Source organism: Saccopteryx leptura, chromosome 3, assembly GCF_036850995.1.
Source record: "Saccopteryx leptura isolate mSacLep1 chromosome 3, mSacLep1_pri_phased_curated, whole genome shotgun sequence".
In the NCBI taxonomy this organism is placed as follows: Eukaryota; Metazoa; Chordata; class Mammalia; order Chiroptera; family Emballonuridae; genus Saccopteryx; species Saccopteryx leptura.
In genome coordinates this window covers 27291302-27431545 of record NC_089505.1, presented here as the reverse complement: position 1 = coordinate 27431545, position 140244 = coordinate 27291302, and the positions used below count along the sequence as shown (strand labels likewise).

At 41.3% G+C, this 140244-nt stretch overlaps 2 protein-coding genes and 1 pseudogene across 2 annotated transcripts; 1 reads left to right on the top strand and 2 right to left on the bottom strand.

Annotated features, from left to right (window-relative positions):
- Positions 1-39382: 39382 nt before the first annotated feature.
- Positions 39383-60390, bottom strand: IL22RA2 (interleukin 22 receptor subunit alpha 2). The gene is made up of 5 exons (XM_066371753.1): positions 60291-60390; positions 56560-56695; positions 53925-54103; positions 41030-41193; positions 39383-39734 (listed from the first exon to the last, which is right to left on the bottom strand). Exons 1-5 carry the CDS (start codon positions 60349-60351, stop codon positions 39585-39587), a joined length of 690 nt encoding a protein of 229 aa, XP_066227850.1. The 5' UTR covers positions 60352-60390; the 3' UTR covers positions 39383-39584.
- A 9557-nt stretch (positions 60391-69947) lies between these two features.
- IFNGR1 (interferon gamma receptor 1) lies at positions 69948-92534 on the bottom strand. Its single transcript, XM_066373145.1, has 7 exons — positions 92310-92534; positions 82013-82127; positions 80433-80596; positions 78488-78660; positions 77354-77543; positions 72713-72840; positions 69948-71057 (listed from the first exon to the last, which is right to left on the bottom strand). The coding sequence occupies exons 1-7, from the start codon at positions 92392-92394 to the stop codon at positions 70488-70490; spliced, it is 1425 nt and encodes a 474-aa protein (XP_066229242.1). The 5' UTR covers positions 92395-92534; the 3' UTR covers positions 69948-70487.
- Positions 92535-94985: 2451 nt separating this feature from the next.
- LOC136398137 (phospholipid hydroperoxide glutathione peroxidase pseudogene) lies at positions 94986-129689 on the top strand (annotated as a pseudogene).
- Positions 129690-140244: the final 10555 nt, after the last annotated feature.

Below are 140244 nucleotides of genomic sequence, written 5' to 3'. Positions count from 1 at the left end.
AATTCTTGTTGTGTTGCCTGCACATCTGCTTACCTACAGGAATTACAATCAGATGGAATGGCCCGGCTCGAATCCAGGCTCAGAAAAGAAATATGAGAATACTTGAGTCCTTTTCTGTTTCATTGAAGCAGCATTTTTTTTCACTTTGTCCAGCATAATTATACAAAGGACGTTAATATGTGACTTTTCTTGCCTCAACTTGATCAGAGTAGGGAAATGAAGTTATGTTTTTTCCCCCTCTTGTTCTTTAAAATATATATATATCGCTAATCTCATGGAGTGTGCCTCTAAGTTAATGATAATTTAAATGTTTGCTGCCCTTTTTCCTGTCAGGTTGTCTGTTGAGTTTCAGTGTGCATATTTAGCTAAATCACAGGGGGAAATACAGAGCAGCTCTACTGGGTCACTTAGTCATGTTTTAAAGGCAGAAAGGGAAAGTGTGAAGCAGAATGACCAGATTCCTCTTATTTTCTGTCTTCCCTGATAATCAAATTAATTTTTTAATGCACCTTGATAACTGCATGATGACTAACAGGTAACACCCAGTGCAGTCCACCAAATTGTATGACCTTAAGAATGTCATGATTTTTACAACCACAATGAGATTTCTCAGAAAATCATAATGATCAAATATTAATTTTTAGTTGCATGTGAACAATATAAAAATACCAAATTTTAACTCCTCTCATCCCATTCTTTTTCTCACATGACCTCATATGACCATATGACTCTGTCCAGATATAAAATCCAGATGATATCCATTTAGAATAAGAACTACATTTTTTCTTCTCTGAAAATATGAGTGTACTATTTTTTTATAAATAAATTTTTATTTTAATGGGGTGACATTAATAAATCAGGATACATATATTCAAAGAAAACATTTCCAGGTTATCTTGTCATTTAGTTCTGTTGCATACCCATCACCCAAAGAGAGATCGTCCTCCGTCACCCTCTATCCAGTTTTCTTTGTACCCCTCCCCCTCCCCCTCTCCCTTCTCCCCTCCCCCCACCCCCCGTAACCACCCCACTCCTGTCCATGTCTCTTAGTCTCGTTTTTATGTCCCACCAATGTATGGAATCCTGCAGTTCTTGTTTTTTTCTGATTCACTTATTTCACTCCGCATAATGTTATCAAGATTCCACCATTCTGCTGTAAGTGATCCGATGTTATCATTTCTTCTAGCTGAATAGTATACCATGGTGTATATGTGCCCCATCTTCTTTATCCAGTCTTATATATTTTTTTACAGTGATTAAAAGCCTTTAAGCAAACTCTTGGCCAATACAGCAAGAATCCATAAAAGAGTAGTGTCCTTAACATGTTCACCAAGTCCAAGTTGGCCCCATAACCATGCCAAATTCCTAAAAAATGCAACCCAACCACAGTTCAGTCTGTTAGGAGCTGTCACAGGGAGCCGGAGTCCAGGAAAAGTCCACATCCAGGAAAAGTCCGCATGGCACTGGAATTGTTGTCACCATTCTATACTTTGCAGCTCATGTCCAAGTCCCAATGACCGCTGCTTCTAGCTGGTAATGATTCAGGTAGACTGGAAAAGCCATTTGCAGCATGCGTGGATATGGAGCTTCTGTTCTCCTCTGCCTGGAGAGATGAGACCAGCTTGCTTTTCCCTGGAGCTCTGCGACTGTGGCATGGTAAAGAGAACCTTGGGATACACTAAGCTGGGTGGCAAAGGTAGATTCATAATAGAAGTTGGCAAAAGGGGGAAAGAGAGCTCTAAATTAGGAGTAGGTCCCAGCCTGAAATATGAGTGGGGCATTGAGGTAGGAGGGATAAAGGAAACACTATATATTAAGCAAAGCAGCAGAAAATAGGACTATCAACACCCACAACAGAGATCTTTGAGGGAAGAATAAAAAACCTGACTATTCAGGCAAAACATAGTTAAGTGGCCCTTGTGCAAATGAGATCAGTTTACCTGCTTCTTGAAAGAAATACCCTAGGCTTGTCCACAGTGTCGTAGATGGGGCCGACGGCCCTGGGCACCTTCAGCCTTCAGTGGCAAACCCCAGCATTCTGGGCAAGGTTAGGTCATAGGTGGCTGGAGCAGGGCTGAAAGAGACTGAACCCTCCCTTAGAGGAGCGAGGGGGAAGCCTACCTTCCAATGTCCCTGTTTCCTCATAGCAGAGGCATGCAAGCCTGGCAGGCTTTAGCTCAATGACCTTCCTTTCCACTATTGAAGCAGGACCCAGATGGCATCCTATGATACCCCTTTGGGGCATTGGAGCCTTTAAGGGTGTATCCTAAAAGCAGGTAGTTCCCCTGATCTCTATTGGGCTTTTTCTGCCTCTAGGTATCTTAAAAGCCATGCTCAGAAGATCTCGCTGAGGGGTTTGAGGATCCCCATCCGCCTATATAAATCTTTTCCATATATCTGGAGCTATTTGGAAAAAGACAAAACAGTGTTATTAGCTGGATCTAATAAAGAAGGTAGTAGTTTGCAGGCGAAAAAGATTTGGTGTCTCCTGTTCATCAGCATTCAAAAGAACTGTAATTTTTTTTTTTTTAAGTAAGAAACATGATATGGTAGACCTGTAGGAGTTTCAGGATATGACTACCCCCTTTAAAAATTTTTTTTAATTGACCTTAAAATGTTTGCTGAGTACACTTTAATAATACCTTAACTTTAAAGATTGTAAGCATGACATAATACAGTAAATGCTCTTGCTCCATATGCAGGAGCATTTTCAGTTTAGCCAGTTTAGGAAATCCAATAATAGAACAATGCATACAGACAATGAGCTATAACATGCTTAGCAGCCTCTCCTGTTCTGACAGAGGTTACTATAGATCCAGAATATATATCCACTGTAATGTGAACATACGACTGTTTGCCAAATGAAGGTATAATGAGTGTACTATTGCAAAAATATTAGAATACAGTGCACATGAAAGTAATGTTATGATCTAATGCCTATTGTGGGCTAATTGTCTCCTGGTTCATGACCAGATTACACAGTTAACCTGTGGGGCCACTGGAAGTCCAGGCAGTGTGGTGTGAAACCATCATCTCTCTGGAAAAACAACCAAAGCTCAGAAAGTTCTTTCTTTCTTCCCTCTCTCCCTCCTTTCCTAACTTCCACACGTATTTTATTGATGCATTCTAAGTGTTGGCACTGGACTAGTCTTGAGGACACAGAGATGAACGGGTAGACCCAGTCTTTTCCTTAGAAAGATCACACTCTTGTGGGTGAGATAGACATTAAACAGATAATTTCCCTCAAGAACCAGAGGACTGCAATAGTGTAAGTGCTATGTTTGAAAATTGCTGGATGCTGTTGGGGGAAAATGTGGAAGTACAATTTTTTACTAGTATTTTTAATTGAAATATAATTAACATGTAACATTATATTAGTTTCAGGTGTACAACATAATGATTCAATGTGTGTATGTATTGTACACAAAATGATCACTCCAGTAAATCTAGTTAACATCCATTACTACAGGCTTTCCTGAAATGAGACAATTTCCATGGCTCCTGTGTTGTCTGAAAGAAACATTCTGGGATTCAGCAGGCCATTTCTTACCACTTTTTTTTCTATCCCTCTGTGGACTTCTTGACCAGTTTCAACAATTTGCAGTTGACTTTTTTGAGCTAATGCAATTTTATGGGGGAAACTGTTATACTTTTAATGCTTTTACTTAGTCTAAAAATTATTCTACACCCTCAAAAATGACATTTTAAATAGCACTTCTTAGGCTTTTATTCTGTTTTGCTTAGAAATATTTTTAATGTTGTCCTGCTGAGGTGCATGCGTTTTTTTTCAAGTACTACTAACTTCTAACTAAAGACAGAGGTCTGTTTTCTTTTACTGGAGCTCAAAGAATAACTTCTAACTTAATTTATTCACTTGAGAATACCAATGGATGGCAAGGACGATGTCTCATAACCTATAGAATAGTAGAGAAAGTCTGTTAGTAAAGTGTTGCTGTAGGTAAGTTAGAAAATGGCTAATTCACATGGACTAAATCATTGAGAACTGATGGTTACTATTATTTAATTTCACAGTGGAATGGTGAAGATAGGACTAGTGTATTTTTATACTCTGCTCACAAAAATCAGGGGATATTTTATTGCTTCATATTCATTTGGAAATATCCCCTAATTTTTGTGAGCAGTATATATACTGTGAAATTTGGCAATAACAGTCAGTTGCTAGGTATTGTCGTAAGGTTAGAAGCATCTTTATTTCATTTCTTTCAACCCACCAGAGTTTTAAAATTTTTTAAATTCTAAATTCACTCATGTGGTTTAAGTATCACTGTTTTGTGGTATTTCCATCTTTCTTTTACTGGAAATGAATTTTCTGGGTAGGACATGGCTTCACTGGAGATGAATAAAAGTAAAATATAACTGAATGCTGCATGATTTTATAACTCTATAAAAACATATCGACCAGTTTAAATTGGTCTATGAAGATCCCTTTCTGTTTATGTCAACACCAGCTTTCCCAGTTAGTCTAACTCCTATGTGCAGTGGGACTTCATGGTGTCTCTTTGGATTCTCACATATGTTGTAATTCAATGCCAAATTCCATTTCCTGCTTTATTGATAGAGGTAAAAAGCACAGTTTTTTTCTCTGGCATCAGAAAAAGAAAGTTTGCCTTTTCTGAAATTAGTTAAATCTATTTATCTTTATCATTTTTAACTCACTGTCTATATATTAAGAAACTTTACTTCATAGAGTAGAAACACATTTCAGATAGGAAGAACTGTCCCTATTTTAAGTTAAAAAGAGGGTCCCAGCTCACACTCTAGAGTGAAAGTGGATGGCTTCTGAGGCAGTGGAATTGAGATAAATGGCTTTAGATTTAGACATCAAAATTTAAAACTCTGTTGGCCTGTGGTGGTGCAGTGGATAAAGCGTTGACCTGGAAAGCTGGGGTCGCTGGTTCAAAACCCTGGGCTTGCCTGGTCAAGGCATATATGGCAGTTGATGCCTCCTGCTCCTCCCCCCATTCTCTCTCTTTCTCTCCTCTCTCTAAAAAAAATAATTAAAACTCTGTCAATGTGTTCAAATAGAAATTTTTAAAAAATTATCTAAAATTCTTGGTCATAAAGTTTACCAGATGAATACATAATTGTAAAGTATTTGCAGTTGAGACACATTGTCTGAACATTGAATAATAACGAAAGGGAAGTGGAGCTTAGATCACCTCTGTCCTGTGATATTCTCATACCAATCCAGCGCGTGAACACTCCTTATTGTCAGATTGGATTTCACAGTCAGTTCGAAAGTGAGATTTTATTTATTCATTCACTTACTTATCTATCTATCTATCTATCTATTTATTTATTTAAAAAACATATCTGCCCTGGCTGGTTAGCTCAGCTGGCTAGAGTGTCATCCCATATGCCAAGGTTGTGGGTTTGATCCTCAGTCAAGGCATTTAGAAAAACCAACTGATGAATGCATGAATAGGTAGAACAACAAATTGATGTCTCTTTCTAAAATAAAAAGATATTATCTATCATATAATTATGATCTATAGAATATATATAAGCATTTAGATTATAATTATGATTATAGTAACTTGACTTTGAAAATGTAAAATAGGTCAAACATTTACTCAACAGTTATGGATGGTTAGATATCTTATATACACAGTGTTCTCTTCATTTTTCTCTTATTCACTGAGTCAGGGAAACATTTCCAATACATCGGGAGAGCATCTTCTTGGTGTTAGGACAGACAGGTGGCTGGCTGAGTAGATGGTTTAGGATTGTGGCTTGGGAGAGCTGTGGTTCACAGAAGGTGAGGGCTCAGCTATTGGATATGGCCATTCATTCACTCATTCATTCATTCATTCAGTGTAGACTGACCACTAACTATATGCCATGCAGTGTATTTGCAGTATCAGAGCCCTGAATAGTGCTAAGTCAAGCTGAGGCCAAAATTGCTATTCAATGTCAAGAATTGTGGATGTTGGCTCAGGGCTGACTTAGAACAAACAGAAGGTTTTTTATAATAAGGACCCAAACTTGTTTCAGTTCTCCTCTGTTGTTGGGGCTTCCATTTAAAGAACTGGCACTGTCTGCTCTGGGTACAGGTTTAATTAAACTAGAATTGTAGTTGCAGTAGATCATGGGCAATTTAGGATAATGTTAACTATTCCCTATGGTTATTGAAACATTATACTTTAGGAATTAATTAATTTAACCCATATAATGCTGTAAAAAAGGAGGCTGAGAGATGCCAAAATCACATATGTAGTAACGAGCGGGAATTTCTAACCATGTGACCATTGTCATTTCTTTCCCTCACTTGCCTTCTCAAGGCTTAGAGAAGGGATCAGCAGACTACAGCCTGTGGACCAAATCTAGTGTCTGCGAATAATCCAGCTGTCTTTGACTAACACAAGAGCTAAGAATAGTATCAGTATTTTTAAAGAATTGTAAAAGCAAAGAAGAGTATTTGACAGAGACAGAATGTGACCTGCAAAGCCTAAAACATTTACTATCTGGCTGTTTTAGTCCATTGGAGCTGCCATAACAGAACACCACAGACTGTTGTTTTAGAAACAACAGAAATTTATATATCACAGCTTTGGATGCTGAAAGTCCAAGATCAGGGTGCTAACACAGTCAAGCAAGGGCTGTCTTCCCAGTGGCAGATGTCTCCTTGTGTCCTCTCATGGTGGAAGGGGTGAGCTATTTTCAGAGCCTCTTTGGTATAAGCACTGACCCCATGCCAGAGGGCACCACCTTCATGACTAGTCACCTCCCAAAGGCCCCACTTCCTAATCTCTCTATGGGTGTTGGATTCACAACATATGAATGGGAGGGGATGGAGGTATTCAGGCCATATAACACTGGCCCATTATGAAAATATTTGACAAGCCTGACTTAGTGACTTATGGATGGGACTTCATGCTGTCTAAAGATTATTAGTATAACTCACCCTAGAAAAACTTTTGAAGAAAAGTAATAAGAATTCAAAAATTTTTCAAAATTCCTATAACACATTCTTTAAAAAAGAAGTTTAGGCTTACTCAAGAATATGAAGAATTCTAGCTTAAAAATAGGTTCTACATGGCCCTGGACCATAATATGTCAGAATCAGCTTGTGAGAGTTGATTGTGCACATGTCTTCCCAGCTCCAAGTTATGTGATGTCAACTTGGTAGCTAGAAAGAGGTTATGCTGAAAATATTTATAATTACAGCCCAGAAATGGCAAGATCTAGAAATTCTAGTCTTTTCTTCCTAGAAAGCTAGTTTTGAGATATACTTATTCTAGTAATAAAGAGAATTAAGTTTTATAATTTCACAGAAGTTAATTGTTGACATGGTATGGATACATTTTCTTAGACCCTGAGCTTAGGGCATATATGGACCCATATCCTATATAGAAGGGAAACAACAGAATTAACTAAATTATTGAGTTGTTGTAAGAATTAAATGCTAATACTTATAGAATTTGAGTAAATTTTCAAAGGTAAACCATTTAAAGCAGCACCAAATGTGATAATGATTTTATCAATGTAGTCTTTGCGTATGCACATCCAGATTCCCGCTCTGCAGAACAGCCCATTCAGGCAGAACTTGTCGAAGTCCCATCTGGCCATAACTTTGGGCTTGGAGTCAGAAGAGTGGACTGTCCATCTTTGTTCTGCCCTTTACCTCTTTGCATTTTAGGCAAATGAACCTCAGCAAGCCCTCTTTTCCTCACTGTAGAAAAAACTTGTCACCCACTTTGCCAGTTAGTGGGAACATGAGGCAAGATAATAAATGAGAAGGTACTTGGCCAATAGTAACACACAACACAAACATAAGGTGTTATTATCTGACAAAAATACGGTCTTGAAATGTATGCAGTAAGACTGGGGCTGACATTCTGTTGAAAGAAGAAATAAATGAGTCACGTTTACCTTTGCTCTCACTCCCTTCTGTCAAAAGTGGTGAATCACTGCCAAATGTGTAAATGAGACTTTCATAAAGAGAGGAGAGATCAAAGGGACCAGAGGAAAAGAGCACAGAGGGAAAGGGGATGATAGGATGGGATAAACCTGAAGGGAAGGGGGGAGGGCACTATGGGGAGGGTGGCAAGGGATATCTTGAAGGGAATATGGGGGAGGGGGGTGCATTTGGGGCAACACTAGAATCCATGTAAACATAAATTAAAATTAAAAAAAAAGATTCACACGGAAGTTTGTATTCCACTTGGAGGAGTGTTGATGGCCCTCTATGTTACAGCAAAGCAAAACTATTGACTAGAAACCAAAATGCTGTAGAAAATAAACACAAATTGGGCTGCAGTAGTCACCCAGACTCCAATGTTGATGTGGACTGTCTCCACCCTGCTCTGACCAAAGACAGCAGAGAAGAGCATGCTGATGGGACCCTCTTAAGCTGTACCAGGCATGCCAAAAGGATTTATGGAATGAACATTACTAAGGGAACTTAGAATATGCTGTTGCACAGATGAACATTAAAAAAGAGGAAGGGTAAAGTCCAAACCCCTCCAGGGTGTGGGCCCTGCCCACTTCGTAGGTCCAAAGACAAGCTACTCTACCCTACTCTTCATCCTCCAGCTATCTGGATAGCCATCAGAAACCCAGAGGCAGACAATACCAACCCTAGACTCAACCAACTCTACAAACAAGACACCCAAACACACAGACATAATGAGAAGACAAAGAAGTGCAATCCAAATGAATCAACAAGAGAAATCTCTGGAAAATGAACTGAGTGATATGGAAATAAGAAACTTCCAGATGCAGAGTTTAAAATAAGGATTATGCCTGACCTGTGGTGGTGCAGTGGATAAAGCGTCGACCTGGAAATGCTGAGGTCGCCGGTTCGAAACCCTGGGCTTGCCTGGTCAAGGCACATATGGGAGTTGATGCTTCCAGCTCCTCCCCACCTTCTCTCTCTGTCTCTCTCTCTCCTCTCTAAAATGAATAAAATTAAAAAAAAGAAAGAAAATTAAAAAAATAATAAAAAATAAAAGCAAAAGGAACTCTTTAAAAAAAATAAGGATTATTAGAATGCTGAAAGATCTTAGAATAACAATGGATGGACACAATAAGCACATAACTAAAGGGATTACAAGCATCAAAAAGGACATTGAAATAATAAAGAAGAACCAGTTGGAAATGACAAATACAATATCAGAAATGAAGATTACACTAGAAGCAATTAATAGCAGGCTGGATGAAGCAGAGGATCAAATCAGTGATTTAGAAGACAAGATAAATGAAAACACAGAAGTGGAGAAGCAAAAAGAAAAGAGGCTAAAAAAATCTGAGGGAACTCTAAGAGAGCTCTGTGACAACCTAAAGAGAAACGATGTCAGATCATAGGGGTTCCTAAAGAAGAAGAGAAAGAACAAGGGATAGAGACCTTGTTCAATAAAATCATAGCTGAAAACTTCCCTAAATTGATGCAGGAAAAAGTCACACAAGTCCAAGAAGCACAGAGAACTCCATTAAAGAGAAAACCAAAAAAATCTACACCAAGACACATCATAATTAAAATACAAAAGCTAAGAAATAAAGAAAAAATATTAAAAGCTGCTAGAGAAAAAAAGGTTATCACCTACAAAGGAGTCCGCATAAGGATGACATCTGACTTTTCAACAAAGACACTTCAGGCCAGAAGGGAATGGCAAGAAATATTCAAAGTAATGCAGAACAAGAGCCTACAACTAAGATTACCTTTTTTTTGTTTGTATTTTTTGTGAAGTTAGAAATGGGGAGGCAGTCAGACAGACTCCCGCATGAGCCCGACCGGGATCCACCCAGCATGCCCACCAGGGGGCAATGCTCTGCCCATCTGGGGTGTTGCTCTGTTACAACCAGAGCCATTCTAGCACCTGAGGCAGAGGCCATAGAGCCATCCTCAGTGCCCGGGTCAACTTTTGCTCCAATGGAGCCTTGGCTGCCGGAGGAGATGAGAGAGATAGAGAGGAAAGAGAGAGGGAGGGGTGGAAAAGCAGATGGGCGCTTCTCCTGTGTGCCCTGGCCGGTAATCGAACCCAGAACTCCTACATGCCAGGCCAACACTACCACTGAGCCAACCGGCCAAGGCCTAACCAAGACTACTTTATCCAGCAAGACTATCATTTAAAATTGAAGGAGAGAAAAAAAAAAGCTTCCCAGACAAAAAAACCGCACCAAAACTCAAGGAATTCACTACAACCAAACCAATGCTGCAAGAAATGTTTAGGCTCCTGTTGTAAACAGAACAAAAAGGAAAAAGAATATAGTAAAAGAGGAACAAAGATTTAAAGAATAAAATGACAATAAACAACTATATATCAATAATAACATTAATGTAAATAGATTAAATGATCCAATCAGAAGACATAGGGTAGCTGCATGGATAAGAAAACAGGACCCAAACATATATTGTCTACAAGAGACACACCTCAAAACAAAAGATACACATAGACTGAAGGTAAAAGATTGGAAAAAAATTATTCCATGCAAAGAAAAATGAAAATAAGCTGGGGTAGCAATACTTATATCAGACAAAATGGACCTTAAAACAAAGACTATAGTAAGAGATAAAGAAAGTCAGTACATAATGATAAAGGGAGTAATACAACAGGAAGATTTACCTATTATAAATATCTATGCACCTAATATAGGAGCACCTAAATATATAAAGCAGACTTTGATGGATATAAAGGGCAAGATCAACAGCAATACTATAATAGTAGGGGATTTCAATACCCCACTAACATCACTAGATAGATCCTCAAGAAAGAAAATTAACAAAGAAACAGCAGACTTAAAGGACACACTAGATCAACTTGATTTAATAGGTATCTTTAGAACATTTCACCCTAAAGCAGCAGAATATACATTCTTTTCAAGTGCTCATGATACATTCTCTAGGATAGACCACATGTTAGGGCACAAAACCAGTCTCAACAAGTTTAAGAAGATTAAAATCATATCAAACACTTTATCTGATCACAATGGCATGAAACTAGAAATCAACCACAACAGAAAAACTGAAAAATTCTCAAACACATGGAAATTAAATAGCATGTTATTAAATAAAGAATGGATTACAATGAGATCAAAGAAGAAATAAAAAATTTCTAGAAACAAATGATAATGAGCATACAACAACTCAAAATTTATAGGACAGCAAAAGCAATACTTACAGGGAAGTTCATAGCACTACAGGCATAGTTTAAGAAGCCAGAAAAAGCTCAAATAAACAACTTAACCCTGCATCTAAAAGAACTAGAAAAAGAACAGCAAGTAAAGCCCAGAGGTAATAGAAGGGAGGAAATAATAAAGATCAGAGAGAAAATAAATGACATAGAGGCTAAAGAAATAATACAGAGGATCAATGAAACCAGGAGCTGATTCTTTGAAAGGGTAAACAAGATTGATGAACCCTTAACCAGACTTGCCAAGAAAAAAAGAGAGAGAATTCAAATAAATAAAATTAGAAATGAGAATGGAGAAATAACAACTGACACAACAGAAATATAAAATATTTTTTAAAAATACTATGAAGAACCATATGCCCAAAAATAAGACAACCTAGGTGAAATGGACAAATTTCTTGAAACATATAATCTTTCAAAAATCAATCTGGAAGAATCAGAAAACCTAAACAGACCGATCACACCAAATGAGATCGAAATAGTTATCAAAAAACTCCCAACAAACAAAAGCCCTGGGCCAGATGGGTTCACAGGGGAATTCTACCAAATATTCAATGAAGAATTAACTCCTATCCTTCTCAGGCTATTTCAAAAAATTCAAGAGTAAGGAAGACTTCCAAGCTCCTTTTATGTGGCGAGTATAATTTTGATTCCAAAACCAGGCAAAGACAACACAAAGAAAGAAAATTATAGGCCAATATTCCTGATGAACTTAGAAGCTAAAATCCTCATCAAAATATTAGCAAACCAGATCCAGCAATATATGAAAAAAATCATACATCATGATCAAGTGGGATTTATTCTGGGGAGGCAAGGCTGGTATAATATTCATAAATCAATCAATGTGATTCATCACATAAACAAAAGGAAGAAAAAACACATGATAATTTCAATGGATGCAGAAAAAGCATTTGATAAATTCCAGCACCCATTTATGATAAAAACTCTCAGCAAAGTAGGAATACAGGAAACATACCTCAATATGATAAAGGCCATCTATGACAAACCCACTGCCAACATTATACTCAATGGACAAAAATTAAAAGCAATCCCCTTAAGATCAGGGACAAGGCAGGGGTGCCCCCTTTAACCACTCTTATTCAACATAGTCCTGGAAGTCCTAGCCATAGCAATCAGACAAGAAGAAGAAATAAAAGGCATCCAAATTGGCAAAGAAGAAGTAAAACTATCATTATTTGCAGATGATATGATACTGCATATAGAAAACCCTAAAGTCTCAGTCAAAAAACTACTGGACCTGATAAATGAATTTAGCAAGGTGGCAGGGTATAAAGTTAATACACAGAAATCAGAGGCATTTTTATACACCAACAATGAACTGTCAAAAAGAGAAATTAAGGAAACAATCCCCTTCACTATTGCAACCAAAGAGGTAAAGTACCTAGGAGTAAATTTAACCAAGGAGGTTAAAAACCTGCACTCCAAATATTATAAAACATTGATAAAAGAAATCAAGGAAGGTACAAACAAGTGGAAGCATATACCATGCTCATGGTTAGGAAGAATAAACATCATTAAAATGTCTATATTACCCAAAGCAATTTATAAATTTAATGCAATACCAATTAAAATACCAATGACATACTTCAAAGATATAGAACACATATTCCAAAAATTTATATGGAACCAAAAAAGAACACGAATAGCCTCAGCAATCTTGAAAAGGAAGAATAAAGTGGGAGGTATCACACACACTTCCTGATATCAAGTTATACTACAAGGCCATTGTACTCAAAACAGCTTGGTACTGGCATAAGAATAGGCATATAGATAAATGGAACAGAACAGAGAACCCAGAAATAAACCCACACCTTTATGGACAATTGATATTTGACAAAGGAGGTAAGAGCATACATTGGAGTTAAGAGTCTCTTTAACAAATGGTGTTGGGAAAATTGGACAACTACCTGCAAAAAAATGAAACTAGACCACCAACTTACACCATTCACAAAAATAAACTGAAAATGGATAAAAGACTTAAATGTAAGTTGTGAAACCATAAGCATCTTAGAAGAAAACGTAGGCAGTAAGCTCATTGACATCTCTCGCAGCAATATATTTGCTGATTTATCTCCACAGGCAAGTGAAATAAAGGACAGGGTAAACAAATGGGACTATATTAAACTAAAAAGTTTTGTACAGCTAAAGACAATATGAACAGAATGGGAGACAAACCACACAATGGGAGAACATATTCGACAATACATCTGATAAGGGGTTAATAACTGAAATTTATAAAGAACTTGCAAAACTCAATACCAGGAAGAGAAATAATTCAATCAAAAAATGGGCAAAAGAGATGAATAGACACTTCTCCAAAGAGGACATACAGATGGCCATTAGGCATATGAAAAAATGCTCAACATCACTAATCATTAGAGAAATGCAAATTAAAATCACAATGAGATACCACCTTATACCAGTCAGAATATCGCTCATTAACAAAACAACACATTATAGGTAGGTGCTGGCGAGAATGTGGAGAAAAGGGAACCCTCCTGCACTGCTGGTGAGAATGCAGACTGGTACAGCCACTGTGGAAAACAGTATGGAGATTCCTCAAAAAATTAAAAATGGATCGCCTTTTCACCCAGCCATCCCACTTTTAGGAATATATCCCATGAACACCATATCACCGACTGAAGAAAAGAAATGCACCCCCATGTTTGTGGCAGCATTGTTCACAATAGCGAAGATCTGGAAACAGCCCAAGTGTCCATCAGTGGACAAGTGAATTAAAAAGCAGTGGTACATATATACTATGGAATACTATGGGGCCATGAAAAAGAAGGAAATATTACCTTTTGCAACTACATGGATGGACCTGGAAACTATTATGTTAAGTGAAATAAGCCAGGCAGAGAAAGAAAAATATCATATGACCTCACTCATTTGAGGAACCCAAGGAACAATGAGAACTGAGGAACGGAATTGAGACACAGGAGGGATCAAAGGGACCAGAGGAAAAGAGGGCAGAGGTAAAGGGGATGATAGGATGGGATAAACCTGAAGGGAAGAGTGGAGGGCACTATGAGGAGGGGGGCAAGGGAGATGTTGAGGGGAATACGGGAGGGGAAGATGCATTCGGGGCAACCCTAGAATCTATGTAAACACAATTAATTAAATAAAGAATTAAATTAAATTTAAAAAAAGAAAATAGGCCCTGGCCGGTTGGCTCAGTGGCAGAGCGTCGGCCTGGCGTGCAGAAGTCCCGGGTTCGATTTCCGGCCAGGGCACACAGGAGAGGCGCCCATCTGCTTCTCCACCACTCCCCCTCTCCTTCCTCTCTGTCTCTCTCTTCCCTCCCACAGCCGAGGCTCCATTGGAGCAAAGATGGCCTGGGCACTGGGGATGGCGCTGTGGCCTCTGCCTCAGGCGCTGGAGTGGCTCTGGTCACAACAGAGCCATGCCCTGTAGGGGCAGAGCATCGCCCCCTGGTGGGCAGAGCGTCGCCCCCTGGTGGGCGTGCCGGATGGATCCCGGTCGGGCGCATGCGGAGTCTGTCTGACTGTCTCTCCCCATTTCCAGCTTCAGAAAAATACAAAAAAAAAGAAGAAAATAAACACAAATCTGTTTAATATATTCATTTATTTTTCTATATGTAAAATATTCTACCCTCCTTTTAAAATGCAAGTTGTGCTATACACTTATAAAAATGGTTTTATATTTATACAATTTCATTACTATTGCAAAAGTTTGTGAAGAAATTTTTGTAAGTATCTTAAACATAATACATAAGTTATTTGCAATGATTTTGGAAAGAATAAAATAACTACAAATTAAATTTACAATGTAAGATTGAATTGGCAGAAGGCAATGCTTACTCTTGTTAATATTTGTTACTAGCTTTCTAGAGACTTGCTATTCATATTGTAATGATACCAATCACCTCTGGATCCTATTAAAATGCAGATCCCATTGCAGTAAGTGTGGGTTAGTGCCCACTATGATGCATTTCCCATAAGCACCCAGGTAACAGGCACACTGCAGACCATATTTTGACTAGTGGTACAGGCCATGTGGTATTTAGCAGGAGGGGAAAAGTTCTTTGAGCCTTTGCTGATTGGCTGCAGGTTCTATTCAGGCTGCCAATTGTTGAGGTCCACAAGAGACAAAGCCTTTCTTTTTGCCTAAGTTCTAAACTAGTTGGGGGAAAATACTGCTGTTCAAACTTCAATTTCTCATCTATAAAATGGAGATGACACAATTATTGCAATGATTAAATAAGACAATTCAGGTTAAATACCTGTCAAGTATCCCAAAGATAGTAGGTGCTCAATGAATATAAACAATGAAACAAAATACAGAAGTTGTGCTCTGGGCACAGACTTGCGCAGATCACTAAGATGTGGACTGTGGCTTTCAAGTAGAGAAAAGGTGGGCTCTTTTAGCTCAGTAATTCCACATTCAAGTACAATGACAACCAGCTTCCTGATAATGACACAGGAGCACAGGGACCATACCTCTCAGGGACCTCTCCTGAAGTTCCTGTTCAGCCTTAAAAAAAAGCTGGTTTGAAGACTGCATCTTGAAATATAGCCACAGGAGGTCAGTAGCATGCTGTGTGTCTACAAATAGGCAAACAAAACAAAACTGAGCCCCCTCTGTTATCTTTAAAGCATAAATCCCTTATTCTAAACCAAGAGAACCTTACTAATCCATACACTCAGATACTTCCTAAAAATTCATGTACCATGATATGATTGTGTTTGAAAATCTGGTGTTTTTATTAAACCCTTGTTTTGGTTAACTCCCTTGTGTTACTACATATTTCATATTTAGATCACAACTTTTCAAAGAAAATACACTCAAACACATCTATCAGTAGAATTATATTTATAGTAAGCATGATTTCATATTTCTTTGCTATTTGGAATGATAAATAAATCAGTATCTTGGATCTCGTTGTTATGGACAATTGCTTATCTTTTTGAGCCTTGATTTCTAATCATTAAAAGGGGGATTATACAGTTATTGTCATAATTAAATGAAACAATGTAGGTAAAGTGCCTAACATAAAGCTGCAAACATTTTGTGGTCCTGAATGCTCAGTGTTCTTCCTGTTGGGGGAGAATCTAAAGGTGAACAAGGCCTTGCTTCTCTGTGGGTGAGCCCTGGCTGCTAGAGCATGGACGTGTAACCAAAGGGCGTCTGGACAGGTGTTTCCATTGGGACTGGGCATGTCAAAGGCTTGGGGCCACTTAGATAGTATTTGTGAAGGTGATTGTGAGGCTGTGGCAGACCAGTGAGGACGCAGAATCAGCCGAGTCCAGCAGAACGCTGGCTGGGCTTTGCTGAACTACCTTTCTGCCTAACACAGTTCTCCCAACAATTTCGGGAACTAATTTACATCCTTCAGATAAGTCGGGATTTCCTTTAAATGAGCAAGGAAATCTTCTCTAGTCCGCAACCAAAAACACTGAAGAGTACAAACTGCAATTTTAATGTTATCACAAATGTGCAAAATTATTGGTTAAAAGATTCTGGGCGGATGGTTGAGTTTCTCCTGAATTTTATTCCACAATACAATCAATGATTGTGACAGATAACATGGATCATTCAAAAGAAAACTGGTTTTTTGATATTACCATATAAATAACATTTCCTAGGGACAGAAAGCAGAGTTTCAGCCATACCGTAGTTGTTAGCCAAGAAGATGGTCTGAGAAGGTCTACGGGTGATCACCCTGGGCTGCCTGGATGAGTTAGCTGGGTCCCAGGTGGCTTCTCTCTTTTCCAGCTCAAGAGGCTGCACCCAAGCTCAGTTTCACATGGGGCCAGTGACTTCCTCTCTCAGTCCCCAACCCACCAGACCTCAAATAAGACTAAATGGAAATTCCACTGAAATCCACTGGTAAGAGAACAGCGGAAACATTGCATATGCTTGTACATATGTACATGTGCGTGCGTGCATGCTTGTGTAGACGCGCTTCAGCATTAATCACAGAGTCCTGTGTGTAAATCACGTGACAGTAGCATATGGCCACTAGCCATTGTATCTGAATGTAGTATTTTCTCTTCAGATGATACTAGAAGAAACACTTGTTCAGTTTTTAAATTTAAATATCATCTATTTTTTAAAATGTTCATTGTGACTTAAGATGAGTAACTAAAAACAAACCAACAAAACAAAATAAACCTCGAATCACTGCCATTGGTCTTTTCAGACTGTTCTTATTACCTGACACCACAGTTGCCAGGATAATTTTCTTGAAAGGAGAACTTCCATTTTTTTTCCTCCCTTTTTCTTCTCTCTCTCTCTCTCTCTCTCTCTCTCTCCCCCCCCCTTTCTTTCTCTCTCTCTCTTTTTCCCTTCTTCTCTCTCTCCCTCTCTTTTTGTGGAAGCCATATAATATTAGATTTAAAAGCACTCTGCACTTGGAAAGGTGATTTTTTTTCTCTTTGTATTCCCTGCCTCCACTCCTCACCACCTCACACCTCTGTGCCTCGGGAATGAAGAAATCCTAGAAAATGATCTCATACATGTCTGATGAAAATGGGTTTGCCACCCTGATCAGACGACATTTGTATTGTCTGTATTCTAGGTTGATGATAAAGTCATCTTTTAAAACTGGTTATTTAGCTAGGAATTAATCGTTTATTATGTTGGAAAACGGTTTGGGGGAAGTATGAGGTGAAGAAATTGATGTTATGGGCAGACTCAATTTATAGCTTTTATTAGCAGTAAAATCCGAAGCCTTGCAAAATCTCGGCAGCACCCAATTATGCAAAACCAAGTTCATGGGTTTTGCAGCATCGGTATTTAAAAACCACGTGGTGGGCCAGGTAGGGACATCTATGTTTGGAAGAATGTGAAGAAGCAGCTATGATCACATTTATAGTAGTCCATTGAATAATATGCTTCAAATTCAAGATGTGTAATTTCAGATTTGTCATGTTAATAATGTCTTTGCATGCAGAGTACCTAAATAAAGTTAAAATAAGATAAAATCATGGGAAAAATGAGGCAGCTCGTTTCCCTTACCTCCTTTGAATTTTTAAAAACCCATTCTCTGAACTTAATGTCTTTACATACGGTTTTTTTCTTCTAATTCTTAAATATTTTCCAAATCACTTTAAAGTCCTAAAGACTCCTTCCCGTGCCAGGCAGAGACGCACCGGGCGGAGACACACAGGGCAGAGACGCAAGGGGAAGAGACGCACCAGGCAGAGACATACAGGGCAGAGACATACAGGGCAGAGACGCACCAGGCAGAGACATACAGGTCAGAGACACACGAGGCAGAGACGCCCTGGGCAGAGACACACGGGGCAGAGACACACGGGGCAGAGACGCACCGGGCAGAGATGCACTGAGCAACAGCCCCTCTGTTTACCAACTCTGATGCATAAACCTCTGTGACACGTCTGGAGTATGGTCGAAGTGATGATGTTACTTTTCAGAAATAAAGGAAAAATGGAGGTAACAAAGTCTAATAAAGAGAACGCATTTATCAGCACATTGTAGTAGAAACGAACAAGTTACTTTTTCTCATATTGCGGATGTTTATAAGTCATCAGGTGAGCGATTCTGAGACATCTCTGTTCGTAGCATGTGGGCTTAACAGCCGGGTCAGGTTTACAACATTCCACTCAGTATCATGCTTGGGCATCCAGGTTTAGATTTTCAGATTTGCAATTTATAGGCATACTTGCCTCTAGATATCGGAAGACTTTTAGTTAGATAAAATCATAGGAAGGAAGGCATATTATTCTACTGCAAATATTTTGGTCTTTTCAAGATCTCTCTTTTTACAAGTAAAGCATTACTATTAGCATGATCATTCTTTCTTATATTGCTTTATTTCAAATAATTTGAAGATCTTAAACTAGCATATTTATCAGAGTCATACTTAGTTTCCATATCTACCCTGAGTCTAAAATGTAATCCTTCAAACAATTAAAAACAACTTTTTAATGTGGAACATTGTTTAATTTTATGATGAGTCATGTTGAATTCTGTATTTGGCGCATAATGTTTTGGGAAGAACATGGTTCATGGAGCCTGACCAATCTGTCTTCAAACAGCAGCTCAATTAGACATCTGGGGCTTGAGTGACCTCCCTGAGTCTTGCTTCATTCTTTGATGAAATGGATAAAACAATGCCAACTCCACTGAGTGGTTTAAGGATTAAATGAGAAAGATGACAATGCCTAACACGCATGAAAGAATTTCTATGTACCAGAAACTGTTGAGGAGGAAAACTTTTCCTCTACCCTCTTATCTTCAGTGCCTGGGGGCCTGTGAACGTATCTGATAAAAGACAGATTAACCAGAGTGAAGGGTCACAAGTGTATTCATATTTTTTACGTGCCCAGGAGTTCATAGAAAAGAAGTGAAATTCAAAAGAATGGTTAGATTTGGGAACTTACATAACATTTTACCAAAAGAAAGAGGGTGTGGGCTTCAAGTCCTGGTGAGGCAGTAACTGGGAAACACATGTGAGAACTGGTGGAAGATAAAGGTCATGGAGGACGGTTTGTCTGTGCAATTCTTTTGGCACTGTTGGTGGTGACAAGGGTCACTTTCTTTACCCTGGTACAAGAGAGCGGGGGAAACTTACATCACCTTCACAAAGGGACATTTATGCCCACATGGAGGCAGAAAAAGAGCAGAGAACTCTTCTTGTATCTGTCAATTCTTAATTGCCTTTAGCTCAAAATAATCTTTATGCTTAAGTGGCATATTTTGGAGTGGCCTACCCTGATTCCTTTAGTACTGTGTTGAAAATCTTATGTAGACAAGACACTTCACGGCACATCTATAGTCTATGGAAAAGGTGCCACATTAATTAGGCCAGAGAACCGTGAATTTATCCCACCCCACCTTCCTATGCCATTACAAATTCTGGTAAGAATGACTTTTAATGAAAACCTAATAGCCTATGAACACATCCTAATATACTTTACCATTTCCCTATGGTTACAGAGCATTTACATTGTTTTCACTCTTTCTTTTGCAAGTACTAAAGTGAATATCACTGTGCCTGAATTTATATTTGTGTTTTGAAATTTTCACACAGTACAGAGACTGGGAAAAACAATTACTGATTCAAAAGATACAAACACTTTAAACCCACTTTGCTTTCCAAATCGGTTGTCCTAATTTCTTGATCTCATCTCCTCTTTGGTACTACAATTTAATCTTTTTCTAGTGGATGAGTGTAGAATGGTGTTGGGCAGATAAAATGTATTATGCTCACTTTGTTAAAGATGGCACTACCCACATGGAAGCTGCCACCCAGGTGATATTAATGTGTGTTGGGGGGTGGGCTGTGGGCAGGCAGGACTCTTGTAGCCTGGGGCTTGGTTTTAGAACTAAGCCTTTCCCACCCTTTTTGATGTGGGGTGGTACAATCCCATCATGCCCTAGATAAGTGACTTTGTATTAGAGACTTCCCTATTTTGTATATTGGATTAAAGGTTTGGATTTCTACGCTATAAAATGGGAGCAGAACAGGAGCTTGCACGCTTGGTTCCAGAGGTTAGCATTAGAGAAGACAGAGGAGAGCAGAGAAAGGCCACGTGGAGGAGGCCAGGAGAAGCAGCCAAGATGGCGGAGTGTTGAGTGAGAAGCCAGTTTGTGCAGGGAGAAGGAAGGAGATGGGGAACAGAGGTGAATAAGTCTGGTGAGCTAGAAACCTTTGATTCTAGGAAACTTGGATAAGTCAGTATCTTTGTGAGCACTGAATATGAGTGGATTTTGGAGCCCAGTGTGTGTTTTTACTTGCCCACTGGGTGCAAGCTAGGATTAAAGATGGCCCACCAGTTTTTGGCTCCATTGTTTGTTTACTGACTGTCCGAATCCAATGCGAACCTGCATGGGCCAGGCTGCTGTGATGGTGGCCTTGGCCACTGGCTTTACAAATGGTACTTTATTTTAAGATTACTAATAAATTGAACAGTAAAAATATACTAATAATTTATATTTCCCCTTTTGAAAACTGTTAATTTGTGTCTTTTTTCTATTTATCTATTTCTTTGGTGTTTTCCTTGTTGATCCTTTAGAGTACTTCAGCTATTTAGGTTATTAACTCTGTTCATTATTTGTTGCAAAAAAAAAAAAAAAGAAGAAGAAGAATTACACCTTGCTGTCTGTCTTTTAATTCCATTTAAGCTAAATTTTAAGATTTAGAAAATCTAGTTTTATAGGGTAAAAATCTATCAATATTTTTCTGTTACAACTTTTTCATTGTTTTTATAATATAAAACTTTTCATCTTCCAGAGATCCAAAGAAAATTGGTAAAGCATTTTCTTCCAAGTTTCTTTCTGATTTGAGTTTTTCAATTTAATTCTTTGGTCAGCCTAAATTTGTTCTGATGTGTGGGGTGCGAGGAAGATCAGAGTGCTCTTTTGACTGTACCACAAAGATGAGCCCATATAACTGGGGCCCCATTAAAAAGAAGCAAATAAAGACATCTAAAGCAAAACACCCAAAGGCAAGAAATCAATTAATGGATTTTCTTCTTGGAAAAGAATGTCTTTACAAAGGAAAGAATTTAGGAAACTTTTATGTAATATCAGAAGCTCAAGATTTTTACCTCAATTATTCAAGGCATACAAAACATAACTTTTACCTTATTCTAGAGTAACTATATCTGTTTCTCTTGTTATATAAAGTCTGAGAATTCTCTCTCTCTCTCTCTTTCTTTCTCTTTCTCTCTCCCTATCTCTCTCTCTCTGCCTGTGTGTGTGTGTGTGTGTGTGTGTGTGTGTGTGTATGTATTCCTCATTTGGCCACTACTTATCTCCTATGACTTGTAAAGATAAAATGATCCTCCAGGGGAATGAGTAACTTACAGTTATGACACAAAGGACTTGCTGGGTTAAATTCTCTGCCATGTTGCAAGGTAAACCCTCAGGAGGGTATTCTGATTGAGATTGAATCGCATATATAAAGAAATCCCCAGCCGGTGCTTGATTTGAATAGATATATGGAAGTTGGGGACAGAATTGACCAGATGCTGGACCATATGATAAACACAGTGGGTCATGGTGTGGTATAAAAGCTGGGCATTTATATGGTGCAGCTGGCCATGCATAATCTTGTACTAATTTATAAGGCAGGAGCATCTGCTCTCTAGCTGCCACTCTTTCCGATTTCCTAGCGCCTTCTCCTTGACTTTCTTGTAAACCAGCAGCCCCCGCCCCATGCTGTGGGAAAGAAAGTGAGTCACTACCAGGGGAAAATAACACCGCCCAGAATCCTGCCTTACCGAGAAGAAAGATAATACCTCCGGGAAGATTCTTGGCCTCATGCTGAATAAGACTTCTTTATTGGATGATGGCATTTTAAAAATGCTCTTCTAAATCGAGCATCTTGGGTTACCATTACTGGATTGAGTCTTTTTCTAAAAGGAAAAGTTTCTCTCTGCCCCTTCATCTATAAGAGGAGAATTTAAGCCAAAATGAAAGCCTCACTTTGCTTTCAGTCAGAGTTAACATTAGTGTGTGTGTGTGTGTGTGTTGTGTGTGTGTATAGTGTGTGTGTGTATTTAATCAACTAGGATAACTGGGACCACACAGGCAAAACTGAGACGCGGAACTATGATGCCCTCCCTGCTCTACCATGCCCCTCCATAAAAGATCTTTGTGAGGGCCCATCTCCCTACTCAGTGACCTTCCTTCTGTTACCATTTTTCTGTCTACTTCCTGCTGGGACAGGAAGCTATGGATAATGGCGGTGGCATGCCCTTCATTACCTACTAGACTAGGCCCTGCTTTTTGCTACTCGTTTGTTTAATTCCACTGATGTATAAGTTGATAGAAGCTTAGAATATTTTTAATTTAAAAAGAACTTCTACCACTGATATTAAAATATTCAAAGGAATGAACATTTTAATGACAAAATTTTGCTTTCTGAGACACATAGGTAATATAGTTTAAAGAGAAAGGCCACTTTACCTTCAAATAGTACAATTTTGGAAGCAACCCATTGCGCTGTAGCTTAGAAGAGGCTTCAGTTCTTATTCTGCTTCTAGTAGCTTTGTGATACTGGTCATATCATCGAGCTTCTCTCAGCCTGTGTTTCCACAACTTCACAGAGGGGACAGTAATCTCCAACTTAATTGACAAAAGTACCTTTTAAGATATAAGTTATTAGACAAATATAAGTGACTGTGATTATATCCATGGGCATGTGAAATATTAGAACTGTAAGTAATTTATCTAATTAAAATATCCAAACTAGGATACTTTTGAGAAAGAATGGGGGTAAGGACTGCACAGGAAGCTGAGATAATAGTGAATTGTTCTAGGAAAACCTGGACATGTGGTCTCCTTGACCATGAGAGGCTTCTAGAAGCTATTAGCTAGAATTCCTCATAAGACTAGCTTTGCCCCTGAATACTATAACATGGAAGAGAGGATGTATAAATAAATAAATAAATAAATAAATAAATAAATAAATAAATGCCTTTCCACTGATACATGTTTTGAGTAACCAAGCATATTCAAAACAGTCAATGAATGATAAATTTGATTACTTTCCAGTCTTGCCCTTTGACCCAGTTTCACCTTAGCCATCTGTATGTACTTCCTGGAGCCTCATGCCCTCGCCATCCAGTAGTATTGATAATGTATAAAGAAGCTTGCCAGGTGTTTAAGATGATTTCTGCAGTGCTTTGCACACAGTGAGCAAGGGTCGAGACAAGATGGTGACCCTGCTGATCCCTTCTCACTCCCTCCTTCAGCTTTGCCCAGAGCTCCTGAGGCTTCCGTGCTGGTCATCAATGCCCATGATTGCCCCACCATGTCTTGCTCCAACCTGAGACCAGATTTACTGATGGTGCCTGAGATTTGATGTAATAAAGTTCCCCAAACTCCTCTGATCATAAAAATAAGTGCTTTTTTGGTGATTCTGAGTCAGAGGAGCCCAATTCTTGGGGCGGGGGGGGGGGGGGAAGCCTGCTAATATGTAAATTTAACCGAGTTCCCAGATAATTCTTATGATCACATGAGTCTGAGTTACGTGGATTTAATAAGTATGAAACTAAAAAGATGCCCTAGAGATAATTTAAACTTGTGGTTTTCAAAGTGTGGCTCTCCAACCAGCAACAGCAATGTTATTTGGGGACTTGTTCCAGACCACTGATTTAGATCAAACTTTTCTTGTCTTTCATTTATAAATGAGGAATGTTGCCATCCCTTTCTCCCACTTTGGGACGTGGGGTGTTGAATTTAGGGAGGGACAAGTGCTGTAATCCCTAGATGACCGTGAACAAGCTGGGAAGACAAACAGTAGGGAACTACTGAGGTTGGGGCCTCAGTGGGTGTGGTCCTCTATTTCTTCTTCCTATTCCGAGAGTGAGGGGTCATGTCTCTGTAGATAAAAACTCGAGTTTGCCATGAGGACTGTTAAAAGACACAGACTTTTGAAGAGTCACAGCCCCGTGGTAAACCAGAGCCTGGTTGTTAATAGTGACTCCCCACCTAAGAAATCCCCTGAGAACCCAGACACCAAGAAACTCCGGTTCCTTCTAGAGAAAGATATGTTTCACCCTTGAAGTCTAGTTTCAGCTCTGCTTTTGGCGGTTAGTCTCTGCTAATTCTCAGGGTGGTCGGTGAGAAACTCTTCTAATTCATGCTGCATAAGGGTCATCTGAAGTTGTAACCCCAGGGTGGATATTGCTGTGGTTTGTTCACATGTCTTCCCCTGTCGCACTGGAGGGAAGCAATGAGTGCTCAGCAGGTAGTTCAGACATTCCTCATTTTGCTCAAAACCACGGTTCCCAAACTTTAGTCATTGACTACAGTTCTCACATGTTTTCAGTATTACCACAACAAGTACTATCATTTATTTAATATTTTTCATTTATTCAACTTTAAAAATACTCTTTATGTTAGAATAGTTTTAAATTTACAAAAAATAAAAAGATAGCACAGAGATTTCCCATATACCCAACACCTACTTTCTCCTATTATCATCTTATATTACTAGAGTATAATGAACCAAAACTGATACATTATTAACTGAAGTCTATACTTTATTCAGATTTCTCCAGTTTTATCTAATGTCCTGTTTTCTGTTTTTGGATCCCATTCAGGATACCATGTTACATTTAATCATTACACTATGTTTGGTTTCTAACCAATGAACCAGTGCAGAATGATGATACTCTGGCTGCTGCTATTACTGTGAATATTAAAGCCCTTTGTCTTTAATCCAGGAGTCTCATGTCTTCTGCTGTGGTCTAAGAAACTATGATAGGCAAACTTGTTAGCTTCCAAGTAGGGTAAAATACCAGCCCTCTACAGCTCTTGATAACTTGTTTGTTGTACAATGGAGATATTCAAAGATGATATGGAATATATTAAATTCATAAATATTTAAAATAATTCAAGGAAGTTATAAAAGCCCTCTTAAAAGTGATTGTTAGAAGTTTTCAGATTTATATACACAGTAATAAGGCTTATGAGTTGAATTAAAAAAAAACCACAACAAATATGAATTTGTACCTTTCATAAATCAAGTATCAATTGAAAAAAATGACATTATTCCCTGAATATTTTCTGGCACATAAACCATTGTTAAGGATGTTGTACTTTTTTGAGCAGAACTCACGAGTTCTTGGGTTGCACAGTTCAAGACAATTCAAATCTAAGTTTTGATCATTAGCCTGAGGCCACTTTGTAACCCTTTTCACCTGTTTCATCACAGGACTCTCAGATCCCTTCCTCTTATGCAGATTCTCAGTTTCTGAGACATTCTTTAAATGTTGTAGCCTTTGAGTTTGGTGACATTAGCTGTTCATTTTGGTATGTAGAAGTTGACTACTGACATTTTTTTAAAAAATGTATTTATCGTTAGTATTTTATTAAAATGAAAAACTGTAATTAGTAGTTTTGCCTTCCTAGAAAATGAGAGATTGACTTTGCCTGGGTAGCTTTCCTCCGTTGAACACTTGGTGAATTTATCCTTTTGGGAGCTTTTCTCCAACCTTCTTCTTCCTGGGTAACCCCTGGTGCCGATGACTGCTGGGCCCCTCACCTCCCTGACTGTTCTGTGAATCCAGCAGAGCTCATTAGACCTTCCTATTCTTGATGCAGTTCCTGCTTCTCTGGGACTGTTTGGCTCACTTGCATGTTTTTGTTCACCTTTTCCTGTTTATGTAGATAGAAACAAATACATATGTATACTTTGAAATATATATATATATGTTTATAGGAGAAAATACTCCATGAATATCAACATTTGCCTGTATTTAAGAGGCAATAAAATTAAAATAACCCATTCTTTTTTATTTTTCTTTAGTATTACAATTTCTTTTTGTGTGTTTTTTATACCAGCTTCTCTCTTTTGAGTTTTGCTTTGAAATTATTCTCAAATAGGCATAAGCTGGCTGTTGGGAACCCTGCCCTTCCCCTTAAGCTGCCTTCCCCTTCATTCTTCTGTCTCTGACCCTGATGTTTTATGACAAAAATAGGATGTTTCAGACCCATCTTAATATTTTGGGGGGAGTATCTACTTGATATTCCAAAAGAGATATCAAATAGACTCTTGGCTATATTTACTTTACTCCTTTCCTTATAAAAAGAGTTCTTTTGTCAAAGTAGTGTTGTATGGTAAAGCATGGTGGTGAGTAAGACACGTAGTAAGTCCACAGGGGCTGGGCCAGACAGAAGCGTGATGGGTGAGGAGAGAAAACCTAAATATATATGTGGAGGGCGGAGGGAGCTCAGGAACTCCACTGGGGACAGATCACCGCCTCTTGTGCCAGCACACAGAGTGTTCCCAGGTTGATGCTGCTGTGGCCGGTGGGCGCTCAGACTGGCAGTGGCCATGGGGGCTTCAGTCGGGCAGCTTGCGCTTTCAAGCGCGTGTTATGCTCTTGGTCCCTGTTGAATGGACGGCTGCTCATGAGCACATTGAGCAAAACAGCTGTGTCTGGGAGAGGAGCTGAGTCGGTCACGTGTTCTCAGAGTGGGTCCTCTTGTCTGTTGATTCTAGAGGTCCTGCAGCTTATTCATGCTGCGAGAATAGGTCTGGGCCCAATCTCAATCATGACCTTCCTGCCTCATGGCTTGACGACCCAAGAGAACATGCACCTGTGACTGGGAGCTCATGTCACCTAGTCACCTAGCATCCCGAGGTCAGCCTTTCAGCCGCCCTCTGAGTCTGGAAACAAGTCGGTAACTGTTTTCCAGAACGAGACTAGTTATTTGCTGAAGAGAATAGGATTTTGCTCCCAAACCCAAGATGCGCTGGCTGTGTTCTGCAATCAAGGCCTGTCGTGGACTTCTCTCTTGGCCTCCTCTCAAGGGCTGCCTCCTCCCCTTTGTTGGTCATGTGATAACCAGAGTGATCTTTTTAAAGCTAAAATCTGATTATAGCTTTTGCTTTTAAAAAATCACTAATTAGGCCTGACCTGTGGTGGCACAGTGGGATAAAGCGTCGATTTGGAACGCTGAGGTTGCCTGTTCGATACCCTGGGCCTGCCTGGTCAAGGCACATATGGGAGTTGATGCTTCCTGCTCCTCCCCTTTCTCTCTCTCCTCTCTGAAAATTGAATAAATAAAATCTTTTAAAAAATTACTAATTAGTCCAATCACAATGCTTTAACTCATGTTTAATAAGCAGCAATGATGTTTCCGTTGTAGGTCATGATGAATCAACAGATACCAGAAGCCTTGAGAATAATGTAAACAAAACAAAATAGTCAAAAACTGTGATAATTTCCAGGGGAAATACACAAAGTCTTGTGATATGTAATAGCACAGGGGTGGGGAGACTTATTCTAAGTGGGATAATGAGGAGGCAACATTGGGCTGAAACCTGCAGGATAAGGAGCCAGTGAAAAGGGAGGAAGGACATTCTGGGGAGAGGAACAGGCTGCCTCCCCATCCCTCATTCTGCAGGCCTGGGACATCAAGTCCAGCAGATTCTGAAACCAGCAAGGACTTCACAGTTTTGCACTTGTTTTATTAGCTGGGGATTATGTTCAGCTGTGAGGAACAAGGACCCAACTCCAATGGCTTAACCAGAGTAGAAGCTGAAACGGCTCTCTAGAAATTTAGGTTTTTAGTGATAGAGTGTGAACCTCAAGTGGGGTAACTTATTCTGGCCTTCAAGAATAAATATAGCCTGACCAGGCAGTGGCACAGTGGATAGAGTGTCAAACTGGGATGCAGAGGACCCAGGTTTGAGACACCGAGGTCGCCAGCATGACCACGGGCTCATCTGGTTTAAGCAAGGCTCACCAGCTCAAACCCAACGTCGCTGGGTTGAACAAGGGGCCACTCAGTCGGCTATAGCCCCCTGGTCAAGACACATATGAGAAAGCAATTAATGATCAACTAAGGTGCCACAACAAAGAATCGATGCTTCTCATTTCTCTCCCTTCCTGTCTGTCTGAATAAATATAATTGTTCTTCCCAATGCAGTCCTGGAAAAATATATCCGGCACCCAAGACCTTCTCTGGGGTTTCTCTTCCATGTCCAGTGGTAAATGTTCAAAAACAGCTACTGGGACTAAACTCACGTGGGGCTCAGAAGCCCTGGGAGTGAAGGTCTGGTCAATCACCTGTTAAGCATCCCTGACAATTTCAGGACGTGCAGACAAAGAGAACATGGAATGGGTATTAGCGGAGGGAAATTGTGAAGACCCACTGCAAGTCTCACCTCCACTTTCAGAACGGTGATTGTGTAATTTTCCCCTGGGTTTTGCCTCTTGTGCCATCAACGTTGCACAAAGTCGATAAAGTTGAAAAGTTACAATTGCCAATGCATGCTATAAAATGATGAGGAAAGGAATGGAAAAGGAAATTTTAAAAATATACATGCATATGTATTTATACATAAATATACATATACACTCGTATATTTATTTTAAAATTTTATTTTTTCTTCTATACCTTTCCTCACTGCTTTTTCATAGTCTGTGTTTGGCAGTACTTAGTTTTCAGCTTTGTCCTCAAAAACACAATGAATTGGTTGTTCTGGGTCATAATGACCAGTTGGCTGAGCTGCTGTCCTGCAGCCTGGGTTGGCTAGAAAGTCATCTCCTGTTCTGGATCACACTCAAAGTTGGCAGGTTTTCCATTTATCTAGTAAATGCTTAGGAGCCGTAAAGTAAAAGTCTCTTTATTGTCAAACAGGCTCATCCTTGACACACTAATTACTATTTATTAGGGTATTTTACAACTCCAGAGAGGTGTTAACTTTTAGAAAGTTGAATGACATGTGAATTATTCTCTCTAGAATAAGGCAAGTGATGTTTTCCCCCTGTGAGGATAAAAATGATTTCCAATAGAAAAGATAACTCTAAAGGCTATAGTTTTATTGACCTGTGTGACATTAATCATATTTGTATCTAAATTAGCATTCTTTCTTCCAATGACTGTAAATACTTCTCCCACTCCTGTAATCTTGAATAAGCTTTACCGTTCTTCTGGTTCCCTTATTCATGAGTGAAATCTTTAATATGTGTGTGTGCGCACGCACGCACACACACACACACACACGCTCATAATGAAATATGACTAAATACCTATCAGTTTGGCTAAAATTGAACATAATAAAAATACCAAATATTTACAAGGATATAGAGTGACTAGAATTCTCTTATGTTGCTGGTAGAAATGTAAATTGAAACAATTTGAAAATATGGGTTTGGCCCTGGCCAATGGTTCAGTGAATAGAGCGTTGGTCTGGCGTGTGGATGTCCTGGGTCTGATTCCTGGTCTAGGCACAAAGGAAGAGCCACCATTTGCTTCTCCCCCCTCCCTATCCCCTTCCACATTTTCCCCTCCTGCAGCCAGTGGCTCGATTGGTTTGAGCATGGCCCTAGGTACTGAGGACAGCTCAGTACTGGTGCATTGGCCCCAGAGGAGGGTTGCCAGGTGGGTCCTGGTCAGGGTTCATGCCAGAGTCTGCCTCACTATCTCCCCTCTTCCCACCTTAAAAATAATAATAAAAAAAAAGAATAGAAAAGAAAAGAAAAAATGGGTTTGTTAGTATCCACTAAAGCTCAACATACTTAAACCCAGTGATCTACTTCTAGGTATATATATCCAACAGAAATCCATGAGCATTTCTACCAAAAACATACTTTAAAAAGTTTGCAGAAACTTTATTTGTGATGGCTCCAAACTGGAAGCAACCAGTATCCATGAATGGAATAGATAAATTTTTTAATATAAATGTACAACAGAAATATACACATTAATTTTACAAAATGAACAATTCATACATGCTACCTAACATACATAGACCTAACAGTAAAGAAGCAAGGTGCAGAAAATTACACACTGTATGATTTCATATTTATGAAGTTCTAAAACAGGAAAAACTCATCTCTGGGATAGGAACCAAGATCGTGGTTACCCCAGGGGGATAATGAAAGGGAGGACTCTATGAAGAAACCTTCAACATGTTGGAACTATTCTGTAACTTGATCTGGAAGATATACAGAATACACATGTAAAAAAAAGAAAACGTATTGACCTATATCCTTAAGACTTGTGCACTTTTTTGTATATGTTATAATATTTTTAAAAGAAAATAAATAAATGAATTTTGGGTTACTCCCAGACTCTCCAGGGGGCTGGAGGTGGGCCAGGGAAGAGAGACAGATTTGGAGGATGTAAAGCCAGGAACAATGTCCCAGTCAAGTCACAGGTTGATCCATTAAAGACTCTTGTGTTGTCACTGGGTACAGCCACTACAGCTTATAGCTCTTAGAGCTCTAACGCTAGCTAGACATTGGATACTGTCACCAGAACGCAGCCACAGCTGTCTTTGTGCCACCTTGCCACAGCCCTAGCCAGAATGGGTTAGGTATAAGACTGCTCCTTTGTGACCGAGCTTGCAATTCTAAGTCGGGGGCAGGGATATCAGATAGACACTTGCCCCATGAGCCTTGGAACTTGCCCCTTCGTCGCAAGGGAGGTTAAGAGAAAGAGCACCTGCTACTATTTCATAAACGGGGGGAGTCTCAAACATAAAATGGGGATTCCAATATGAAGCGTCCTGAACACATAATAGATGTCTGCACAAGGTAGGTAATTCAGTTTGTCAACAGACTTCCCGTGCGTCCACGTGTCCTAGCCATTGCGCTACTGAAGGAAATTCTTGGGTTGCTTCTTTATCAGTGTTGTTTTTTCTCACCTACTTGCAGGAAGGGAAGAGACTTGTGTCCATTCATGTTGAAGTTGCTGAGAGATTAGGTTCAGAGCTTATGTAGTAGATTCGTTTTCTTTTCTTTCCCAGATCAATGTGAGTTCACTTTTCCTTTTCTAGGTTTATGAAAAACAAGTGTAATAATCTCAACTCTCTGTTTCTTAAAAGAAAAGGGTTTATTACTTTTAATAATGAACTAGAGCTATTAGAATGCTTATTAATGGCAGTAGGCTCCAGTTTGTGGAGGTCTTGACAGACTGTCCGTGTCTTGCCTCTACAGCTCCATTCTTGCCACTGTTGCAAAACTATTGACGGCCCAGGTCCATGCCCTGGGATAGAGCTGCAATGTCAAAAACAAGAATTAAAATGACCTTGGATGCTGTTGTGCTGATAAGGAGTTGATAGGCAATTGTTTCTGGATATGTTCCTCTTTTGAGAAAACAACAAAAAAAATGACATTAATTTTTTTAAATGCAAAATATTGTTTTTCATGCAAAGATGGAGGATATTAGTGAAGTTAGGTAATGGCTGAAATTTTGACAGAATTACAAAGCACTGTTATCAAAATATTGAAGGTGATGTGCCAGGAGCCTATAATGACAGATGGTGTCTGTGTATGTGTGAACCAGAGAGAGAGAGAGAGAGAGAGAGAGAGAGAGAGAGAGAGAGGAGAGAGACAAAAGAGTTGTAAGCATTTGAAACAAGTTCTGTGGACATTGTAGATACAGTATGTGAAACAGAGCCCCAGTACTGCCCTGGGTGTATAGTAAGGTGTCAGTAAATATTGTGGCCTGAAGTTGGACCATTCTAAAATAACCTTTTTATTTTTTGTATTTTTCTGAAGGGAGAAGCAGGGATGCAGATAGAGAGACTCCTGCATGTGCCCGACCGGGATCTACCCAGCACACCCACCAGGGGGCAATGTTCTGCCCATCTGGAGCGTTGCTCTGTTGCAACAGGAGCCATTCCAGTGCCTGAGGCAGAGGCCATGGAGCCATCCTCAGCGCCTGGGCCAATTTTGCTCCAATAAAGCCTTGGCTGTGGGAGAGGAAGAGAGAGAGAGAGAAAAAGGAGAGGTGGAGGGGTGGAGAAGCAGACGGGCACTTCTCCTGTGTGCCCTGGCCAGGAATCGAACCTGTGACATCTACACACCAGGCCACTGAACCAACTGGCCAGAGCTAAAATAACTCTTTCCTTGAATGTTATGTTAATAGAACAAGAGAAAGATACTAGCTCTTTGGTTATAGTATTCATACAGCCTTATGATTTCTGAAGAATATCAAATGGGATCTTGATATGCTGTTATAAAAATGAGTACAAAAAAAATTCCACATGTATTTAGTACCAAGAGAGCTGCGAACTGAACCAAGGGATATAATCAAGATGAGAATTTGCTGAACACAGAAGACCTTGGCTGCAACATCTCTGATCAAGCCCTGAGCGGAGCCTCACATTTCTGTCGGGCTTTCCAGAGCTCTAACTGCATTAATTGTACCATCTGTAGAAATACAGACTTTCTGGCAATGTTCCTGTTAATAATTAGAAGTTATAGGAGACATTAGATGGTTTATTTTTAACTCAGCACACAATACCTGCCACACACACTTGTTATTTTATCCTGTTTGTCAAGGCTCTTTGGGTTGAAAGTGATAGAAATTCTAGTCAAAGTAAAATGAGGAGGAAAGCTAATTATTTTGCTCACTTAAAGTCAAAGTTCAGAAGCGAGGCTAATTTTCAGCACAGCTGGATTCACTTAAATCCTAGCAGAAATCTATCTTTTCTCCATCTCCACGCTCTCTTCCTTTGTGTAGAACTCCTTATCTGATGGGCTTCCTCTGTCTGGTGAGATGTTGGCCAGTGCAGCTGCAAGCTTCATTGACCCTAATGACGTGTAATCCCGAAAGAGAGAATAGACTTCTTTCTTTCAGTCTGGGTATCAATATTTGAAAAGAACTCTGGCCCTGGCCGGTTGGCTCAGCGGTAGAGCGTCGGCCTGGCGTGCGGGAACCCGGGTTTGATTCCCAGCCAGGGCACATAGGAGAAGCGCCCATTTGCTTCTCCACCGCCCCCCTTCCTCTCTGTCTCTCTCTTCCCCTCCCGCAGCCAAGGCTCCATTGGAGCAAGGATGGCCCGGGCGCTGGGGATGGCTCCTTGGCCTCTGCTCCAGGCGCTGGAGTGGCTCTGGTCGCGGCAGAGCGACGCCCCGGAGGGGCAGAGCATCGCCCCCTGGTGGGCAGAGCGTCGCCCCTGGTGGGTGTGCCGGGTGGATCCCGGTCGGGCGCATGCAGGAGTCTGTCTGACTGTCTCTCCCCGTTTCCAGCTTCAGAAAAATACAAAAAAAAAATTAAAAAAAAAAGAAAATAAAAAGAACTCTGATTGACCTGCCTGAGTCCAATCCTACCAGGTGATCATGCTGTGTGGGTGCGTTGGGGAGGTGGGAAGGATCCCTTTGATAAGGTGACAAATGGACAGGGAAGAGAGACAGTGAGCAGAACTCTGGGGTCTGTTATATGGGAACTCTGGGGTTGGTGGGTGAAATGAGGGGTGAGTGTGGAGAGAGGATCAGCTGTCCGAGGGCCACGTGAGCTGTCATACCATCCCTTCTCACCCATCCCCCGCCTTCCTAGACTTCCTGGAGTAAATAGGCCCATCTCCCAGATCATCGGCCCCAGCTGGACACAGTATGATTTTGGGAGCAGAGTGAAAGGCCTTTCTGTCTAAAATGTATATTTCTGGTTTTACAGTGTGTCTGGAGCGACTTTCACTCAGGGCAAAGTAATTTGTTCTAGATTAATCTTTTACAGGTATCAAAAAAGCCCCAAATGCAAATATCTGGCAGATCTGTCTCCTTCGTGGCAGTGGCGCTCAAGCATAGCTGGCCGCTCTCTGTTACCCCCTGGAGGTCAGAAACAAGGATGGTCTAGAGCTCCTGGGGGGAGAAGGAAGGCCCGTTGGACCAGCCCTGCCCTCATCGGGCCTAGGAGCAGGGCTGGGGGCGGGGGTGGGGGTAAAGAAAGACTATTGTTGAAGAAATGCTGAAACAAATTGAGGTCTTAGTTTAAAAGAAAAATCTATGTCTTTGGGGCGTCAGGGTCAAGGTCCTTGGGCTACCCCGATTCTGAAGAGATCAATTTCAGTGGTTCCGTCTAGGCAAGAGCAAGCCTTTGGCTGTGTAAGGAGTTTTGTCATTACTTGGACACAGAGGCCTAATTTCTTTCCCTGGGAACATGGTCCCAACCAGCAAGGTAAAGTGAACAAAAGGAAATTCACTGAAACAGGGAACAAATTTCTACCCTCCAAGTTCACTTATGTCTCTGGATAAATGGCAGAGCAGTAAAGGGAACCGTGTAGTATCATGTAAGGATTTTAAAACGCTTATACTTTTAAAAAGTTTGTTTAGAGCTTCTCCTAAATCAGGTTTTAATTTGTTGCTGCTGCTGCTATTGTTTACCTTGAAAACATTGGAGGTTTAGTTACAAAATAAATTTCTGAATTTTTGCTTGAAAATCAAGACACCATAGAAATGATTAACACTAGCCTTCAAAGCAGCTTAGAAATGGAACTTACCAAATGATGAACGTCTGCTAATAAATGCATGGCGTTAAGAGATTCTTCAGTGAATACATACCTTCCCACCGTGCAGGACAAATACATATTGCTGGACACTGCTCCAGTTTGTCCCAGAAAGCAGGTGGCCACCCAGAAGCTGCCCAGCTGTCCTGTCAGGTCTCCCTGGTGTAATGCTCTCTTGTCTTAAGGGTCATCACTTGCCCTTCAATATCTTGAGTGACATTAAAGAAAAAAAATGTCCCAAAGTTTATCAGGACACAATTGACATTTATGAAAGGAGTGTTAACTGAGGGGTTGAAAGGAAGTCCAGACACCCAGAGGCGTTTGTAGAGGGTCTGAAAAAGTGTGTAAGCTGTGGCATCAGACAGCTGTGCTTCCCGACCTTGACAAATCACAGCCTCTCAGAGCTCATCTAATGGAGTCGGTGACTACCTCTCATAATAATCATGACTCCTTTGTGGGCAAGTCTGAGGATTAAAGAAATAAGGTCTGTCAAGTGTAGACCTCGGACAGGCTGAAGCCTGCACCTGCTGGGGGCTGTGCGTGAAGGGAAAACCGTCACTTCGTCCGTTCTCCCGGCCTGCTCTCGGCACTGGGCTGAGCGCGTTTGCCACTCGGCGCTTTTTCCTTGTGATCGGGCAGAACTCAAGCCAGGCTTCTCAGAAGACAGGTGAGAGGGGGACCCAGGCGGCTGTCAGGTCCCCGTGAGAATGGCAAAGCAGGCCTGCTGCCGGGGAGTCCTGTTCTGAGCTGCTGGCGCTAGTGACTGTCCTCCGTCTCTAGGGGAAACGGAAGGCTCTGGGGAGTTCGTGCTATTCCGGGAACTGTGTGTTACCTTTTATTGTTTAACCATCACCCAAAATATCCTCATTGTTTTGCCATTGAAGAAGCTTTAAGCCTTGTGTGTCCGTTGGGATTTTCCCTTTATTCTCATCACTAGCACACGGACAGTCCCTCCCTGTGTAGATGCTTGGCACATCTAGAAGCACAAAAGAGGGCGGTTTCTTTCTGTAGCCCGCTCTGTCACACACTTGCCCAAGCCCAGATGAGGAGGGCTCTCGGGCGGAGCGAGGGGCCTCCCTTCTCACGGCTCTCTTACTTACCTCCCCCCCTCGAGAGCACTCTCTAAATTTTATTTATTTATTTATTTATTTATTTATTTATTTATTTATTTATTCATTCATTTTTAGAGAGGAGAGAGAGAGGTAGAGAGACAGAGAGAGAGAAGTGGGGGAGGAGCTGGAAGCATCAACTCCCATATGTGCCTTGACCAGGCAAGCCCAGGGTTTCGAACTGGAGACCTCAGCATTTCCAGGTCGACGCTTTATCCACTGCGCCACCACGAGAGCACTCTCTAAAAGTCCTTCTGATCAGTGTGGACAGATCCTTTTCACATGCCCCACTTCAGTCCCTCTCTCCTTGTAAAGACAGTCTGGGACAGGGCCACCAGCCAAGGAGAACAAAGAATGCCTAGACAGTGACACTCAGTTGGAGGGAGAAACAGTTATTCTAGAGCAGCTGTCTGCCATGGTGTCAGAACTGTTAAGGACCAGCCTCGGCTTCTCTCCATCGCACCCCTCCCCACGTCCTTCCTGCGGAGGAAGAGACAGACAGACGGCAGCAGGCTGCGCAGCGTTGTAGGAAAAGCCTCGGCGGTCCTCCACCTCACCCCTCCCGTTTCCTCTCATTCATTAATGTGTACCGCGGACGCTGAGTGTCCGCTCTGTGCTGGTACTGACCTAGATCATGAAGATACACCTGTGAACAAGAGGCAGACCTGCCTTTACAGTCTAGTGGGGGAGGGGAAGAGAAACAACAAACAAGACAAGCGAGGAAGCTGTAGTGTGTCCGGTGCTATGCAGAAAAACGGAAGAGTACAGAGAGTTGCAAGGAGTAGTTTGCAATTTTAAGTCAAATGGTGAGGGAAGCTTCACTGATAAGGCAACTTTCTAGCTAAGAGGACACTTGCTGGAGTGAGCCTACGGCTATCTGGGGACACAGCTCTCCGGGAAGCAGCTGGTACGAAGGTCCAGAGGCCAGAGCATTTCTATTGGAGAGCCAAGCAACAGGGTTAGTGGAGCAAAGTGAGCGTGACCAGAATTAGGGAATGAGGTCTGAGCGGTTACAAGAACAGGAATCAGATCATGCAGGGCCTCAGATGCCAGGATTAAGACATGGGTTTTTATCCCTATGGAATTGCAAAATTAGGAGCAGAAGAGTGTCTTGATGTGATTTCTGCTCAAAGGATTGCTGTGGCTACCGTGCTGAGACTAGATTAGAAGGAGTCAAGGGCAGGGAAGGGAGACCTACCTGGAAGGCTGCCATTGGCATTATCCAGATGAGAAATGATGTGGGCTTAGAAGAAGGTAGTTGTGAGAAATGCCATATTTTGGAACTAGATCCAATAGAATTTATTGATGGACTGAATATATGATGTGAGGGAAAAGATAGAAACAAAGATGGCCCCAAAGCTTTCGGCCTAAGAAACTATAACAGCAGAATTGCCGTTGAGATCCCAGGACAAGATCAGTGAATGCTCAGAATCCTGCCACACGCTGTTCTTTTCCGCTGGAACTTACTGTGGGTCTAAGCAGTCTAACTGGGATTTCATCCGAGAGGTTTATAAATTTTATCCTTCTTTTAAATAACACAAATAACAAATATTTCAAATTGTGAAGCAGAGAATTAAAAGATTTATTGAAATAGGATGACAGTATATTCCTAACACAATGAAGAATGTGACAACTACTAATATTTTTTACAAAGTATTTCATTCTTGCCTAAGCGCGCCTAAGTGACTTGCCTAAGTATGAAAGCAAAAACAAAGCCAGGCAAACAAAATAAACTCAAAGCTTGATGCTGCCTAATAACTGTCACGAGGCAACTGTAACTGTTTTATTAAAATCAGGCTTCAGAACTGCTGAATTTCATAAACACAAATGCTGTTGGCCACATGCAATCCTCCTCACCTGTCTCATTGGTCTTAATCCCCCTTGTAAAGGACAAAAGGTAAAAAAGATAGTAAGAGAGAAAAAAGCATAATTCAAAAACATAGATTAAAGTAAATTTTTATATCACTAGATCTATGCTCAAATTCATTTTTCTGACCATCGGAGAAACAATGAAACCCATCCTCTAACTCTTGCTGAGTCCCTTACCCTCTCCCTCCATTCATTCTTGAATAATTTTTAATCCATTTATTATTGTGCATTATTGTACAATATATAACCAGAAGTGCGTACTGTATTTTGATTGCATTTTGGAGCAGTTTTCATGAGGACTTGTGTAAATGTTCTCTACTGCGTACCTCCTTGCAAGAAAGACAACTTTAAACAGATATGTAAGACTAATCCCAAAGTGAAGAAGGCAGATTTCTGTTGATTACACTGAGCCTTCGCCACACACCTTTACTCGGCGGGGGTGGAGGTGGGGGGGGGGGCGCAGTGGAGCTGCTAGGAAGTTGGAGGGCTTTAACTAGCCCTCTAATCTCTGCCGACACCAGGCCCTCTCCCAAGTAAATTTATCATTCACTGCTTGGTTTCAGCTTCAAGCCAACATCTCTACCTGGTCCTTAACCATACTCCATGTCCCCAGTCAAACTGTCACTCAAGATCTTTGTACATAGAAATTATGAATGTGTAACTGGCAAGAGACCCTTTGTTGGGAGGGTAGAGGAGTGAGGGTGATACAAATTGGAATTAAGGTTTATTTTTTACTTTGTTGCTGAAAAATATTATACCTGATTTTGAGAAGAAGGTTAAAATTTTCCAAAGCAATATTAAAAAACAAAACAAAAACAGAAAAGAAACCCTTAATGTGAGTATGTGCTAAAGGAGGGAAATTGTAGTGACTAGGCATAGTTTGGTAGTTAGGTGCTATTATGGATAATCTTAATCTAGATATTAATCCAGAGATCATGAAGTATTTTTTCAAACACTGTTCTTATTTACACAGATAAAGAGTTAATTCATTAAGTAGAAATAATTTATAATAGAACATAAATGTATGGGAAGTATATTCATACAAAATAGAAATATGTGGAAAAACATTCACGTAAAAATTTTATTAATATAAAAGTTGACACATCTATGTCAAATTATCTCAATAGAGAGTGAAAAAGATCCCTTCCGGATTACTTGTCTGCTATTGTCAAAACTTACCGTATTTTTTGCTCCATAAGATGCACATTTTTTCCCCCCAAAAGTGGAGGGGAAAATGCTCGTGCATCTTATGGAGCAAAAAATACAGTATTTTATTAAATATTTTAACATATCATTTGGTTCAAAATATTTTTTTCTTATTTTCCTCCTTAAAACCCTAGGTGTGTCTTATGGTCAGGTGTATCTTATGGAGTTAAAAATACAGTAATTCAAAACAGTTCGTTAAATGCCTTCTCTTCCTTGGTTCATACATTTTTTAGAAGAATGGAGGTTTCTGTTAGGTATGTTACATTCAGAAGTAAAGTCGATGTTTCATAGAGCTCTTATTCTCTGACTCTTATTTAAATTATAATGTGTTTTTTGCTGGGTGGATGCATGTTGCTTAAATTAATTTACAAATGAAATATAAAGGAAGAATGAATGGATAAACCAAGAATTCTCAAAAGTGTAACATTGCTTTACGAAAATATAAAAACAATTTTCAATGAGATCCTTCAAATCTGAGCCATCCCATTCTCAGAGAGCATTCGGTTTCCGTGTTGCAGAGCACGTCACACCACTTCAAGGAATTTCCACACACCTTTCCTCACTTCTCTGACTTCTTCTGTCTAGTATAGGCCGATATATTTCAGCTGCCACACAGTAACCGGTGGGAGGTGTTAGAGCTTCGATTTCAACAACTCGGTGAGTTCCTTCATATACCTTTTGCTCCTATGCACAAGGGAAAATAAAAGAGGTGATCAGTGGTTCTCAGTAAGTCACTGATTTGCTATACTTTTGGTACAATTAATAAGGGGTTCCTGGTCACAGCAGGAGGTGGGCTGTAGGGTTTTTCTTTGTGAACATCCTCCTCTCCAAAATTGGGGAATACAGCGTGATAAAAGAGGCTATGTAGGCACTACGTGAGGGCTGCTGCTTGATTGACACAGTGGTCAGTCTCTTTTTCAAGGATTTAAACTGTGCACTAAGGAGTAGATTTGGAGATATTTGTAGACATGCCACATGTGACCACAGAGAGCAGAGTGGGGTTCTTGAAGACTCGCTCTTCCATTTCTCCTTCCCAGTCATCACGAAGCTCTTGCTTCTGGCTGCCCATAAAAATGCTCATTATTTCCTAGTTAAACTCTTCCCCTCCACTTATCTATTTCCTTTTTGAACCAGTTTGAGTGGGGTTCTGTCTCTTAGAACTTAAGGAACCTTGTCTTAGATGGCCACCCAAAGAGGAACATTCAGTTAACCACCAAATCAACATATGGGCACTGACGATGAATTAAAATATCATAGCAGAGTGGGCACAAACATATTATGCTCTGATCCAAAAGCCACTTTAAAATAAGGTGTGGGAAGTCCATAAAAATTAATATTTGTGCCTGAACAGGCAATGGTGCAATGGATAGAGCGTCGGACTGGGATGTAGAGGACCCAGGTTCGAGACCCTGAGGTCGCCAGCTTGAGCACGGGCTCATCTGGTTTGAGCAAGGCTCACCAGCTTGAGCCCAAGGTCGCTGGCTCGAGCAAGGTGTCATTCAGTCTGCTGTAGCCCCCTGGTCAAGGCACATATGAGAAAGCAATCAATGAACAACGTGTCGCAAAGAAGAATTGATGTTTCTCATCTCTTCATTCCTGTCTGTCTGTCCCTATCTGTCCCTCTCTCTGACTCTCTCTGTCTCTCCCACACACACACAAAAATTTAATATTTGTGACAGTCAAATGGAATTAAATATGGTTAATACCAGTCTTTACACAAGCAGGGAAGATCTGCAGCGTGGAGACGAGCGGAGTGCCTGAAAAGGTGCAAACATGATCACATACACACACATTCGGAAGGTAATGCCAAGCGCTAATTCCTTATCAATGGGTGTGAAAGCGAGAAGGAACTAAAAATATGTAAGGATGGATAAGAATGAATAGAATAGCAAGAGAGAAGACTTATTTCATGGCAAATATATTAGTCAAATGAACAAAAGAAATAAAAACACCAGTCTTACCTATTTATCTGAACCTACCTTTTCTAGTGAATTGTTAATTATGAAGACTTGGTATACTAGCTCATAGTAATTTTCCATTGATATTCCTTTTTGGTCTTTATATGGTATATTTGGAGCATGGAGAATCACCAACAACGATCCATTAACGTAGGTTATATTCATGACTGGAGGATCTATTTTTGCTGGAGAAAGTAATGATTAGTGATGTTAGCATTTTTTCATATGCCTATTGGCCATCTGTATGTCCTCTTTGGAGAAGTGTCTGTCATTTCTTTTGCCCATTTTTTGATTAGATTGTTTGTTCAAAAAAATGTAATATTTCATACAGATACATCATGAATAATAACAAATTATTATTAAATTTAGAGATCTGGCAAAAAGTCATTATGAAGAGATACAGCTGACACCTGAAATCTAAATATCTGAGAAGTTTCTTTAAAGATAATTTTTTATTTACAAAGACTAATAGATTTTGCTTCAGCTTTTCCTTTATCTTTGTTTTTACAACCTGCAGTGACTGTTTTGAAGTATGAAGTTTAAACAACTATTTGGGTGGAGATCTTAGAGTAAGGCCAATATTTTATAGGTCCTTCAATATGTAACATTTCAAAGCAGCTTTAAAGCCATTTGAAGATTTGTGGCTATAAAATTAATTCAACAGGATTATACTATATAACATTGCATGGAGTATCAAGAGAGAGTATTTTTATAAGGACTTTTTTATTATTATTAATTTTAATGGGGTGACTTTGTTAAATCAGGGTACATATGTTCAGAGAAAACATCTCCAGGTTATTTTTACATTTGATTATGTTGCATACCCATCACCCAAAGTCAAATTGTCTTCCGTCACCTTCTATCTGGTTTTCTTTGTGCCCTACCCCTCCCCTACCTCCCCCCCCTCCATAACCACCACCCTCTTATCCATGTCTCTGAGTCTCATTTTTATGTCCCACCTATGTATGGAATCATATAGTTCTTAGTTTTTTATGATTTACTTATTTCACTCATTATAATGTTATCAAGGTCCATCCATGTTGTTGTAAATGATCCGATGTCATCATTTCTTATGGCTGAGTAGTATTCCATAGTATATATGTATCAAAGCTTTTTAATCCACTCATCCACTGACGGACACTTGGGCTGTTTCCAGATCTCTGCTATTGTGAACAATGCTACCATAAACATGGGGGTGCATTTCTCCTTTTCAAACAGTGCTATGGTGTTCTTGGGGTATATTCCTAAAAGTGGGATAGCTGTGTAAGGTATTTTTCCCCGCCGAGAAGGAATGAAGGGGTCAGAGCCACCAAGTGTGGAATAACAAAAGGCTTTATTGAGTACAGTGCATCCCCCACCCGGCGAGGTACCCTGGCCCCGAGGAAAGATGCAGGCCAGATGGAGGCCAGGGAAGTCGCAAGGATTAAACCACGTGGGAGATATTTAAAGGGGTCCTCTAGGGAAGTCAGGCTAATATGACGTGGTGAAATCTCACTGGCTGGCAGACGGTAGCTTTTTTCCAAAGGGTTCCTGTGAAGCCTCTTTTGGCGCGCTTGGTTGGTTGTGGGCGGTCCTAGCCAAAGTTCACGGGTCTGGGTTTCCCACGTGACCATCCCCCATTATCCACCAACTTTACATTCTGACCTTTTGTGTTAAATAGAAAAGGGGCGCCGTTTATTCATCTGGCTACTTCCTGCTGATTAGGGACGTCGTGGGGAGGGGGAGATTGGAAGGTGGTGGCTTTGAGGGGTGTCAGGAAGAACATCTGTTTTTGCCGTGAGTTGAGAAACTTTACAGATGTGGTCCTGTAAGGATTTAAAAATAGAGGAGCAATAGGGAGATTTGTAGGGTCCAGCCTTTTGGTGAGCTGGAGATGGATGGAATCCAGTGGTTCCGACTGCCAGAGGTCCTATAAGGAGGCAAGCTTGAGGCAAATCTGCATGTCAGGAGTGGCGTAAAAGGGGAAAGGAAGGGGTCCCATCCATTCCCATAACCGAGACCTGTGAGGGAACTAGAGGTGCAGAGTGTGATGGCAAAACAGAGAAGGTAGCCCCCGTGTCCACAAGAAATGAGATGGACTTACCCACTCGTTGCAGCATACCTTGGGTTCTCCGAGTCCAGGCTGTGTCCTAGGAGTTCGAGCAATGCACCCACCTGGCTGGATTGGCCTCCCATTCGGGCGGCTTGTCCTCCACGTAGAGGCACCAAGAAAAAGCCTGTTGCCCAAAGGGGCAATCACTTAGCCAGTGACTGGGCTGCTTTCAGTCAGGGCAGGGCTCAGTGGGCAGCCGCCAGCAGGGGCACTGCCAGGACCAGTGGTCCTGCTTGCCACACTTAAAGCAAGCTGCTGGTAGGGTTTCTCTTTGTGGCTTGGATTTGGGTCGGGTACTTCCTGTGCCTTGCCTCTGTTGCTCTGTCAGCCTCAGGGCTGCCACAAGAGCCTAGGTTTGGAGCATTACCTTCCACTGTATGCGGGCCTGGCGAACAGCCTTGACCTGTTTCTACTAGTTGGGACCGTTAAAAACTTTAAATGCCATGTTCACAGGTCCCAGATAAGGGTTTGGGGGTTGAGAATAAGAGGAGGGGGGCTCATGGGGAGCCCGGCACCCAGATCCTGCAGGAAACGCTGGAGCCAAAGGCAGGACAGGGCCAGAACTTCCTGCAAGAAAATTGGGGTTGGATGTCCTGAAAACCAGTGTAAGAGCCAATGCCAGGCTGAGAATGGCCTGATGGAGGAGGGGTTTAAGAACACAGTGGATAAGGGAGGGACCCCTGGCCAGCAGGGGAGGAGAAAGAGATGGCAGTGGTGAATAAGAAACAGGATTTTGCAAAGGGAGGGGAGGAGGCTCTCAGAGGGAAGAGACCCAAGCACAAAGGAGGTCTGCAGAGGGACCAGAGAAGTCCCAAGAGAGAGGGGCACCCCCGGGGGTCAGACAGGAGGGAGAGAGAGTTGGGAGTCCATGGAGAAGGAAAGATCAGGAGTGTAGGTTTCTCTGGCCAGAAAAAGGCCTGCACAGTGGAATATGCGGCACAGAGATTAAGGATGGGCACGTGAATAATTAGAAGCCGTGAATGTAAGAGATCTCCAATCAGTTCCCAGCTTTTTTGGCGATAGTTAAATTGATGAGGGTGTTAAAACTAAAAGTCCCTTCAAGAGGCTAATTCAGTGGGTTCTGTGGCCTGGCCATAGCGGAGAAGAAGAATGGCTTCTTCTTCTTTAGGGAGGGAGATTCATGTGCCCCCACAGCCGCCCTCAGTCCTTGGAGTGGTCAGATTTGAGCATTAGCATCCCAAAACTCAAGCTCTGACCACTGAAGGAAAAGGTAAAGTGGATGGGCTCTGGACGTCTCCACAAGCACACGCACTTGGACGGAAAGACTTCCCTGTAGCTACAGTTTCGGACAGGGTGTCTCGGAGGAAAGAACTCAAGGGTGGCCGGAGGCAGGGGACTTACCGCACCATGCAGCTAAGTGGCTGGAAGGTCAGAGATCCTGGTTCTTTCTTGGAGGGATGGGGAAGAGGAGCAGTCCTTGCAGACTTCTAACTCCTCCCAGGTTTCCGGCACCAAAATGTAAGGTATTTTTCCCCGCCAAGAAGGAAGGAAGGGGCCAGAGCCACCAAGTATGGAATAACAAAAGGCTTTATTGAGTACAGCACATCCTGCCTGGCAAGGTTCCCTGGCCCTGAAGAAAGAAAAATGGAGGAGATGGAGGCCAGGGAAGTTGCAAGGATTAAACCATGTGGGAGATATTTAAAAGGGTCCTCTAGGGAAGTCGGGCTAACATGATGTGGTGAAATCTCACTGGCTGGCAGACGGTAGCTTTTTTCCAAAGGGTTCCTGTGAAGCCTCTTTTGGCGTGCTTGGTTGTGGGTGGTCCTAGCCAAAGTTTGCGGGTCTGGGTTCCCCACGTGACCATCCCTCATTATCCACCAACCTTACAAGCTGGGTCAAAAGGCAGTTTGATTTTTAATTTTTGAGGAATCTCCATACTGTTTTCTACAGAGGCTGTACCAGTCTGCATTCCCACCAGCAATGCAAGAGGGTTCACTTTTCTTCCCATCCTCGCCAGCACTTATTCTGTGTTGTTTTGTTAATGAGCGCCATTCTGACTGGTGTGAGGTGATATCTCATTGTGGTTTTAATTTGCATTTCTCTAATGATTAGTGATGTTGAGCATTTTTTTCATATGCCTATTGGCCATCTGTATGCCCACTTTGGAGAATTGTCTATTCATTTCTTTTGCCCAATTTTGATTGGATTGTTTGTCTTACTGGTGTTGAGTTTTACAAGTTCTTTATAAATTTTGGTTATTAACCCCTTATCAGATATATTGTTGAATATGTTCTCCCATTTTGTAGTTTGTCTTCTTATTCTGTTCTTGTTGTCTTTAGCTGTGAAAAAGCTTTTTAGTTTGATATAGTCCTATTTGTTTATCCTGTCTTATTTCACTTGCTCATGATATAAATAGGCAAATATATTGCTGCGAGAGATGTCGGAGAGCTTACTGCCTATGTTTTCTTCTAAGATTTTTATGGTTTTACAGCTTACATTTAAGTCTTTTACCCATTTTGAGTTTATTTTTGTGAATGGTGTAAGTTGATGGTCTAGTTTTATTTTTTTGCAGGTAGATGTTCAATTTTCCCAACATCATTTGTTAAAGAGGCTATCTTTACTCCAATGTATGCTCTTATCTCCTTTGTCAAATATCAGTTGTCCATAAAGGTGCAGGTTTATTTCTGGGTTCTCTGTTCTGTTCTATTGATCTATATGCCTATTCTTATGCCAGTACCAGGCTGTTTTGAGTACAATAGCCTCGTAGTATAACTTGATATCAGAAAGTGTGATGCCTCCCACTTTATTCTTCTTTTTCAAGATTTCTGAGGCTATTCATGTTCTTATTTGGTTCCATATAAATTTTTGGAATATGTGTTCTATATCTTTGAAGTATGTCATTGGTATTTTAATTGATATTGCGTTGAATTTATAAATTGCTTTGGGTAATATGACATTTTAATGAAGTTTATTCTTCCAAACCATGAGCATGGTATATGCTTCCACTTGTTTGTATCTTCCCTGATTTCTTTTATCAATGTTTTATAATTTTCCAAGTACAAGTCTTTAATCTCCTTGGTTAAATTTACTCCTAGGTACTTTACTTTTTTGGTTGCAATAGTGAAGGGGATTGTTTCCTTAATTTCTCTTTCTGACAGTTCATTGTTGGTATATAAAAATGCCTCTGATTTTTGAGTATTAATTTTATATCCTGCCACCTTGCTGAATTCATTTATCAGGTCCAGTAGTTTTTTGACTGAACTTTAGAGCAGGGGTCCCCAAAATTTTTACACAGGGGTCTAGTTCACTGTCCCTCAGACCATTGGAGGGCCACCACATACAGTGCTCCTCTCACTGACCACCAATGAAAGAGGTGCCCCTTCGGAAGTGCGGCACAGGGCCAGATAAATGGCCTCAGGGGGCCGCATGTGGCCTGTGGGCCATAGTTTGGGGACGCCTGCTTTAGGGTTTTCTATATACAATATCATATCATCTGCAAATAATGATAGTTTTACTTTTTCTTTACCAATTTGGATGCCTTTTATTTCTGTCTGATTGCTGTGGCTAGGACTTCTAGAACTCTGTTGAATAAGAATGGTAAAAGGGGACACCCCTGACTTGTTCCTGATCTTAAGGGGATTGCTTTTAATTTTTGCCCATTGAGTATAATGTTTGTTGTAGGTTTGTCATAGATGGCCTTTATCATGTTGAGGTATGTTCCCTGTATTCCCACTTTGCTGAGAGTTTTGATAATGAATGAGTGCTGGATTTTATCAAATGCTTTATCTGAATCTATTGAAATTATCATGTGGTTTTTCTCCTTTCTTTTGTTTATGTGATGAATCACATTGATTGATTTGCAAATATTGTACCAGTCTTGCCTCCCCAGAATAAATTCCATTTGATCATTATGTATGATTTATTTTTATATATTGCTGGATAAGGTTTGCTAATATATTGTTGAGGATTTTAGCATCTAAATTCATCAGGGATATTGGCTTATAATTTTCTTTCTTTGTGTTGTCTTTGCCTGGTTTTGGAATCAGAATTATGATCGCCTTATAAAAGGAGCTTGGAAGGCTTCCTTACTCTTGAATTTTTTGAAATAGCTTGAGAAGGACAGAAGTTAGTTCTTCTTTGAATATTTGGTAGAATTCACTTGTGAAGCCATCAGACCCAGAACTTTTCTTTGTTGGGAGTTTTTTGATAACTGTTTCAATCTCATTTGTTATAATCGGTCTGTTTAGGTTTTCTGATTCTTCCTGATTAATTTTTGGAAGATTATATGTTTCAAGGAATTTGTCCATTTCATCTAGGTTGTCTAATTTTTTGGCATATAGTTCTTCATAGTATTTTCTTACAATATTTTGTTTTTCTGTTGTGTCAGTTGTTATTTCTCCACTCTCATTTCTAAATTTATTTATTTGAGTCCTCGCTCTTTTTTCTTGGTGTGTCTGGTTAAAGGTTCATTGATCTTGTTTACCCTTTCAAAGAAGCAGCTCCTGGTTTCATTGATCCTCTGTATTATTTCTTTAGCCCCTATGTCATTTATTTCTGCTCTGATCTTTATTATTTTCTTCCTTCTACTACCTCTGGGTTTTACTTGCTGTTCTTTTTTTAGTTCTTTTAGATGCAGGGTCAAGTTGTTTATTTGAGCTTTTTCTAGCTTCTTAAGGTATGCCTGTAATGCTATAAACTTCCCTCCCAGGACTGCTTTTGCTGTGTCCCATAAATTTTGAGTTGATATATGCTCATTATCATTCGTTTCTAGAAATTTTTTTATTTCTTTTTTGATCTCATTGTTAACCCATTCATTATTTAATAACATGCTATTTAGTTTCCAAGTGTTTGAGTATTTTTCAGTTTTTCTGTTGTGGTTGATTTCTAGTTTCATGCCATTGTGATCAGAGAAAATGCTTGATATGATTTCAATCTTCTTAAACTTGTTGAGACTGGTTTTGTGCCCTAACATATAGTCTATCCTAGAGAATGTACCATGAGCACTTGAAAAGAATATATATTCTGCTGCTTTAGGATGAAAAGTTCTGAAGATATATATTAAATCGAGTTGATCTAGTGTGTCCTTTAAGTCTGCTGTTTCTTTGTTAATTTTCTTTTTGAGCATCAATCTAGTGATGTTAGTGAGGTATTGAAATCCCCTACTATTATAGTATTGCTGTTGATCTCACCCTTTATATCCATCAAAGTCTCTTTTATATATTTAGGTGCTCCTATATTAGGTGCGTAGATATTTATTATGGTTATGTCTTCCTGTTGAATTGTTCCCTTTATCATTATGTAGTGACCTTCTTTATCTCTTACTATAGCCTTTGTTTAAAGTCCATTTTGTCTGATATAAGTATTGCTACCCCAGCTTTTATTTTTCATTTCCATTTGCATGAAAGTTTTTTCCATCATTTTACCTTCAGTCTATGTGCATCTTTTTTTTTAAGGTGTGTCTCTTGTAGACAGCATATGTATGGGTCCTGTTTTCTTATCCACACAGCTACCCTATGTCTTTTATTGGATTATTTAATCCATTTACTTTTAAGGTTATTATTGATATGTAGTTGTTTATTGCCATTTTATTCTTTAAAGTTGTATTTCTTTTTTGCTATATTCTTTTCCCCCTTTGATCTGTTTACAACAGGCCCCTTAGCATTTCTTGCAGCATTGGTTTGGTTGTAGTGAATTCCTTGAGTTTTTTTTTGTCTGGGAAGCTTTTTATTTCTCCTTCAATTTTAAACAATAGCCTTGCTGGATAAAGTAGTCTTGGTTGTAGGTTCTTGTTCTGCATTACTTTGAATATTTCTTGCCATTCCCTTCTGGCCTTATGTGTTTCTGTTGAGAAGTCAGATGTCATCCTTATGGGGCTTCCTTTGTAGGTCATTGCCTTTTTTCTCTAGAAGCTTTTAATACTTTCTCTTTATCACTTAGCTTTGGTATTTTAATTACGATATGTCTTGGTGTAGATTTCTTTGGGTTTCTCTTTAATGGAGTTCTCTATGCTTCTTAAACTTGTGAGACATTTTCCTGCATTAGTTTAGGGAAGTTTCAGTTATGATATGGCTGAACAAATTCTCTATTCTTTGTTCTTTCTCTTCTTTTTCAGGTACCCCTATGATGCGGATGTTTTTTCTCTTCATGTTGTCACCAAGCTCTCTTAGAGTTTCCTCAGAATTTTTGAGTCTCTTTTCTTTTTTCTGCCCTGTTTTCATGACTTCATTTATCTTGTCCTGTAACTCACTGATTCGATATTCACTTTCATCCATCCTGTTATTAATTCCTTCCATTGTGGTCTTCATTTCTGATATTGTATTTGTCATTTCTGACTGATTCTTTTTATTATTTCAATGTCCTCTTTTTATTTGCTATGTCTTTATTTAGGTGTTTGTAATGACAATCTATTGTTGTTCTAGATCTTTGAGCATCCTAATAATCATTATTTTAAACTCTGAATCCAGTAATTTGGTTATATCTGATTCATTCAGGTCCTTTTCTGGGGATTTTTCTTGATTCATTTGTGTTGCATTTTTCTGCCTTTCCATTTTGTCTGTGTATAAGAAGGGTTTAGCCACTGGTGTCCAATGGGTGTGGACTTTGTTTTCCCTAGGTGTGGTTTGTCTGCAGGCCCGCCACCCCCTCTGCCACTGCTGCCTAGGGTGTTCGAGTATGGGCATTGCCTGTCCCAGCCCGCTGGGGCTGTTGCTGTGGATTCTGCCTCTCCTCCACAGGAGGGGCTGTGATCATGTGCCTGGTCTACAAGCCTCAGCTGTCTTGGCCTTTGCCCCACCCCACCCCTATGGGTGGGGTTATGCACCGTGCCCAGGTCACAAGCCTCAGCACTGCAGGCAGGGGTTAGCACCTTTGCTGAGCTGTGGGTCTCTGCCTGTTTCTGGGTTGTCACCCAGTCCCCCGCAGGAAGAGCCCGCTGCCGGTGGGCTGCAAGCCTCAGCTCCGCTGGCCAGGTGGGTCTGCACACCCACACTCAGTCACAGGACTCTGTCTGTCCTGGGCTTTTGCCCCACCCCTGGGAGAAACGAGATCATGCATCGGGCTGCAAGCCTCAGTTCTGCAGGCCAGGCGAGGCTGCGCGCCCGTGTGCCCTAGCTCAGTGGTGGGTCCTTGCCCTTTCTGGGGCTCTCACCCTTCCTCTTCAGACTGGATTGCAGTTGGGTTCGCAGCTGGTCCTGACCACTTTCGCGCATCCCCTCCACCCCTACTGGGCTAGACTGAGCTCCCACCAGGTCCTCAGTTGTGGCCGGCCGGCTTCTACCCTTGCGAATGGAACCGCACTTCTGCGTCCTGCTGCTGCCCGCCCTCCTGTGAGCCCTCAGCCATGTGGGTGGGGGCACTGCAGCTCAGACCCTAACACTCCATACTGTAGTCCTGAAAGTTCCCTCCTTCTAAGCAACTCTGCTCTGAGTGCCATGTGAGAGCTTGTTTGCCTGGTGTCCTGCTTCCCTTTGCTGGTATTGCTGGTTCCAGGGGAAATATTTACTTCAGATTTGGGCAGTGACTCAGCCCAGGGGTTAGGGTGGCTGTCCCTCAAAGTATTTCTCCCCGTGCCTCCTAGATTACACTCTCTTCCTGCTACTCCAGTCCTCTCCTCTCTCCCTTCCCCTGAGCCCTGGGTAGGTGGTTGTGAGAGAGGTTTTCTGCACTGTCCTGTTAAGAAGAATCCTGGGTCTGAGAAATGTTTTTCTTTCTCATAAACAGTATCCTGACTTGTTTGCAGCTAAATACTGTCCATACGCTTCTTCTAGGCTCTGGGGCTGGAGGCTTGGGCTTTGTTCCTGGGGCTCAGGACCCTCTCCTCTCTGCTAATCTCACTTCCTGCCACACAAGTCTCTCTGGGCTGCTGTTCACTCCCTGGAGCTGGGCAGCCCTCTCTGCATTTCTACTTTTTCTACCAGTCTCCGTATGGCTTTTTTGGTGTTTCTTGGTTAAAGAGTCCTCTTATTTTAGACCAAAGTTGGTTTTTCCAGATGATGGTTCTTAAAATTAGTTGTAATCCACTTTGGTTCTGGGAGGTGGAAGTTGGTACATCTGCCTACTCCATCGCCATCTTATTGCTCCTCAAGAGGGAATTTTTGATACTTACATTTTGGTATCAATAACCAGATCATTATTAACTAGAAAAGAAATTCAGGTAAATTAATAGTCACTAATTTTTCCCAGATCAACTGTAGTAATTCTAGGTTGATTTAATTCTTTAATGAATTTTGTTGTTCATTTCTTGTTGGGTATTCATGATATAATTTCAGTTCATAGATTCATATCTTTTAAAATTCTCGAAAATTAGCCATGATCAATAGATAGATAGATAGATAATTTTCCTTCTGGAATTTCAATCAACATTTCTTAGAACTTCTTATTTGATTGTCTGTGTATCTTAACTTCTCTTATATTTTGCCATTTTTTTTTCTCAGCAGAGTATTCTAAATGGTTTCTTTGGACCTATCTTCCAGTCCACCAATTTACAATTTAGTCATGTATAAACATATCATTTACTAACTTCGTTCCTTGTATTGGTTTAGGAACTTGTCTTCTGTCCAGGAATGGCTGTTCCAACAAGGGTCTAGTTACCAAGTTGGGTAATGGGACTTCACTCTGGTTTCCTCTCTGGTTCCGGCTACTTTGTTTTGGCCCCTGGAGATTTTCTTTATTTTCTTTCATACTTCTCTGTAGCATTAAGAGAATGTGTTATATTTTGTTCAGAATTTCTAAGCATTTTAGAAATTACCATCCTGCACCTGGCTATTTAATGAAACCAGAAGTTGTTAACTTACTTTTCAACCATATTGGAAACTTTGCCTAGTTGTTCAAAGGAGAAAGAATGCCCTTTTATTTATACTTAAATCCCAAAATGGTTGCTATGTAATACTGTTTGTGTTTTTCATACTCAAAATTCTAGTGATCATAGACCTCTTGCCTATCACTTGCAAAGTGAGAAGAATGAGTCACTGCTCAGTTTTATAGTTTAGAAAGATATACAGTTAATTTTCTCCTAGATTAAAAAAACCACAATTATAACAATCTTGTCTTTCTTTTAAGTGACTTAATGTGCAGACTTACTTTATATAGTGGATTTTTAAAATTCCTTTCAACAGGGAAAGGAAAAGTGACACTATAATTGATACTTTTCTAATTGTAGATTTGTTTTCCCTGCTTCAGTGCTTTGATTAGCAGTACCCCCTATTCACCCCCCACCATGGATGTAATAAATGCCTCATTCATGAATATAGTATCTTACATTACATTGCTTATGACAGAGGAACAAAGTTAACTGTGAAAAAGTGAAGCCTTACCATATATCGCATCACTTGGCAACCTGGCTTTATAGGAAAGTAAAGTGAGTAATTGAAAAATCAGTTTGGGAGACAACACCTTGGGAAGTCATATGTGAATTGGTAGATGCTCGAATCTTGTGACCTATATGTCACTATTTCTTTCATAGAATTTACTGATTTAAGATACAAGATGTGAGAGTGGGAGGGGCAATTATCATCACAATAACTTATGAAATGGTTGTTTCCCATATACTTGATCCTTAATCCTTCTGGGTTATAATGACAATGGTTTCAAAGAATTGAAAGTTAAGGCTGCCTCCAGTTTGAAGCTCTTGGTGCCATTTAATCAACAAAGAGAAAATGAGGTCCTTATGTTGGTTAGGTCAATTAGTTTTGATTATCAAGGGGAAATAGAATTGTCACAGACACAACGGGGTCAGGGAGAAGTATGCATGGTATCTCTGAGGTGCCTCTTAGAACTACACTGCTCACAAAAATTAGGGGATCAGAGAATGTGCAGATACTCCAGTACTTTCAGCCTTTTTTGTAGTGTGTTTTCACCAATGAAATAAAAACTGATTTTGCATCTCATTTGCATAACCAAACAACTTTCTTTGACTTGTCATTTGCTTTTCTGATGTTCTTGTTTAATAAAAAAAATCAAATGCTTTTTTTATCACTTCATATTCATTTTGAAATATCCCTAACTTTTGTGAGCAGTATATATTCTGCAGTACAAATTAATGTAAGATCATGCTGAGCTTACACAGGAAAGACCAAAAAGACTCAAACTCCTCAAGACTGAAGGGCTAAGGTGCTGGCTGAAGAGAAAGTGAACACTAAGTTAATAATGAGAGAAGTTATGAATATTAATTACAGCTTCATGACTAATTGCAATTATGAGGACTATAATAAATACCATACCTTCTTTCTCGTTTTGTTATGCATATCATTGTACATATACATTAAACACTTATTTTTTTTCTCTTTCTCTTTTATGTAAGTTCTACTGATAATGATTTATTTTATCATGTACATCTTAGACTATAATATCATTCTGGGATTATGACTAAATTAGAAAAAGAATATACATCATGGGTATGAGAGCAATGTTTTGTCTCCCCTTTGAGGAGGTAACTAAAAGTCTTAACTCCCTCAACAGGAAATTTTTGTAATGAGTATTTTCAAGACCTTAACCCCCGTGCTTACAAAGGGTCTAGGATGGTACAACTGCTTTCCACTGTCTAACACTCCTCGTTTTTACCTCTGAGGTGCCAGTCTGGCAGAGGGAGGGAATGTGGGCTCTGCAGTCAGGTGCAACAAGACTGGAATCCTGATGCCGGTTATTCTGGCTCTGAGAACTGGACAGTGGCTGAAGCCTCTGTGCTCTGATTTGCTGGGCTGTGAAATAAGGACAGTAAAAACCATCCTCTGGCACTGTTCTGACTATTAGATCCAGTGAGACGATGGTGTGGACCTCTGCAAAGCACAGAGATTGCAACTAGCCATGCTCTCTGAGGGCTATTCGAGGGCTGGAAAAGCAAGTACAGAGAAACCGCATGGAACTCACTTTCCCACCAGGGAGTGAAGCGCTGCGTCATGGTCCAGCCCGAGGGGACCCCCGCCACGGCCGTCCTCACCCTCCCATAATAAGCCTCCTGTACGTCTGCGGTTTCATTGGTGAGGTCACAAAAGAATTCTGAAATACCCCAGCAGTCCTCTTTATTTTTCCATTGTCTCTGTCCATACCTATAGAAGGGAAAAGACAAGTATCTGAGTTTCCTTTTTTCCCACTGAAGGAATCTGTGTTTTTTTCAGACTGTTAATGTTTTAGACTGGTTGAAAATTGCCCTCCAATACCAGTACTACGGTGAAAGCCTATGGCTACTCTTAAGTATCCTTAAAAAGATTTCTTCTTGTTAACCAAGGTGCTCTTGCTAAAAGATAAACTCAAGACTGACACCTTCTATATCAGTAGCATAATAGGGTTTGTGTGTGTGTGTGTGTGTGTGTGTGTGTGGTTTTGTTTTGTTTTTTAACACTTAGTGAAGTTTTTTTTTCTGGTATATGTACCAACTTCCATTTTTGAGAACTAGCTCTCCACATCCTTACTGCTTCTGAGGTTTCAACTCTTTGTGGTTTTCTTCACTTCTCATCAGCTTACTGTTGAGTAATGCAGCTGATTCTGAGAACTTGCTATGACTTTTGATCTCAGATAATGCTTACCAACAACATATGGTCAGTTTCTTAATTGAAAATTGAGTGGGAGTTGTAGTGAGAGCTATGTAAGGAGCTGGAAGAGAGGGAGGATTACTCAAGGGAATAAAACAGATAGTAAGGGAGAGGCAGAGGTTGATTCGTTGAGACTAGGGGATGGTGTCACAGCGAACGGGAAGAGGCACGCTCACTTCCTCACCAGTCACAAATCAGAGAAAATGCAATAAGAGGATGGTGGGAAATAGAGGTGGGGAAAAGGCTTATAGGGTATATGTTGAAGGACTTGAAATCTGACTTTCCAGCCATAGAATGAGGAATATTGCTGATGTCTTAACTTTGTAGACTATATGACAGCAATTTCATTATATCAGAAGATACCATTAAAACAGAAGCAACAACATAGATTGAGCACAATTTCATGTTTTTAAAAATTGTTATTTATTTATAACAGTTGTCTTTGTTAACTGAATTCAGCTGTAATGACTGGCTTGTGTTTTTAAATGTGATATTTTATTTTTTGTCCTAGCCCAAATGGGACAGATACTAACCATAGATCCATGTGAACTGGATAGAAACAAAGCGAAAGATTTCAAAGATATAAATCTGCACTGTACTGTTGAAAATAGCACATCGCTAAGAATGGATCCAGGTAGTCTGAATTTTATACAAGTTTGGGAGCCCTCTTTAAGAAATTATATTACAAATATGAAATTCTTCTATGCTGTCCTAAAGTTTAACCTTCATTAGTTTCATGGTAAAACAATTTCTCATCCATCTTTTATGTTGGACCACAGATAGGCTCACTTTGGGCCTATTTATGCTGCCTAAGGAGGAAGGAGGTCAAAAGGAACACCAGTCCTGACTTTCTACATGCTGGGAGCATCTCCAGCTATACACAAATCTATTTTTAGAAAGGAGAAATCTTCATTGTAAAGGTTTGCAAATTTTACCGAAAAGAAAAGCAGCAGCAGTAGCAGTTAAAAGACTGGTAAACTTCTAGAAATATTCTTTCTGAAATTAGTGAGAGGTTAATTAATGGGAAAATGTGACCTTGGACCTACTCAATGCTGGAGAGACATAATGAATTTATGGAATAATATTGTTGTTTTGGTCCATAGTTGCATCTGATTTTTCTAAATTTCTATTGAAAAACCTTGACAATTAAACCGTAACATCTCCTGTCTTATGCCCAGCCAGCTTTGTGAAATACATTAAGAGAAGGAAGGGTCTCAAAAAAAACAAACAAAAAAAACACCCCCACACAAAAAAACTCCAGGAAATGTATGTGTGGGAAAGTCTGCCATTTGCAAATCAGGAACTCCTGTTTCCAGGCCTTGATCCAGGAAAGGAGTTGATTGTATCGGAGTTTGGCAACGCTCCCCCAGAACTAGCTTAAAGATCGCACGGGAGGAACACGCAGCAGCACATCCCGATTTGTTTTCACGCTTACAGAAGTGATTAATTCTTTTAAATGAATTCTCTAAGTAGTAAACACACTCAAAAAAATGACTTTTTAAATTAAAAATGTATGTTACACACTGACCTCCAACTGTCCCACAATTTCTTTGTCAAGTATCAATAGTGTCAACTTAGTGAGATGTCTACTGTGTGCTCAGCAAGCTGTTTCCTACACTCCCTTCACAAGTATGTATCAGAGAGCACATCATGTGCCAGGATCTGTTGTGATGCCAAAGGCTGAACCTGTAAAGTCTTGGTGTTGAGTTTTCAAGGGGTGGTATGTCCCCAACACACTGCATGTCATCCTGCTGTACTCATCAGTCTTCCCAGCCTGCGGTGGCCCTGAGCCCCACTCAAGTAATGCCTCTTCCTTTCCATTCCAAGGAGACAAAAACAATCCCATCCCTCCCTCTGCTTTCTCTCAGTCTCTCTGAAATGGAGAAAAAGCTCAGACCCTAACATCCACTGCGTTCTAGAACATGTTCTCCCAGCGAGTATGTGTATCAGCCAGAGGCAGCTCAAATACTTACATTTTATACTGCACAAAGTAGAGACAGTTGTTGCTGATGCAAGCCCTCCCGGGGTGCCAGCGCAAAATGTTGTGAAAATTTCGGGACTGAAAATGTACTCTCTGGGGCTTTGGAGACTCATGTGTTGGATGAGTTGCTAAAATAATAAGAGAAGGAAAAAACTGAACATTGTTATGATCATAACACCATTTTTTATTTTATTTTTCTGCAGTGAGAACCAGGGAAGCAGAGAGACAGACTCCTGCATGTGCACAACTGGAATCCACCCATCAAACTCCGGCATTGCTCCGGTTGCAACTGGAGCCATTTCAGTGCCTGAGGTGGAGGCCCTGGAGCTATCCTCAGTTCCCGGCCAACTTTGCTCCAATGGAGCCTCAGCTGCAGGAGGGGAAGAGAGAGAGAGAGAAAGGAGAGGGGGAGGGGTGGAGAAGCAGATGGGTGCTTCTCCTGTGTGCCTGGCCAGGAATCAAACCTGGGACTTCCACACACTAGGCTGTAGCTCTACCACTGAGCCATCCAGCCAAGGCCAGCACCATTATTAATTGAGTCAAGATTCCCTGAAGTTGTTGCTATCAGTGCAGGTGGTGGAGCTGGAGCCCAGAAGTCAACATTTTGAAAGTGATCATTTTTATGCATGCTGAAGTTTCAGAGCAATTGTGTTTCAGGCTATAAACACATAGGGATAGCCTCCCACCCCATTTCCAAACTTTAGAGGAAGTTAATAGCAGTGAAAAAATACTGTCCTTAGTCTTTTTCCTAATGGGAAATGTAATGACTGAGATGCAAGAAAGACCCACACCAAGGCCACTCTCCACCTCCCTAGGAGCCACTAAATATATGTTACTGCTACCCAGAGGCAAAATTTTGCCTGGGATCAAGTTTGGCTCCATGACCTCAGCCCAGCACTTGGTTCCTCCTTTCTCAGGTTCTTGCTCAATCTCTGGGTCCTGCCTCAGTGTCCTCCACCTCTCCCAGCTGCAACCCGGGTAGGTCAGCCTTGGCTGTACTGCTCTTGCATGGCTGCACTTGTCTGCCTGCATCCTGGCTTCAGGTACCCAAATATAATTGCTTAGATAAAGTGGTCCATGCTGTTGAGGGAGACTGCCCAAGACCCTGCCATGGGGCCAAGTGTCCCTGAGAAGAGTCACAACAACAATCATGGCAGGAAAGAGGAAAATTTTTCATTGGCATGGTTTATGCTTTCTTCTTCAGATGGTGTGACATGGGTGGCCGAATGTCACCTGTACTTAGTCCCATGGAAGCAAAGGACCTTCGACAAAATTCTATTCTAGTGTCTAAAGAAAACCAAAATATATCACACCAAAATATGCCTCTTTGACATAAAAATAATTTTGAGCTCAAGGCAGTACACAATAAATGCAGAAAAAGCTTTTTATACCTTTCCCCTTTTTCTGCCTGAAGGCAGGATATAAATTCTCCTTTTACTGGAAACAGACTCTTATCAGCCCAGAGATGGCACCAGAGAAGTCCACAAACAAATCTAATTCTATTAGTTTCCTCTTATATATTTACTTTTCTAGAGTTTTCCACCCTTGGAAGCCTAAAATTGTTTTCATTTGTCCTGTCATATCTCTACAAATGTGTTTTTTTGTTTTGTCTTGCTTTGTTGTTGTTTTTTTGCTGAAGATGCTATATAAGCTGGAATTCTAACTCACTATTTTGAGTTACTCTTCGTTTAGGTTTCTCTTTTATGATGTGTTCTGCACACATTAATAAATTGTTTTTCTCTTGTTAATCTTTCTTTTTGTTAAAGAGTCCCAGCTGTAAACCTAAGATGGGCAGAGGTGAAGGTTTACCTCCTTAGCAGGTTCAAAGTTTCTGAAAAGGGGTAGGAAGTTCAGCAGAATGAAGAGTGAGGAAGCATACCCTGTCTTTCCTGACTTCATTTTCTTTTTCCCGCTCCACCATGGTGGGTGTGGTCTCCACTGAGGGGCTCTGCCCTGGTCCTTCCCTTTTCCTGAAATACTCTTCCCTGGCCCTGGCTTCCCACATACCTCAAGTCTTTGCTCAGATATCATTGAGGTGGAAGCACATACGTGTAAGCTCATGATCTCAGCCCTGAATATTTAAGATTTGTTATTTTCTAATGTTTCTTTGGTGTTTACTTTTACCAACCAAATTGTGTCAATATTGTTATTTGGGGGGTAATTTTGTTCTTATTTTTGGACTTCCTTCAATGCATCAAACAGTGATGTGTACTTGGAAAGAGTTTATTGTCACCATTAATTTTGCTCATCCACATTGCTGCCTAATACATCATATTTAGTATATAAAATTCCAGAAAAATTCAGAAGATGACTGGCACAAATTCCTGAAGCCCTTGCCCAGAGTTGATTTGTTACCCTGAAGGGAGATGGCACAGTGTCCCTTAGCTCATCTCTCTATGGATTTCTTTTCTCATCTTTGTAACACAACCAGAAAAATAATAGCAAATCACTCTGTACCAGATACTGAGGGGTTTTAGCCGAATTAACTCATTTAATCTTCTCGTTTCATCTATGAAAAGGGTACTATTATAATCTTCCTCCTACAGACTAAAAAACTAAGCTCTGCAGAGCTGATGGAACTTGTGCGGCAGCAGATGGTGATGCTGATTTTGTGCCCCAGCATTCTGAGACCAGAGCCTGACTGTCATTACAGAAAACCAAGAACAAAGCCTCAAGAGAAAGGAGCTAATGGAGAAAGCAAAACAACTAAAGGCTGGAGGTATTCCTCCTCCTCCTCCTTTCTCTCCTCCCAGCCAGCATTCATTGAACATTGAATGTATATATGAACTTTAAACATGTATCAGGCACAGTGCTCAAAGTTTTACATCTTATTTCATCACCACAACCACCAAATAAGGCAGGTATTTTTATAATTATATTTACAATACGAAAGCTGAGACTTAAAGAAGTTGCGTATCTTGCCCATGGTTACAGGCCTGGTAAGATGCAGAACCAGGATCATTTTGGTAGCCTATGAATTCCTGCTATATTTTGCTAATTTAGTCCTTGGTATTACCAAGGACCAAAGGTATAGTCTACACAATTTCACACATTTCTGGGAGATGGAGGCTTGAATTATTTTTATGTTATCAGCCACTGGGCAACTGGACAGTTTGAGAAAGTTTTCTTGACCCACTTACACCGAGAGGCACCATTTGTTAACTGGAGATTCTAATGGCCTTGCTCTTAGGTAAGTTAGAGTGACAAGATGTTGAGGAGTTCTCCGTGAATACCAAGAGCAAATTCTCATGTTTTTTACTGTCTCTATTCTGTGCCAGGCATTTCTCTAAGCACCTGGCAGATATTAATTCATTTAATTCCCACAATATGTACAATTCCCATTCTACAGATAAGGAAATTGAGGCATGGGAGTGGTAAGTCAATTGTCCAAGTTTTCTTAAAAGAGTAAATAGCAGAGCTGAAATCCAGACTCAAACAGTCTGACATAGGAGACTGCTTGTACCCACGATGCTGTCATGTCCCCTGAAGACGAAATGCTAAGGAGACAGAGAGGGATTGACGTTGGTCCTGTATGAAGTTTTTGCACCCACTAGAGTGCCTACTCTTTAGCTGCAGACAGAAACTGCCCCCATGTCTGCTCTGATCATGTCATGACAGAAGAAAACTGAACTTTATACAAAGCACCAGCGCCATTTCTAACAGTCCCTTGAGCACCCTCAGATGACAAAACTATGAGCAATTAAAAAGAAATGAAGCACTTACCTACTACACCACCCAGGAAAAAGCTGATGAGGAAGCCTAGAGAGCAGTGTTTAGGCGTCATGGTTGCGAGTGTGACTGGTCAAGCGACCAGTGTTCCCCTGAGTGTGAGCCCAGCTCTGAAGAGAAGAGGAAATTAGAACTTGACGGTTCCTTGAAGCAAATACAAATTTCATTTGTTAAGGCATTTTATTATTATTAGGGAAATTATGAAAGTCAAAATTTGCTTCAAAAGAACATTTGCTGTAAGTCTCTTTGTGGAAGCTGGAATTTGTAGGGATTGGAGCTTTATTAGTGGTGCAAAGGCAAACAAACACTGAGGAGTGGCGGACCGGCAGGCAGGCTAGGGCAAGACTTTTGCAGGGTGCTCGAGTGGAGCAACTCTTGAAATCTTAAGGGAATAATATGAGCCCTGGAGGTGAAGAGGCTGCCAAGCACAGCAGCTTGGCTGATAGCGCGATTCTGACTGATGTGCTTGTAGCCACAGTTACCAGGGCCCCTGGCACTGGTTCGAAGCAGGTGAGGTCTCTGATTCTTCACTTTCCTGCCTCGCTGGAAGCTCTCTGCTAAGCTCCCTGGTACACTTCATACCCTCCACACCCTCTGGCTCGCCGCAGGGCGCCCTGCTGTACTCATCAGTCTTCCCAGCCTGTGGTGGCCCTGAGCCCCACTCAGGTAATGCCTCTTCCTTTCCATTCCCACCCCCAGTTCCCATAAATCTGATAAAGAGTTAGAGTGAGTCTTACTAAGTCAAACCAAACGAGTTCTTAAAAGGATGAATGTGGAGAAATCATTGTGAGCTAAGTTAGATCTTTTCCATACCTTCTTGGAAATCTAATCGAACTAGGTCATCAGTTCCTTGCCTATGATTCATTATTTCATCTTTCTTACCCCCTAAAATTTTATCACATGTTTATAGAGGCACTAAAACTATACATTAGAGCACAATAAAGTCAAGGCTTTTAAAAAAATTTTTAAAAGAGGCTCAAAAGAGGTAATGTATTTTGGCTTCTTTTTCCTCTTGTGTAGTCTCTTTCTTGTGGTTGGTGGAGGAATGACAGCTACTGAGCAGTACTCATCCATCCATTCGATAATTTAACACATTTGCTGCACTATCATGTGCTAGGCATTGTTCTCAGCAGCAAGGCTGCAGCGATAAATAAAGTAGACATTGCCCCTGCCTTCCCAAAGCCTACTTCTAAAAGGGAAAGCAGTCAGACAGCAGAATGTGGAGAGGACTCCAGGTTTTCCAGTGCCTCCGGGCTGTGTCACGCTTCTGCATCTAGACTCCTTATCTCTGCTTCCTCTGAGTGATGTTCCCATTGCATGTAAGCAAGCTCCCTGAGGTTTTCAAAGAAGAAGGTTACAGCGTATCTGAAGTTTGTTCCTTTCACACCTTCTTAGTGTTCCTTGTCTTCTAGACTTCTCAGCATCATCCTTCACTTACTTGCCAATATCCCCCTCCGAACTCTAGACTTCGCGGTAACGTTGGTATTTAAAGTGGGGGCTGATCATCTGGATATTCACTGTTGATGCTCAATTATTTTCAACGCCCTTGTTTTGAAGCAACCAAATTGCTCCAAATTACAGTTAGGAAAAAAAGAAAAATATTTGAAGTGAAGGTTTAATAAAGCAGAGCAGCAGAGAATTAAATTGAGGTTTCCACTGGGTTACTAACTCTGTAGAACAAATAAAGGGAAGTTAGGGGAGAAAAGATATACTGAAAACTTGATTCTCTCAAACATGTGAGCTTCTGTGTTATGTTAAAATGCTTACTAATGTAAGCATTCAGTGAGCTAATTGGGTGATATCATACCTGCAAGCTAACACTGACAACAGTGCCTCAGAGTAGACAAAAAGATAAATTCTAAAATCCTAGCAACTTGGGAGCAGAAAAATGTATACAGAATTGTTTCAAGTGAAATGCAATTTGCTTTGGGAAGAAAATTAAAGATACTAGGGGACCCCTGCTCTACGTTGCTTCAGCCATGAAATGCTGGCTTCAAACTCATTCCCTCTGTTCCCCTCTACCCCGACCCCCACCCCTCAGCCTGAGAGTCTGCCTTGACCATGCGGGCAGCTGCCTCCCTTGTGCTGGGTCCGGAGAGGCCTGGGTTAAGCCTCTGCCTCGCATAGACCTGATTCTCCTCTTATTTTCTCCTTGTGGCTTCCAGCAAGCCAATAATTCATCCAATTAAGGACTCTATTAATTATTTTTAAGTGTAATAAGGGATTTTGGTTAAAATTTTTATTATTCTTTAGAGATACATATTGAAGTATTACAGATGACATGACAAGATGTCCGGGTTTTGCTTCAAAAAAATTCAAGGGATTGGGGAAGGGGACCATGAGCTGATAATAGTTAAAACTGGGTATTGAGTTCATTATGCTCTCTGCTTTTGTATATATGTTTCCAATGTTTCATAAAAGAAAAATGGGTGCCCTTTACACCTTCTTGGTGCATGCCAGTTATTTGCAGAATGCAGAACTGCTTCAAGGTCATAGGTGTTACTCAGAGGATTGGCTGGGGGTCCAGCAGGTAAGAAAGAGTACATCATTTCCCAGTCGTTGCTGCTATAGGCATAGGGTTCTCTATTGGCCCGAGGGGGAGAAGGGAGGTGCTCAAGTTATAGTTCATTATAGAACTTTAAAAAGTTAACCTGCTGACTCCTAAATCACAGAATAAGGGAGAGGCACTGGAGTAGAAACCTAGGCCATCAGATCCCTTGAATAAACCCCCCATGAAGTAGTCCAGAAGACCAGTCTTTCAACACTTTTCTGAAGGTGAATAAGGAACAAGTGGCCTTTCACTGCCAAGACCTGGCTGAAGAAAATGACGAGGCCCCTAAGGACTGGCTTTGCCGTCTTGCTCATTTACTGAATGCTCAGCGCTGTGCCTGGCATATAGCGCATGCTCAGTTAAACATGTGTTTGAGCGAATAAACAACTAAAGGAATAAATGGCCGAATCTTCTTTGACATTATTCTATCCCTTTATGGAATGGATATTACAAATGAAGAACAATGCATAGTGATTTTGTAATAGACCTCAGGCCCTGCGGTCAGCCAGGCCTGATTTCACCCCTTGCTTTGTCACTGATGTGCTGTAGAGCCCGGCCAGGTTCCCTTAGCCCCTCCATTGACTCAGTCTCTTTCTCTGTAATATCAGGATGATAAAGTCAGCCTCCTGGGCTTGTTGTGAGGATTAACTAGGGTAATAAATGTAAAGAAATTAACCCAGTGCCTGTTAATTATTAGATCTTACTATTGATGACAAAATGGCATTAAAATTACCCAAAGGAGTTTTATAAAGATAGAGTTGAACTCAAAAAAGGGACTTTATTATCAAATACAGGCAATAAGCACAATGATCAATCTGATCAAATCTAATTTTGTTTGATTTTTGGACTATGAATATCAATATATTCTTTAAAATCTCCATAGGACCTAAGGCTTCATTAAGGTAACTTTCTGCCCCTCGTTCATAGTTCTGGGTAAATGCTATTAATATTATTTTGGTTGTCCTTGACCAAGGTCTTTCACTGATCTTGAAAACCCTGCTGAATGATTAGAGATTGTGCCCATGCGCTAGCATGTGCTTGTACGTTGTTTCAGCTCTGACAGGTTCTCATGTCATAATCGGAATCCAGCCAGCTGCCAGCCCCTCTACTGCAGCCACTTGGGTCCCCACCACCATCATCTCTTGCCTGATTTGTGGCCAAGGCCTCCTATCCTTTCTCCCTGCCTCTGCCACTGTCCTCTGCAGCAGCGGAAGCGTTCCTTTTAGGTGTCAGAGCAGAGCCTTAGTCAGAACCTCCCATGTCTTCCTGTCTCTCTCAGAATTAAAGTAAAAAAGTTTGTAGTCACCTATGGGGTCCTATATTATCTGGCCCTGTTAATTCTAAATTCATCTCCTACGACTCTCTTCCTAACCTGTGGTGCTCTAGCCTGCATGGTCTTTTTGTTGTTTCTCAAAGATGCCAGGCACATCCCCACAGTAGGACCTTTGACGAGTTGCCCCCTCTGCTTGAATGTTCTTCCTGAAAAGATGTTATGTTACATTCACCACTTCACTTAGGATGGTACTGGGCACATAATAAGCATTTGGTGCATACTGGTGAATTGATGAAAAGGAGTATGATCTAAGTGTGGGTATGAATTTGTAAGATTTAAGCTAAAAAACAAAACAAAACAGGAAGATGTTCTTTTGCTTTTTTATGTGCTGGGTTGGTTGTCCTGATGGGATTCTCTGATCTGTGAGTTACCAGGGTTCGGTTAGACACACACAGGCAACACTGGCCTTTGCAACATTGCCTGGAGCCACTGCCGACTCTTCAGCTGGACCAGTTAATTTGGGAATTAGCTGCCTCCCTGAGAAATCAATCATCTGAGTACCTTTCTAGTAGGAATACAGGGACACGTGGGGGTGGCATTTCTTTGGCAGTTTTCTAATTCTAATTCTCCTATGATCATTTTCTGTTTAGATTTTCTATCTCTTCTAGGTTCAGTTTCTACAGATTATATCATCTTTAGAAGAGGGTCCATTTCATTCATGCTTTTAAATTACTTGCAGAGTTGAGCAAATTATTATTCCCTTACAAGTTATTTATTTCCCCCTACTCTTGTGGTTCCCCTTTTATAATTTCCTATTTTGAGTAATGACATTGTCTCCCTTGTTGTTTTTTTGTTTTTGTGTGTGTCTGTGTGTGTGTTTTCATTAAGTTAGATGTTTATTTATCTTTAATTTTTTTCAAGATTTTTATAATTAGTTATATATTCTACTTTAAAAAATTTTTTATGTCACATTCATCTCTTCCTTTATGTTTTAAAATTTCTTCTGTCTTTTAGGGACAGACAGAAAGAAAGAAAGAGAGATGAGAAGCATCAATTCTTCATTGAGGCTCCTTAGTTGTTCATCGATTGCTTTCTCATATGTACCTTGATGGGGGGGGTCTACAGCAGTGAGTGACCCCTTCCTCAAGCCAGTGACCTTGGGCTCAAGCCAGCAACCTTTGGGCTCAAACCAGCGACCATGGGGTCATGTCTACGATCCCACACTCAAGCTAGCGACCCCACGCTCAAGCTGATGAGCCCACGCTCAAGCCAGCAACCTCAACCTTTCAAACCTGGGTCCTCTGTGTCCCAGGCCGATTATCCATTGAGCCACTGCCTAGTCAGGCTAATTTGTCATCTATTTTTATAAGAACTCCCTGAGTCAGATATTTATTTCATTTGTTTTACACATTATCTTATATTAATACAAGTGTGTACATTAGAAATATACTCTGCACTGCATCCCGCAGGCTCCCCCTTTGGCTCTGAAGTGTTTTCCTTATTTTATTTTAAACAGTTGAAATTTAGATTACTTTTTATTATCCAAGGGTTTTAAAAGAGAAGTAAAAACATAATTTCCAAGTGGAAAAGTTTTTTAATTTTAATTCTCATGGTTGCTTTTTCATGATTTCCAGAGCGGAAAATGCTGCTGACCTAATGCAACCATACACAGTATGGAAATCCCCTCCCTTGCGGCTTTACTTTCGGAGAGTCTAAGGACCGAGCGATGGATTAGTATTAATTTATATTATTCGTGAACAAAGATAAACATGGTCAGACCATTCATTGTTTAGGTGTCTTATCCGTCCAACAAGAGGTACACTGAGCTTCTAAGCAACATTTAAAAATCCTCATGAAACTCAGAGTAAGGGAAATACTTTCTGCATTTTAAAGTATATGACTTTTTTGGGGGTGTGATTTAAACGTAGCATTATGTGTAATCACCATAAAAAAGTAACTTTAATTAGAGTGTATTTCCAGCTTTACATAAGGCTATTTCTGGAGGTACCTGCCACGTTGTCAAAGTTAAAGCATGTCATATATTCTAAGAAAAGTGGAAGGTTTAATGTCCTTTTATTTTTTATATAGGAAGTTAAAGACATCAGACCAAAGTGAACAACACCTGGAATTTGGAGGTAGGTGAAACCTGAGTTCAAATCCCTCAGAATACACTCTTCCGAGCTTCGTTCCCTTACAGTGGGTCCCCATCCTGGTACTCAGATGCCAGCAGGATGCCATCTCTTATCCCCTTCATTTCCCAAGTGCCCAGACAAACCCAGAGCACTAGGTCCATTTGATTTCTGGAGTCTCCGGACTCTTTACCTGAACCCATTTAGGCATCCTATATTCACATATGTGCCTTGACTGTGGGGCTACAGCAGACCAAGTGACCCCTTGTTCAAGCCAGCGACCTTGGGTCCAAGCTGGTGAGCCTTGCTCAAACCAGATGAGCCCTCGCTTAAGCTGGCAGCCTCGGGGTCTCGAACCTGGGTCGTCCATATCCCTGTCCGATGCTCTATCCACTGCGCCACCGACCGGTCAGGCAAGACATCCTATATTCAAAAGTACAATCTTCCAGGTATGAATTAAGTCATGGGGTATAATGTACACCATGGTGACTAGAGTAAATAATACTGTATTGTACATTTGAAAGTTGCTGAGAGTAGATCTTCTCATCACAAGACAAAAATAATTTGCTACTATGTGTGGTGCTGTTAAGTACACTTATTGTGGTGATCATTTTGCAATTTATACAAATATCAAATCATTATGTTGTACACCAGAAACTGATGTTACATGCCAATTATATTTCAATTTTTAAAAGTCTCATATTCCCCAAAGTAGGGGCTCTGCCTTAATACTGCAGAGACGCTCCTGCCTTCTCCCGGGCCGTGTCCTTTCCTCAGCCCAGCACAGACTCCAGCAGAAACTTGTGCTCAAGGCCATGCGGCCATTCCTGGTGCCAGGATCCTGTGTCCCGGCTCCTGGCTGGCTCCTCAGCTTCTGAGCTATACTTTTCCCAAGCCCGGTGGTACCCTATCCCCACTCCCCAGCTCCACAAGGCCAGCCCTGTTATTACACGTTTTTGTTCTTGCATTCTGAGTTCCTACTATGTTGTGTTCCCAAGATATATGTACCTCTTTGGTTTCTGGTTTACCTAAAAACGACCTCTTACTTTCCTGTGCTCGTGTGTGTGTGTGTGTGTGTGTGTTTAATTTGGGAAATATGCATAATACCTGCCTTACAAGGTAGCTAGGAAAGCCATTGAAATTTACCAAACGTGTAGCAGAGGCCTGATAAACATGGGCCCTCCAGGCCTGGCGAGTTGCGGTAGCTGCCATAATGTATCGCAAATGTTCAAGCCAGAATCAAGCAAGAAGCCTGTAGCGTGGAGAGAGCATCATCACAGCCCCGAGGGAGTCAGGTCTGCTTCTATGCTAGCCCCACATGAGAAAGGTAGAAAGAAAGGGAGAGTTCCCGAGATGGCATAGCACAGGTAAGGCCGTGGAGGTAAAATCAACTCACTGACGCTGTTACGGGACATGGAGGTTAGTACTCTCAAAGAAGAAAAGAGCCGGCCCTAGCCAGGTAGTTCAGTTGGCCAGAGTGTCGTACCGACATGCTGAGGTTGCAGGGTTTAATCCCCAGTCAGAGCACGTATGAGAATCAACCAAGGTTGTCATGAGTAAGTGGAATAAGTCAACGTTTCTCTTCCTCACTCTCGGTCTCTCTCCTTCTCTCTCTAAAAAACAATAAATAAAAATTTAAAAAGAATAAAAGAGTTGGGTTTTTTTTTTGGCAACTTGTCCAGAGTTTGTCATCTAATTATAATCCCACGCGTTCATTCACACTTATTCCATACATTCTGTTGACTCAGTTCCGACATGCAAAAATTTCTGTAGTTCTGCATAAGTTTTGTAGTAGTCTGGAGTATCAGAAACATTCTCTCTCTCCCTCTCATACACACACTGCTGCAAGAGTAACACCGGCCTGGACGTAACGACAAGCCAGATACAAGTGGTTGCACAGACAGTTCATTCCGCCAACAAATACTTAGTGAGCACTTGCTCTGTGCCGGCACCGGCCCTCATTTTGGAAATACAACAGTGGATTAGGTAAGTGCCTGTCTCATAGAGGCAACATCCTAGGGTATGTGTGTGTGGGGGAGGCAGACCCCGAACAGACACGTGACTATTACATCACATGACCATCAGTGCTATGGAGACAAAGCAGGGTGTGGGGGAGAGAATGCTAGGACCGCGCTCTCCGTGAAAGGGGTAAGGGAAGGCCACACTGGCCAGGTGAAATGACAGGGGAGAGAGGATGGCCTGCGTTAGGGGAGGCAGGGAGCCATGCAGACATGAGGGGAACACTGTCTAAACACAGGGAACAAACAAGCCTCGTGAAAGAGCCAGAGGCCACGTGGCTGGAGGAGAGGGGCAGAGTATTGTGATGAGGTCAGGAGCACCCAGGGGTCAGAGCTGAGCTCTGGACTCCATGGCAAGCACTTCAGGCGCATTGTGAGGGAAGGAGGAGCCTCTGGAAAGTTTTCTGGGTTTTTTTGTTTGTTTGTTTGTTTTTTTACAGAGATAGAGTCAGAGAGAGGCACAGATGGACAGACAGGAAGGGAGATGAGAAGCATCAGTTCTTTGTTGCAGCATCTTAATTGTTCATTATTGCTTTCTTATACGTGCCTTGACTGGGGGGCTACAGCAGAGCCAGTGACCCCTTGCTCAGGCCAGCGACCTTGGGCTCAAGCCAGCCACTATGAGGTCATGTCTATGATCCTACACTCAAACCAGCAACCCAACACTCAGGCTGATGAGTCTGTGCTCAAGCCGGCAACCTCGGTGTTTTGAACCTTGGTCTTCCATGTCCCAGTGTCCCAGTCCAATGCTCTATCCACTGTGCCACTGCCTGGTCAGGCGCCTCTAAAGTTTTAATGAGAGAAAATCTGAAATAAGTGATAATAGGCCCTGGCCAGTGGTTCAGGAGATAGAGCATCGGCTCAGCGTGCAGAACTCGTGGATTTGATCCTGGGTCAGGGCATACATGAAAAATGACCAACTGCTTCTCTTCCCCTCCCTTTCTCCTTCTCTCTCCCAGCGAGTGGCTCGATTGGTTTGAGCTTTGCCTGGGCGCTGAGGATAGCTCCATTGATTCGAGCATCAGCCCCAGATCAAGGTTGCCGGGTGGATCTTGGTCATGCGAGAGTCTCTCTCTTCCTCTCACTTGAAAAAAAAAAGGGGTGATAATAAAATTTCCGTATTGAGGTAGTTGGGTTGAGACTATAAACTGGAAGCTACACCATTGTTTAGGTTGTTCCTTATTTGGGTCAGTGCAAAAAACCAAGCCATTTCTTTTGCCCGTAAGTGGCAAAACTTCCTGGGGTGAGTTCTGATTCTGCCTGAGGGCACTGCTGAACTGTGAGGATGAAAGGAAAGTGTGAAAGGGGAGAGAAAGAAATGGAATTAAAATAATATCCGTATGTACATTAAAACATAAAGAACACATTTTGCAGCTCAGGATCCTACATCATTGTTCCTTACGTCTGGAAGCTCCTTCCCAGCTCGCTTGCTCTCTGACCAACATTTAACTTTTGCTAAATGCTACTTCCTCCAGAGGTGGCCCTGAGCCCCAGTCCTGGGGTGATAAATACTGAAATATAGACAGAAGGATCAGATTATTTTTAGAACTATTTTAAAGATTGGATATGAATAATTAGAAAGTGATTCTGTAGCATTAATGCATGGAAACAAGCAAATGGATAAAAAATATTCTCGTTAATGGCCTAAATGCTTAAATAAATGAATACAAAAAGCAAATTTTAAAATTTTTTTATTTAAAAATCGTTAAATGCAGTGTTCCATAAAAGTTATATACATGTTTTTATCTAGACTCTATAAATTCTGTTGAATTCAATTTTAAATGCAATTTTGAAAAGCTTTCAGAATTTCTTCTGAAAGCAGTTAAAATACTATATATATAAACTTACAAAAAAAAAAAAAAAAAAAAGAACCCACAGATGCACAGAAAAGAAAAAAATCCATTATGTCCTTTGAAGCGGATAGAAAGGGCCCTGAGGAATCAGTCATAGGAAGCAGGGTTGTTAGAGAAGTCAGTTACTGCTAACCTATTTATACCGTTGATATGCAACAATGCTTTGTTTTTTAAAGAGTATTCGCAGCTTTCAGATCAAATGTGACCGTGCCAGACAAGCTCTTTAGACTTTTCTCTATGCCAAGGAACTCCATGTGATTAACGGCAACAAAGACAATTTCTGAAATCATGATCTTTTCATGAAATCAAAGCAGAAAAACTGTTCAGGACAAGCAGTTCCTGACAAGTCGGTGCATCTTGGTTGACCTCATGAAAACCCTTTGGAACCTTCTGTGACCCTGTAACCGATCAAGGACTCTTTTCCTTCATTCACAGGCAGTTCTACAAACACGTGGGGTTTATCGTAACCAAAGGAGGTGGTGGTGTTTCTCAGCATTATGGGCTCTGGTTCTCCTGCCTTTATTTTGGTTTCATTATTTGGAGGAAATTCTGAGTCCGATAAGAAGCCCTCTGATTCCATAAGGCCACTATCAGAACCATTTCTGGAGTGATAGGAGTTCAAAGTGACGCTGCTGGGTTCAGACTGGTTACTACTGGAAAGGACAGAATCCCCCCTCCGCACAGAGGTGACAGGGCTGCCAGGGGTCACGTCAGAAGTCTTTTCTTCAGTGGTCCCCACTTCTGTTTCCCTGGAAAAGTCGTCTCTGTGTTCTACTTTCCCTGCAATTTCAGTCTGTGCGCTCGAAATTGTTGCCGAAGACAACTGCTCTTCCCAGACAACCTGCTCGTGTTCAGGGACAATCGGCTGATAGATGATAGGTGATACATCTTTTGATTCCGATTTTACCTCTGATGAGGCATTTTTTACCACAGACATCTAAGGGAAGAGAATTCAATGATTAAAAATAATGAATTATTAAACTTAAGTACCTATCGACAAAAAAATGGTCTAAGGATAATGGACAATTAAATATACCACTAAATGGTATATACAGAATAACAGTATAATAAAATCTGGCGGTTGCCTTTTCTATTTAATGAAAATATACTCTATTAAGATAAGAAATGATTTTTTAAAAGTTACTATCTCATTCACAGGTAGTTGACATAAATACATGTTGACATAAATATAAAACAACAATACATGTTGTTTTGTGCATTACTTTTCACATGGATACACGTTACATTTGTAATGGGACTCCAGCTACTTTATATAATATTTTACCATTTGCCTTCATAATTATAATTTCTATTGGCTCATACAATTTCTTTACACTAATGATTAAATAATTTCTCTAACAGATGTTCAAGTGTTAAGAATTTTTACTATTTACAGAACATGTTGAAATAAATACTCTTATATGTCCTTTTATTTGTAAAATTATCTTTTAGAATGAATTCTTAACAGTGGAATCACTCAGTTTGAGGGTGTGGCAGGTTTATGGCACTAGGACTGCGACACTGTATGCTCACTGCACGCTTATCTTCCCACCATGGCTGTGGGACTCTTTTCTATATAAAAAAAACAATGAAGATTTTATTTATTGATTTTAGAGAGAGAGTAGAGAAAGAGAAGGGGGGAGGGATGGGAAGCATCAACTCGTTCTTGTGTGTGCCTTGACCCCAGCAAGCCTGGGGTTTTGAACTGGCAACCTCAGCGTTCCAGGTCAAGTCTCTGTCACTGTGCCACCACAGGTCAGGCCAATGTATGACTTTTTAACAGCGTTTCCAGTTTTAATACTACAGCTACTTCTGGATCTTCAGGCTTATTTTTCTTTCTCTTACTGGTAAGGATGAGTATTGTAGTATGTGAACTGTCCACTACTTGTTGGTAGTTCTTATCCACTTTACTTAAATGTAATGTATTCATAACAAATTTAAATGAGCCCTTTGCATATCACAGATATTATTCCTGTCATATTTGATTCGAAAAGCTGTAATTGTTAATCCTTTAAATGTTCTTTTCATCATACAAAGGATTTGGAATGTTAGAGGAAAATGCCAAACTTCTAGTTGAATGTTGCTTTTGGCCGTCTTTTCTTCTACACTCCAACCACAGTCAAGTGTTTCTGCATTTGCAAATTTTCAAAAGCCTTCCATTCTTGATGCTGGTTCTTAGCCAGACTGTCCCTTAGTACTTGGACTAACTCCCTATCTGTCCTTCAAGACTGCTCAGGCACTCACTGGCATGTATATAAACCTCTGTATTTGAACCTATCACCTTGTATACCCACTGAATACTTACCTTTTTCTCCCACTAGCCTCTAAGCTCCTTAACAGACTTGTTTAACTGTACCTTTGCCATATGTATAAGAAAGTCCTGGCGTGTAGTGAAAAATATGTGGTTTTGGATGTATTAAGATTTAGTGATTTATGGTAGGTGACAAGCTGCTGACCATCATTCTACTTTAAAAAATTTTAAGAAACTATCAAAAAAGGTTCAAATCAACCTTTTAGTGTATATAATTAAAGAAAAATATTAAATACATTACCAAGCCCCTTTGCCCTAAAAAAAAAAAAAAAATACATTACCAAGGACTTTGGTAACATGATAGTTCTTCTCTTAAACGGATTTATCTTCTTGATGTTACAACACACAACTACCAGGGTGAGTACTAGAAAGAGGAGGGAACCCGCAACAATTGGAATCCAAACAGAATCTGAAAAAACAGAAAAATCAAATATTCGAATTAAGATGGAACACTGCTATATTCAAATAGTTATAAAGCCTTTGATCTATTCTTACACAGATTCCGTCAGGTAATATGGCCACAGTGCTAAGGGACACTGACACCAAAGTCAGGCAAGATGAGTAAAAATTGCGTCCCTGTCCTAGATAGCAACACGACTCTCCCCAGCTCCAAAATTCTATGCTTCCTGCAACTACACTGTCACGACACAACATGACACAGCTAACACAGCTTCTTCCTCACAATTTACTTACAGACCCAAATATAGGTTTTCAGAGTTAAGCTTTTTCAGTTAAAGAGGCAAAAGAACTTTAAAAATATACAGGGTGGGCAAGAGCAAATTTATAGCTCTTTGTATGGAAAATAATACAATTAATAAATAATAAAAGTAAACTGTTTTGCATACTCACAACTATAAATCCACTTTTGCCCTACACTATATTTTAATGTCTATAACGTATAAAATAATCCAGTCCCACACCAAAGAATTTTGTTATATTTTATATTTATTTATTTGCTTTTTTTTTTTTTAAGTGAAAGGCAGGAAGGCAGAGAGAGAGAGACTCCTGCATGCACCCTGACCAGGCTCCATCTGACAAGCCCCTTGCCCATCTGGGGCCACTGCTCGGCAACTGAGCTAATTTAGCACCTGAGAGGAGGCACTGGAGCCATCCTCAGCTCCCAGGGCCAACTTGCTTGAACTAGTTGAGCCATAGCTGCAGGAGAAGAAAAGAAGGGAAAAAGAGAGAGTGAGAGAGAGAGAGAGAAGGGGAGGAGGAGGGTGGAGAAGCACATGATCACTTTCTCCTGTGTGCCCTGACCCAGAGTTGAACCCAGGATTTCCACATGCTGGGCTGACACTCTACCACTGAGCAAACTGGCTGGGGCCTATATTTATTCAAGATTGCAAATACTTAAAAAGATTTACAGATGTACACACACACACACACACACACGGACAGAAAAGGTGCACAGGAATAAAGTCCCCTTTATTTTTCTTTCAGAAGATTTGTTTCAGAGCACATGCATCTATAATCACCGTTATGTATTTTTCTCTTATGCTGCTTTTTATTTTCACAGCACAATCTTCAGTACTTTTATTATCAGTCCTCTGTCCCAAATTAACAGTACTCTACATATTGTGGTGATGTTTGGCCTTTTTAATGGCATTTCATTACTTTTAATTTCTATTCCAAAGTTACCTCTTTGGAACAGCAATTCTGGAAATTACTACTAAATGAATGCTTGTATCACACCTGTTACAGAATGAGAAAACAATTATTACAATAATAGAAAGTAAAAAAAACCCTACATAACTAAACTAGCACTGGGCTTAGAAGCACTGGGCAGGCCGGGAATCGGCTATGAGCCACAGTGGCGCCACCATGTGGTGAATCAGCAGCCCAGTTTACACTTTTCTTTTTTTAAGTATATCTGGGTCATTTGCATTATTTTCAAATTTTGTGTATTAAGGTTTAATTATTCAAAAGAGCATCAGGCAAACTATGTAGCATAAAATGTACCTCACTATCTTAAGTTACCTATTTGAAACCCTCATATAATGGCTTAAAAGTTGTATTACATTTCAGATGTTTGGACTGATTCTTCCGCCTAGATTTCCATTCTTATGAAGATATTTGTATCATAAGATTTTTGCACATTTAAAACCTAGAAAATAATTCTAAAAACATCTTAACACTTGAAAAAAATATACTGTACACACAAAGACAGTCATTAAAACATGGTTATTTTAAAATCTGTAAATAATCTAAACATCCAAAAGTTGGGGAACATTAAATGGAATACAATCAAATAATGAAATATTCTACATTAAAAATAATATTTAAAAATATTAATAAAATATGTGAAATAATATGGGAAAATAGTTATATGTTTAAAATTAGTATACCAAATTATATACAGGTATTGATCGACTTATGACCTATGCAACTTACGACCATTCGACTTTACGACCACAATCGCTAGCCACGATTGCTCCGCGTCTGGCAGCGCAAGCGTTGCCCAGCTGGGCGTACGACAGTACAGACCAGCTTCCGGCAGCACTACCATCTCCGCGTGCACCATTTCAGCTGTTATCCCAGACTTGGTACAGCAATTTGTGTTTTGTGTCTTGGGTATTTTTCATCAAACCCCTCCCAAGATGTCTACCAAGAGGAAATTGTCTTTGTCTTTGACTTAAAAATTTTCATAACATCATTTCACAGTACTGTACATATAGCCTACTCAACTTATGACCAAATCATGTTACGACTGGTCTGTCGGAACCAATCGTGGTCGTAAGTCAAGCACTAGCTGTATACTATACAATATTATCATGGTTATGTAGAAAGAGAAAAATAGGATGAAAAAGAACAACCAAATTAAGTATTTGTTTGGATGGCAGAACTATAGATAATTTTATTTTCTTCTGGATTTCTATATTTTACAAATTACTTACAATGAATATTTAAATTTGAAAGAAACACCCAAATTTGTGTTATGGTATCTGCCACTTGAGAATGCCAGTTCCAAAGTTCTATTATATAAATATTCCCCCCATAAAAGCAAAGGATGATAAAAATTTTTAAATGCTATAAAAATGACCTATTACCATTATTTAAACCAACTTATAATTATTATTATTATTATTTTTTTTTACAGGGACAGAGAGAGAGTCAGAGAGAGGGACAGATAGGGACAGACAGACAGGAATGGAGAGAGATGAGAAGCATCAATCATCAGTTTTTCATTGTGACATCTTAGTTGTTCATTGATTGCTTTCTCATATGTGCCTTGACTGTGGGGCTACAGCAGACCAAGTAACCAGCAACCTTGGGTCCAAGCTGGTGAGCCTTGCTCAAACCAGATGAGCCCACACTCAAGCTGGCGACCTCGGGGTCTCGAACCTGGGTCCTCCGCATCCCAGTCTGACGCTCTATCCACTGCACCGCCACCTGGCTAGGCTCTATAATTTTTTTTTAATATTAATTGTCAGCGCTTGTATAGTTCACATCACAAAATTTTAGTCAATTACCATTCTTGCTATTCAGTCTTTAAACTTCTGTCCCATAAAGAACATACATAAATATTTATATATTATCTTGCTATATTGAAGGAATAAATTAGACTTATATTATTATGCATAATCCTGAAATGCAGACACTTATGCACACAGCTTTATGTGTTTATATTTTTTCTCTCCTGCATAAAATGGATATCACATGCTTTTGAAATTGGTTATTTTATATCTTTTAATGCCTGAGAAATGGTCTACAGTGGTCCCTCACCTACTGCAGAGGTTAGGTTCCAGAAACCCCGGCGACAGGCAAAAATCTGCGAAGTAGTAACTTTATATTTATTTTATTATTTATATGTATTTTAAAGCTTTATTATTTTTTTTTTAAAGGGACAGAGAGTGAGTCAGAGAGAGGGATAGACAGGGACAGACAAACAGGAACGGAGAGAGATGAGAAGCATCAATCATCAGTTTTTCATTGAGACACCTTAGTTGTTCATTGATTGCTTTCTCATTTGTGCCTTGACCGTGGACCTTCAGCAGACCAAGTAACCCCTTGCTCGAGCCAGTGACCTTGGATCCAAGCTGGTGAGCTTTCGCTCAAACCAGATGAACCCATGCTCAAGCTGGCGACCTCAGGGTCTTGACCCTGAGTCCTCTGCATCCCAGTCCGACGCTCTATCTACTGCGCCACCGCCTGGTCAGGCTTAAGGCTTTATTTAGATTTAATATTCTTTTAATGTTTTAATTAATATTTTTTATATTTTTTACATTATTTTCAATTTTTTAGGCTAGAAAATGTTTATTTTACTGCAAAAATAATTAAAATAAATATATAAAAATACCTATATACCACAATATAGTGTAAAATCCATGATACAAAATTAGATATATACAAAATTAAAAATCTGCAATAGAGTGAGACTGCAAAAAGTGAACCGTGATGTGGCGAAGGATGACTGTATTTTTAATTTGCCTTTTTTTTGAGTGAGAGGAGGGGAGGCAGAGAGATAGACTCCTGCATGTGCCCTGACCAAGACCCACCCGGCAAGCCCACTAGGGCACGATGCTCTGCCCATCTGGGGTGTTGCTCAGCAACCGAGCTCTTTTTAGCACCTAAGGTGGAGGCAACAGAGCCAACTTGCTTCAATTGAACCATGGCTGCAGGAGGAAAGGGCAAGAGGGAGCAAAGAGAGAGGGGGAGGGTTGGAGAAGCAGATGGGCACTTCTGCTGTGTGCCCTGACCAGGAACCAAACCTGGGACATCCACATACCAAGCCAACGCTTTACTTTACCACTGAGCCAATCAGCCCAGTGTGGTGGCCTATTTATAATTTTGAACTTCTCTTAGGCATAGAATTATTTTTAATAGAGTGGAGATTACTGAAATTGCAAATTTCCTTTTTTCACATTATCCTATGTTAGCTACCACTCCCTATATTTAGTAAAAAAATGGCAAGAACTTACCTCCTATTCTCTTATGATCAAAAATGGTAAGACAAAGTTCTTTGGACTTTTCAGTTCTAGGAAGCCAGTTCTCTATAACTCCTTCTACTGAAATACAATACTCAGAATTCAGGGAGGACACTGGAATACTTGACTGGCAATGAGTCTCATAGCAACCATCTTTTATCGGTTTGCACGTTCTATCTTTGATCTGTAAGGGAGAAAACACAATGAAAATCCATAGCTCCTTTTAATCTGAAAAAAAAAATCACCATACTTATATTGAGATGCAAAACCTTGAGAAAACACGTATGTGTTGAATGTTTCCATGTCTAAGAATAGAGTGGACATCAAATAATAAATCAGCCTGACCAGGCAGGGGCACAGTGGATAGAGTGTTGGACTGGGATGCGGAGGACCCAGGTTCGAGACACCGAGGTCGCCAGCTTGAGCGTGGGCTCATCTGATTTGAACAAAAGCTCACCAGCTTGGATACAAGGTCACTGGCTTCAGCAAGGGGTTACTCAGTCTGCTGAAGGCCCAAGGTCAAGGCACATGTGAGAAAGCAATCAATGAACAACTAAGGTGTCACAATGAAAAACTGATGATTGATGCTTCTCATCTCTCTCCGTTCCTATCTATCTGTCCCTATCTATCCCTCTCTCTGACTCTCTGTCTTTGTAAAAAAATAAAAATTAAAAAAATAAATCAATTTGTTATTTCAATATAGTATGATACTGTATGTATATCCATCAAAATGTTCTTTATAGGGATTTCTCTCAAAAACAATGAGTTCAATTAGAGCTATGTGTAATTTTACATCACAACCAATAAGGAAGAAAAGATTAAAATTATCCTCAGATTACCAGTGAAGAAATTAAAATACACTGGTTAACATCCTAGACTAGGGACATGCTGTTATACAAGGCAAATGAAAAACTTAAATGTGTTCACTTGGCCATTGTTAACGATTAACTATACCACCAACTCCATTCAATTGTATTTATATACATATTTCATATTTCTTATCAAACCCTAGGATCCATAAGTCTTACATGCATATTCATAAGCATTCTACTTTCTTACACTACATACAGAAACAATTTATGCTGGTGAAAGAAATTTCCATTTTGAAAAAGAAATAGTAACACCTACCAGACTTCCATTTATTCTCACATACAGATTGTATATGTATGTGTAACAACTAATTTCTTCATAACATTCGGCTTCCAGCTCTTCTCCATGTTCAGTAACTAAAGGATGCTGTATATCAATAATGATTTGGTCATCCTTATGTCTGATATCTACTTCAGGTGGTCCAATTTTCCCTGGGGGGAGGGGAGCAAAAGGAAGTAGAATTACTTAGCCCTGGAACTATACAACACATTGATATAAAATTACCAAATTAATCGACCTACTCTTTTGTTGTTGTTCTAAAGCAGAACCACATTTAAAACATTCCGAAAAGATCTAGAAGATATACTAAATGTCCTAAATAAAGATATGTTTAATATATTATCTTCTCAATCAAGGAGTGTTCCTATCTAATCTAAACTCCTCTTCTCTTTAACAGTTTAAATTCATTTCCAGTTTTAAAGCAAAATAGTTGGTCCTGAATCCTGGTAAAACCCTTGATTAAAAAAAACAACAACAACAACAACAACAACAACAAAAACCCTTGACATAATGCAAGCTCTGGTAAATTATTTTTTCTTTATCTTTGGCTCTGTAGATTTACAAAAATGGTTTTCTAAAACTGTTTCAGAAAAGGCATTTTGGTGATCTTTAAACCATTACAGAAACTCTTTGAATCTCCAAAACCTATGGATGTCTGGTATGAAGTCTCTATAACTATTTCCAACTACTGGGCCATGAACCTGTTTGCCAGAAATTTCTTGCCAGTCTTCAGAAAGAGTTAACCACCCTGATGTTGTATGAAGATTATAGACACAATGATCTTAGTCCAATTCACTTATGATCAGAGTGATTTCTGCCTTAGTGGTCCCCGAAATAATTCTTTTAGTTTTACTAGTCCCCAGGTGTAAAAATGTTGAAATGCACTGTTCTATAAAAGTTTGCTAAACATATCAATTTTTATTATGAAAATGAGAAGTAGGTATTCATTCATTCAACAAACATTTATTATGTGTCTCTGATGTTTGGGACTTGGTTGGCGAACTACTTATTCTTCACATATTTATTGGTTGCCTACTGTGTGCCAGGCCCGTCTGTTTCTACTCACTAATGCATCCTCAGGGCCTAGCGTGCTTTCTGGCATACAATGTGCCTTTGATAATCTAAGTGAGGACAATCTGACACACAGAGGGTCTAGTTACCAGATGACCTCTGCGGAATGAAACTACTTCAAGGGCAAGTAGAGAGAGGGCTGTGGAAGAGACCCGGCAGGCACTGCTGGATAGTGAAGCACGCAGCTGAAGGAGGATGGCAGTGAAGCGAAGGGGAGGCCCTGAAGGACCAGAAGCCTGCGAAGGATCGGGTGACTAAAGGCTTCCTACCCGGGAGTGAAGGGACGAGAGCTACAAGACAGGACGTTAGTCAGAAAAGAGCAATAGGCACTGAAGATTCCGCAGCTTGCAGTGATGATAAAGGTCAGGTATCCTATAGCAACGGGATGCTGGAAGCACGGAGAGCTGAAAGTCACTGGGGCTGAAGAGATTACAGAACTCTGATAATTTTGGTAATGTTTGAAGTTGGTATTAAAATCCCCACAGGCCTTGAGGCTTTAAGGTAGAGAGGAAAGGTAAGAGCAGCGGCCAAAGTCCTCAGTGAAGGTAACTCAGTGAATGACCGAGAGGGCAGGGAGAGGAAGGGCGGTGCGGATTCTAGCAGGACAGCACCGATGCACGCGTTGACATGGACAGGAAATGGAACAGTGTAGTAGGGGCGAAGTGATGGGCACCTCTTAGCCCTATTTTATGGGGTTTGGGAGAAGAGGAAGATAAGAACTCTCTAAATTGCTCCAAATGGTTCTTGGGCATTATAATAATTTTTAGCAACTCCTAATAAAAGCTAATATATACAGAAGACAAGTGCAAGTGCTCTCAAAGTTAAAATTTAGCTGTATACATGTTCTACTCACCATGTTGGCACAAAATAAACTCCTTTGACTCTGCATAGGCTGATTCTTCCTGTCCAAGCCTAGCTTTAACTCGGGCCCAGAGATTATCTGCTGGGTCAGTAATCATGGACGTGATATTACAGTTCTGACGAGTGGTATTGCAGGCATGAATCCATTTTGCTTCTCTAAAATAAAGACAAATAAAGAAACAAAAAAGTAATTATTATTAATACATAGACTTGAACCATCTCCGTCTATGCTTTGCTTTTCACTCACAGCACGAAGATGGTAGAAAGAGCTAAAGAATAGGATGGAGAAGCGAGACAAAGTAGAAATCCCTTTTGAACTCTTTAGTTAGAAGTACTACAGCCTGACCAGGCGGTGGTGCAGTGGATAGAGCATCAAACTGGGATGCAGAGGACCCAGGTTCGAGACCCCGAGGTTGCCAGCTTGAGCGTGGGCTTATCTGGTTTGAGCAAAAGCTCACCAGCTTGGACCCAAGGTCGCTGGCTCGAGCAAGGGGTTACTCGGTCTGCTGAAGGCCCACGGTCAAGGCACATATGAGAAAGCAATCAATGAACAACTAAGGTGTTGCAACGAAAAACTGATGATTGATGCTTTTCATCTCTCTTTGTTCCTGACTGTCTGTCCCTATCTATCCCTCTCTCTGACTCTCTCTGTGTCTCTGTAAATAAAAAATAAAAAAAGAAGTACTACAAATTCCTTTACAATAAAGAGTCTCAAATCAAATTATAAGATCTGTACAAACCATATTCCACGTGTAAGTTTTTAAAAATCTACTCTTTTAACAACTCTAGTTTTCATTAACTTAATCATTACTTAGTTACAGAATCCAACACAGTATAAAGACTTCTAGCACTTGTCAAATATTTTTTTGAAATCTTTATCTTTTACTCAACAATACATATAAACTATAGGAAACAAGATGACATTTTTTATTTTAGTGAGAGAGAGGAGAGAGACACAGGGATAGACAGGGACAGATAGACAGGAAGGGAGAGAGATGAGAAGCATCAACTTGTTGTGACACTTTGTTGTTCATTGATTGCTTTCTCATACGTGTCTTGACTGGGGGGCTCCACCTGAGCCAGTGACCCTTGCTCAAGCCAGCAACCTTGGGCTCAAACCAGCAACCTTTGGGCTCAAGCTAGTGACCAGGGGTCATGTCTATAATCCCACACTCAAACTGGTGACCCTGAGCTCAAGCCGGATGAGCCCATGCTCAAGCAGGTGACCTCAGGGTTTTGAACCTGGTTCCTCAGCATCCCAGGTTGATGCTCTATCCACTGCCCCAATGCCTGGTCAGACAAGATGACATTTTTAATACAGAAATGTAAACTTTATTTATTGGGCCTTAAAATCTAGTTAAATAGTCATACTTGTATAATTTAATTCTGACAAGAAGAACAAAGAGGCAGGAAGTATTCTGAAGAGAACTAATTTGCATCCTTAGTTAGGACTTCTGAAAGTCTACAAGCAATTCAGGAAGTTTTGTCACATGAAAAGGAACACAGAGAGTTTTGGAATGCATAAGGACCAAGGCAAAAGCAAAATAAAAAGGATAAAAGAGTAACACTCACTCATAGGTCTTCACCTGCACAGTAAAAACTGGTGTCTGTGGCGTGTCTGGGTAATTCCAAGACACGACAGTATTCAAATTGTAGGCCTCAATTTTAACATTGGTTGGCACAGGCACTGTAAGAGATTCAAAAAGTAAAATGGACAATAGTAAGAAATTAATATTAACATTTAAAAACCTTACAGTAAGAAGCCATGTTAACCAAATATAAAAAAAAAATGTATTTTTTTAAAAAATAGAATTTATCAGAATAAATTTTAAAAATTATTTAAATTAGGAGATGGCTATAAATTAATTTTATTGAAAAATGAGTTCTGATTTATTTTTAATTACTGAAGCAACACTGTGATATAAGGGAAACACAAATAAGTATGAGGCAGTAAATTCCTATAATGTTTTAGGAGTTTTTAAAATAAATGCACTGCTTGTTGTAATAATCTCAATTCATTTAATCACTAGAATTTTCTATAAATGATGCTACAGATTATATTCAATGTCTATAAAACTGCGTTGGCTAATTTCACTCTAAAATTCCACCAAACGGGCTCTCAACCCTACACCCAGCAATATTACACAGTTAGTACCTTTCTATAGCATAAGATGAGATGCCTAATGATCGACTGAAGGAGCCACTAACTAACTGTTCCTATTTCATTAACACTTTGCCCTCTGGGGTGGTGCAAGGCTTTTTACAAAACAAACCCAGTATTTCTTATTGCCTTGGCTCTTTTGAACTGTTTCAGAAAACTTTTGCTGATAAGATGTGAGCTACTTGAGATAACAGGCAGACGTTACTTTAACATCTTTCATCAGACATTACCAAAACTATAACGTAGGTATTAAAAGTAAGCATTTTCCCCCTGGTCCATGTAAAAAGTTGTCATCCACCACCCCTTGGAAAATAACACACACACACATACACACACTCCCTTCCCCCTCTGTCTCCCTCCTGCCTCCCTCCCTTCCTTCCCTTTATGAATAAACATGAAGGTATAATATATAGTTAGCAATATGGCCCAAAAGGAAAACTCTAAAACTGAGACTCATAGACACAGACAATAGTACGGTGGTTTCCAGAGGGAAGGGGGTGGGGGGAAATGGCAGGGCCGTGGGAACATGCAGTGATGGAAGACAGTTCGACTTTGGGTGATGGGCACACAATTGCAATACAGTGATCATGTACCGTAGAAATATATACCTGAAACCCACACAATCCTATTAACCAATGTCACACCATTAAATTTAATTTTTAAACTGATTTACTTATACAATTAAAATAATTATACGAATGGTAATGTGGCCAAAGTTCAGTGGCTTCCTAACATAACTTAACATCCTCCTCAAAAATTCTAAGAGCTACAAGTATATTTTTTAAAGCACCCAGATGATGATAATGGTAATCACTCAGGTTTATATTGAGTAGACTGCTCTAATAAGAGAAATATAACCATCCTAGCTGGGTACATCAGTTGGTTAGAACTGCAACCCAAAATGCCAAGGTTGCAGGTTCAATCCCTGGTCAGGGCACAAACAAGAATTAACCAATAAACAAATCGATGTTTCCCTCTACATTTCTCCTTCCCTTCTTCTCTCTCTAAAAATCAATTTTAAAAAATTTAAGGAAAAAAGAAAGAAAAATATTTCCTGAGTTGGACATTAAGAAATCTGGGTTCTTTCCTGCTATATTACTAAATAGTTATTTCAGATTTCCTCATCCATTGAATGAGGTGTTAATTTCACACACACGATACTTGCTTTCTGTTGAAAGAAACACTTAAAATACAGCATATGACAAGTTATACTGAAGCTTCTTTAATAGGGTTTCTTTTTATTTGGTATGTTTGTACCTCAGCTTTCTGAAACAGTCTAGTCTCAAACAGCTTATAATCTGTTGTTGAGAAGGAAATAAAAGGCACAAGCCTGGGTTCAATTCAACATTACTATCAAATAATAATCATACATATAATCATAATTTTGCAACCATATAAGAATGAGAGATACCTGATGCTAAAAATACTCATAATGAATCTGAACTTCCTTCAGAAGTCATTTCTTAATTTTAGCATCTTTTGTCTCTCCAGAGGTTGAGAAATTTCAAACAATCAGGTCCTGGTTTCTTTTCACTTAACAGTCTTTTTCCCTTCCCTTTCTCTGGTCCTGCATTTACTAGAAGCAAGAAGAAATTACATGGCATCTTCAACACTGGTTGGAAATCTCCTTAGTTAGGACATGCAGCTCACCAGACACATTTCACAGTGCAGCTAAGCTTTCTGCTACTACATAACGGAGATCTGCCTTCCTCTGGTTTCCAATAATGACAAGTTCTTCCCTTCCTTTTAAGCCCTTTTAAAAAAAACTACTCCCAAATGGAATGACTTTTTAACTGTAGAGACTCAATCTGAAATTTCTGTTTGAAGAAAGGGCATGTAGAACTCAATCTATACACTATAATATCAAATAAAGTCCATTTATATTTAAGAGGTTACTGACTCATATAAAGCCACAAATAATTGTAGATTTGTATAGTTAGATTAGTTTTTAATGCAAATCAAACTAGGTTTCCCATAATTTAAGTAAAAGTTTGACATGATTAGACTAGGACAAGGACTTAAATCATAGCTTTCAAAGTAATCAAAACAGGTGGTAGGAGGAAGAGGTTTCGATGGATTACAGCAGACAGAAATTACTACTACGTTAAAGGAGAAACTTTTAAATATTTACACTAAAGGATGTAACTTGTGGTTTTAATGCTACCAGAAGAGAAACCATGCGGTTATTAGACATCTGCCTTAGTCATTTTTGCTAAAATAACATAATAGACATAAGTAATTTTCTCATTAAAACACAGAATTTTGTAAGCTAAAATTTAAATTGTTACATATTCTGATTGAAATAATTAAGGCTTACAACAAACTTCTACTCATAATAAATGTAACTTATGAAAATAAAAATACATGTATTAAGATTCTACCAGATATCATGAAATAAAATAATCTTACAGATTTCCCCATCTTTTCAAAATGCCCATAAGTTTTTTAACTCACGTTATTTCCGGATAAGAATTAAGAGTTACTTCATGCATATGTTCATACTATCCAGAGTAAACTAGCTATTTTAAGATATGCTTCCTGGAACTCTTCTAGAAACTAGCTGAGGATTTAACTAAACCAAACACAGGAGAGAAGAATCAATTTTTCATTAACACTCAACTACAATGAAGAAAAAAAAGAATTATGACCACACGCAACTGTTTCCTCGTGATAAATTAGAAGAGACAGGATATGAAAAAAGAGCAAAGGAGAGGACAGAAAATACTGATGAGGATCCGATCAGCACGTAATAAAGCAGGGCCACTAGACAGGGCAACAGGGATGTCACAAAGGCCAAACCAGTTCTGTAACCATTGCTGGAGAAGGTAGGGTAGAGGGGGAAGCAGACAAGACATCTTCAGGATGCTGATGGCCGGAAGTAGGGCTAGCTGCTACCAGTGCTCTGTCCTATAACTGCCCAAGCACCTGTTGCCTTTGCTCAGACTGACAGCCAGAGGAGTTCTTCACCAACTTGAACACACAGCAAACAATGACTCTAGAAGATGTGTACGTCTGTGGCAGAACAGAGCTCCATACTCCGTAGACACCATACCAGAATCTGCTTACCAGCCTCTTTAAGGTAAGGACAAACTGAACAGCAAAAAGAAATGAGAATAAAGGGGCTGGTTAAGTAAATTGTTTTTGTGAATTTGAAGCCACCTGATACCACAACTCAAAAACCAATGCTCCAAGTTAAAGCACCCAAACCCACCCACCTGACTGGTGGTAGTGCAGTGGATAGAGCATCGACCTGGGATGTGGAGATCCCGGGTTCGAAACCCAGAGCTCATGGAGCGCGGGCTTGCCTGCTTGAGCGTGAATGTGCCACCTTGAGTATGAGCTAGCCAGCTTAGGTGTGGGAATCATCAACATGATCCCAAGGTCACTGGCTTGAGCAAGGGGTAACTGGCTTGGCTTAAGCCACCTGGTCAAGGAATGTATGAGAAGCAATCAATGAACAACTAATGTGACACTATGAGTTGATGTTTCTCATCTCTCTCCCTCTCTACTTCTTTTCTCAATCTCTCTCTCTCAAAATAAATAATAAAATAAAATTAAAAATAAAGCATCCAGACCCTTTCTTGAATGAGTAACTTTCAGATAAAATATCTCACACCCTCCCACAGTGAAAAATACCAAATTAATACTTATGCATTTTTTTCAGAATTTTTACAATCTACCTCCTGAATGGTTTTATGATGTTGATAAATGGCTAGTTTTCTTAATGCTTCTCAACTTTTTCTCTTAGCAAGTAGCAGTATCTCCTAGATTAAAGATAAAGAAAGATACTTTGAGGGTTCTTACATACGATGTTTGAAGTGTTCATAAAAGGTTTTGTCATTGAAACATTCCAATATTTGGGGGCTTTGAACTTCATGAATCATATATCTATCACTTTGTGAAAATAAAAGTATTTTCTTTATTTTTCTTTCCGTTTTAATGGGCTATAATTGACATACAGCATTGTGTAAGTGTAAGGTGTACAACATATGCTATATATATGCTGCAAAATGATAACCACAAAAAGTTTAGTTAACATCCATCATCTCATACAGAGACATGAAGAAATAAAAGAGAAAACAAATGTCTATTTCCTTGTGATAGAACTTCTGGGATCTACTCTCAGCAGTTTTTGAATATACCATATAGCAGTGTTAGTTGTAGTCATCATTTTGTACATTACATCCCCACATTATTGTCTTGTACCTGCAGATTATTGTCTTGTACCTGCAGAAGTTTCAGAAAGGTTTGAATGAGGACACCTAAAATACACTGCTCACAAAAATCAGGGGGTATTTTATTGCTTCATATTCATTTTGAAATATCCCCTAATTCTTGTGAGCAGTATGCTTCAAGTCTACTTTACCTTCTATGTACTAGTTCCTCAGCTGGGTCAAGACCTCCAGTATCCTGCGATCTTCTCATGCCTATCTATCTTTGGGACTATTCTGGTTTTTATCACCTACTCTTATCTCTTAAACGATGCAGCCCAGAAATGATGCAATAGCTGTAAATAAAATACTTTCTTTCCTCTTTTTTAAAAAGATGGGCATATGGAATAGTGGCTTATAGTGAACTTGTAATTAACTAAAATTCCCCAGATCTTTACTAAAAACAACATGTGAAGGTTTTTCTGACCTGAAACACAGAATTTTACCCCTGGCCTTTTATCCAATTTTATCTACTTGGGTTTGCTTGGCATGTCAATGAATTCTAACTGGAATAGAACCATCTAGTCCCTGACAGTAGTCATTTCTCAAGACTAATTCCCTTCTGGATTAAGTCATTCTAAGTTGAGAAATAATTTAGGAACTGAAAAAAGTAAAAGAGGACTTTTCAATCTATGGAAGGAAAAGGGAGGAAGAAAGAGTTAGCTGCTGAGCCTAAATTTCTCCTATTAATCTGGGTGAATTTTTTTAAGCCAACACGATTTCATATATAACTAAACAATTTCATATTTTAAAATATATTTGTTAAAATAATGATGCACATTACCGAATGATCATCACTGGCATATATTAAACACTTCCAACAGGGCAAGGAATGTGCTCAACTTTTTTATGCATTTATTTCAGTTAAGTACCTCAACCACCCTTCCAGGGAGGTGACAGACCTATTTTTACCAAGGACAAAACAAAGGCTTAGAGTAGTTATCTAAAGATAATATGTAAAGTTTTATTGATTTTTAATTAAGAAAAGCTGCCTAAGTGTCATTTTTGTGACAGTTTAATAAAATAAGAGGAAAATAGCCTCTCCATATAAATAGGAATTGGAGACGGTTGTTTTCTGATGATTTTACAAGCACCTGCTTCAAGTAATTTTGCCAGTTTATTATACTATCACAATTAAATGATGGCCACTGTTAAATCTGAACAACGTATTAAAGTAAGTCATTTCGTTAGAATGGACATGACTGAAATGGATGCCATATATTTGTGTTAGTATGCATTGGGATAATCTAAAATAAAGGCAGTCCCTTAATAAGAAAATTATAAGTAAACTGATTCCTTCCTGTCAGAATTTCATTTAATTCTGGTTTAACTACCATTCTGATTCACTGAAATGGAACCATGAATTATTGATCTAGTTCATACAACAAACTGCATTATTTATTGCTGTGTGCTGCCAAATTTTATAAGATAGCTCTTTAAATGGGTTATCCTTCTCTTGAATTCTCTAGGTATTCTTTTATGTAGAACTGAAATAGGTAACTTGTGAAGTCCATATGAATCATAAATCAGAGTAAAGTGAAAAAGAAAATTATTATTAATATCTGTCCATGCCCTGGCCAGCTGGCTCAGCAGTAGAGCATCAGCCTGGCATTTGGAAGTCCCAGATTCAATTCCCAGTCAGGGCACACAGGAGAAGTGACCATTGGCTTCTCCACCACTCCCCCCCCCCATATCTCTCTCTCTCTCTCTCTCTCTCTCTCTCTCTCTTTCCCCCTCCTACAGCCATGGCTCGAATGGTTCAAGCAAAGTTGGCCCTGGGTGCTGAGCATGGCTCCATAGCCCTGCCTTAGGTGCTAAAATAGCTCTGTTTCCAACCAACAGAGCAGTGGCCCAGACAGGCAGAGCATTGCCTAGTAGGGGGCTTGCTGGGTGGATCCCAGTTGGGCACATGCAGGAGTCTGTCTCTGCCTCCCTGCCTCTCAATTTAAAAAAGCACAAAACACCTGTTCATTAAGTGTAATTAAAATGTATTATCTTAGATATCTGGATTCTTTGAAATAAAACAGAATCCAAAGAAGATAATGAGAAATTTAACACTCCCAGAGCATTATCCTAAAGCCAGAGACGGAGCAGAAGCATAGCTAAGAAGTGGAGAAGGTGAGTTAAGAGCCCCATGTGTGTGCTGAAATACAGCGTGTACTTCGGACAATACCCAGGGTGGGAGACCAAGCTGGAAGAAGGTAGCCGCTAGCAGACACTGACTCACTTAAAATACATACACTGCTTTATATGTAAAAGTGAATGAAAAATAAAACACTGCTGATTATTAGGTGACACACGTGAATTTGTTTTCCCTATAAATTCACTTAAGAAATAACAACAAAAGCCCGTAACTGTAATATATTCCTTACCGCTTGGATTTTTCAGAGACTGGCTGTAATCTCTTGACTGTTCCTGTTCCTACCAAGTCCCCTCATCTAAGATGAACTTCCAAATACACAATCAAACCCGCATCAGTAAGAGTTAGCACGAACTGGGCGGATAGCTTGGTTGGTTAGAGCATCATCCCAAAGCACAGAGATTGCCAGTTTAATCCCCAGTCAGGGCACATACCGGAGCAGACTGATGTTCCTGTCTCTCTCCCCCTTCCTCCCTTCCTTTCTCTAAAACCAATACAATAAACATGAAAAAAAAAAAAAAAAAAGGGTTATCACATTGAGTGTGTATCAAGTGCCAGGCACTGGAGAGTCAGGGAAGATAACCAAGAGCCAGAAGCAGATTGTCCTTATGGGTTTTCCTCCTATACTCTGCAGATACTGCATTTTAAACTAACTTTAAAAGCACAGGCCTGACCAGGTGCTGGTGCAGTGGATAGAGGATCGGCCTGGGATGCAGAGGGCCCAGGTTCAAAACACTGAGGTCACTGGCTTGAGCACAGACTCATCCAGCTTGAGTGCGGGGTTGCTGGCTTGAGCATGGGATCACAGAGATGACCCCACAGTTGCTGGCTTGAGACCAAAGGTCACTGGCTTAAAGCCCAAGGTTGCTGGCTTGAGCCCAAGGTCTCTGCCTTGGCTGCAGCCCCCAGGGCCAAGGCACATATGAAAAAGCAATCAATGAACAACTAAGGTGCAGCAACAAAGAACTAATGCTTCTCATCTCTCTCCTTTCCTGCTTGTCTGTCCCTATCTGTGTGTATGTCTCTTTCTCACTAAGAAAAAAAAAAAGGCATAGGAAACAACAAAATCTAGAGAAATGTAGTAAAAAAAACTAGACAACTGTCTTGAAATGCATTGAAAAAAAGGGGGTGTTGCCAACAATTGTGTTTAAAAAATGCTAGTATACAGAAGTCCACGGCAGATCTTTCTGTGGGGGGTATGCAGACAATTCAAACTCCAGGGCCTGCTTCCAGGATGTGCAAACTGTGCAGTCAGAGGAAGCTCCACATGCCTTCTAAATGTTCATCCAACTGTCCGCTCTTCTCCATTTCAACTGCTTCTTCTCATTGACTCCTCCTAGACTTAAGCAGCAGCCTAACTGGCCTTCCTCCTTTGATTCTACTTTACCAAACTATTTTATAAGATGAATTTCTAAGTGACATATCTAATCTGCATAAAATCATTTCTCCTCTTAATCTAGGCTACCCACTGACTTGAGCAAGGTATAGTAAGCATATCACTTTGTGAGTTCAACACCTGTACTTCTTCTAGAAACATTATTTCTCTTCTGGGAACCCCCCCTACTGCCATCCCCTGAAACATTTACTTCCCATGCGAGCTGGCACCTGCCCTAAGCTGGACAAATCAGAGCCTTTCCTTGGTATTTTGTTAGGATGAAAGAATCCGCCAAATGTCAAAACCCAAAAGCTGTCAACAGCCACGATTCCTGCCAACTAGGGAAAGATGTTAACACTAAAAAAGTTAGAAATAAAGAACGGAGAGTTTGGCAGTTTGATTTCCTGGTTCAGCTTGCAGAGGCCCAGCTGGCATCTCTATCTTTCTGTTCAACTCTTGCTTAGACTCTCTGAGCCAATCAATTCCTCTTTTAGTCTAAGTCAGGCAAACCTGTATTTCTGTCGTTACCATTCCCATCATGTCACCCCTTGGAGCCTCACACACATATTCTACAATAAAATGCTTAATATTCCACTAATTCCACAAGCTGTTCCACACCTCTTCTTCTGCACACACACGTCTCTGCACCTCCAGTTCCAACTTGGGGGGTCATCTTCTCATCTTTCCTGACTCCTCTGGTCAGAGCCAGGTACCCACATATTGCTTTCCAGCAGTCTGTGCAAGAGGTTCAAGCTCTTAACACAATGTCCTCCAGCTGCCCTTATGGGTGACTAACTTGCCCTAGGTAATGGCAGTTTGCAGAGCCCACTGCCAGACGCCCCTCAGACTCCTCACTGAGTACCAGCGGAGTCTCTACGGGTCGGGCAGACCTCTCTGTGCCTCAGTTTCTCATCTGTGAACAGATACCAATAATGCCTACTTTATAGGGTTGCTGTGAAAGTGAGACATGATGAGAACTTAGCAACGGTGCCTAGCACTTCGTAACTGTTAGCTACATAACCCTGATCCTTGAAAATAAAAACTAAGTAACTCCTATTTTTGTATTCCCAACACCTGGTATAATCTAGTCTGTCCCAAAGAATACGACTACCTATTTGTTTTCTTGACTTTGAAAGAACAAGCCATGGGAGAGCTGGATATGAATGCAGCACACCTAACAGGAACTCATGGATGAGTCATGGCACAGAGCTTCGGACCCACAGTCTGCCAAGGCTGCTGGAGGCTGGGCCTCCCTGACCCCTTCCAGGCGAGTGCTAGCTGTGGACACAGAGGAGGCACTCGTGACTAACGGGCTTTCAGATGATGCGGGTTCATCCCTCTGGCAGAAGCAGTTTCCTGATTTTATCAGAGCTCCGAATCTCCATCACACCGAGCTTTAGAAAAGCGTATTCTTGGCATCTGTTTCCCGGGAAACCTCCCTAAGCAGGCGGAAACAGGATGCTCCCACGGACTAAGCTGCGTGAAGAGACCACCGCCTGTCACCTGGCTCCCTGGAGCCCGCCCTGCGCCCCGCACAGGCCAGGACGCTAGATGGCCAGTGACCCCCACTTCATCCTCAGCGGGCGAAAGCACAGCTGCGCTCCCATCCTAAGAATCTGGGGTCCACCCTAAGAGTAGTAGGAAGTCATCACCGGTGGCCACGGCTTACAAGTGCTGGCCGGGAGTCTCACTAATTTCAAAACGAATTACAAGGACTGAAGAAGTGAGAGGCGCGTTTTGCTGTTTTGGCAACAACGGAAGAGGCGAGAGAAAGGGAACTGAAGAGTGCGAACCGCACAGACCCGGAGTCGCCTCCCCGGAGGCCGCCGCCGCCACAGAGCCCGACGCCCCAGGGCGGCCGAGACCCGGGGCGTCCGGGCAATGCGGGTGCGGCCCCGCCGGGCGGGGCTTCCTGGCAGGGGCGGCTTGCTCCCTTTCCTCCCGTTCCCACCCGGCCGCGACCCTGCCGCGAGCGACAGTACCTGCGGATAGCTCCGGACCCGCGACGCTCAGCTCAGCCCTGCTCGCGGCCTGCGTGACGAGGACGAGGAGAAGGAGGAGAGCCATGCTGCCCCGGAGAGACTCCGGGTGCGGCCCCGAGCGGGTGCGGGTGTCCGCCGGCCCGGCCCTGGGCCTGGGCCTGGGCCTGACGTCACTTCCGCCGCCGGAACCAGGGCTCCAGCGGGACGTCGGGACTAGACCGTGAGGCCGAGATTTTGGATGGGGAGGCAGGACTAGTTCAGGAGGCTCGAGGTGAGAGGGGGGACGGGGAGGGGCCAGGACGGGAGGCGGGGCCAAAACGGGAGGCGGGGCCAGGACGGGAGGCGGGGCCAAGACGGGAGGCGGGGCCAAGACGGGAGGCGGGGCGGGGTCAGGCGTGAGGGCAAGAGTGAACTGAGAGGCAGGTCTAAGGTCTGGGAAGGGGATCTCGGGCGGGGAGGGTGAACTAGTAGGACAAAATAGGCGAGGACAGGCCAGTTGCGAAGTACCACGACATTAGGGGCACGACAGACGATGGTCGCGACCTAGGCTCAGCGATTTGTGAGGAACTTGGGTCCAAAGGTTATTATTATGTTTTTTTCCTGCTTGGCACCACCTCCCGCGATTCTACTTCCTATTTTCTCAGTATCCTGGGTTCGCAGAACTTTGCCCTAGCTCTCAACCCAGCCACAATCATTTTACCTCATTACACTTTGCCATCAGCGTCTGGGAGTCTGAGAGTTTAGAACAGGAAAGAGCTGTTATGTGCCTCCTCTAAATCCCTGCATTTGTTTTTGAGGAACCTGAAGTTTCGCTGGTGAAATGTTTTGTGCAATCTTCCTCAGACCAAATCGATTTGGCTTGGCCGAGAACTACACTATTATTGGGAGGGGGAAACAACTTGTATTATCTTTTCAGCAAAATCAAATAGGAATTTATTAAAAAGCCTCTCATCATGAGATCTGTCCACTTTCTCATCTGCTATTACTCTGCCTTACTCCCATCCCACTCCAGGCACAATAGATGTGCATAAAGCTAACCACCTCATCTGCAAGTCTCTGCTTATCATGTGCTTCTGCAAAAATTTGAAATTACAACCCACCTTCCCTTCTTTTTATCCTGCCCTACTATTTTTTCATGAGCACCTTCCTTCCCACTCTACAATATGCATATTGATCATTTTTTTCTCTCCATGTTAGAATGCATGTGTAAAGCCAGTAGGCATGGCTACCACCACAGATGCCTGGCCCGTGCAGGTTCTCATTTGATTCGGACAGGCGGTAATGAAACAATGGAGCCAAGAACTGGTGGGCCATTAGCTTTTATCCTAGCTTGCACCTGGCAGGCAAGAAATACACACAATGGGAAAACACTTCCCTTTCCATTCAGGGCTCCCAAAGCCACTGACTTAATCCAAGTATTCCTAGAATCAAAGGTTTCTACCTCACCAGCCTTATTCACCTCTGTTCTCCATCTCCTTCTCTCTGCACAAACTGAACAAATTGGCTTCTCCTTCAGCACTCCGCCATCTTTTTTTTTTTTGGTATTTTTCCAAAGCTGGAAATGGGGAGAGACAGTCAGACAGACTCTGGCATGCGACCGACCGGGATCCACCCGGCACGCCCACCAGGGGCGATGCTCTGCCCCTCCCGGGCGTCGCTCTGTTGCAACCAGAGCCACTCTAGCGCCTGGGGCAGAGGCCAAGGAGCCATCCCCAGCGCCCGGGCCATCTTTGCTCCAATGGAGCCTCGGCTGCGGGAGGGGAAGAGAGAGACAGAGAGGAAGGAGAGGGGGAGGGGTGGAGAAGCAGATGGGTGCTTCTCCTGTGTGCCCTGGCCGGGAATTGAACCCGGGACCCCTGCACGCCAGGCCGACGCTCTACCACTGAGCCAACCGGCCAGGACCAGCACTCCGCCATCTTGGCTGCTTCTCCACTCCTCCACGTGGCCTTTCCCTGCTCTTGTTTTATAGTGTAGAAATCAAAATCTTTAATTCAATATACAAAGTCACTTATCTGAGGCATAGTGGGATTCCTCATGAGAGTGTACCATCCCACATCATGCAATAGTCAAGGGTGCAGGGAAAATCTTAGTTTTAAAAAGATCTTAGTATTAAAAGGGTGGGAAAGGCTTAGTCTTAAAACTAAGCCTTAGGCTATAAGGACCCTGCCTGCTTACAGCCTGTCCCCCACACCCAATGCAAACTATAAGCGAGCAAACATATATATCATATTTACAAATTTATTTGACCAACATTTTCTACATTTGGCGTAGTCTGTGGCAGGATTCAAAACAGATTGGTATGGAGTCACCACCACCTTTGAGCAGTGGAGTAGAGGACTGGTTGCTGTTATGGTTCCCCAGGCTATCCTTTTGGGGACTGTAGGCTGTATGTCTTTTACAGCCATGTGTGAGGAAACCAAGAGCTCTGTGGAAGAGGCTGCCCGGGACCTGCAAACTGAGCAGTGGAAGGAGCTGGAGCAAATGTGGGAGAAAGAGATGCCAACCCTGGAGCTGGAGCAAGCACCAAAAAAGGCCGACCAGGTTCGTGAGATTCGCTTGGAAATGGAGCAGCTGCTGGAGGAGGATTCACAGGTTCATGACTTGGAGATTGTCCTAGACATTGTGGAGAGCCAGCAGTGGTGAGAGGCCGGGACTGAGGCTGGGGCCTGGGCTGCAATGCCTGTGGAGCAGAAGGCAACAGCGGCCCGGGGCTTAAGCATGGCAGCAGAAGCTGATGTTTTCAGTTCATCTTTGGAGGATGAGGAGAATTGGGCTGGAGTTGCAATCTGCAGTCCAGAAGGTGAGAGCCCAGCAGCAAGGAGTACCTACTATGCCCTGGGTAGGTTTATGATTTTGGGACATAGGGGTGGATGCCATCATGCTCTCCAGAGCAGAGATGGAAATGCTGATTGCCATTGCCACGTGCTCCTCTTTGGGACAGTGTAAGACCTGCCAGGACGGCACGAATGAGGGGGGTGGCTGAGGCCCCATGTGTGTGGACTGATTCCTGGACTATGACCACAGTGGGCACTGGCTCCTTTGTTGGATGGACTTATGGATTTTGGACAATGTGAAATACCCTGATGGGGGTGGGGGGAGGCTTTGTTGGAGGCCCTCCTTCTGCCCAGGGAAGCTTTTCAAATGGCTAGAAAGAAGGCAGAGGACATTTTGTGCTTTTGGCAAAGTGCTCAGAGACTGGTGAAACGTACCTTTGTAATTGTTGAAATTGTATGATTTGTCATGTTGTTGTACTTTGTATAATGTGCCTAATTTCCTTGTGCAGGAATACCAGTGCTTTAGATTGTGAAGCGAGCAAAAGGGGTGGAATGTTGGTCAGGTAAGTTTGTAAATATGATATATATGTTTGCTTGCTTATAGTTTGCATTGCACCCTTTCTCTTTCTCCTGAGGTCTAAGGGGCACCAGGAGACTTGCAACCAGGGGAGCAGTGGGCAGCGGCAGCTCCGCCTGGGCTAACCCCTGAACCTGTCACCAAAGCCCCCTTTTCTCTGACTTCCCAGTGAGCCCAGGCAGCCCCACCCAGGCCCACTTCTTTTCTGCAACATTTCTAGGGAGCCAAAGCAGCGCACCGAGGCTCTCCTGGTGCTTCTATCCTAAGCCCTTCCTGGTTTCACTGTCCCCAGCTTTAATAAAGTTCCTCTCAAAATCACCTGGGCTCACGTTGTGAATTCTTTCCTGCCTGAAGTCAGGAACCCACACTCTACCAGCCCGCCCTCGGTGGACCCGCTCTGGGCCAGGTCCCCTTTCCAGTAACTGTGAGTTTTTAAAAACCCAAAAGAACCAATGTAGGGTGAGGGGTGGATAATTCCGAGGCCAAGTGCAAATTGAAGTGCTGCTCAGAAACAAGGCTACTGTTTGTAGTCCACACTCAACACAGCCTACAGGAGGGAAGTTAATTAGCAGCTATTTGAATGAGAGAGACTGGGTGTGCAGCAAAAACTGTATCTGTGTCTCCTGGCACTGTGTATTCCCTTCCCCTCTTCTCTAGGGCAGAAATATCTGCCAGCTTCCCTTTAAAGGAGGCAGATTGAAAAGTTTGCAGTGCGCAGTCAGGGTAGCTCAGTTGGTTAAAGCTTTGTCCTGCAGTTTGGAGGTTTGATCAGTTTGATCCCCAGTTAGGTACATACAGGACAGACCGATGTCCCTGTCTCTCTCTTTCCTTTCCTCTCTTGCTGAAATCAATCAATAATTTCTTTTTTCAGTGTGGCATTCAGTTCTAAATTCTGAAATTCTATAAATTATAACCAAACTCCCCTGCGCTCTCACTCATCCATGCCTCCACACTGCCCCTTTCTTAGAAATATATTTGTCATGACATGTATCATTCATAAATGTATAAGCACTGAAATTGAGGTAAGCATTACCCAAAGAGAACTGCACTGAGACAAGTGCCAGTCATTCCATTAATATCAAATACATATTCAATATTTTGCAAAGTCTTCTAGTAGATGGCTTGTCTTTGGGCACTGTCTATAATAGATGCCACATACAAGATAGTGAATGTGACACATTTTTAATTACCTGACTGCTAATAACCTTTCTCAATATTCTTCTAGCTTGCTGCCTTCCTACTGTAGAGGTTCTAAAAGCCCAGTACTCATTTTCCCAATATGCACAGTAGTTAGGCATAGTCATATGACACAGCTCCAGCCAATAAGACATAAGCAGAAGTCTTCCTGTGTGTGCGCTTGCATGTGCAACAGATGCAACAGAAGAGCCTGTGAGCCTTGCCCCTTCCCCAGTCTGCCTGCCTTAATTTGACACGTGCTGCCTGACTCTGCAGCAGTCATCTTGCAGTCACGAGACAACACTCACGGCTGAGGGTGAAAAGCCACCAGTCAAATGGAAGAACAGAAAGGTAAGCCAGAGGTGTTGACATTAGCATCCACCCGCTGAACCAATGTCTGCAACCACCTACCTCTAGGCTTTGTTATGTAACAGAAAAATAAAGTCCTATTGATTTAAGCCACAACCAGTTTGGTTTTCTGTTAATTGAACTGAAACTTTTTCTCACTCAGTGCCAGACCAACCTGAATAAATTCTCTTTCAGAGAGCTAGAATAGAAACCACTATGGAAGCAGAGATGGCTGGGGGCAAGGCGGAAAAGAAAAAGGAAGAAACAACCAACTCAAGAATAGAAAGTAGAACACTAGAATAGCAAGCAAAAAATATTCCTGTGTGTGTGTGTGGGGGGGGGGGGGGGGAGGGACAACAAGAAGGACAGATCTTGGAGCTGCAGCTGTATCCAGGGGCTTGGTAGCACTTTGTATCCCCTGAATGGTGTTCTGTCACTGTGGCCCCTGAGGACCAGCTCACTGGTGAGTGTTTCCTCTTCTGACTTTCCCACACATCTGCACCAGAATCTCCTGCCACTAAAGGTAATCTGAGTGTCTCTGTCCCTTGCAACTAAAAGAGCCCACCTCGTATTGTCATTTCTAGCCATGTGTGGTTGGTCTCATAAAGAATAGCTACCATGTTCTTTTGGAAAACACTTCTCAACATCACATAAAACACTAGACGAGATAGACTGTTGCTAAAAAAAAAAAAAAGAACCAAGTATTGTAAAGAAGCAGGCAATTTGTCCTCACACCTCACACTTCCTCTTTCAGGGCTTCCTCCTCTCCCTGTACGTGCTTTCCTTCACCACACCAATGCCCAGGGCCATCTTGCTGCTTTTAGATACCCACAGTTCTCCTAGTTTAAAAACAGGAACTGCCCTAGTTCACAAAGCTTAAGGCTTCTCTCTATCTTGATTTTTGGTCAACATTTAAGTGCACAGTTCTGTAATCTGCAGGCAGATGCAAAAGGAAAAGGATTCTGGGTTCTCACCCTTTGGGCTGTAAATAAATTTCTCCACAGGGAAGACAAGACTGAAGTATCCAGCTTTACAACCCAGGAAATGTCTCCATTGTCCTGCAGTGGGTGGAGGTGGGGAATCTTCATTGCTCCTTGATATAAAACAACAACAACACACAACTCTGGGGCAGTAGAGCTCTCTGCAATTCTTATTAGATAATCACTCATTAATATTCATTTCCATGGTTGTTCTTTTAGCTTAGATCCTAAATGTCAGTAAAATTTGCTCAGAAAATTTAACCATGCAGAAACAAAAATTTTCTCTATAGCCCACAGTTCCCCAAGTTGAATCACAAGCCCACTGCCTCGATCACCACACATGCTGCTTAATTGATGCTACCTTCTTGATTCCTGTAGGTATTTGCATTTGGGACAGCTACCTTGCATCATCCTTTAATTAAAATTAACCTTTAATGATACCTGTCACCAAGCTGTCACAATCAATACTTTGATCAAAGAATGTATATGCGCTACCATACAGACCTTTAAAAAGGGAATTGAAATATGTTAAATTTGTATAAATGAAGAATTTATAATATATTTTTTTTGGAGTAGAACTCAAACCAAAATGAAAAGATAATTTCTTACGACTTACTATATACTTGGGAGAAAGTCTGTATCTCCCAAAATTCATATGTTAAATCCTAGCTTCCAATGTGATAGCGTTTGAGGCTGGGTCCTTTGAGAGGTGATTAAGTCGTGTAGTGAATCCTCTAGAATGGGATTCAAGTTCTTATAAAGGAGATTCCAGAGAGCTCCTTTACCCCTTCGCCAGATGAGGACACAGTAAGAAGAAGGTAGCTGTCTGTGAACCAGAAAGTGAACCATCCCCAGACAGCAAATCAGCTGGTACCTTGATCTTGGACTTAACAGCCTCTAAAACTATAAGAAATAAATGTCTGTTGTTTATAAACCACTGAGCCTATGGTATTGTATTATAGCAGCCTGAGCAGATTAAGATTCTATTTGAAATTATGTAGAAAAAAAATTTACCTACATGGAAATTTATTATGTGGATAAGTGTGTTTGTTCATCTATTCACAAAATCCTAACTAGTGGTTAGGAGTGAGCAAAACAGTCTTTTCTTTAGTCAGTCCATTATCAGATATTTTATGAGACACTGTTATTCATTATTTATTTATGTATGTATTTATTTATTTTTGGAGAGAGAACAAGAGAGAGACAGAGTGTAAGAGAGAGAGATGGGAAGGGACAGGAAGGGAGAAAGAGTTTGAGAAGCATCAATGTGTAGTTGCTTTAATTTTAGTTGTACATTGAGCTTCTCTTACTTACTTTGACCAGGACTGTACCAGTGTCTCCTTGCTCAAGCCAGAGACCTTAGGCTTTTTTTGCCAGTGATCTTTGGGTTCAAGCTGGTGGGCATTGGGATCATGTTAAGGTGACCAATTGTCCTCCTTTAGGGAAGACAGTCCTTCTTTTGTAAGTTCTGTCCTCCTATATGTCCTCCTTTTTGATATTGGAAGACTAATCTGTAAATGTCCGTATTCGATCGATGCAGAGTCGATCCATTGCGCGTGATGTGATGTATTTGTATTTGACATGATGATTCGTCAAGTCAGTGTGGCATACAGTGTGGTGAGATGCGATTATGAGATGCACCCGCTCCACATGGGAGACCTTGAGAGAGCGTGTGATATACCAAGCGCACAAATGGCTTTGTGTACTTCTTATTGAAACATGACATGGCACATGCAACATTGTAGACTCACGATTATTTCTTTCTCAGTGAATATTCAATCATAGACAGGTAAGCACAATTCATGTAAAATTCAATATGAAGAATACTTCTTGTTCAGATATTTCCAATATATTGTTACAAGATGATACATTGACAAAAAATATTCATTCAATGGAAATAATACTATCTAAATGAGTACTTTTTTCTTACAATTATTAAAAATTAATAAGCATGTAAGCATAATTACAATATAAAATATTAGAAATGTTTTTATTATGCATTTATCATATTATAGTGTATTATTGTTGCAATGAATAAAATGTTTCTTTTATTTACGATATTGTTTTCTTCCATTTATTTTTGTCCTCCTTTTCATTGTAAAAAAACTTGGTCACCTTAATCATGTGGACAATTCTCCCCATTCAAGCCAGCGGCCCCATAATAATGAGCCCAAGCTCAGAGCTAGCAACTTTGGGGCTTTGAACCAGTCACCTCAGTGTTCTGGATCTTCGCTTCAACCCCCGTGCCACTACCAGGAAGATTATGAGAGACAGTTTAGTACAATGATCAAGCAAGAGGCTTCTGAAGTTGGGCTGCTTGGATTCAATGTGTCTATCACTACTGAATGTTATCTTGGGGAGGTTACTTAACATCTCTGTGCCTCCATTTCATTACCTGTAAAGTGAAGATAGAATAATGTGTACCACACAGGATCACTGTGAAGGTTAACGATCATTATGAACAATGCTTAGCCCATGCCTGATAGTTTAAGCATATAAACATTAGCTGTATGTTATTATTTTCTAGATACTATCTGCCGCAGTGATTTAAAGAGTTTTTTCAGAAGGAATTGATGAGAGAGAGAGAGAGAGAGAGAGAGAGAGAGAGAGAGAGAGACTCAAAATAGCATTATACCTTTGTCTTGCAATAGAAGTTGTGCCAGCTTTAATAAGGACACAGAAGGGGTGGAGAGTAATCAGGAAGTTATTTGCAAAAGGTGCAGACCTTTGAACTAAATCTTGAAATCAGTTTCTACTCCCACCTTGGGCCCCTAGCAACCACCAGATAGCGGTGAAGGAAAGAAAAGAAAAAAATTTAACACTATGTCTTTTTCTATTGATGAATAAGAAACAACTATGCCTGACTAGGTGGTGGCGCAGTGGATAGAGCGTCGGACTGGGATGCAGAAGGACCCAGGTTCGAGATCCTGAGGACGCCAACTTGAGCGCGGGCTCATCTGGTGTGAGCAAAAAAAAAAAAAAAGCTCACCAACTTGGACCCAAGGTCGCTGACTCGAGCAAGGGGTTACTCGGTCTGCTGAAGGCCCACGGTCAAGGCACATATGAGAAAGCAATCAATGAACAACTAAGGTGTTGCAATGAAAAACTGATGATTGATGCTTCTCATCTCTCTCTGTTCCTGTCTGTCTGTCCCTGTCTATCCCTCTCTCTGACTCTTGCTCTGTCTCTGAAATAAATAAAAATAAAAAAATAAAAAAAAGAAACAACTACATCTTTGACAAAGAAATGCTTGCTGGCTTAGATTTTTTTTTTTTCTTTTTCATTTTTTTGAAGCTGGAAACAGGGAGAGAGAGTCAGACAGACTCCCGCATGCGCCCGACCGGGATCCACCCGGCACGCCCACCAGGGGCGACGCTCTGCCCACCAGGGGGCGATGCTCTGCCCATCCTGGGCGTCGCCATGTTGCGACCAGAGCCACTCTAGCGCCTGAGGCAGAGGCCACAGAGCCATCCCCAGCGCCCGGGCCATCTTTGCTCCAATGGAGCCTTGGCTGCGGGAGGGGAAGAGAGAGACAGAGAGGAAAGTGTGGCAGAGGGGTGGAGAAGCAAATGGGTGCTTCTCCTGTGTGCCCTGGCCGGGAATCGAACCCGGATCCTCCGCACGCTAGGCCGACGCTCTACCGCTGAGCCAACAGGCCAGTGCTGCTGGCTTAGATTTAATGATTGCAAATAACAAATCTGTTGGCATCATCAGCTTGCGTTTTCCACATTTTTGCCTTTTATAGCTCTGCACGTATAGACTCACAATCTCTGCATCTCCACCGCACCCCATTCTTAGTCATTCACATCAGGTTTAAGCATATTAGCAATCTGGTAGAAGACTGTAAGAAGAGCTTGCTTTTTAAAAACATTGAGTTATAATTGACATGTAACTATATTAATTTCAGGTGTACAACATAATGGCTCAATATTTGAACATATTGTAAAATGATCACCACAATAAATTTAGTTAACATCCATCCCCATACATAATTGCAATTTTTTTCCCTTGCGATTGAACTTTTAAGGTCTACTCTCTTAGCCATTTTTAAATAGGCAATGCAGTATTATTAGCTATAGCCACCGTGCTGCAAATTATACCGCCATGATTTATTTATTTTATAACTGGAAGTTGGTACCTTTGACTTCTTTATCCATTTTGTGTACTCCTCACCAATCTGTTCCCTGTATTTATACAGGAGCTTGCTTATTAAAATCTAGATATAATAAAGCCAACACTATCCCTTAGGCCAAAAGAGGAAGGAATATGTTTATTGTGACCTAAGGGTAGACATTAGCGTACTTTTTAAAAAAAAACTACATCAAAAGAAGAGGAATGGTTATGATGGACATGCAGAAAAAAATGTAGAGTTCAGGGATGCAAAATTGTTCAGTTTGTCTCCAGTGGAATCCCAGAAAGGATGTCCTTTCCTAATTGTACACATACCTAATTTCTTCTCCAGAGGGTACAGGGATTAATTAAGGGTGTGGGAAACCAGACCACCCATGTTCAAATCCCAGCCTCATTATTTCATAGCTTTGTCACTTTGGATAAGTTATGATACCACTCTGTGCCTCGCTCTTCTCTGTGAAATGTGGATAATAGTCATATTCACCTCGTAGGGCAGGGGTGAGAATTCAGGGAGTATGTGTAAGAGTATGATGCGGTGCCTGGTACAGAGAATATGCTTAAGGAATCATAGCTAATATTTCTCTTTTCTCAGCATCATCTGATCATGGTTTTATCCTCCTTCCTCTGGCCCTCAATTCTAACACACCATGTACCCAAGCCAGTGCCATTTTGATATTTCTGCTGTTAACTTGGCGTTATTTAGTGGGGGCTGAAGCTGAGACTCTGGTGGGTGGTGTTGGGTGAAACCACTTGCTACAGCTCCTCAGAGTGCATGAAACAAACGAGCCCTGGATGGTCAAAAAGTATTGGGGACTTGCTGACTGTCATGAACTGTTTAGGCGCCTTAAAGAGGTGGTAGAGGACCCACGCATGATAGACAGCAGGGCCAGGCCATGAGTGGGGCCTCATTCAATCAGTTTGGAGTCTTAATAGAACAATGAGTGACCTCCTCCTATAAGAAGGAATTCTACCATCAGGTCTTTGAGCTTGAACTGAAACACTGACTCTTCCTTGGGTCTTCAACCGGCCAGCCACCCTGCAGATTGTAGACTTGCCCAAATCCCTAACCACATGAGCCAATTCCTTAAAACCAACCTCTCTCCACACACAAATCTATTTGGTTCTATTATATGGGGAGTCCTGACGTATACAATCATGCTCAGAGTTTCACAAGTGTGAGGATCCACTCTAAACATTATGGTTGTCTCTTGTAATGTCTACCTCAACCTCCCCTGCTGATAGCAGTCATGGGTTTTGGGTAGACTGGACCTCAACTCTCACTCTAGGGCCACCTACATTATACAGGTCAATTTGCTTTACTCAAATTCTGACAACTTAAGTGTAAATCTCATCAAAAAACAATCTCTCAAATTGTCCAGAATAATGTTTTACCAACTATCCAAGCATTGTGGCCCAAACAAGTTGGCATATAAAATTAACCCATCACAACTACCCTGTTTGTTCTGCGAAAGTGAAAAGGATGCATTTTTTTTTTTATTGGTTAAGACAGACACTAAATACAAATAGAGGTTCCAAGCACTGTCTCAGGATAATACAATCAGTGCATGGATACACAGGTTTTTCCCACTCTCTCGTGTATTGGTTTATGGCATAGGCAGAACTGGGTCCTCCTATTTGCCTGGGAGTACAGTACTCTGAGTAGGTTGAAGAAGGAGATTGGGACTGACACAACCATTTCACAGAAGCAGGCCTGGCATAGTAAGAAAAGACCTGACTATCTAGCAACACAGTTGAACTTGGCCCCAGTGACCTTTGGAAGCAAAATATCAAGCAAAAAACAAATTAATATTCTCTGCTTCAGGAGGAAGATACCAGGACAGTTATCCCAGGCATTCTGCGGGTGATAACACAGAGAAATTGGAAATCTGAGACAGAGAAGAAATTAGGGAGGTGAATGGTGTCTTCATCTTGCCTTATAGGTCCTGAGCCCCATATCTGAGTGGGTGAGGGTGAAGAACCCCTCCCTACCCCAATCTGTAAGCCACTGTTGGCTGTGCTCAACCTCAGGGGGCGGAGATTCTGAGTTTTTGTCTTATTATATTAAAGTTTTCCACAAATCAGAAGGTTCATTATAAAATGATTATTGAAATGTGTTTGCATTAAATTTGTTATCCAGGTATTTCTTTCAGAAAAATGAATACAAAAACAGAAATAATCACTTGATGGTAAAATTTGTTCTTCTTTTCTCTGTCGAAAAATATTAGGGAGGTTTTTGAAGTAGAGCCTAGAGGTTTAAATAGCTATAGATCTGAGTTTCGTTTTTAGAAGGTGTTAAATTCTAACCATTACTTCATTATTACGTCAAAAGATTTGTTTTTTCAACTCTGTGGTTTAAAATGTATGTTGAAGTGTCAACACAGGGAGCTGGGCAGTTTGTTGAGCTATAATTGTGGTTTTTCACTACAACACTCACTGTGAACATTGCTTTAATCCAAATTTATGTGAATAAACTCTTTCAAATAGATTTAGAAACAAAAAAAATGGTTTGGGCATACAATTAATTTTTTTTCATACAATCTATTTTTAAAAGATGAAGATTTGTATTAACAATAAACATCTGTAAACCTAGTGCAGTTTTGAGGTTAAATGAAAAGAGCAAAACATCTAAAGAAGTTTTTAGCATCTATATTTGCCTCTAGCTACATATGGCCACTGAACCATTTTAAGGTGGCAAGTCCAATTTGAGACAAGCTGTAAGTGTAAGATACATATTAAACCCATGTTGGTCAAATAAGTGTGTAAAATATGATTTTTATGTTTGCTCGCTTATAGTTTGCATTGGGGGCTGGGCAGCACCAGGTAATTGTGGTCTGTGATGTTGCAAATTACGTTCCTGCTTGGGAAGAGCCATTGTTTTGCTAATGTTTGCTGGAGGAGAGGTCTTTGTGGGCCATCAGTCAAATAAGTATGTAAATATGATATATATGTTTGCTGGCTTATAGTTTGCATTGGGTGTGGGAGACAGGCTGTAAACTGGCAAAGTCATTATAGCCTAAGGCTTAGTTTTAAGAGTAAGTCTTTCCCACCCTTTTAGTAATAAGATCTTTTCAAAACTAAGCTTTTCCTCACACCCTTGACTGTTGCATGATGTGGGGTGGTGCACTTTTATGACAAATCCCATTTATGCCTCAGATAAGTGACTTTGTATCAGAGACTCCCTAATTTGTATATTGGCTTAAAGGTTTTGATTTCTACACAATAAAATGGGGCAGACTGGGGGCGCTCTCTCTCTCTCTCTCTCTCTCTCTCTCTCTCTCTGTTCCTGCTATTAGCATTTCAGAGGAGAAGCAGCCGAGATGGCGGTGTGCTGAAGGAGAAGCCAGTTTGTGCAGAGAGAAGGAGATGGGGAACAGAGGTGAATAAGGCTGGTGAGGTAGAAACCTTTGATTCTAGGAATACTTGGATAAATTAGTGGCTTTGGGAGCCCTGAATGGAAAGGGAAGTGTTTTCCCACTGTGTGTATTTCTCGCCTGCCAGGCACGAGCTAGGATGAAAGGTAATGGCCCACCAGTTCTTGGCTTCGTTGTTTCATTACCCTCTGTCTGAATCAAATGCGAACCTGCATGGGCCAGGCAGCTGTGATGGTGGCCGTGGCTACTGGCCTTACATGGGCCCAGGTAGTTTTTGTGGAAAAGAGGGAGAAGAAAGAGAAGAAGCAGAAAAGAGAGAAGCCATATTCGCAGAGAGGAGCAGAAGGAGGAGAGAGAATGCAGAGTGCTGAAAAAGAAGCCATTTTGCAGAGCGAGAGAAGGTGTGCAGATGGGGAACCAGAGGTGAGGGGCTTTGCAAGCTCTGCTGAGACTGGTGAGGCCTTTGATCAGAGGCTTTGTTGGTTCTTTTGTGTGTGTGTGTGTGTGTGACAGAGACAGAGAGAGGAACAGACAGACTGGAAGGGAGAGAGATGAGAAGCATCAATTCTTTATTGCAGCACCTTAGTTTCTCAGTGATTGCTTTCTCATATGTGCCTTGACTGAGAGGCTACAGCAGACTGAGTGACCCCTTGCTCAAGCCAGCGACCTTGGGTTCAAGATGGTGAGCCTTGCTCAAACCAGATGAGCCCACGCTCAAACTGGAGACCTCGGGGTTTCGAACCTGGGTCCTCTACATTCCAGTCCGACACTCTAACCACTGTGCCACCGCCTGGTCAGGCTGAGGCCTTTGATTATAGGAGAAACTGGAGAAGATTCTTCTGGTGGTGTGTAAATCCAGGAGCCGCCATTGTGGCCATTCACATGCAAGTTCCCACTGGATTCGGGCAGACAGTAAAGAAATGGCGGAATCGGAGGATGGTGGGCCATCCTATTTATTGGTGTCTCACCAAGATAGGCAAACCACAAAAGAAGACAAGGGAAAAGCAGAAAACCAGCTTTTCCCATGAAGGGCAAAGGATCAAGGGAAGCCCCTGCAATCATGATAGCAGGAACTGTGTGAGCAAGCTCCTGGTCTGTCCCACTTTATAGTGTAGAATACCAAAAACCCTTAATCCAATATACAAATAAGGAAGTCTCTGATACAAAGTCACTTATCTGAGGCATAATGGGATTCCTCATGAGAGTGCACCACCCAGATCATAGAATCAGTCAAGGGTGTGGGGAAAAGCTTAGTCTTAGAACTAAACCTTAGGCTACAACGACCTTGCCTGCTTATAGCCTGTCCCCCACCCCCAATATAAATCACAAGCGAGCAAATATATATATCATATTTACAAACTTATTTGACCAACATTGTGGAACCAGAGAATGTGTCAGTGGTTTGGGGAGCCCCGTGTGTGTTTGCTCGTCAGCCAGTGCAAGACTTTAATAAAGAAACCATTTTTTGACTCCACTGTTTCTTTACTGTCTGGCCAAATACAGTGAGAACCTGCATGTGCATGACCGGGATGGCAGCAGCCCCTGGCCCTACACCCCAGAAGACTTAGTAATAAGAAAAGTAAAACACATCACTACCGTTTTTTATATAAATTCATATGAATGATTACATTTTGAATATAACACAACAAATAGCATTATCAAGATCAATTTCACTTGTTTCTTGTTGGTTAAATAAGTTTGTAAACATGATTTTTGTTTGCTCGCTTATAGTTTGCACTGGGGGCTGGGCAATGCCAGATGCAGTGGTCTGTGAGGTTGCAGGTTGCCTTCCTGGTTGGGAGGGGCCATTCATGGTCTTGCTAATGTTTACTGGAAAAGAGAGTGTAAAGCCAGGAGGCAGAGCCAGGGCCACTACTATCAAAGGAGCCCAGCCCATGCAGGTTCGCATTGGATTCGGACAGTCGGTAAAGAAACAGCGGAGCCAAAAACTGGTGGGCCATAGTCTTTAATCCTAGCTTGCACCCAGCGGGCAAGTAAAATTACACACTGGGCTCCAAAACCCAATCACATTCAGTGCTCACAAAGCTACTGATTTATCCGAGTTTCCTAGATTCAAAGGTTTCTAGCTCACCAGCCTTATTCTCCTCAGTTCCCCATCTCCTTCCTTATCCCAGATACAAACTCTACACAAACTGGCATCTCACTCTGCACTCCGCCATCTTGGCTGCTTCTCCTGGCCTCCTCCACGTGGCCTTTCTCTGCTCACCTCTGCTCTCTCTTCTAATGATAATCTCAGGAACCAAGAGCCAAATCCCATTCTGCCCCCATTTTACAGTGTAGCTTCACAACCTTTAATCCAATATACAAAATAGGGAAGTCTCTAATACAAAGTCACTTCTCTGAGGCATGATTGGATTGTACCGCCCCACATCAAAAAGGGTGGGAAAGGCTTAATCCCAAAACCAAGCCCCAGGCTACAACAATCCTGCCTGCCCCCAACACACATTAATATCACCTGGGTGACGGCCTCCTTGTGTCATCTTTAACAAAGTGAGCATAATACATTTTATCTGCCCAACAGAGAGTCTGCCCCACCACCTAGAGGTGTGGGCAGATTACTTTTTATTTCCTCTCCCCGATCCTTTGCCCTCCATGGGAAAAGCAGGTTTTGTACTGTTGGGCAGATAAAATGTATTATGCTCACTTTGTTAAAGATGGAGGCCATCGCCCAGGTGATATTAATGTGTGTTTAGAATTCTTGTAGCCTGGGGCTTGGTTTTGGGATTAAGCCTTTCCCACCCTTTTTGATGTGGGGTGGTACAATCCAATCATGCCTCAGAGAAGTGACTCTACTGGAGACTTTCCTATTTTGTATATTGGATTAGAGGTTGTGAAGCTACAGTATAAAATGGGGGCAGAACGGAGTTTGGGCTCTTGGTTCCTGAGGTTAGCATGAGAGAGCGGAGAGAGTAGAGCCAGCAGCTAAAGGAGGCCACGTGGAGGAGGCCAGGAGAAGCAGCCAAGATGGCGGAGTGCTGAGTGAGATGCCAGTTTGTGTAGAGTTTGTATCTGGGATAAGGAAGGAGATGGGGAACTGAGGAGAATAAGGCTGGTGAGCTAGAAACCTTTGATTCTAGGAAACTCGGATAAGTCAGTGGCTTTGTGAGCACTGAGTGTGACTGGGTTTTGGAGCCCAGTGTGTATTTTTACTTGCCCGCTGGGTGCAAGCTAGGATTAAAGACTATGGCCCACCAGTTTTTGGCTCCATGGTTTCTTTACCGACTGTCTGAATCCAATGCGAACCTGCATGGGCCAGGCGGCTGCTGTGATAGTGGCCCTGGCCCTAGCTCCTGGCTTTACATGTACTTTTTCCATGGCTTGCCTGTCTTGGTGAGACACCAATAAACAGAATGGCCCACCATCCTTCCACTCCAGTGTTACTTTACTGTCTGCCCAAATTCAATGAGAACCTGCAGGTGAATGGCCACAATGGCGGCCGCGGCCCCTGGCCTTACATTACTTTATACTTTTTTATAGATAATATGACTACTAGAAATTAAAATGACATCTGTGACTCACTAAAATCTATTGAACTAGAATATGATGTCCTTCATTTTTGCCATTTTCTCTACATATCTATGGCCACCAGGTTTTTCTCAGGCTCTTTTTTGGTAACAGCCTGCCATTGGCCACCACATTCATCCCCAACTTATTCCATTATAGGGGAGGAAAAATAGTTTTCCTTCTATCTTTCTAAGCTCTTCTGGCTGGTCTAATAATTAAATTGGCATGAGAGAGATGAACAGGAGAAAATAACTCAATTTTTTACATATGAACTGTAAAGCCAGTAGTCACAGCCTCCATCACAGCCGCCTGGCCTATGCAGGTTTGCATTGGATTCGGACAGTCGGTAAAGAAACAATGGAGCCAAAAACTGATAGGCCATTTTCTTTCATTCTAGCTTGCACCCGGCGGGCAAGTAAAAATACACACTGGGCTCCAAAACCCACTCACATTCAGTGCTCACAAAGCCACTGACTTATCCGAGTTTCCTAGAATCAAAGTTTCTAGCTCACCAGCCTTATTCTCCTCAGTTCCCCATCTCCTTCCTTCTCTCTACACAAACTCTACACAAACTGGCATCTCACTCAGCACTCCGCCATCTTGGCTGCTTCTCCTGGCCACATGGCCTCTTTCTGCTGCTCTCTGCTCTGCTCCCTCTGCTCTCTCATGCTAATCATCCCAGGAACCAAGAGAGCAAGCTCCCGTTCTGCCCCTATTTTATAGTGTAGAAATCCAAACCTCTAATCCAATATACAAAATAAGGAAGTCTCTAATACAAAGTCACTTCTCTGAGGCATGATTGGATTGTACCACCCCACATCAAAAAGGGTGGGAAAGGCTTAATCCCAAAACCAAGCCCCAGGCTACAAGGATTCTCTACACATTAATATCACCTGGGCGATGGCCTCACGTGGGCAGCGCCATTTTTAACAAAGTGAGCATAATACATTTTATCTGCCCAACAGGTCCCATATTTTTAAAGAATCTCCATATGTTCATGTTGGGCAGATAAAATATATATTATGCTCACTTTGTTAAAGATGATGCTGCCCACGTGGAGGCCGTCGCCCAGGTGATATTAATGTGTGTTGAGAATCCTTGTAGCCTGGGGCTTGGTTTTGGGATTAAGCCTTTCCCACCCTTTTTGATGTGGGGTGGTACAATCCAATCATGCCTCAGAGAAGTGACTTTGTATTAGAGACTTCCCTATTTTGTATATTGGATTAAAGGTTGTGAAGCTACACTATAAAATGGGGGCAGAATGGGATTTGGCTCTTGGTTCCTGAGATTATCATTAGAAGAGAGAGCAGAGGTGAGCAGAGAAAGGCCACGTGGAGGAGGCCAGGAGAAGCAGCCAAGATGGCGGAGTGCTGAGTGAGATGCCAGTTTGTGTAGAGTTTGTGTAGAGAGAAGGAAGGAGATGGGGAATTGAGGAGAATAAGGCTGGTGAGCTAGAAACCTTTGATTCTAGGAAACTCGGATAAGTCAGTGGCTTTGTGAGCACTGAATGTGAGTGGGTTTTGGAACCCAGTGTGTGTTTTTACTTGCCCACCGGGTGCAAGCTAGAATTAAAGAAAATGGCCTATCAGTTTTTGGCTCCATTGTTTCTTTACCGACTGTCCGAATCCAATGCGAACCTGCATGGGCCGGGCTGCTGTGTTGGTGGCCGTGGCTTCTGGCTTTACAGGACCTGAGGACAAATTTGGGCAGTTGAGTCTTATATGCCATTCTGAATTAAGCAGAGGGAGTCAGGGGGACTGGGACTTCAAACAGAAAGTAGGTAATTTATAGGTAGGGAGAAAGATCAAACGCCTGGTGAACAAATTTCTGCTGGACCACCCAGAGACAGTGGAAAACAGAAAAAAAACTTTGCTCGAGTCTTCCCTGCCTGCCACATTTAGTTCATATTATGATGCTAAGGTGATAGCTTCTTTCCTCTAGCATCTAGCCTCTCTAACAGGTTTTTCTATGTCAGTTTTTTTAGGCAGGTAAGGAGTGTTGGGCAGATAAAATATATTATGCTCACTTTGTTAAAGATGGCGCTGCCCACGTTGAAGCCTGTTGCCCAGGTGATATTAATTAATGTGTGTTGGGGCAGGCTGTGGGCAGGATTCTTTTTTTTTTTTTTTTTTTTTTTAATTTTTTTTTTTACAGAGACAGAGAGTGAGTCAGAGAGAGAGGGATAGACAGGGACAGACAGACAGGAATGGAGAGAGATGAGAAGCATCATTGCGCGCTGCAACACCTTAGTTGTTCATTGATTGCTTTTTCATATGTGCCTTGACCATGGGCCTTTGGCAGACCGAGTAACCCCTTGCTGGAGCCAGCAACCTTGGGTTCAAGCTGGTGGGCTTTTGCTCAAACCAGATGAGCCCGCGCTCAAGCTGGCGACCTCAGGGTCTTCCGCATCCAACCTGGGTCTTCCGCATCCCAGTCCGAGGCTCTATCCACTGAGCCACCGCCTGATCAGGCCAGGCAGAATTCTTGTAGCCTGGGGCTTGGTTTTAGGACTAAGCCTTTACCACCCTTTTTGATGTGGGGTGGTGCAATCCCATCATGCCTCAGATAAGTGACTTTGTACTAGTGTAAAGCCAGTAGCCATGGCCACTATCACAGCAGCCCGGCCCATGCAGGTTCGCATTGGATTCGGACAGTTGGTAAAGAAACAATGGAGCCAAAAACTGATGGGCCATTATCTTTAATCCTAGCTTGCACCCGGCGGGCAAGTAAAAACACACACTGGGCTCCAAACCCCACTCACATTCAGTGCTCACAAAGCTACTGACTTATCCGAGTTTCCTAGAATCAAAGGTTTCTAGCTCACCAGACTTATTCCCCTCTGTTCCCCATCTCCTTTTCTCTCCCTGCACAAACTCTGTGCAAACTGGCTTCTCACTCAACACTCTGCCATCTTGGCTGCTTCTCCTGGCCTCCTCCACGTGGCCTGTCTCTGCTCTGCTCTCTAATGATAATCTCAGGAACCGAGAGAGCAAGCTCCTGCTCTGCCCCCATTTTATAGTGTAGATTCATAACCTTTAATCCAATATACAAAATAGGAAAGTTTCTAATACAAAGTCACTTATCTGAGGCATGATGGGATTGTACCACCCCACATCAAAAAGGGTGGGAAAGGCTTAGTCCTAAAACCAAGCCCCAGGCTACAAGGATTCTGCCTGCCCACAGCCCGCCCCCAACATACATTAATATCACCTGGGTGATGGCCTCCACGTGGGCAGCGCCATCTTTAACAAAGTGAGCATAATATATTTTATCTGCCCAACAACTAGAGACTTCCCTATTTTGTATATTAGATTAAAGGTTTTGATTTCTGCACTATAAAGTGGGGCAGACCAGGAGCTTGCTCTTTCTCGATTCCTGAGATTAGCATTAGAAGAGACAGCAGAGAAAAGAGAGCAGAGAAAGGCCACGTGGAGGAGGCCAGGAGAAGCAGCCAAGATGGTGGAGTGCTGAGAGAGAAGCCAGTTTGTTCAGTTTGTGCAGAGAGAAGGAGATGGGGAACAGAGGTGAATAAGTCTAGTGAGCTAGAGACCTTTGATTCTAGGAAACTCGGATAAGTCAGTAGCTTTGTGAGCACTGAATGAGTGGGTTTTGGAGCCCAGTGTGTGTTTTTACTTTCCCACCAGGTGCAAGCTAGGATTAAAGCTAATGGCCCACCAGTTTCTGGCTCCATTGTTTCATTACCGTCTGTCTGAATCCAATGAGAACCTGCATGGGCCAGGCAGCTGTGATGGTGGCCGTGGATACTGGCTTTACAAGGGGAAAAGTTCAAAGTTGTTTTTTCTTCCTGAATCTTTTGCTTCTTGAAAATAACCATCTTGAAACAATCAGTATCCCAAGGAATATTTTGCGGTGACAACAGTGCTGCTTCCTCTCAGATGCCACTGGTGGCTTCTTATTTTTACCCATGAGTCTGTCTCAGCTAAAGGTGGAGAATAACACTTGTTACAGTCTGATCTAAAGTGGAGATGTTTAGCTTGCGGCCGTGGTCCTACTGACTGTATTTAACATTTCTGTTAATCTTTCACATTGCAGGTGGCCTGAGCATACACACCATCTCTTACTACTGACCGACGGGACTGATATAATAATAGTAACAGGAAATTATTGTTTGTTTTACAGCTTAGGGAGCACTTTTAAATAGCCATTGTATTTTCAGACTCCCACAATTGTAAGCTGTAGATAGCACTATCATTGGTTATTATCATTTTTATATAAGCAGTGCAGAAACTAAAAAGAATTAATACTTTTCTTCCCACTTTCTAAGTTCTAATAACTGATCTAACAATCAAATTAACAGAGCTTAACAAGAGAAATCAAATTTTAGTGCATGCACACAGGTCACTCACATATGCGTGAAAATTCCAATGATAACGGGGCAACATTGGGTATAGATGACATTTGGGCATAGGAGAAAATAGGGTTGAACGGGGTATTAGATTTCAAAAGTTACAGGTGACAGAGGAAGAGTGGAATGGCGCTCTTAATACATGGCAGGTAAGTTCTTGCTAGGCAGCTCAGAAACAACGGGACACAGAAGGTATCTAATCAACAGGCCTCTGCCTGAAGCTATGTTATTTACTGCAGTGAACACCTTAAGAGCTACTTCTTGGCCTTAGCCTTTCCATCTGAATCTCTTAGGCACAAAGGGAGAGGGTCAAAGGTTCTTTCTGAGCTTTTTGTTTCTAATAAACAGCTTAAACTCAGTATCCATAAAAGGCAGCTTTAGGGTGGCAGAACTTTGGTTCACTTCGATGGTAACAGGTGTAGATGACCTAAGTGACCTTACCGAAGTCTCAAGCCAGGTGACTTGGTTAGCTGACCATGAAGGCTGGGCTCTTGACCAAACATCCAGGACTCTTTTTACTCTTCCAGAATTTCTACTGTTGGTCAAATAAGTTTTTAAATATGACATGTATGCTTGCTCGCTTTGGGTGTGGGAGACAGGCTGAAAGCTGGCAAAGTTATTACAACCTAAGGCTTAGTTTTAAAACTAAGCTTTTCCTCACACCCTTGACTGATTGCATGATAGGGGGTGGTGCACTCTTATGAGGAATCCCATTATGCCTCAGATAAGTGACTTTGTATCAGAGACTTACTTATTTGTATATTGGATTAAAGGTTTTGATTTCTACACTATAAAATGGGGACAGACCGGGGGCTCACACTCTCAATTTCTGCTGTCACCATTGCCGGGGCCTCCCTGATCTCTTACCCTTGTCTTTTCTTGTGGCTTGCCTGTCTTGGTGAGACACCAATAAACAGAATGGCCCACCATCCTCCGACTCCGCCATTTCTTTACCGTCTGCCCGAATCCAATGGAAACCTGCATGTGAATGGCCATGATGGCGGCTCCTGGCCTTACACCTACTACCATCTTTCTTCAGGAAGATCTCCTGGGCTCTGATCTCTGGAAGAAAACATATCTTTCAAAGTTGCCAAATAACTTGGTTGGTCTACTTTCTGTCAAAGGCTTCCATGAATCATGAGAAGAGGAAAGTGGTAAATTGTGCTAAATAGATGAGTCATTGTTTCAAGATTGAGGAAGCCAAGATTTTATCTTGGGGACTTTTCAGGAGGATGATGAGAGTTTCTTGATGTTAAAAACAAATAAGCAGAAGAAAGAAGGAAAATAGACGCCAAGTGTTTATTTTCTCTTCTCCCTTTTGGTGCACATATTTCCTAGTACGTTTCCCACTGGCCTTGTTTCTTACTCACTTTAACAACTTTTTCTTTAAAATGCTCATCAGTTAAAAATCATTTTTATTTCCCAATATTGTAGTTAGTTCTCTCTATATCATATCCATGAAGGGGACTCAAGTTTTGCCACCCTGAAGCTGCCTTTTAGGATATTAATGTTGACCTATTTATTAAGAAAGAAAGGCCTGACCAGGTGATGACACAGTAGATAGAGAGTTGGACTGGGACCCAGAGGACCCAGGTTTGAAACTGCAGTTCACCAGCTTGAGTGTGGGCTCGCCAGCTTGAGCACAGGGTTGCTGGCTTGAGCATGAGATCAGAGACATAACCCCATGGTGGCTGGCTTGAGCCCAAAGGTCTCTGGCTTGAATCCCAAGGTCTCTGGCTTGAGCCCAAGGTTGCTGGCTTAAGCAAGGGGTCACTCACTCTGCTGTAGCCCCCCCCCCCCATCAAGAGAAAGCTATCAATGAACAACTAAGGAGTTGCAATAAGAATTGATGCTTCTCATCTCTCTCCCTTCCTGTCTGTCCCTATCTGTCCCTCTCACTGTCTTTCTCTGCCTCTGTCAAAAAAAAAAAAAAAAAAATAGAAAAAAGAAAGAAAGAGAGAGAGAGGGAAAGAAAGAAAGAAAAAGGTTTTGAGTTTTAAGTTTGTAAAATATAATTTTTGTGTTTGCTTGCTTATAGTTTGCATTGGAGGCCGGGCAGCACCAAGTATATGTGGATCTGTGAAATTGCAAATTACCTTCCTGACTGGGAAGGGCCATTGTTTTGTTAATGTTTGCTGGAGGAGAGGTTTTTACCCCTGAAAGTTTTAAAAAGAAAGAGTAGAAGGAGAGGAGGGAAAAAAGAGATCACGTTTGCAAAGTGAGAGCAGAGAGAGATGCAGAGTTCTGAAGGAGAAGCCATGTTTGGCAGAGAGAGAGAGAAGGTGTGCATATGGGGAACCAGAGCTGAGGGGTTTTGGGGGTTTTGAGGGTTTTTGATTCTAGGAGAAACTGGAGAAGATTCTCCTGGTTGTGGAACCAGAGAATGTGTCAGTGGCTTTGGAAGCCCTGAGTGAAAGGGAAGTGTTTTCCCTGTGTGTTGCTCATCGGCTGGTGCAAGACTTCAATAAAGGAATGGCCCACTGTAAGGCCAGTAGTCACGGCCATCACTGCCAGGCAGGTGCAGGTTCCCATTAGATTCATGCAAACGGTAAAGAAACAGTGGAGCCAAAAACTGGTGGGCCATTCCTTTATTCCAGCCTCGCACCCAGCAGGCAAGTAAAAACACACAGGGCTCCAAAACCCACTCATTCAGAGCTCACAAAGCTACTGACACATCCAGGATTTCCTAGAATCAAAGGCCCCCACCAGTCTAAGTCACCTCTGGTTCCCCATCTGCCATCATGGCTTCTTACTCTGCAAAACTGGCTTATCTCTCCTTCCCTTCCATCTTGGCTTTTTTTTTCTTCTCCACCTTTCTCCTTATAAAAAACTACCTGGGCCCACAAAGACCCTCCTCCAGCACACATTAGCATAACACTGGCCCTTCCCAAGCAGGAAGGTAATCAGCAGCCTCCCCCGGGCAGCACCATTCATGAGGGCAGTGGCCATCTTTAACAATAAAAGTGCGCAAACTCAGAAAATACAGATTTTAAAGACTCATTTGCCCAACAACCACCATTTTTTGGCTCCACTGTTTCTTTATTGTCTCTGAATTCATTGGAAACCTGCATGTGCATGGCCGTGATGGTTGTTACTACTGGCCATACGGAAGGAAGGAAGGAAGGAAGGAAGGAAGGAAGGAAGGAAGGAAGGAAGGAAGGAAGGAAGGAAGGAAGGAAAGAGAGAGAGAGAAAGAAAAGACTCACAAAGAACATTTAACCCTCTTCCTTTTCTTGCCCAAAGAGACTCAGACAGACAACCCGTTTTATGAAGGGAGCCTTGGCTTAATCACCTTAAGAATATACACCCTAGCATAGGTCAGAACAACTCCAAGCTTTTTACCCCTGTGCTCCATTGTTTCTGAGTTGCCTAGTGAAAATTTTCCTGCCTTGTATGTGCCCTCAACAACCTGTAAATTGCCCATTCTTACTTCTGAAATCTAATACACTGCCCTTTCCTTTCTCCTTTGTCCAAAATGTCATATATACCCAATGTTACCTCACTGTCTTAGAATTCACATGCTTATGTGAATTACTTATGTGCATGTATTAAAAATTTTATCTCTTCCTGTTAATTTATTAACCTAGTTAGAAGAACTTAGAAGTGAAATGTAGAAAAGAAAGGCTCTTAGCCTAAGTAACTTTTAGCAGAACTTACTGTTGGGCAGATAAAGTATATTATGCTCACTTTGTTAAAGATGGTGCTGCCCATGTGGAAGCCTATTGCCCAGGTGATAATATTAATTGCCCTTCTTGCTTGGAATGGGCGTGATTATATTAATGTGTGTTGGGGGCGGGCTGTGGGCAGGCAGGATCCTTGTAGCCTGGGGCTTGGTTTTAGCACTAAGCCTTTCCCACCCTTTCTGATGTGGGATGGTGCACTCTTATGAGGAATCCATTATGCTTCAGATAAGTGACTTTGTATCAGAGACTTCCCTGTTTGTATATTGGATTAAAGGTTTTGATTTCTATACTATACAGTGGGGCAGACCAGGAGCTTGCTCTCTCTCGGTTCCTGAGATTAGCATTAGAGAGGAGAGCAGAGAAAGGCCATGTGGAGGAGACCAGAAGAGGCAGCCAAGATGGTGGAGTGCTGAAGGAGAAGCCAGTTTGTGCAGAGAGAAGGAGATGGGGCACAGAGGTGAATAGGCTAGTGAACTAGAAATTTGATTCTAGGAAACTCGGATAAATCAGTAGCTTTGTGAGCACTGAATGAGTGCATTTTGGAGTGCAGTGTGTGTTTTTACTTGCCCGCCGGGTGCAAGCTAGGATTAAAGATGATGGCCCACCAGTTCTTGGCTCCGTTGTTTCATTACCGTCTGTCCGAATCTAATGTGAACCTGCATGGGCCAGGTGGCTGTGATGGTGGCGTGGCTACTGGCCTTACACTTAGTTTCTCTAAAACAAAGAGATTTTTAGCAGAACTTTCTTTTTCTAAAAAAGACTCCCTACCCCTGGCCTTGGGGCTAGTTTTGCAAGATTGCAGATGTATCCAGAATGTTTCTCCCTGAATTAATTCTATAAACATTGTGAATGAGTTTGTTTCACTGCTTTGTTTTACTGCTAGGCTCCCCCTTCTCCCCACACCCTGGTCAGAATGTAATTTTGCCTTTAAAAGTTTGCTTCTGAGTGTGTTTGGAGCCGCAAGTTTTTGGAATGCTAGTTCCCTCGTTAGTCACCAACTTTTTGTAATAAAGACTCCTTAATTTGACTACTTAATTGTGTGGCAAACGTTTGTTTCTCACTGTTCCAATGTAACAGAGGTGTAAAAAAAGTATTCATTTTTTTTAGCCTCTACATCCTTAATTAACTAATGTGATATGTACTCTTCACCAGGTAGTTTTTCAGGAAAACTTTTCTACTAATACTCAGGTGTGACATTGCTTGCTTCTTTTCTTTCTTTTGCTTATGGCTGTCCTCATTCTCCTCCAGCATTTTATCCCTTTGCAGAAAAGGGTTACTTTACCTCCAGGCCAATAAGGAAAGAGCCATGAATTTCCTCACTGGTAGAAACACATGGATGAGTCATATGAATAGTGTTAGAGTAGGCAGTTAGGTATTAATGAGAGAGAAGAGAGTAAACAGAACAGTCATCTCAAGGAGTAAGTAAGCCAGCATTTTGCTACCAGCTGGACAAGAAGATCTGACTTGGCAGGAAATAGAGCTTTATAGCCACTCCAGGTGTGTGTGTGCGTGTGTAGGGTGGTGCGGTGGGGGAATAACTGGCATCTTCACCAGATTAATGGGGGAGAGAGAAAACGGCCAGGGGGAATTCCTTTTACCGAGTGCATGCGCAGTAGAAGCCAAATGATGAAGCAGAAATGTGAAACGTGCACAGTAGAAGCCAAAACTGCAACCATAAGATGGGTGGGCAGCACTAGCTTGAGAAAATTTAGGAAAAAGGAACTGGATAGGAGGGGGGCACAAGCCCAAGCTCTGGAAAATCCTGGGAATACATTGGATAGTTTGAAAGAAAGCCTGCTTCCTCCTGAACCCAAGGAAATATACCAAAGCCTGATAAAGAACTCAGTGCCTGCCCTCGGAGCACGCCTGTGCCCTTCCGTTTTGGGGGCATATATTTTTGCCTTCTTTTCTTTAAGGGTCCTCACGAGACTTGCAACCAGGAGACCAGTGAGCAGCAGCAGAGGGCTCTCCTTATGCCTCCGTAACTTCCTTTCCTGAGTCCGGGCAGCCGCTGCCCTCTTGCCCGTCTGCTCTCTGCCTCTCCAAGAGTGTACACTTTTTGTGTTAACAAATCTTGCCTCTATCAATTCAGACACCTCCTATGTAAGAGTTCCTGAAGATTTTTTCCCCCATGACACTGTTGAAGAACCTAGTTCCAGATGATGCTGGGTTAGACCTGCCTTGGTCCCGGTCCTTCTCTGGCAACAATAGCATAATTCTTTTCTGTATATGTATGTGCCCGAAACATTTTCTTGCCAGTCTTTATATGTTTTGGGGGCAGTTAATATTAATGTGAAAATCTGGAGGACTAGTTAGTATTAAGGTATTAACTGTCATTATTACTATTTTTTATTAATTTTAATTTATTGTGTTAACATGGATTCAAAGTGTCCCACTGAATATAACTCCCCCCCATGTCCCTATTTATACCCCCTCTCCTCCCCTCCCCCTAACTCCCTTTCCCCTTCCCTCTGGGATTTGCTGTCCTGTTATCTGTATCTCTGTGTTATATATATATAATTTCACTAATCCCTTCACCTTTTCTAACCCCATCCCCTTTGAACTGTTATTATTATTATTTTTAATTAATTGATTAATTTATTTTTTAAAGAGACAGAGAGTGAGATAGACAGGAACAGACAGGAACGAAGAGAGATGAGAAGCATCAATCATTAGTTTTTCATTGCATGTTGCAACACCTTAGTTGTTCATTGATTGCTTTCTCATATGTGCCTTGACCACAGACCTTCAGCAGACCGAGTAACCCCTTGCTGGAGCCAGCGACCTTGGGTTCAAGCTGGTGGGCTTTTGCTCAAACCAGATGAGCCCGTGCTCAAGCTGACGACCTCGGGGTCTCGAACCTGGGTCCTCTGCATCCCAGTCCAATGCTCTATCCTCTGCACCACCGCCTGGTCAGGCTGTTATTATTATTTTTAATTTGGTTACTTATAGTGAGATGAATTAATTTCTTTACTGAGAAAATAGATTAATTAGACAATATTTTTTTAATTACATTTTACTTTCACCATTATTTTGTATTTGTTTCTGATGTACAGCATAGTGGTTAGACAATCATATTACTTTACAGAGTGTTTCCATTCAATATTTTCCATACCTTTCTGGCACCATATATAGTTATCACAATATTATTGGCTATATTCCCTATGCTGCACTTGATACCCCCCAGACTATTTTGTAACTGAAAATTTGTATTTCTTTTCTGTTTTCTTTTTTTTTTTTTGTATTTTTTCTGAAGCTAGAAATGGGGAGAGACAGTCAGACAGACTCCCGCATGCGCCCGACCGGGATCCACCCGGCACGCCCACCAGGGAGCGACGCTCTGCCCACCAGGGGGCGATGCTCTGCCCCTCTGGGGCGTCGCTCTGCCACGACCAGAGCCACTCTAGCACCTGGGGCAGAGGCCGAGGAGCCATCCTCAGCGCCCGGGCCATCTCTGCTCCAATGGAGCCTCGGCTGCGGGAAGGGAAGAGAGAGACAGAGAGGAAGGAGAGGGGAAGGGGTGGAGAAGCAGATGGGTGCTTCTGTGTGCCCTTGCCGGGAATCGAACCCGGGACTTCTACACGCCAGGCCGACGCTCTACCACTGAGTCAACTGGCCAGGGCCTGAAAATTTGTATTTCTTAATTTCTTCACCTCTTTTACCCTGTCCTCCAAACCCCCACCCCCCTGGAAACTATCATAATTGGACAATGTTATGTTTGCACATAGTTTTATGAAGACATCAAGGATCTTTAAAATATTTAATTTTGCCTTTTTCTGAAAGAGAACTATAATACTTTTTCTTTAAAAAATTTTAGCCCATGCCTGACCAGGTGGTGGCGCAATGGATAGAGCATTGAACTGGGATGCAGAGGACTCAGATTTGAGACATCGAGGTTGCCAGCTTGAGAGCGGGCTCATCTGGTTTGAGCAAAGCTCACCAGCTTGGACCCAAGGTCACTGGCTTGAGCAAGGGGTTACTGAGTTTGCTGAAGGCCCACAGTCAAGGCACACATGAAAAAGCAATCAATGAACAACTAAGGTGTGCAACAAAAAACTAATGATTGATGCTTCTCATCTCTCTCCGTTCCTTTCTGTCTATCCCTCTCTCTGACTCTCTCTGTCTCTGTCTCTGTAAAAAAAAAAAAAAAAAAAAAAAAATTTAGCCCTGGTAGGTGGCTCAGTTAGAGCTTCATCCCAATATGCCAAAGTTGAGGGTTTGAATGTGCCCCTTGGTCAGGGCATATTCAAAAGGCAACAAATGAATAAATAAATAAGTGAAACAACAAATTGATGTTTTTCTCTCTATGTCTTTTTCTTCCTCTCATTTTCAATAAATAAAAATTTTAAAAAATTTAATATACACATAAGAAAGCATATATATCATAAGAAAGCATAATTATTATTTTTGTGTGTGTGTGACAGAGACAGAGAGAGTCAGGGAGAGGAACAAATAGGGACAGACAGACAGGAAGGGAGAGGGATGAGAAGCATCAATTCTTCGTTGCAGCACCTTAGTTGTTCATTGATTGCTTTCTCATGTGTGCCTTGACAGGGGTGGGGGCCTTCAGCAGACAGAGTGGCCCCTTGCTCAAGCCAGCGACCTTGGGCTCAAGCTGGTGAGCTTTGCTCAAACCAGATGAGCCCGCGCTTAAGATGGTGACCTCGGGGTCTGGGTCCTCTGTGTCCCAGTCCTATGCTCTATCCACTGCAACACCGCCTGGTCAAGCTAATTATTCATTTTTAAAAACTAAATATACTCAAGTAACCAGCATTCAGAAGAAACAGAACATTACCAGCACCCCATAATTCCCCTTGTGTTGTTTGCCCAAAAGAGAGAGAAAAAAATGGTTTAAAAATAGTTTAATGCCTGGCCTCTGGTGGCGCAGTGGATCAATAGTCGACCTGAAAATGCTGAGGTTGCCAGTTCAAAACCCTGGGCTGCCTGGTCAAGGCACATATGGGAGTTAATGCTTCCTGCTCCTCCCCCCTTCTTTCTCTCTATCTCTCTCTCTTCTCTCTAAAATGAATAAATAAAAAAAATTACAAAAAAATAGTTTAAAATGGTACCTTCTAAGATATAGAAGGATATATATATTTATCATTATAGATTAAATCTGTGGTTAAAAGTAGTGTTCACTTTCTTTGATTCACATATATTCCAGGTGCTTTGGGCCTCTTGGAATTTATAAACACTCAACCTTGGCATCACTTGTTTATTATCAGCTTTAACCTTTCAGTGTAAACTATAGAGAGTCCCTAATGAAGACAGCCCCTCCCTTTCTGGCAGTTACTCATTGTTTTCTGTGCCCATTCCCATGATCTTTGGCTCTCCATATTTCCCTCCTTAGCCCCAGAAGAACTACTGTCCTGACTTCTAACACTAGAGATTGGGTAGGCCTGTTTCTGTGCTTTATATATATAAATGGAATCATCTTGTGTGTACTCTTCTGTGTCTAGCTTCCTTTATTAACCATCAAAATTTTGAAGTGGTTTTTGATGTTGTTTTCAATACTTTCTCATGTACGAAGGCTAAAATGTGCAGAAAAGAGTAAAGAAATGGAAAAATAATAAGCATGATATTACCACCTATAGAGAAATACTAAAACTTTTGGCTATTTCTTTCCAATCTGTTTTGTATAAAATGTTTTAAAAATTTACATAACTAAGATGTGCTGAGTATTCAGTTTGAGCTCTGCCTTATTTTGACTTAATATTGTCTGGTATTTTAGCATTTTCTTTTGCATTAGTGATTCTTCATAAATATCATTGTAAAAGGCTGGGCATCGTCATCTCATAAATGAACCATCATGTCGTTACTCATTGTCCATAGGGTAAACATTTAGTGTTTCCAGTTACTTACCAAGCAAGTAATGCAGTGGTTCACATCTCCATACCTAAACCTTTTTCTGCATTCTCAATATTTACTAGGTATGTTAACGCAGAATAGACCATTGTTAGTGCAAGAAAAGGGGAAGGGAAACAAGGAGGGTTATGTCATCCACTAAATAAGGGAGTCAGTAGTCCTGAGACTAGACAAAACAAGGTAACCAAGCGTCCTAACAGTTACAAGAAAAAACTGCAAAGGGGAACCTTGAAACCCTGTCTATTAGCCCTGATAACAGGAAAACAAAGCCTTGAAGCCTAGAATATATAACTCCTAAGACCCCAACAGGCAGGGTGCTCAGACTAGTTGAGTTTGTCCGCTTATGCCTTGTGCCAGTGTATATCTTTGCTTAATAAACTGTTCGCTTTGCTTGAATGCTGCATCCTGTCTTCCAGCTGAACTCTTTCTTGTGAGAACGTGACAAGAATCAAGGAGGGAGAGGCCCTCTTGGACTTGGTTCTTCCTTGGTGACAGGTAGCTATCTAGATGTAACATTACTTGTCAAAGTGTCTGAACATTTTAGATTCATTTGCTAAACATATTAAAAAATATTTTCATGAATATTGTACAATTTATACTCCTGTCAGCAATATAGAAACGTGCCCCTTCTGTGGCATCCTTATTAGTACTGCCTTTTATATTACTAAAAAAGATGTCTGCTTTAATGGGGGGGAAAATTGAATCGATTCAGCCTTAAAATGAAGTTGAGTATTATCTCATGTTTACTTGTTATTTGCATTTTTTTTATTGCAACAATCAATGCCTTTCTCCCATTGTATGATTTGTAAAATATTGGTATTATTTCTCATAACTCCATCTCAGTGATTCCAAGCATGGGCATTCAGAAATCCCAAGAGGCCCAAAGCATCTGGAAGATAAGTGAAACAAATGAAGGGAACACCATTTCTAAATAAAGATTGAACCTATAATGATATAACCTTCTGTATCCCGGAAGCCACCATTTCTAAAGGCACTTAGATCACTACAGGGTATGAAGCTGCGAGCACCTTTTCATGTGCACTTTTCCTTACCTCCATTATGCTTGGCTGCTGTCACTCTTGAAACTTGCTCCTAATTGAGACATCATTCATACACTGTACCTTGAGACCACAAAGAGACCGCTTTTCTTCAACTTAATATTCCAAAGTCTGACACATAACATGCTGATTAATGGAAAGCAGTTTTAGGATTTTATTTATTTATTTATTTTTGCTACTGAAACTCATAATGTTGGTTTTTGATGAGTCTGTGTAGAGAAATCAAACTTTGAATGACAAGTTTTAAACTCCTCGCTTAAATAATTTAAACAGAAAAAGTCTACTGTTATATGTAAAGGTAACTTTGTTCTATATTCTTTTACACTCCTGATCAATTTAAAAAATGTATTATAACTTTTCTTCTTTTATTTATTTTTTTTGTATTTTTTTTGTATTTTTTTTTTTTTTTTTGTATTTTTCAGAAGCTGAAAACGGGGAGAGACAGTCAGACTCCCGCATACGCCCGACCGGGATCCACCCGGCACGCTCACCAGGGGCAATGCTCTGCCCTCCCGGGCGTCGCTCTGTCGCGACCAGAGCCACTCTAGTGCCTGGGGCAGAGGCCGAGGAGCCATCCCCAGTGCCCAGGCCATCTTTGCTCCAATGGAGCCTCGGCTGCGGGAGGGGAAGAGAGAGACAGAGAGGAAGGAGAGGGGGAGGGGTGGAGAAGCAGATGGGCGCTTCTCCTGTGTGCCCTGGCCGGGAATCGAACCCAGGACTTCTGCACGCCAGGCCGACACTCTACCACTGAGCCAACCGGCCAGGGCCTCTTCTTTTATTTTATATTTGTATTATCTCATCCAGAAGTGTGTATAGTTCTTAATCCTTATTTGTGTTCTAGAAACTGGAAAGAAGGCTCTATTGACCACAAAATCTAAGACAAACCTTACTCTCCGTTCCAGAGCATAAAAGAAATTTTAAATCAAATGTTTAATAAATTGGGGCTCTAAGATGAGCTACATACTATTTCCAGAATTTTTGTATTAGGGAGTCTTGAAAATGTTCAAACTAAAATCTAGAATTACACCTTCCTTTCCTACCCTTCTAACTCTCACTTTCTGTCTTTTCTTTTTCCTTTATTTCTTTTTCATTCTCACATTTCTATCTTCTTTCCTTCTATAATAAATACTGGCCCTGGCTGGTTTGCTCAGTGGTAGAGCGTCGGCCTGGCGTGCAGAAGTCCTGGGTTCGATTCCCGGCCAGGGCACACAGGAGAGGTGCCCATCTGCTTCTCCACCCCCACCCCCTCCTTCCTCTCTGTCTCTCTCTTCCCCTCCCGCAGCCAAGGCTCCATTGGAGCAAAGATGGCCCGGGCGCTGGGGATGGCTCCTTGGCCTCTGCCCCAGGCGCTAGAGTGGCTCTGGTCATGACAGAGCGACGCCTCGGATGGGCAGAGCATCCCCCCTGGTGGGCGTGCTGGGTGGATCCCGGTTGGGCGCATGCGGGAGTCTGTCTGACTGCCTCCCCGTTTCCAGCTTCAGAAATACTTATGTGCCAGTTACTGTTGGTCAACGTAGAAACATCAAAACCAGCCTGGCCAGGCGGTGGCGCAGTGGATGGGGCATCGGACTGGAATGCAGAGGACCCGGGTTCGAGACCTCGAGGTTGCCAGCTTGAGCGCAGGTTCATCTGGCTTGAGCAAAAAGCTCACCAGCTTGGACCCAAGGTCACTGGCCTGAGCAAGGGGTTACTCGGTCTGCTGAAGGCCCACGGTCAAGGCACATGTGAGAAAGTAATCAATGAACAACTAAGGTATCACAACGAAAAACTAATGATTAGTGCTTCTCATCTCTCTCCATTCCTGTCTGTCTGTCCCTATCTATCCCTCATCTATCCCTCTCTCTGACTCTCTCTCTTTGTCACTGTAAAAAATAAAATACAATAAAATAAAATAATAAAATGACAAAATGTTATCTTTAAAAAAAAAAAAGAAACATCGAAACCTATAGAAAACGTTTATGACCTAATTTGAGCCAAACTAAGGACAATTGCTGGGAAGTAAAACCTCAACAAGTTGAGAAAAATGCTCTATAGAATGTCAGTTTTGCAGCTTATTTTATACGTTAGAATCAAAGGAAGGGACGTAAGGCTGGTTGGGTTACGTGAAATTCGTTGGTGGTCGATTAAAGAAGCAGAAGAAAGCTACGTGGGGAAATCTCTGGGACCGAATAAAAGGTGAAACAGAGAGACACATAGTTCTTTTACATAGGTGAGGACAAGGTAGTAAAAAATGAACATTTACAGGACATAGAGATGGTGTGCAAGGGAGGGAGGACAAGATAACAGTGAGGGGCTCTATGGTGTCCTGCTCTGGTGGGGAGGTTGTTCCCTGAGGGGTCTAGAAAAGAAGATTACTCTGCGTTTCAGAGGTATGTTATCTTAGCTGCAAAAAGATTTTTATTGATATTTTGGCTGCCTCTTATAATCGGCTCACTTAAGACAAAGGCTGACCCTAGTGAAGCAAGCTACCTGCCCAGGAGTTGGCTTGCTGCCCTGACTGCTCTTAGTTAAGAGTTTTTCATGTTCAACCACCCTCTGTAGTTACTTTCAGTCTCTGAAAGTGTAGGACCGGCATCCCCTGACCTTGTTCTAGATGTCAGGTGGAATTAAAAAAAACAAAAAAACAAACAAACCAAAAGCAAGTGAGGGAAAAATACTAAACACTTGTCTATTCTTACACAATTACCTGTTGAGCTGAGAGTGTGACATTCAGGATAGACACCCCTAGCTAGAATTTTAAGGATACACAGAACAGTCTGGGTGGGATAGGCTAGACCTCACCAACCTGCAAACTCTTGCAGGTTAAGAAGTGTCCTGATTCTAAGATGCTCATTTGAGAGGAATGTTTTAAAATACAATAGTTAAAATAAATAAAAGAATATATGGAGGAAAGAGCAAAGGCCTTTGAACTTGTTTTCTGAAAATACCTATAGTGAAGGGGAAAGAGAATTTCCTAAAAGTAAATGAAATCACTGATTCCAGAAACAGATCTGGTTTTGATTCTTGGCTAATTCATTTATTTCATTTATTAGCTATGCAACCTATTCTTCAAGCTTTCTTTCCCTTACCTGTAAAAAGAGGGTGATAATGATGATTTTTTTTCATAGTTTTTGGAAGAATAAATGCAATAACTATATAAAGCAGTATAGTGCCTTGTGCATAATAAGCACTTAATAACTATTATTTCTATAACTTACAGAAGGAGGTATTTCATATCAAAAAGTACATAGCCTGACCAGGTGGTAGCGCAGTGGATAGAGCGTCAGACTGGGAAGCAGAGGACCCAGGTTCGAGACCCCAAGGTTGCCAGCTTGAGCACGGGCTCATCTGGTTTAAGCAAAGCTCACCAGCTTGGACCCAAGGTTGCTGGCTCAAGCAAGGGGTTACTCGGTCTGCTGTAGCCCCACGGTCAAGGCACATATGAGAAAGCAATCAATGAACAACTAAGGTGTCGCAACATGCAACGAAAAACTAATGATTGATGCTTCTCATCTCTCCATTGATGCTTCTCATCTCTCTCATCTTCCTGTCTGTCTGTCCCTGTCTATCCCTCTCTCTGACTGTAAAAAACAAACAAACAAAAATACATAAAGCTACATTAAAAAATGTCCCTTTTTCCGTAGTCCCAGCTTTTAATTTATTATTTTCAGTTGCTCCACTTTAAGGATGTTGGTTGTACATGCTGAGACTGTGGTTTGGTCGGTGGGAAGTTACACAATGTGCTTTATTTATGCTGACCATTTGAGAAATTCCTCTGTTGCTACAAGGAGTTGGCATTTCTGAATAACCTAAAGCATGGTTTAAAAATGAGAATTTCTGGGTATTGAGAATAACGAGTATGCCTCCGAATTATTGTTCAGCTGTCCTTCCTGTTTACAATAGAATGAGAAGTGTTTTAGATTGGCAGCCTGTTCTGGTTGTTGAGACTAGAACCCACAGTATTTCTTGTCTCCTTTACTTTGCCTCTAATTCTTATACTGGATATTCATTTATCAAAAACTGGAGGATAGTCTTATTCTTTATTATTTAATAGACAGATTTATTAGGGAGAACTTTTTTTATTGTTTTAAAGTTAGCCACAGTGAGCCAGCTGTGCCACCTGCTGAAGCTGGTGCTTGTGTGTGGGGCTCTGGCACACCCGGCCTGGCCAGCACCACGTGTGCGTTCCGTGAGGACTGGTCCCGTGCTCAGCTCGTGCACGAGTTCTCCGCCAAGGACATCCATGGACTCGTGGTTAACCCGAACAAGTACCAGGGCTTCCTGTGCATGGCCATCACCGTGGCCTTGGAATGAGGCAGAAGGGATGTAAACTACTTCAGCTCATGGGCCTGCATGCCCGATAAGCTGAGTGTAGCTTACTGAGCCGGGCTTGTCCTGGCACAATTCAAGAGACAGGAGCTGTAACCAAAAGAAATGACCCACAGGTTTTTGGCTGCCTGTGCAACAAAAGCCTACTCGTGACACAGGTGCTGGTGAGAAGGAAAGAGGTTCATTCAAGTGCCAGCCGCCTGAAATGATGGGGGCTCCTGTCCTCAAACACCCGTCTTACTCTTTGGTGCAAGCAGGGGTTTTTATAATGAAAGATGGAGTGGGGAATGAACAGGAAATGGAACGAAGGAATTTAAAGGAGGGGGTTGAGAGTTCTTTGATGGGGGGTGGGGAGCTACATGCAAGCTTGCCCAGTGCACTCTGATAACTGACGGGAAAGCCAGCACATCTCCTGGCACTGACATCTCTGAAGGCTGGAGTCAGTTCCCTGGGCTGTCCCAGGAACTGAAGCTAGCAAGTAACTTACAAATTAGGGCTTTTGTTCTATGTAGGAAGTCCTCACAGGTTCCCAAAGTCAGGTTGTTTTCTTGGCCTTGAGCAAGAATTAGAACTGCAAGCTTCAGCATGGTGGGAGGGAGGAGAAGAGGAGGCCAAGGTATAACACCTGCTTATACTTATTCTTCTTGCTTGCATGTTAACACTTGATGTGCATCAGCCGGGGGGAACAGGCCTCTTAACTGTAACACAAACTTGGTCATAGGTGAAAGCACAGGATCGATTATATACTTCGGATTTGTTACACGATATATAAATGTGATCACTGAACTAGTGATAATTGAATCATGGTTATAAGAGCAGCATATCAGATATAACATTTTATAAAAATCCTATTATAAGCTCACTCTTTAGTAATTCTTATTTAGCTCTATTTTCTGACTAGTCAGACTAATATCAGTACATCAATAATATAGCATATTCTCAGTTACAGAGCCAGGGACTAACATTAAGATCAAAGAATTTGCCGCTGGGTTTAATGCCCAATTTGATAACTATAACAAGATTTGTGTTGTCGAGAATGAAGCCCATCCAGTGTGGAAGTGAGTGAAAGTCCAGCCCCAAAGGAATGACATCCTGGGAAATGCCATCAAATAGAACTTGACCAAGTTCCCCATTACTAAAAATGGCTGTCTGGTGAAGAGGTCGGGTCCCATGGAAGAGCCCCTGATCATAGAGAAAAACCTGCCCTGCTACCTTTAGCTCCACAAGTGTGCACCCTCCATCTGAGCCCACTGCCCAGGCCCCTTGGAGCCTGCCCTCGGCCCTCAAGGTAGTCTGTCTAAAAACCAGCTAGCTGGTGGGGCAGACCCAAGAACTCCGCATATACCCCTGCCAGAGGACAGCCCCTTGGCCCAGCCTGGCTCACAGCTCAGCACCCCGACCCCTGGCTGCCTGTGGGAACAAAATATACAAGTTGCCAGGGTGGAGGGATCAGCCATCGTTATTGATAAAGAGAGGCTATAACGCTCTTATTCACACTTCCTTAATTTTTTCATTCCAAAAGGTATGAAGTTTAGATTTTGGAATAATGTCCTAAATTAGTTAAATAAATATTCTTTCAGCCACTAAAGAAGTCTTTATTGAGTCTTTATTTTAAGGACGTGGACTGTTTTTATGGTAATAATTAAAAAAAAAAGTTTCTCACTGGATTCCTTGTGAAAACTGACTGCTTACTAGCAGCAGCTGATCAGGAAATAGGACATTAACTGTAGTCACCGAAAGTGAAACAAGCCAGCGATGAAAGAGGTCCCTAGCTAGCTAGGGACGACAATGTGGGACCGTTTGTTCTTACAGTATCTGGTGTGCATTAGTCAAATATTTGAGGGAACAAACCATAGAACTATGGTGGTTTTCTGGAAGTTCCTTTTACTTTTCGATTGTCCTGATAGGCTGTGACAATTTCTATCACTCTGTGCTTGCTAGAACGTACCAGCTCAGTGCTGGGAATACGTGTGTACTGACTGAAATGAGAATGATATGTCAGAATCAAACTTGCCTTGGTTCCCGGTCCAAAGGAGGAGTCATCACACTAGAGCTACGACTCACATGGCAGTTCTGCCTTTTTCCTGTCCTGTGTTTCTAAGCAAATCATAAAGCCTTAAGCATAAGCATGATTATTGGTCACTATGATTATAATTAGGACAAAAATCAAAGAAATATAAATGCTTAAGTATAATTAATGTTCTCTTACCTGTTTCATAAGTACTCATTCTTCATTGTAAAAAATATTTTTAAAATTTCCCATTAAATTTCAATACTTCATGACTCCAAACTCTCCCATGTGACAGATAGTTTCAGGGCTTGGAGAAGTCTACCCAGTCTTGAGTAAAATCCCTAACATTCTTGCAACTTTCTGACTGTCAAATATTTAAGTCTTGCCAGTTCATTCCAGCCTTTCCTCAAGGTTAGAATGTAAGGCAATTCTCAGAGGGTTTTTTTTTTCTTTCCTTTTTTGCATTTTTCCGAAGCTGGAAACGGGGAGGCAGTCAGACAGACTCCCGCATGCGCCCGACCGGGATCCACCCAGCACGCCCACCAGGGGGCTATGCTCTGCCCATCCGGGGCATCGCTCTGTTGTGACCAGAGCCACTCTAGCGCCTGAGGCAGAGGCCAAGGAGCCATCCTCAGTGCCCAGGCCATCTTTTGCTCCAATGGAGCCTCGGCTGCAGGAGGGAAAGAGAGAGACAGAGAGGAAGGAGAGGGGGAGGGGTGGAGAAGGAGGGGTGGAGAAGCAGATGGGCGCTTCTCCTGTGTGCCCTGGCCGGGAATCGAACCCGGGACTCCTGCACGCCAGGCCGACGCTCTACCACTGAGCCAACCGGCCAGGGCCTTCTCAGAGGTTTTTACATTAACTTTTTCTCTCTGTCTTTCTTCCATAGGGCAGTAAAGGGGAGATTGTGTCTGTCTGTGAAGGACTTCACAGTTCCCTGGATGAACTTTTCTCTCTCTTTCAATCCCAGCTCCAGCTTCATTATTTTCTAATGCACATTAAATAGTCTCTTCACAGCTATCTTTCTCAGAGAGTCAACATACAGAAAACACATTTATAACAAATCTCTACTTTAAAAAATATATTTAAACACTATATTTTATTTAAAATACAGTAAGATTTGAAAACATATATAAGAGATAACCACTTACTGGCCTGTTTTTTTTGTAAGTACCATAAAGGTAGTTACAGAGCCATGTGTGTGAGTGTGTGTGTGTGTGTGTGTTTTGTTATGTATTATTGTCTTTCTTCCCTTCAGTTTTGTCCACTTTTATTAACTTCTGTATTTTCAGCATCTAGAAGAGTACCTGGCACATAAAAGATATTAAAATATTTGTCGAGTGAATAAATTAATGTCTTTTCCTTCCTTTCTAGCTCCTATTAACATGAAAGGGTCCTGCCTTATTGAATTGTGTTTAAAAGATGTATTTGAGTGAGAGCTAAGAGGTTCCAAACAAGGAATTCATAGATTTTAACTGAAGTCACCAAAAGATAGTTATGTGATAGACATGTCTTATCTTCTGAGAATTCTTCAGAGGAAACCTGAATAAGGTGTATTTATTTCATATCTCACAGAAATGTAACAGTTTCTCACAAGAGATTAAGTTGGTGCAAGGGTGTAAAGTCCTGGATTTAGGGTCCAGCTCTCTCTCTTATTATGCCCCGGACCATGAGCAAATTTACTTTGACTTTTCTAGACTTCTGTTAACAGTATCACCAGATTGGATTAATATCTCCATGATTTTCACCCAGCCACAGTTCATAGCACTGTGGGTATACACTATGTCTTTCCCACTTATCACATTATTTTGAATATATCTATGTACATGTGCTTCCCTCACTAGATCTAAGAAACTTGGACTCTACTTCATAAAAATAATTGCTACTATTTTTTGAGTACTTTAAAGTGTCATATTCTACTTAATTGAATGCTTTTAAGAACAATATTGAACATATATCTAACTTCGTTATTTCAGAATAGGAAATTTAAAACTTTGAGAACTTAACCAACACACCCCAGGTCTGTAAATGTCTGGGATTCCAACCTCTACTCTGACCCAAAAATCTCTGCTCTTAACCACCTTTCACTTGATCCTCCCTCCCCTCTAAAAGACGACTACCATGTACTTAACACGTACAAAGTGTCAAATACTTCAACTCTGTGTCTGTAAATGGCTTGCATCTGGGGGCTGAATGAGAAACTATGTTCTTCATTGTAACGACTTAAGTTATGTTTCTATTCACTAGTCCTAATGGGTTTTAAAAAAAGACAAATAACTATAGATGTACAGATATATATATAGCTTGCAATATTTACCTTGCTGATTATGTAGAAATGTGGTTTTGAATTATTTAAATTTAAAATAGTTTTGTGCAGTAATCTTTTTCCTTTATTTTTAAAAAACAATATTGTTTTTATGATTTTATTCATATTCTTTCTGGATGTTATTCCTTATGGAAATGCATAACATTTCCATACCAGATTTTGCTGATTTATTTATTTCTCTAGTACCAGACACTTGTATTGCTCTTAACTTCCTGTTCGGTATAGGGTTCCTGAGTGCAGACCACATGTCTGTGGACCTCCGTGGAGGCCACCATAAGAATATACTCAGGTGTAGGATTACCTGTTCATGGTCTGTTCATCACCCACTACTCCAGTAAGTACTGGAGTACTCTCCTGAATTGCTAAAACACTATTGTCTCACCTGCAGTGCATAATCATTCTCACTTCCCTGTTTTTACTAAAATTTAACATTTTTTTGATTACCTACTTTTTGTCTATCTGATGTTTAGTTTATGTACCTCAATTTACGTCAAGTTTAGTCTTGTTTAATGTCACTAATTTTTTGTAGGATTGAGCATGTATTTCTAGACTTGTTAGCATTTTGTGTTCCCTGTCTATAAATTGCATCGTATCCTTTATTCGTTCTTCTACTGTATTTTCTTTCTTTTGTTGATTCATATATATCCCTTCTCTATTTTAGACATAAATCCCTTTTGGATGTTTAGCTATTACAAATATTTTCTCTCAATCTGTCACTGATGAGTTTATCTTGTCTGTGGTACTATTTTTTGGCAAGAAATCTTGAATTTTAATGTTAATCTATCTATCTATCTATCTATCTATCTATCTATCTATCTATCTATCTTTCTATCTCTCTATCATCTATCGACCTTATGACTTTAGTATTTGAGTCTTATTAAAAACATTTCTTCCTCCCTTAAATCTGCAAATATATTCTGTTACATTTTTTCCTGTTGACTTTATAGTAAAACCAATGTGAGAAGTAGAATCCCGGGAGTAGAGTCAGAGGAGGTGAGTGCCTTGTTCATGAAAAACAAATAGATCTTTACAAGGAAATGGAAAAATAAAAATAAATGTAAACAAAAATATGCATGTTCATCAATAAGAGGTGCTCACTGGACAGATATAAAATGTGTAAATTTTAGCCCTGGTTGGGTAAGTGGATAGAGCAGTGTCCCCATGCACGGAGATCATGGGTTAGGTGCCCAGCCAAGGTACGAATGAGAAGCAACCACTGAGTGCACAACTACATGGAACAACTAAGTAGAACAATGAGTTAATGCTTCACTTTCTCTCTCTCTCTCTCTCCTTCTTCCTCCCCCTTCTCCTCTCTCTCTCCCTCTCTCAAATCATGAAAAGCATTTTTTTAAAAGTTTAAATTTTAAGACAAGGAAGTTTGAACTAGCTAATGAAGAGTATAACAGAAAAAAAAAGAGACAGAAGCATGGGCAATAGGAAATATAAAATACAATCACTGAAGATATCCTAATATCAATACAATAGTCATTACATTCCATTAAAAAGGCTCAAAGTCATTTATCAAATGTACAAATTTTATAGAAAAAAAGAATGTAGGAAAGGTGAAAGGAATAAATGAGAAGAGATATACCCCGAAAACATGAACACCAAAGTAGCAATTTTAGGTTAAGTAAACATTTAATGCAATAAAGCTCTTAAATGTCAAAAAGAGAGATATTATACATGAGAAAAAGAAACTAGCTCAAGAATAAAACTATACATGCACCAGTCAATTTAGCATCAAGATACATAAGGGAACAATTGTTCTATTGGGGTGAAGTGCTTAAGGTTCATCAGCCCTCTTATCATGTATTTGGCCTTCGCTGGTTGTGTGTACCTGGCAGGGGACAAAGGTTTAGCTCCTAGCATTTGTCCTTCCAAGTGCATTTAAGGATTGAACATGGGGGGACTTTCCTCAGCACAGAGTTCTGATGTGAGGTTCCATTTATTGTTTTCTCAAATCTCATGACCTCATCTCTCAGGGACCTCCTTGAACCTCAGCCCAACACTGCCCTGTCCCAAAAGCCACTCCCCTGGGCCATCATCTCCTGGATCCCGTGGGTGTCCTGGTCAGGGCTGAAGGACAAGGATCAGAGAGCAGCTGGTCTGCCCGTTGCTTTCCATCCCCATGGTGATGGGTTTCTCAGCTGTCCCGATGTGACATCACAGCCCCTGACAAGTGCTATGGGCCCTGACTGGCAATGATCCAGCCGAGAAACACGGGGCAGAGAACAAGACAGCACAGGAAAGCTCCCGGCGGGCAGTCCTCTGTTAGTGCCACTGGTTTTCTGCTCCAGCTCTAGGATCCAACCCCTGTGTCCCCCCTGGATTCTCTCAGACTCTTTGTGAATTGTCTACCCAATTTCTTTTCACTATGGCCTTTCTGGGCTCAACTTTGGGCGGAGTGATGGTATCAACATGAGTTCATCATTTTCTGAAGAAATAGAAAATCTTATGCTGCCTGGCTTGTGGTGGCACAGTAGATAAAGCACAGACCTGGAAAACCGAGGTCGCCAGTTCAAAACCCTGGGCTTGCCCAGTGAAGGCACATATGGGAGTTGATGCTTCCTGCTCCTTCCTCCTTCTCTCTCTCTCACTTTCTCCTATCTAAACATGAATAAATAAATTCTAAAAAAGGAATAAAAGATCTTTCTAGAAAAAAAATCTTATGCTTTATTCCTTTACAGGTATTAGATGCATAAGCTATGTTTGCAGCAACATTGATCTGAACTGTCTTACCTACCTCCCAAGTTCATTACAAAAAACAGTTACGTTTGAAAATTATAAATAGAAATGTATAATACACTGTACTTAAAATAGTATGACTTAGCATCTAGTAACTATTTAGTGAATACGCACTCAATAAATATTAATTTGGATGAGCAATCAGAGTAGACTACATTCCACCATGATAGAATTCTTTCCTATGTGCTATGCTTCATTTGCAGAAAAGAAAAAGATTACTTCAGGTCAATGTTAACCAAATCTTTTAACACAATTAGTAGTTGCTTGAGATTCGTCATTTCAAAAAATTTTTAACTTCCCAATTTTGACCAAAATCTCACCAATTGTGAGTGGGCTTTGCAAAATTAAATGCAGAAGTTTTGATCATGAAGTGAAAGCTCTCTCTGACCTTGTGTTAAAGAAAATTTACATGTCCTTCTTCGTGATATTCTAGAAAGAAAAAGGAGAAGTGCTCTCTGGAAGTGAATTTTCACTCTCCTTGTGTTCCACCTCCTTGCAAGAGTAGACTTAGTCCCCACTTACTTGACAATCAAAACATGCTCCATAATTTCCAAATAAGGAGTAAAATTTGCCATGTAGACGTCTGGTACCTGAAATCTGTGGTTCTAGTTTCAGTTAACACAAACAATATCCGTATCCTATGGAGGCACCAGGAAGTTCAGTTTGGAGTTGACCTAATTAACTCATGCAGAACACGCCACTGCGCTAACTGATATTTGACAAAATAGTGTAACTGAAATATGAACCATTCCACCCTTTGTAAGATTTCAGTTCTAGCCCTTTATCAGATTAGACCACCATAATTAATCTATCTGGTCTGAATTAGTGTAACTTTGTAAAACTGAAATTGCCCTCACTAATGTAACTTTATTGCTGTTTTTGGCATTCTTGAATGTTGACGTAAAAAAGAAATGGTCCTGTGGAATTAAGGTTTCAGCACCATTTTAGATGTCTCCATTGCAAAGATTAATAGTCTAGCAAGAACTGCCATTCAGAGAGTACTCTGTATTTCTAGGCACATGCTTTACTGGATCTCATTCTCACTATAATCATGCTAAATGGATGTTATAATCTGCCCTTTATATAGATGAGGAAACCCAGCCCAACTGAAACAACTTGTCCACGGCTGAGAATTCCAACCACAGAATTCAAATCCAGGTCTGCTTGATCTCAAAGTCTGTGACCTTAAACAAAATTTTGCATTGTTACTCTGCTACCCAGTTTCCCTAAAATAAGGATTCCAGTAATCGATTATTCTTATAAAATGGCAAGAGGTTATCTGCAGAAGGGAGAAGCTACACTTTAGTGCCACAATTCTGGTTGAAGTGGCAAGGCACAACCAGGACGATCTGTGGCACATGCAAGATTGCCTGGAACTTCCCAGATTCCTTTTGGCAGGCACAAGAAAAGACTGGGCTTTGGTTAGCCAAAAATGCTGGGAGACACCAAGCCTTTGGACATTTAAGAGAAATTTGCTTTTACAGGCAAAGACTTCTGGGGCATTTAGATGATGCGTATACATGAGAGTTTACCTTTGACTTCAGAATCTTTAATAAACATCTTTTGAAGATCTCTTGATCTACACTATGTATTTTCTGGTTTTTCTTGGTTTTAAGGAAACCTGTATCAAATAAAATACTCAATTCTAACAGTCTCCCAAATATTCTTATGTGAGTTGGTAGATTTCAAATTGTGTTCTGTGTAGCCCTTGGGGTTCCACAGCCTCCCTCAAGGGGTACCCTGTTGCTAGGGTAGAAGGGGCAGGGACAGAGCTTTGGCTAGGCGCATCACACCTCAGTCGGAGCAACTCCTTGGACACAGGTGTAAAGAACATAAGCTTAGATCCACTGTTTAGCGATTTGATTTCTTTATGCCTCAGTGTCATCTGTAAAAGGGTACTAACAATCCTACCTGCTAATGATTAAATGACTATATATAACTTATATAACTGACAACAAATAAACACTTATTGTTATAACTGTTGTTTTATTATGCTTCTTTATGTAATTGTGTTATAATCAAGAGTGCTGAAAAAATTTTAAATCACTTTCTCTTTAATCACTGAACTTCTTTGTGGCAAGGCACAACCTGTTTTTTTGTGGCAAGGCACAACCTTTAAAAATTTAAATCACTTTCATCTGACCTGTGGTGGCGCAGTGGATAAAGCGTCGACCTGGAAATGCTGAGGTCGCCGGTTTGAAACCCTGGGCTTGCCTGGTCAAGGCACATATGGAAGTTGATGCTTCCAGCTCCTCCCCCCTGTCTCTCTCTCTGTCTCTCTCTCCCTCTCTCTCTCCTCTCTAAAATGAATAAATAAAATAAAAATTTTAAAAAAATAAATAAAAATTTAAAAAATTTTAAATCACTTTCTCTTTAATCACTGAACTTCTTTGTGTTTAAACTGTTTTTCAGTCTATTTAATTTTTATTTGTTATAATTTTCTTGGTAAATGAGATCTAACTTATCTCCAGAATACCACTTTTGAGGCAGCAAACTGCCCTTTCCAAAAATGACCAGTTGTCTCTGTAAGAAATTTGAAAATCATGTTTATTTCTTGGCTAGATGATCTGAGGAATGAGATTGTGACAACTTAAAATATTTTGCTGCCCTTTCTGCACCTGAGGGAAAATAGAAGTAAAGGAGTTGGCCAACAGCAAAGGAAAAATAATGCCTATTGCTATCATTTTAATGTTTTTTATTTTCCTTGCTCCTCATTTCTATGTTTGAAACACCTTTAAAGTAATTTTCATAAGAAAAAAATTCCACTATTTTTATTGTACTTTTCTTCACGTTTGAACTATAAAATGTATTACATATACAAACTTGTGTAATTTACTAATTAAAAAGAAGACTGAAATGAGCCCTATTGTGTAGATATCTTTGTTTGCCCTTCACCTTGACCCCATTGCTCAGGCGAGCTGATCTGTATGGTCTCTGCCTACAGCCTCCTTTGCCTTCTGGAGACCAACGGTGCACTGCATGAACTCATTTTCTACACACTGCCCCTACCTTTGTAAGTAATTCCTTTAGCAACTTCCCTTCAGATTAATTTCTGTGCCATCTGTTTCCTTTAAGAACCCAACCAACTCCCCAGGGAGCACCCTCTTCCTTCTAGAGCAGTGGCCCCCAACCTTTTTTGGGCCACGGACCGGTTTAATGTCAGAAAATATTTTCACGAACCGGCCTTTAGGGTGGGAAGGATAAATGCACAAAATAAAATTATGCAATTGACGTAAAAAACTGTGATATTTTTAGGCCCTGGCCGGTTGGCTCAATGGTAGAGCGTCGGCCTGGTGTACAGGAGTCCCGGGTTCGATTTCCGGCCAGCGCACACAGGAGAAGAGCCTATCTGCTTCTCCGCCCCTCCCCCTCTCCTTCCTCTCTGTCTCTCTCTTCCCCTCCCGCAGCCAAGGCTCCATTGGAGCAGAGTTGGCCCGGGCGCTGGGGATGGCTCTGTGGCCTATGCCTCAGGCGCTAGAATGGCTCTGATTGTAACAGAGCAACGCCCCAGATGGGCAGAGCATCGCCCCCTGGTGGGCATGCCGGGTGGATCCCGGTTGGGCGCACGCGGGAGTCTGACTGCCTTCCTGTTTCCAGCTTCAGAAAAATACAAAAACAAAAACAAAAAAACTGTGGTATTGTTAAATATAATTGTCGAACTTACGAGACAAGTATCAAGAGTGAGTCTTAGACAGATGTAACAGAGGGAATCTGGTCATTTTTAAAAAATAAAACATCGTTCAGACTTAAATATAAATAAAACGGAAATAATGTAAGTTACTTATTCTTTCTCTGCAGACCAGTACCAAATGGCTCATGGACCGCTACCAGTCTGCAGCCCGGGGGTTGGGGACCACTGTTCCAGAGAACTATGTACTAGTCTAATCTTTGTGCTAATCATTTCCTTGATTTTTTTAAAAAAAATTCATTTTTCTATATATGTATATTAAAACATATTATTTAGTTGCCTTTTTAACTTACATAAATGCATTGACCTAATGTCCCCCTTGCCATGTTCCATTTTCTCTTTCTGCTAATTTGGAAATTATACATTCTATTTCTATCTTTAGTAGCGACTATAGATGTATTGACATTCAGGTTGATGATCCTGCACTCAAGCCAGCAGCCCTACACTCTAGCTGGCAAGCCCAGGCTCAGGCTGGCGACCTTGGGGTATTTTGAACCGGCGACCTCAGTGTTCCAGGTCAATGCCCTATCCACTGCACCACCATCATTCAGGCATTCAATTCTATTTTTTCCCAGCATTTTGGTTCTGCCTTATTTTTATAATTCCAAAAATTAGTCATTGTTGACATTCTTATTTTACATAATCAGTGAATCTCTATTAGCCACATCTTTACCATTTTCTTTACTCATCTTTCCACCTTTCACCTGAGATCTTCTTTCTGGGATCATTTTCCTATTTATGGGAAAACACACTTAGAGATTCTATTTTTTTTTCATCTTTGTCTACCAATGTTTTTATTTTACTTTTGTTTTTAAAACATAGTTTCACTGAGTATATAATTCTCTTAGCGCTCTGAAGGTATTACAATCTTCTGGCTTTCATTCCTTGTTAAGAAACAGCTGTTAATCTAATTGTTAATCCTTTGGAGGTTAATATCTTTTCTCTTTGGCTAATTTTGGAAACTTTTAGGGTTGTTTTATTTCAGTACATTAGTTACAGCAATAGC

Bases quoted from the DNA above. Each gene is read 5' to 3' on its own strand.
- IL22RA2 (XM_066371753.1), bottom strand. From the start codon at position 60,351: ATGACGCCTAAACACTGCTCTCTAGGCTTCCTCATCAGCTTTTTCCTG. The intron at 54,104-56,559 runs GTAAGTATTTGA...TCCCTTCTATAG, and splicing joins TACTTTGTGCAGTATAAAAT to GTATGGACAGAGACAATGGA. The intron at 39,735-41,029 runs GTAGGTTCAGAT...CCTTGTGCATAG, and splicing joins TTAACAATTCACTAGAAAAG to GAGCAAAAGGTATATGAAGG.
- IFNGR1 (XM_066373145.1), bottom strand. From the start codon at position 92,394: ATGGCTCTCCTCCTTCTCCTCGTCCTCGTCACGCAGGCCGCGAGCAGG. The intron at 82,128-92,309 runs GTACTGTCGCTC...AATCTCTTACAG, and splicing joins GGGTCCGGAGCTATCCGCAG to TGCCTGTGCCAACCAATGTT. The intron at 77,544-78,487 runs GTAGGTGTTACT...TCTCCCTTACAG, and splicing joins TGAGAATAAATGGAAGTCTG to ATCAAAGATAGAACGTGCAA.